The 141,037-nt window shown below is 49.0% G+C and overlaps 3 protein-coding genes across 13 annotated transcripts; 2 read left to right on the top strand and 1 right to left on the bottom strand.

Moving 5' to 3' along the window:
* Positions 1–590: 590 nt before the first annotated feature.
* Positions 591–14,245, top strand: LOC132083787 (CCN family member 2-like). Its single transcript, XM_059488673.1, has 5 exons — positions 591–695; positions 6,219–6,432; positions 10,314–10,565; positions 11,961–12,169; positions 12,373–14,245. The coding sequence occupies exons 1-5, from the start codon at positions 633–635 to the stop codon at positions 12,682–12,684; spliced, it is 1,050 nt and encodes a 349-aa protein (XP_059344656.1). The 5' UTR covers positions 591–632; the 3' UTR covers positions 12,685–14,245.
* A 10,637-nt stretch (positions 14,246–24,882) lies between these two features.
* Positions 24,883–111,278, top strand: EPB41 (erythrocyte membrane protein band 4.1). Of its 11 annotated transcripts, none has more exons than XM_059488612.1 (25): positions 24,883–25,052; positions 60,100–60,559; positions 63,196–63,426; positions 65,707–65,811; positions 68,746–68,788; positions 70,731–70,806; positions 71,265–71,483; positions 73,607–73,694; positions 74,224–74,376; positions 75,140–75,237; positions 75,573–75,745; positions 77,328–77,444; positions 78,760–78,885; positions 80,089–80,190; positions 81,668–81,870; positions 83,621–83,677; positions 83,789–83,833; positions 84,565–84,627; positions 87,624–87,803; positions 100,952–101,422; positions 102,626–102,754; positions 104,782–104,883; positions 105,332–105,412; positions 106,856–106,963; positions 107,852–111,278. In XM_059488612.1, exons 2-24 carry the CDS (start codon positions 60,107–60,109, stop codon positions 106,952–106,954), a joined length of 3,414 nt encoding a protein of 1,137 aa, XP_059344595.1. In that variant the 5' UTR covers positions 24,883–25,052; positions 60,100–60,106; the 3' UTR covers positions 106,955–106,963; positions 107,852–111,278. The 11 variants fall into 11 exon arrangements, with proteins under 11 accessions (XP_059344595.1, XP_059344604.1, XP_059344594.1 ...); XM_059488611.1 differs by lacking the exon at positions 24,883–25,052 and adding an exon at positions 35,039–35,140; XM_059488613.1 differs by lacking the exons at positions 24,883–25,052; positions 80,089–80,190 and adding an exon at positions 35,041–35,140.
* A 5,614-nt stretch (positions 111,279–116,892) lies between these two features.
* TMEM200B (transmembrane protein 200B) lies at positions 116,893–126,045 on the bottom strand. The gene is made up of 2 exons (XM_059488742.1): positions 125,884–126,045; positions 116,893–118,637 (listed from the first exon to the last, which is right to left on the bottom strand). Exon 2 carries the CDS (start codon positions 118,612–118,614, stop codon positions 117,340–117,342), a length of 1,275 nt encoding a protein of 424 aa, XP_059344725.1. The 5' UTR covers positions 118,615–118,637; positions 125,884–126,045; the 3' UTR covers positions 116,893–117,339.
* Between the last annotated feature and the right edge of the window lie 14,992 nt (positions 126,046–141,037).

Raw genomic sequence — 141,037 nt, 5'->3', positions numbered from 1 at the left:
CCAAAGCACTTTGGAGAACCTCTGCCCTTTATGAAAAACTTTCATCCAGGAGCTTTTCATTGCCTTATAAAATAGGCAGCTCCTCATGCAGGAGTTCTAATCACGAAACTTTCATTCCCCGGAGCTGACAGGTGATGCTGACAGGTGATGCACAGCCAGATGTGACCTGACAGCACCAAACTACCCGTCCCTCCCTTCTGCTCAGACTGAGCACCACAAATCTGTTTCATCACTCCTCAGCCCTTGCAGCCAAAAAGGAAAAAGGGGGTCTGTGTCAGGAAAGCTGTGCCAAGCTTCATAATCGGAGGTAGAAAGAGGAAAAATTTAAAGATAATAGTCCTGCTTTTACTGGGGTTTGATTTACCCACTTGGAAAGTAACCGAGCTGCAGGCAGCGGTGGCAGCCCCGAACCGCCGGAGCCGCAGGAACACACTCGCGTTCCCTGAATTTGGGCATTTTTTGTTGCACCCTTTTGGGCTCCGTTCCAGCCTGCCACTCAGCGCGGGGCCCGCCCCTTCCAGAGAATATTTAAAGAGAAGCTGATGCTCACCTTGCTCCAGAGAGACGGGAAACTCCGCAGGAGAGGAGGGGGTAGCCGGCAGTCTGGATCCCTGCCCTGGGCAGTACCCGGGATGCCGGGCAGCTTGGGCACGGTGCCCCGGACCCTGTTCCTGCTCCTCCTCGCCCCTGGCTGGGTACGTACGGCCCTGTAGCAGCTCTGCTGGGCACTGCAGCTTCTTGCTTCCATGCATGCGAGGGCTTTGGGCTGAGAGACTCCTCCCGGGTTTCCGAGGGGGAAGCCGTGCTGGGAGCAGAGCGATGCAAACGTGCTGGGTACCCGAACCACACTGGGCGCTGCCCCGTGGCATCTGCGGGTCTCAGAGCTCCTGGCACATGGGAATGGGTCTTGTTTCCTCCTACTCCTGGAAGCCAGAAATCGGCCCTGGTCTAGAAGTGGGAAAACAGAGCAGAGAGAGGGGAAGGCAGTGAGTTTGTCATTGCAAAGAGTAACAGTCTCATATCCCAATTCCCTCCCATCACCACTCTTCCCCAGCTGTCACTGAATCCACCCATGTGCTCCCAAAAGCAGTGATCCCAAGGGGAAAATTAGACTGCATCATCTCTGGAGCAGATTTCTGCCTGTTTTCCTGTTAATACAAGTTCTTGAGAGAGCAGCTGATTCCTCTGTGGACATTTGAGTGCTGTTCTCACGTCAACAGCATCAGGAACGTCACTGCCATCAATAAATTGCTGTAAGTGCTTTTTGGCTCAGTGAAACTGGGTTCACAGAGCCCCTTGCAGGGCTTGTTGAGGTGAGAGAGGCGCTCAGTTCCTGGTTGGGAAGCTCTGTTGGATTGCTCCTAGCAGTACTTAGTGTGTGCCAGCCCTTTTCCTGCCAAGAACACGAACTGGGCTGCAGTCTAAGGGAAACAGCTGCCATTTAGGGTGGGCATCTTGATTCTTACTCTGGCTCAGCTGTGGCAGCACCACGTAACTCATATAAACCATAATAAGTAATCCCACCACTGTGACTTGGTTACCACTCTGAGACAGGTGATTTTCCCTAAACCTCAATGTCAAATGCTCAGAAATGTGAGTTTTGACTTTCTTTAAGCATTAGGTTGGATTCAGTGACCTTTGATGTCTTTTCCAACCTTAATGATTCCGTGATGCTTTGTGGATTAAGGCAAAAAATGAGAGCTGTTACTCCTGAATCTCTCTTCTGAGTTGTTCAGAGGTGGGAGTAGCTCCAGGATTACTGTGAGTTGTGCTGAGGCTCATCCTGGGCAGGTGTCTGTATCCCTGTGCTGTGTCTGTGAAGGGGGTCCCTGGTTCTTGTCTCTCCAAAGGAGCTGTTATACGTGCTGCAGCATCTTCAGAGCCTGAGATGGAGGGAGAGCAGAGGTTATCCACAATCATTTGGAGTTTGGAGGATGAATAACTGTGTTTTGGCTGCTTAGTCTTGGAGCACTAAAAGAACCAGCTGAGTGTTTATTACATCACCTCTACCTTGCAGCATTAACCCCTGGCTCCCAAAGCTCTTTGCAAACACCCAGCTCAGCTCAAAATTCACCTTTTCCTGCCCTCTGAGTGCAGTGGGATCAAAATGAGCCCAAACATATTTTAAAACATCCTCTTTGGTTTGGCTCCCTTAGCTGGTTCCCTGGGCTCCTGTAGACATTGGTCAGGAATGAGAAATCCAGACGGCGACACGAACCTGCTGCAGTGGTGGGAGCTCACGTTGCAGCACTCGTGCCTTCTAAAAGGTGCAGGGGAAGAGGTTTTATGTAAATATGAAGCAGGAAGAACATTCTCAGTTTTTCTTACCTGCAGGTAACTGGGTTTGATTTTGGCAGTGAGGAGGGAGCTTGTTCTGGCTTGTCAGCTGAGCAGACAGCTCTAGGGAGTCAGAGGTGGAGAACACAGGGGAGAAGAGCAGAGCAGGGGAATCCTCTGCTCTGAGTGTTGGCACCTCTGCTGTGGCTTGGCCATCACTCAGGGGTCCTGGAGGTCCCACAGCTTCACACACAGTGTTTGTGATGGATGCAAGAGCTGTCAGAAAAGCCAGAAGAGCCAACATTCCAGGCTTTAAAACCTTCTTAAATCCATGGCCTTGATCTCTGGTTCTGTTCTGCTGCTCTCAGAGTTCACAGAAATGCTCTGCAAACCTCAACAGAAGCCAGGTCAAGGTTGTCGTGAACTTGAAGTCAAGAGTATGCCCAGTGAAGGCAGAAGTGAGTTCTGGGGCAACCCTTTCTGCAGAGGCATGGATGTGCCAGCCTGATCAGAGAGTAAGAAAACTAGATAAGTTTTCCCAGAATTGGCTTGTGAGACTTTAGGGAGCTGAAGATAAACACTCTCTGTTTTCATGTTTTTCTCAACAATTGTTTATAAGAATGACTAATTAACAAAACACCTATCAGGTGAAATGTATTGATTATTGACCAATCTGATCTATCTGTATTGGAACAGTGTATAAAAAGAGAGAATTCAAAGTGAAGTGAGGTGCTGTGCAAACCAGCCTTCTGGTGAGTCTGTGTCATTTCTTACTTGACAGTGACAGATGGAAGAAAATGAAATATTCTCTGAGTTAAATCCCTCTGGACCCAGATCAGTGGCAGGTTATGTGGAAATATTGGGCTTTGTGTTACCTTTGGGTCTGCAACAAAGCCCTGAATTCCAACCCTGGCAGTTCTTGGGAACGATTTATGGAGTTCTTTGGGGCAGTTCTAGGGTAGTTCTTTGGGCAGAAGAACGAGAAGCAGCCCTTGGAAAGAATGCAGGGTGAAGGGTGCTCCATGCAAAACCAATATAATCCACTATTCACCCTCTCTGAAAGAAAATTCAGTAATGGAGGACTCTAGGAAGTTGGTTGAACATTGACTTTTTCCCACTTGAGAGCCTCCCTGGCCAGGCCGTGTTTCAGTGCTCTGACTGCTGGGTGTGTGTGAGCTAAACCCCATTCCAGTTCATTCCCTCCTCTTCCGGGCCTTGGAGAGCAGCAGGAATTATAAATAGCTTGGGCTGACTTTGCTCAGCAATAAAACCGGCAAACAGGAGCCCCAACACCTCCTGGGCAATGGAGGGAGACACATCCAAGCCAACTGGTGGGAGCACCTGGGAGTATTTAGAAGGGTCCTGAAAATCATGATGAATTGGGCTTTTGAGCTGCTGCTGGGGGAGCTGGGGTACAGCATAGGTGGGTGCAGGGTCACCAGCTGGGCTCTGATGCAACAGAGATCTGGATCCAGATGTTCTCCTGCTGAAAAGCAGCTATGATACAATGAGGAAGTGAGGCTGCTGTGAACAGAAGGTAAAACCAGGTGGGCTGGTTTATATGGATGAGTTATTAAGGAAATAACTAGTGCCAGCAATGATTAATGAGAGTGGGGAAAAAAACCACAGAATTGTAGAATCATGGACTGGTTTGCGTTGGAAGGGATCTTGAAGATCATCCAGTTCTGTCCCCTTGTCATGGGTAGGGACACCTTCCACTAGACCAGGTTGCTCCAAGCCCTGTCCAACCTGATCTTGGACATTTCCAGGGGTGAGACAACTCAGTTGGGTTTAAAGCTGTTGCATTCTCTTATCCTCAAAGAGCTTGGTTTGGTCTGCATTTCAGCAGGAGAACTATTTTGGGAGTGTTTCTTTCTATGGCCTGTGGCTGACACTGCATTGGAAAATGCTTGTTATCATTATTTTTTCTTAAGTGCATGGATTACGTCTTAATATAGATCCCACATTAGGAATGCTTTGTCTCTTGTGTGGTCTCACATACCCACTCCAACTCATCTGGGACTAAATAACATGCTGCTTGGCATCTCCAGCAGCTGGAGCTGGAAAAAAGTAGGGAAGATTTCTGTATTTTTAGTTCCTTTAATGCACTTCAGCAGTTGGGAATTGTTTCCTGGGACATGCCAGGTTCTGGTGAGTGGCTCCAGGACAGTCGGCTGGGAACAGCTGGGCTGCAGGCTGGAGAGGCTTGTTTCCAAAATACTTAGTGCTAGGAGTTATTCAGGAGAATTATGCCGATTCCTGCTGAACAGGGAGACTCTGGAAACACTCACCCCTTGGGACCACCAGAGGGAATGGCTGGAGCTCTTTCAGGAGTGGTTTAGATGGGTATCAGGAAAGGTTCTTCCCCAGAGGGTGCTGGCACTGCCCAGGTTCCCCAGGGAATGAACACAGACCCGAAGCTGCCAGAGCTCCAGGAGCCTTTGGACAACACTCTCAGGCACAGGGTGGGATTGTTGGGGTGTCTGTGCAGGGACAGGGCTGTACTCCATGATCCTTGTGGGTCCCTCCCAACTTGATATATTCCATGACTTTGAGGGAATATTTAGCCCAATCCCAGTCCCACAGTGCTGTGTTGGTGACACAGCTGTACAAAGAAGGTTGCACATTCTGACCCCACATGACCTAAAGTCGGAGCAACAGTAAAAATAGCTGGAAAATTTTTCCTACTCTGATTGGTGACAGACACAATATTCAAGGAAGCTATTTCACAAGTGAGGGCTGGATGGGATCTGAAAAGTGCAAAGAGAGCCATAACAAGATATATTTTTTGACTTGTTCCAGGTGTGTGTGCCCCTCCCTGCTGCCCTCAAGGCTATTACCAGCTCAGCTGCTGCTCTCCTGGGGTGACAGCAGAGCTGTGAGGGGTCTGCCTCATTGTATGCTTCCCTCTCCACCCTGTTCATAGCAGTGGAGGATCCCAGAGTGTTTTGGTGGCATCGTCCATGTGCCAGGGTTGTGGGAGCTGAGCCATGTCCATAACAGTGGAGTGGTACATGGAGCAGGGCAAGGGGGAATTTGGATGGGTAGGATCTGAACAGTAAACCAGGCTGCAGCTGATGCTGGTGTTTCTGAGGAGGTTTCAGAGGATCTCTAGAGACCACAGGTTCTGCACTGTTCACAGTCAGGTTGTTACATCTTGCCCAAATCTGGGCACAGCCAGAGCTGAGCTGCTGTTCCTGCTCTGAGCTGATGCAGGACAGGGATGGCACACACTCAGTGACTGGGATGCTGGACCCATCTGGTTTTTCCAGAGCAGGTAATCCTACTTCAGCTGGTCTCTGTTTGGTGTCTACAGTGCCATGAAGCCAAGGGTGGGTTTCAAGGGCTGCCCAGTGAAGTGCTGCCAAAGGGGAGCATCTGTGCACTCACAAGGTCCCAAGGAAGGTTGGTTATGCTGCGTTCCTTGGAAAATGGAGAGGGCACATGTAATAAGAAAGTGTGAGATGCAGGGGACAAAAGAAAACTTGCAAGCTTCTGGGCTGGTTTTCAGCATCCCCACAGTCCCACTGCCTGGCTTTGGGCAAGTCCTGTTGCTGTGCATGTTGCTTTTTCAGCTTCCATTCGGTCTGATGCTGGTACAGAGGCTTTGATGGTTGTCCTGTGTAAAAGCTGGAATTCCTTGCTGTTAATGATTACTACTTTATTGCTTCCAGAGAGGGTGAGCTGTGCTGGGGACTCTGAGCTACTGCTTGTCCTGTTTGGTTTGGATCTGCTTCCAAGAGACTTTTTTTTTTTTCCCCCTTGAGCTCCAGATGAAATAGGGATGAGGAAAACCTGAGTACTTGGGAGCTGCATACACCCCTCTGGCTGGTCCCCTTCTCTTCTGGGGTATCTGTGCTTTCAGCAGAGACATATTTTTCCTCTCCCTGTCCAGCTGCCTTGCAATAGACTCATTCTCTCCATGGCTTTTTGCCTTCCAGGTAGAACCACAGGCCTGCATGTTCCCATGCCGGTGTCCCTCCCAAGCTCTGCCGTGCCCTGCGGGTACCAGCCACGTGTGGGATGCCTGTGGCTGCTGCAAGGTGTGTGCCCAGCAGCTGGGCGAGCTCTGCTCCTTGCACAGGCCCTGTGACCATCACAAGGGACTCTACTGTGACTTCTCAAAAATCCACAGAGGCAGTGGGATCTGCTTAGGTGAGAGCTGCAGGTTCTGTCCTTGCCTTGTGTGTTTTTTCCATGGTGCCTCCCCAGAACACCCATCAGAATTTCCTTGGCACTTCATCCCATGCCAGCCTGGGAACAGCAGATCCCCTGGCACACACACAGCTGGTGTCTCACAGTGAGGGCTGTGGGACTCTCCTGTGTCTTGTGGCATCCCCAAGGGACATCCTTTACCCTTTGGGCAAATATCAGCAGTCTGAGCTCTTACAGAAAGTACTTTCCTTGGAATATCCTACCCTAAATCCCTCTGCCTTGTGCCAGGGATAGGTGTTCTGTACTTGGCTGCTTCTATGCAAGAGGCAAAGTGTATTTCTGGCCATAGCATGTGGGTGGGAAGAGCTGAATAGCTCCTTCACCACATTGTGTCTCTGTGGAACATAAGAATTCCAGAGCCAGGTAATGCAAATGCAGAAACTGCTTTCTCTCCTGACACCTCTTTTCAGCCAGAAAAGAAAAAACAATTATTTTTTTTTTTTCAGTAGTTCCTTCTGAAGCAAGCAGAAATTATTTTGGCCTAGAGGAAAATAAAGTATTTCTGCAACCTCCTGGTCTTTGTTTAAAAACAAGACTCCTGTCCCATCTCTGACAGAAGCCAACATTTTTTTTCTTAAATTCAAGCTTTTCAAAATAGTCAGGAAGACCTAGGAGTTGGCAGTTTATGGTGAGTACTTAGGGAAATGTTTGGCCACAGCACTGGATGTCTCTGGAAATGATCCAGCACCAACCTGAGACAGAATCATAATATCATGGAACAGTTTAGCTTGGAAAGGATCTTAAAGCTCTTCTTGAGCCACCTCCTGCCATGGGTGGGGACACCTTCCACTGTCCCAGTTTGCTCCAAGCCTTATCCAACCTGGCCTTGGACACTTCCAGGACTGAGGCAGCCACAGCTGCTCTGGGCACCCTGTGCCAGGACCTCAACAGCCTCACAGGGAAGAATTTCTTCTCAATATCCCATTTATCCCCAACCCTTGTCTAACTAAGTCTAACTTGTTGGTGTTTTGTCCTCCAAGAAGTTTTTACAAGTTGCTTCATTTTCATTCCCCAATTTGGGGACTTTTTGGAAGCCATGGATTTTTGGAGCTCCTGGTACTTTCTGCAGACATTGAAACACCTGAGAGCTGAGGATGGAAGCATAGTAAGGCAAACACAGGCGTGATGACATCCAGCAGGTGTGAGCTGCATGCTGCCTCATTCCAAATGGGAATGAGGTGTCTGTTTGTGGAGGAAAGGTAGCAAAATCACAGGAACAATTTCCTCAGAAGTGTGGGAGACACCATTTCAAAATCTCTCCATGAAGCCTTGAAATCATTCTAATAAAGGTGCTTTGTATTCACCAGACATCCAGGTTTGATCCAAACATTTTGGAGTGAGAGTCCCAGATCCTGCTGTGGAGGAAATCAGACTTGCAGACACAACTGTCCTTCCTGGTTTTAAATAAGAAATTAGGCTTTTCACAGCAAAAACTGCAGTGAACACAGGCCAGGATTTATTTCTAAAATGGGCTGAGGATTTGGGCCATAATATCCTTGGGTGATGTTTTTATGATGTCCACATGGATCTGTTGGAAGATTTTGGAGGGATTTTGGAGGCACTGAAGGAAGCTGGAGGAGTGAGTCAGAGGAAAGGAAGGATCAATGTTTTGACTTAAATTTATCCAAATAAGCAGATGTGCTAGAAGGAGAAAGGAGCTGAGGCGTCGAGAGAAAAGTGTCTCAGTTGAGACCAGTCTGTAGGCTGTATTGGGAGAGATGGGAAGGAAAGCATCAGAGGGAAACTTATTTTATATTTGTGTAATATTATCACATTCCACATATTTCAGAGGAATCCTTTCCTTCCTGCAGAGACCTTGGAGTACCAGAAAGGTAGACACGATCCTGTAGTAACTCTAGAGTAGGGGTCCTGCAGGTGATAGGGGGTGCAGGGAGCTGGTAGAGCTTCACAGAGCATCTCTTTCAGCGATGCCACATCCCCTGAGGAAAAGGACAAAAAGTCTCCTTGGCTAGGCTTGGTGTTTGGGTGTGAATGGTGCCAGGCAGAGCCGGGGAATAAAGAGCTGGAACACTTAATGGGTGCTGTCTCTTCGGAGCCTTAATGGGGCCAGGTCAGAGGGAAAGGGAGGTCATGGAGGGCACAACAGAGGGATTGAGTTTGGAAAACAAAATCAACCCCTGGAGCAGGCTGCTGTTCTTTGGGAGGGGAGGGAGGAGAGGGAACGGCATGATCTGCTCACTGAGATGGAAGAGAGTGTTTAAAAATAAGTATGAATGGTTGTATAGAGGAAGGGTGGATGGATGGCTTCCACTTTGATGGAAAAAGTGACGATTTTGAAATGTCAAAGTTGGAGCACAGGAGTATTTTTATCCCAATGACATTGTAAAGAGTTGCAAGATGACATGCAGGTCTTGATAGGAACAGTCCAGAAGGATTTGTGTCCCCTCGAGGGATAGGGATGGGATGGAAAGAGATTCTTATGCCTTGTTTGAATCAAACACTTTGTATCCGAAACAGTAAAACAGATCAGGTTTCCTGGGAAGCCTCCACAAGCAGTCAAAAATCCTTCCTTTTGGTAACTTCCCCAGAGAGGTTTGCATGGATTTTTTTTTTTTTTTTTTTAAGATTCAGGATTGCAGAAAACAGCAGCTGCTGAAAACTGTCCAAAATCAAGATTTCTAACGTGTGAAAACTCTGAGATTTCAACGTTTAATTTCAGGCTGAGAGAAAAAAAGATATTAACTATATATATATATATATAAATAAAAGTATATATATATAAGTATATATATACATATAAGTATATATACACATATATATATATGTATATATATATATATACTTATATATATATAAGTTTAAAAAATATATAAGTATTTTTTTAAAACCTCAAAAATTTTAATGACTTATTTAGAATACTTATTTGGCTGTGCCAAAACTTTCCCTTTCCATTCTATCAAAATATTTCATCTTCATAGTATCAAAATAATTACCAGAGCAAAATGCTTCCCTCTGTGGATACTATCCCATGAGTATTTTGGTTGATCATAAAGGAAATCTTTCATGTCAAATGGTTCAGTTGGTTCTTCTTGAAAACATTCTTGATCTTAATCAGCTAAGAGATTTCTCCTGGAAAGCTTCCAGTGGGAAAGTTCTGGCTAATGCAGTCATAAGAACTTGGGAGTGTTGTTGTGCCTGCAGAGTAAAGGTTCCTGCTCTGTGTCAGATATTGTTTCCTTTTTTTTCCCCATTTAAGTTTTATTGGGAAAGAGGCAGAGACTGGTAGGAGGTCTGGAGATGAGAGATCCAGAGATCAGAAAGGAGAGAACTGGAAAAACTTGGGGCTGGAAGGAGGAAGAGATTTGTGCATCATAGAGGGGCCAAAAAGGTCATCAGCCCAAAGTTCATTTTCATTTGTAGGTACCATTTGCATGGGGGAACCCACCGTTCTTAGAAGAGCGTTGCCTATTGGTATCCCAGGAGTACTGAGGAGCACAGCCATGCTCACATGCCATGTCAGGACTGTCTTGCACAGCACCACTGACCTGTCACTCTGAGCTGGTTGAGAAGAACTCTGACAGAGAAACAGGCTCTTTACAGGCACCAAAGACAAAATCATACTTAGTAGTTCATCCAAGTGGAAAAGAAATTTTTCTAGAGAATTTTGGGACGACCAGCACTTCTGAAAAATCAGTGTCATGAATAGCCTTGGGTCCAGGGAGGCAAATATGACATATCCAGCACTGGGATGGCAAAGCAGGGGAGGATGAGCTCTGTCCCTCCTCAGGAGAGCTCTGTGTCCCCAAGGCAGGGCTTCAGCCTTCTGCTTACTCCTCCTTCTCCTCCTCTTCGTCCCCCAGCTCGTGAGGGTGCAACGTGTGACCTGCTGGGCAAGATCTACCTCAACGGGGAGAGCTTCCAACCCACATGCAAGCTGCAGTGCATCTGCGTGGACGGGGCCATCGGCTGCGTCCCGCTCTGCGCCGATGACCTGCGCCTGCCGTCCCCAGAGTGCCCCGCGCCCCGCAGGGTGAAGCTCCACAACAAGTGCTGCGAGGAGTGGGTGTGTGAGGAGGGCAGCGAGGATAACCACTTAGGAACAGCCACGGCAGGTCAGTGGGGCGCGTGGGGTGGGGCCGGGAGCTGTTGGCTGGGGAAGAGGGGTGGATTGGAGCACTGACTGGTTTGGGGCTGGGGGTGGCTTTGTGCATCATCATGATGGGGGTGAGTACCAAGTGCTGGGCTCCAGAGCTAAACACTAGGTCCAGCCCACCCAGCTGCTCCATCACTCGCCTTCCCAGCTGGACAAGGGGGAGTGTCAGAACCATGTCTGGACGGGCTGTTTGGGTCCAATCCGGCTAGCTATGGACCTTAACCCACAGGAGCTTACATGGATGAAAGCAAAAGATTGAAAGTGCTCTTCTCCACGTGGGGACGAATGTCCTCTGCTTATTGACGTGGAGGACACACCTCAGACTCAGGCAACCCCCAAGATGGGAAAGAGGGTGTTGTCTGATGGCGGGAGACTTTTATGCCCGGGGAATGAGGGTGGAGGAAGAGGACCACGGCCAATGAGGGCCAGTGAGGGGACACTAAACGAGGGAAGGGAAGAGACCACCAGGGCTGACACTGGGGTGGGGGAAGAAGAAGACTGTGTGGTCATAGGATACAAATCATGTGAACAGTGCAAATCACCAAACACCCAGTGCAAACAACTATGTAACTATTTAGCGCAATACAACAGGGGAGAAAATAAATGGAAAGTTACTTGTAGGTTGAGATAAGGCAGTTTATTAAAGGAAAAGTGAAAATTTGCATGTGCACAAGCAAAGAGAAAAAGAATAGATTTATTCTTTACTTCCCATCATCAAGTGGTGTCCGGCCACTTCCTAGGAAGCAGGACTTCAGCACATGGAGCAGTTGCACCAGAAGGCAAACATTGTGAATAGCAATTTCCCCCTCCCCCTCTTCCTCCTCCTTTTCTTAGCTTTTATATCTGACCTGATACAGTCTAGAATATCCCTGTGGTGAATTTGGGTCAGCTGTGTCCACTCCCAGGATCTTGCCCACTCCCAGCCCCTTGATCGGGGGCGAAAGTTGGAGAGACATCACTGATGCTGTGCCAACCCTGCCCAGCAGTAGCCAAAAACGCTGGTGTGTTACCAACACCTTTCCAGCTCCCACTGCAGAGCACAGCGCTGGAATGGCTGCTCTGGGAACATCAACTCCAGCTCAGCCGACCCAATACAAAGTGAAACTCAGTGGTGCTATGGGAAAGCTGCTGTGTCCTGAAGTGTCCCTGCAGACCTGTCTGGAGCCGGGCTATGTAGGAAATGGCCCCTGCCCACCTGCATCCCCTTCCTGCTGAGAGGCCAAGCATCTCATGGGATGGGCCAGACCTTTGCTGATGTTCCTGAAGTGTTAAACTGAGTTGGGAGCAGCCATGGAGCTGCCACTCTTTGTGCAATGCCCTGAGCCTTGCCTTGTGTCTCTTCCTCATGGCTCAGTTTTCAGGAAGGATCCAGCTCACAGGCCAGAGCTGAACAACCTGCAGGAGAACTGCCTGGTGCGGACGACAGAATGGAGCACGTGCTCCCGGAGCTGCGGGATGGGCATCTCCACCCGTGTGACCAACAACAACCCCCAGTGCCGTCTGGAGAAGGAGACTCGGCTCTGCATGGTCCGGCCCTGCGACTTCTCCATGGAGAAAACCAAGGTATGGTGAGGTATGGTGCTGGAGGATAGGGGACACAGCACCCCAAATGCTGGGGACAGCCTTAGGAATGATCCTGGCTCACAGGATCCTGGCTCTATGCCTCCACTTCCTCTGTGTCCCATTGCCCAGTGATGGGGTCAGAGCACAGGCCTCAATGCATCTTTCTTGTTGTGTCCACGGTAATTCATCTGCTCTCTCCCTAGAAGGGGAAGAAGTGTGTGCGGACCCCAAAGCAGCGCCAGAGCCTCCACTTTGAGTTTTCAGGATGCACCAGCACGCGCTCCTACCGGCCGCGGTTCTGCGGCAGCTGCTCGGACGGGCGCTGCTGCACCCCGTTCCTGACCAGCACCGTGGACGTGGAGTTCCGCTGCCCCGAGGGGGACTTCTTCCAGAGGAAAATGATGTTCATCAAGATGTGCTCCTGCCACTACGACTGTCCCCGAGACAACGACATCTTCCTGGCCATGTATCACCGTTGGATGATCGGAGACCACGTCAAGATTGAGCAGCAATAGTCCTGGCTTGCCAGATCTGAGGTGTGCAGGAAGGCTCTGCAGTGCTTTCGTGGCTGTGTCCTGGCCAATGCAGCCTCTTCCCTTTCTGTGAGGGGCTGTGCCTTCCACAGCAGCACCATTCACACCAGCGGTCCCTGTGGTTTTCCCAATGAGCCAAGGGAGGAGCCGCAGCTGCTCCAGCCCCCTGACCCCCATGCACAGTGTGCAAACGTCAGTGAAGGAACCAGAAACAAGCTTGAGCTGCAAACTTGATCTGTGTTCCTGCTGGCCAGAAGAGAGAGTGGTTCAAGATCATGTGGCTCCCGCCTGTCTCCAGCCCAGAGCACAATTCCTGATTCAGACCCCAAGAATTCTTCCAGCATTAATGGGGATAGACCAGGCTGCCAGACCAAGGTGTGTCCCCTGAAGGTGCTGCTCCAAGCAGCTTTTAGTGCCTTGATGAACATTTCATAGAACCATGCAGTGGTTTGGGTTGAAAGGCACTTTAAAGCTCATCTTGTTTCAACCCCCTGTCATGGATAGGGACACATTCCACTAACCCAGGCTGCCCCAAGCCCCGTACAAACTGGCCTTGGACACTTCCAGGGATGGGGCAGCCACAGCTTCTCTGGGCAACCTGTGGCAGGGTCTCACCAGCCTCACAGGGAGGAATTTCTTCCTAATCTTGTCAGAAATGGCTCTGGGGTGGGAGACGGACTGGACCACACAAGCTTACACATGCACAGTGAGGCTGCAACTGTTTCAGCTCTGGAGTCTTTGCTCTGGATGTTTGTAAGTAGGAGGAACACGTTTCGGCTCCAGCCTCCCTGGCCATTTTAAGGTACTGGCAAGAGAAATCCTCCTATTTGTAAATGGAGCAGATCCCAGCTGGAGTTACTAGGGCAGTGCCATGGGGAACTGTTGGCACTGGTATCACCAGCAGTGGGATTTCCTCCTGGCCACAGACTTGGCAGAGTCTCTCTGCCCCGAGAGGACCCCATTGCCAGCCATAGCTCCAGGAAGGGCCTCCAGCAGCCAGTGCCAGTGGTGTGTCCAGCAGCACGTTGGCAGCTTTGTGGGACTGCTAAGGTCTTGTCAGGTGTGGAAAAATCTTCTGATTTTTAGCAGAAATATCCAGGTACAGCACCTGATGCTGGTTCTTAAGTCATCCTTGCCTATGACCATTGGAAATCATGAAGAATTTCTGTTCTGGCCAGGCAAAGACTTCACCTCACCATATCTTCCTACCCCAAATTAGAGCCTGGTGCTAAGGGACATTCCTAGCTGTCCCCAACTGCTGCCCTGAATTTCCAAACTGCTGACACACCAGCTCAGGGCCCATGTTCCATCCCAGCCTCTGTTCTTTCTCTCAGCCTGCAGCAGCTCATGAATCCTCACCTTCCTGTAATCAATTTGAACTGTAAATAATTTATCTGATATTGTTTCTAAGGCCTTTGTACAGTCCCAGGATCCTGTTGGCACAGCCCTGCTCAGGCTGTTACTCCTCTCTGAGCTTCTCTCCTGCCATTCATACAGTTGCTGAGTCTCAAACCATCCTGAGGTTGCACTTTACTCAACGCTAATAAATATCTCTATTTTTATATCTCTAAACTCATCCCTTTGTGTGAGGCTCCTGCCTGGTTCCTCTGCTGACCTTTCCCCAGTGCTGGGATCTTCTGTAGAGTTGATGGCTGGGTACTGAAGAGAAGGGGGTGACAGTGTTTTTTTCCTGTTCCCAAATAGCAGCAGGATTGATGTTAGTGTTTCACAGTCACCTCTGCAGCCCACAAAACACAGCTCTTCCCTCCACAGCTTGGAGGGGGGACAGGCAGAGCCCCCCTCTGCCTGCTGAAGAACCCACAAGTCCTTAATACCAGATTAAAAATAACTCTGAGAGCAGATGTGAACAGAAGTCAGTGATAACAGGGCCAGAACGCGAGGGGCTTTGCAGTGGCTTAACAGCTTATGGATTCATCCCCCTCTCATCACATTAGCAGGGACTCCCCCCTCTCCCACTCCGCAGGGCCAAGAGGCTCTTCCTGCTCCCAAACCTTCAGCCCCACCGGGGAAGGCTTAGGGCTCCCAGGGAGGGGGAACAAACCCCCGTCAGGCTTGAGCTGCGGGGTGTTGAGGTTCTGAGCCGGGGCGGGCTCCGGCCCGCGCACCTCTGAGGGCTGCAAAGGCCCTGGCGGAGGCAGCGAGGGACACACGGTCACGGTCCTCGCCAGTGTCTCCGGGGCGGTGACCATGAGATGGCACTAGGAACCTCCCCATGGGGACACCCCGTCCCCAGGGCAGGGTACAGTGGCGTGACCCTGGGGTGCTGAGCGTAACCCTGGGTAGCCCCCGCCAGGAGCGCCCGCTGGCTACTGCAGCCCAGTCCCGGCACCCAGTGCCATCGCAAGGCCGCCACCGCCACGCCAACGGAGACAGCAGCGAGGCCCTCGGCGCTGGGACCGAGTTCCATCCAGCCGCCGCCTCCGTCCCCGTCCTCGCGGGGGCCCTGTTCCACCTTATCTCCGCAGCCGCCGCCTGCGCGGCACCGATAACCCGGGCGTGGCCCCAGGGATGGGGTCGGGGTTGGGGGCGCTGCAGTGACCCTGACGCCCTCACTGGCTCCGGCCACGCTGCAGCCTCCTGCGGTGGGCTCAGGATGGGAACACCCCCGGCTCCTCCAGCCTCCAGCAAGGACGGGGTTTTCCCTAAGAAAACTTCGGAAAATAGTGAAAATGAGCAAAAATATCTCCAAAAGCCCTGATTCTGCCGGTTTGGGGGGCTTTGGGCCTCTGCCATGACGCGGGGGGAACCCGGGGGGGAGGGACCCCTCCTTATTGGACCTATGACGTCACGGGGCGCAGGAGGAATCTCTTGGCCCCACCCCCCGCCCGTCACCTGCGGGCCCCGCCCACTGCAGCGGCGCGCGCTGGCCTCGCCCCCTCGGCGCTCTGACGGGCGGGGGCGGCAGCCAGTGGGCGCGGCCTAGGGGGCGGGGCTCGTGTGGTGACGTCAATGGGCGGGGGCGGGGCCGGTGGTGCAGGTGGAGGCGGCACGGAGCGGAGTGGCGGCCCCGGTGAGCGGGGGCAGGTGAAGTTTCTCGAGTGTCAGGCCTGTTATGGGGCGAGAGAGGTTTTGAGGGGAGGGTGAGGGCTGTAGGGGTCAGGCAAGTTATGGGGTGCGGGGATGCTGTGGGAGTCCTGGGGTGCTTTGGGGGGTATAGGGATCAGGCAAGTTCTGGAGGATTTGGGGCTCCCTAGAGAGACCCATGGTGGGTCAGTCTGATCGTGGGCTGCGGGGTTTTAGGAACAGTTGTGGTGCTGTGGGGGCACATGGGGGCTCAGGCTGTTTATGGAGGGGAGGGGTTGCCAGGGGACATGGGGTGCCATGAAGCAGGGGGTCTCCGGTGGGGTCAGGCTGATGTGGGGTGATCTGGGGCTGCGGAAACCAGGGGCACCCGTAGAGGTCAAGCTGGATGTGAGGTGGTTTAGGGTGCTCAAGGGTTTGGAGGGGGCTGGGGATGTCAGTCTAGGTGTGGGGGATCCACGGTGACTGAGGTGTGAAGCAGGGGGTTGTGGAAATGGGTGATGTTCGGGGCATGGAGGAGACGAGGCAAGGACCTGCAGCGCTCTCAGGAAGCCTATGGGGCAGAAGGGAAGTGAGGTGCTCTGGAGTGGGGAGATCCCCAGTAGGGTCAGGCTGGGTGTGGGGGGAATGGGGTGCACTAGGGCTGTCCTAGAGACTGAATGGGGCTGCAGGGGAGGATGTGGCGTGGAGGGCCATCCACAGTGGATTCATGCTCAGGAGATGGACGGGGCCCTGCCTCACGGGGAGTGGCCAGCCCCGGGATGTTTCCCCCCATGCTGTTGTTTCCTCTGGTGCAGTGGAGGGGAAAAGGCAGGTGCAGCCTCCGGGAGTGGGGTCCCCCCTGCACCCCACGGTCACGGCAGCAGCACTGGTGTCCCTTCCTGGGAGGTGGCAGCTCCCGCTTTGCCATTTGGGTCCAGCTCTGTTTCTTGGAGCATTCGGTGTTGCTGGGGCTGTGCCAGAGATGCAGCAGCTCAGCCTGTGGCTTCGGGATGGCCGCGATCTCTTCCCGAGTCTGTGCCCGCAGGGCCGGTTCCCAGGGCCGGCGGCAGCGGCCGAGCTGCGGGGCGGCGGGGGCTGCCCCGGCCGTCGATCCCAGCCCCGGCGCCGGTCGGGGCCGCGCTGAAGCCTCGCATCGACTTCCCCACCCCCTTGGGGGAGTCGATGTCTTCACGTCCCCTCCTCGACACTTTGCGCTGATGTTGCAACCACAGGCGTGTGCGGCGTGGCCCGGCGGTTCCTGCAATCTCTTCCTCTCCTGAATTTCGCCCTCCTGCAGTGGTGGTGGGACGAGAGGCTGGTGAACCTGCTCCGGTGAACCTGCTCGTTAGTTGGTGCCGTTGGCTGTGCCGGTGGCGGGTCCGAGCGGCTGGTGGGATGGCAGGGGACAGCGGGGGACAGTGACTATCTTTAGGGCTGTGTTGCAACGGAGGGGTGTGCCTTGGCTCGGCGCTGCCGGCAGCCGCCTCCTCGCCCGAGGATTGACTTACGCCGAGGCTCCCGCATAGGGAAAACCAACACTTGCCGTGGTTTGTGTGATCAGAGGGGGGCTGTGGTGGGGCTGTGAGGCTGAGCCAGGGGTCGGACAGCATGGGGGCTGGTGTCGGTCACACATGCCCTGCATGAGCTCAGGCTGTGCGAGGTGTGCAGGGCTGAGGTTTGGGGTGCACCGTCGGCCCCAGCGCTGTCATGTGTCACACATGCTCTGCCACTGCCTGGCAGTGGGAACAGCTGAGCTGGAGCAAACGGCCAGCATGGGAAAGGTTGGGGAATCTCTGCTGCTTCCTGGGAGAGAAGTTGCCCTGGAGCACGGAAGCAAGTTGGGTTCTTGCAAGGTGCATCCCAGAACGTTCCCATCCCTGTGCTGCCTTCCTGAGGCTTAGTGGAAGCACAAATGCAGGTGTAGGAGAGAGCCAGAGTCAGGTCTCTTTTGAGTCCTGTTTCTGCCAGAGTAACCTGGTTACTCCGTGGGGGAATAACTTGCACCAGAGTTGGGGTGACACGGAGATTCTGTGTTTGGTCTCTGAGCCATTGCCCTGCCCATGGCCACTGTGCCTGTGGTGGTGCAGCTGCAGCATGCCTGTCTCTGAGAGGAGCAGCTGAAACTTGCGGAACAATTCACATCCCCCCATGAGTGCAGTTCCTCTCCCAGTTCCGGGGCCTGTGTAGATGTGGGTCTCCTCCAGCTCATAGTGCTGGCAAACCCTCAGTTTCTCTGACAAAGTGGGGCACATGCTGCTTCTGCTTGTGGTGATGATAACGGCAAATCAGCAGAAGCAAAAAGTTGATCTGTGCATCACACTGCTTCCTATGGTTGTGCTCAACATGTTCTGTGGATGTGGGCCTCTCTGGTCCCTTCACTTTGCTTTTCCTCGTGCTTAGGAACAACTTCAGGCCTTTTTGAGAGGGATTGAAACCCGCTGAGGAGAGAAAGTGCCTTCTCATCTGCAGCGGTGCTGCTGGGATGAGGCTCCCTGTTCCTGACGCGCAGCCTGGCAGCTGCTGGAATTGCCTGCAGCCGCATTGCTCCGCACGGCACTTTCCCCCAGGCTGGCACGGTCCTTTCAGAGCCAATGGCGGGGAAAGGATTTCTCAGAGAAAAGGCAAAACGTCAGCTGCTTTCCAAGGAGGGCACCTTGGAGTTATGTCACTATTTAATATATAGCAAGGTTTTTCTGAGCTCCCTCCCCAGCTATTCCCCAGAGGGGAAGGCATGTTGCAGGTGGTCTCTGTCCCAGAGGGCAGGAATTGTCCTGTCTCTGCTAAGCAGTGTTTCACCTTTGCATTCACAGCTGCAGGAAGAGGCTTGAGGCTGTGGTGACTCAAGGAAGTTTAGAGTCATAATTGGCTCTTGGCCATGCTGGATGCTGTGGCTGGAGATGTGATTTGGGAAGGGGGAGGAATTGCCTATCATTAGCCCAGAGGTGTCTCTCACTGAGCTGCCCGGGAAGGAGGGGGATGTCTTGGTTGTCCTTTTTATGAGTTTTGCTTCATGCAGTGATTTGTGTGAGCTCTGAGCTGAGATTCCCCAGGAAGGGCTGCAGTTGGTTGTCCCTATTTAGCCTGGGACTAGCACCCAGTGGATGAGCAGTCTCACAGAGCAGTTATCCCAATGAGGCCGTGATGGTTCGGGTCCCTCATATTGGGACTTTGTCATGCCATCCCATTCTGAGCTGGTGGGAACAGCCAGGGTGGGCTGGCTGAGGCTCTGGGGTCTGGCCAAAGCAGCCACCACAGCTGCCCATCTCTCCCCACTAGAGGCTGCTGATGACCAGAGCATTTTCCATCCCTTGTCTGAGAAGGCACTGGGGTCTGGAATTTTTAAGGCTGAGCATCCTGAGCTTTTCCTGCTGATTCACCCTGGAGACAGCAGTGTGCTTTCCTTGTCAATGGCTGGGTTCAGGGGGCACATCTGCTCCCCTGCCAGGCTCACAATAGATCTCCCTACTTCATTAAGTCCTAATTAGGTAAATGCACCAGGACCTAGTGCAAGGCCATTGCCAGGGGACATGGATCCTGCGGGGAGCAAGGATGCTGGCTACCATCCTGCCTGCCTCAGGGATTTTTCCAGCTGGGTGCTGAATGTGGAATGAGTTCAGACTCTTGTATTGTTTTCCCAGAGGATGTGTGCACAGAGATAAGAGCTTCAGCCCTCTGGCATGAATCAATTGGCAGAAAAGCCAAGGATTAGTTAAGCCATGGAAAGGATCCTTCACCTCTGGGCACAGCCATGGTAAAGCCACCCTGTAGACACAAAGGAGAGTCTTAGACCAGGCCACCAAACACCTGGGCAGGATGGGTTGGAAAACCGAGGCCCTGGGAAGGTGGGTAATCACAAAACCATGAGGTGTAAAATGAAAGGCAGTGGCTGCTGCAGTGCAAGTGCAGGGAAGGAGTCTGTGGAGTTGCACAAGCCCCGCTGCCCTTGCTGGTGTGGGCAGTGCTGGGTGGGCAATGTGGTGCCAGCTGGCTCTGGCACAGGGCACAGCTTCCCTGACAATGGCAGGGCAGCGCTTTACATAATCTGGGATTTGCCAAACAAGCTTGAAGGTCTGGAAAATCCTTCTGCTATTGTTCATGCTCAAAGTTTACTAAACTTCCTGGTTTGATCTGCAGGGCTGGACTTTGCTTTCGTACCACAGTGGGGGAAATAGCTCTTTGCACAGAGGGAAGAAAAGGGTGTTTGTGGTGTTCAATCTATTCTATTTTTGTGGTTCACAAGAGGTTCTGAGCAGCTGCTCACAGCTTTGTAAGGCTGCAGGACTCTCTGTCTATCCAATTAATATGGTTTGTGTCTGGTCTCCTCCTGATGCCCCCCTGAGAAAAGCCTGGACTGTCAGATGAGGAAGGGGCGCCGTGGGCAGGGCTCACAGCCACCATCTGGGCTCCCGGCTCGCAGCCTGTGTCGGGACACAAACGCCGTGTTGGGACAGCTTTCTGCTGTCTCAACCCCTCAGACCCTGAGGCTCCGGGAAGGCTCCAAAACTGCCACTCGTTGGCAGATTTTAGGAGAAGAGGCGTGATGGGAACTTGGGGTGTCTTGTTATGCTGTGTCAAACCTGGTGGTAACTTTCTGGAGATTTGGGGCAGCTGGGAACCCCTCTGGGAAGATGCTGATGCTCTGGGAGCCACCCCAGGCCCATCCTGGCCTGTATAAGGCTGTGGGCTCGACCTGGATGTGTTTCCTGGCCTATGAGAAATGTTTTGGGGCATGGGGCCTGCCCTTGCTCCTCCATTTGCTCACCCCAAAGCCCTTTGCCAATACAAATAAAGCCCCCATGTGCTATTCAATTAAATGGAGAAATCCTGTTAAAGTGTTCTCTGGTTGTTTGTGGATAAATGATTGAGAAACACGACTTTTCCTTCCATTCCTGGAAAAGGCAGGTTTTGTAACAAGGAATGGGGTGAAGTTCTTGCTGGTCCACTTACTGTGAGGCAAGTTTTTGAGCTCTGGAAAGCAGCAGGAGGAACCTCGGCCTAACAGTATGAATATATCCTCTTATTAGAGGTGGCTTTGAGTGCCTTTTATATAGGTAATTACATCTGGCCACAGTTGACCAGAGCTGTATTTAAGGAGGGGACATAAGGCTTGGCACGTGCTGTGAGCCTTTGGAGCTGACTGCAGTGGCATTACAGCAATCTGGTAGGTGTTGCTAACAAGGCAGTGCAGGGCAGCTATGGGGAAGCTCTGAGCCTTAGGGCCTGGAAAACTTGGTGTTGGCACTGCCTTCAGCTTTGTGAGGGGAAGTGGGGTGGAGTGGTGCCTCAAAAACCAGGGTGTTAAAGCAGCTGTGTATCATGCTGTATGTGACCTCTGTGACCTGATCTCTGATTGCTGTGGTGGTTTAGGTGCTCACTGGGTAGGACCAGCCACCCAAGGGCTTGTATTTTTGTATCCACTCTCCAAAGCCCCTTGGAGATGGATAAGCTGCTTGTAGGCACTTCAGAACCTGAAGGGAGCTCGTTGTCTGTGCTGAGGTTATGTATTGGGCAGGACAGCATGAGTTGCCTCCCTGCCCCCAGGTGAACTCAGACGTTGAGTGTGGGAATGAGGGAGGGCAGATGTTAGCCCGGCACAGAGCCACGTTGAGCTATAACGTGACTTTGTGCGTGTGTGTTGATGTTGTGCTGGAGGTGCCGTGTCTGACGTGGAGGTGAACCCCTCCCATATGGCCCGGATTGGCCTCGGCCAATCCCTGGCTGCTCAGAGGCTCACGGGCTGGCACATGGGGTCAGCACTGCTTGAGAATTTCCTTGGGTGCAGAGTGGAGGCTTTTAATAGCAAACGCAGTCATCTGCCTGAAACTTGGCCCTGAGGATCCACTGGCAGCTGGGCACTGGCTGAGCAATATGTCCACTCCTGTTGGAATATTTTTTAAGTGTTAAAGTAAAAAGGTTTTGAGTAAAAATGAATTAAGACCTAAACCTGTTGCTGGTGGGTTTGCGGTGCGGCTCCTCCCTGAGTGGTAGCCTGGAGAAACCCTGCCTTTCTTGGGAAGGTTATGTGGCCCCATCCCATGTGCTGTGCTGACAGATCCCATGCCTCAGCTGGGTGCCAAGACTTCAGCCTTCTAGGAAAGGCAGCAGGAGCTGGTATGGGTTTTCTTGTGCCATCCTGTGGGCACCTGGTGTTGCGCGAGCCGCGTCCAGAGTTGCAGATGGCTCACGTTGTGGTTGTGGCACTGCTTGGTCCATCCAAGCTGCCTTTGAGTGGGAATACATAAGATTTGCAAGTGCAGAATTGATCTGTGCTTGGGTTTTTTTTGGCGCTTTTTCTTCTGCTGTAGCATGAAGTGAATGTGACTTCGGCAGCTGCCTGGCTCTGGCAGTTTGCATCCTTCCCTCCTTACAAATTGTCTTCTTCCTGCTCAGCCTCCTGACCCCTGTCCTAGTCAATACACGGCTGTTACTGGAGCTCAGCAGGCCATGATGATCACATCCAAGTGCTGGACCTCGAACCACCTGGCAGTGCTGGGCTGGATGAAGAAGCTCATTTGCATAGGGTGGTTAATTCTCTGTATGCTTTAATCTCCGTGACCATCTGTGTTCTTTCCCAGGCTGGGGAGATGGGAGCTCTTTGGATTTTCCCAGGAAGTGAACATAGAGAGGACTGCTTATTCTGGGTATGCTGAAAACTGCCCAAGGTCAGAGCAAGACATCCTCCCACTGCTCTGGGAGCAGTTGTTCTGCATCTGTGGGCAAGAAGGAAGCATCGATGTGTCAACTCTATCCTGAAGGCACATCCCGAGGAGATGCACGGAGGAGATAGGAGCAAAGACTAAAAATGGAAACCTCTGTGAATGCTGTCCAGCATTCAGTCCCAAACATGGAGGGTCTGTGACCAGTTTGGCTGGCACCCTAGAGGGCTGAGGTACCAGGAAGGCTATGTTGGTCTGAGGAAAGACCAACACTAAAGCATCTCCTGGTCATCCAAAAAACCCTGCCAAGTTTTGGCAGTCTCTGGGGTGTACTCCACCAGCAGCTACTGCTGTGTCTGTCCTGGTGAACTGTTTGATTTAAGCTTCAAAAGCTGCACTGGAGACTAGGGTGCTCACACACAGTACTAAAATAAGGGGACTGGTGCCTATAGGTGAGCAACACCTGAATTCTTCCTCATTTTGTTTTCTCACATTTGGAGCCTGAGGCTCTGCAGACCATTTGCAGCCCCAGCTGGGATCCCACTCACCATGGGCAGAGGTCACACTGGCTGTGGGTGCTTTTGAGGAGCGCCTATGCCGTGGGGCAGCATGGCCCTGTGGAGGCTGCTGCTGGCATCCAAACCCAGAGGGAATGATTCCTGCCCAGTAATTAAGCTCTTCTGCTCCTGTTCACCACACTAATGAGCTGTCTCATGGATGTGCTCCTCAGAGCTGCTCTGGATCCTCTGTGTGGCTCTGAAGCTGGAGGTGACTTTCCAAGAGAGCCACCTGCAAAGGGCAAGATTTCCATTCCTGTCACGTTGGGGTGAGGTATGTGGGCTGGGAACCTTTGACTGTGAAGGCTTTTCCCTGAGTACATCCTGTGTGCTGTGAATTCTTCTGGCAAGGTGTACCCTAGCTTCTTTGGTGAGGAGAGCCCTCCCTGCTGGTCATGCTTGCAAGGCTGGGCGAGATGAAAGTGTTTTCCCAGCCTTCAGCTGAGGGACTGAGGCTGCCTCTTGACAGGAGAGCTGCTCTCTACCTGCATCCAGGCTGGATAGTAACACTTAAAAAATAAATGCTCTCCTGGTTCAGTAGTTTGGGTTTTCAGTCTTGATAGAGATGATGGCACCAGGACTGTTGGCATCATGGTGCATCCCATAGGATGGGTATGGGCTTGTGCCCAAATTTCCACCTGTTCTAGTGGAAGGTGTCCCTGCCTGTGGCAGTGGGTTGGAATGAGATGAGCTTTAAGGTCTCTTCCAACACAAACCATTCCATGATTCTGTGATTCTCTGGCATGGCAGGGTGCCATGGCTGAGTCCAACTTCTGCCATGAGTGCTCATGTGAGGCAGGTCCCTGTACCCTCAGTGGTGCTGTGGCATGGTCTGGGGATCTGGCTGAATTTCAGGCCCTGGTGTGTGCCCACCAGAGCACACAGCCAGCCTTGCCGGGGCTGGGAGCACCGTGGCTCTCTTGAATCTCTTCATTTACTTAATGATCCTTTTGTTGAGAGGATTAGGGTTTAGAGGCCTCTGGCCGAGTGTTAATTAAATTAAGGCTCTGGTGTTTTGTGGAATTTTTGAAGCCCACTAGAGGGCTCAGTTGGAGCCCTGTGGAGCCGGGACCGGCGGCGCTGGGCTGTGTCCAGCCCTCCAGAAGTTTACCCGAGAAGTTATGTAAGTCCGGAGGAGCTGGACGGGCGCTCAAGTTGCACGGGGCCAGCTCGCAGCCTCCACGGAGCCCGCCGCTCCTGCAGCCCGCTTGTGCCCGGAGCCCGTGCCCGCGGGAGGCGCTACTCACCGGAGGGTTTACTCACAGGAGGCGGTACTCACCGGAGGGTTTACTCACCGGCGGCGGTACTCACGGGAGGCGGTACTCACGGGAGGGTTTACTCACCGGCGGCGGTACTCACGGGAGGCGGTACTCACGGGAGGGTTTAGTCACGGGAGGCGGTACTCACCGGAGGCGGTACTCATGGGAGGGTTTACTCACGGGAGGCGGTACTCACCGGAGGGTTTACTCACCGGAGGCGGTACTCACGGGAGGCGGTACTCACGGGAGGCGGTACTCACCGGAGGGTTTACTCACCGGAGGCGGTACTCACGGGAGGGTTTACTCACCGGAGGCGGTACTCACGGGAGGCGGTACTCACGGGAGGCGGTACTCACCGGAGGGTTTACTCACCGGAGGCGGTACTCACGGGAGGGTTTACTCACCGGAGGCGGTACTCACGGGAGGCGGTACTCACGGGTTTACTCACCGGAGGCGGTACTCACCGGAGGCTGGCAGGCATGGGGTGCCTACGTCAACTCTCTCTGTATAATCAGCGTTAGGTAATGCCGAGCTGATGTTTTTGGTTGGTTTTTTTTTTTCCTTCCCTGCTTGGTGTTTACATTTCTAAGAAGTGGCTGACCGTGACCATCCGGTTCCACCTTCACTTCTGGAAGAATCAGATACTGAAGTTTGCTCTGCTGCCTTGCTCATGTGGGTGCAAGTGTGAGCTTTTGGCTTTGTGGCTTGGGTTTTTCTGGTGGGTGCATGGGTTTTTCATGTTTAGCCAGAACTACTTTTTAACCAGTGTCTCTTCTCTTTTCTCTTCTATCCATTGCCCCACGATGGATTTTGGTGCTTCGCCTGTGTGGTTGGCCTGGCTCTCTCATCTCTGGGTAAGTACCTGTTTTGTTAGATCAGTGGCAGAAATAGTTGAAACAAGTTGCTTTGACTTAATGATCGGACATATTGAAATAATGAACTGACCTATTAATTGGCTTAAACTCTGAAGCATTGGTTATTGTCAAACACCATGATTTATTGTCCGTGTGTGTGTCAAGATTTTGGATATTGAAAAGCACTTAGTTGGCCTGGAATTTGCTGTATTTTATGATATAAAGAAGCCCCCAGTAGTAGTTTTTCCTACCAGCCTAGGCTGTAGAGCACTGACCTGGGGATAAAAACACACTTAAGTGCCAGCAAGTGAGCAAATGCAAGGGAAAATATTTTTGCGAATGGAAAGCAATGCTTGCTGTTCTTCCCAGGATGTCTCCTGACATCTGTTGGTGGCAAGTCAGCACTGTGGTTGTGAAAGGGGCTCTCTGATGGCACTGGACTACCTCACCCTTTGCAAACCATGGGTGTTTGGGGCTTTGCAGGGCATGGAGAGGAGGCTGAGGCCCTTCTGGCAGGAGAGGACGGGAAATGCGTGTTGAGCTTGGAGAAGAGCATTAGGCACTGATGATTTCAGTTTGTGTTCATGGAGCGCCTGCTTTGCATAGGGGAAAAATTGCCCTGGTGGGGTGGATTCTGATGGTTTCCCTGCAGAGGTTTGGTGCCTGCCATGAACTTGGCTGTGAGGTGGTGTTTGTGTATTAAAGCCTCTGAGGACAAGGTCTGTGTGCTCAGGGTGGAGGGAAGGAAGGGATCTGCTTGGTGATGCTTTTTCTCTGGGTGCAGTGGTGCCTTTGCATCGAGGTTGTGTTCTCTGGAAACTTCAGTAAGTTCAAATTTACTTTTTTTTTTTTTTTAAATTCAAGCTATCCTCCTGCTAAGTTTTCCCCTCTCCATCACTCCTCTTCCCCAGTAACAGCCTCTCTTCTCCTAGTAAGGGAAAGGGCTGAGCACATTTAGAGCAGCTCTGCTCCGTGCCTGAGTATTTCATGTGCTGCCAGTCATTGATGAAAGACTGGAAGGGAAAGCAGAGGAAGGTGCTGGAAACAGATTGCTTTATTCTTAAACTTGACATCATTATAAAATGCCTCATGCCTGTGCAGGAGAGATGAATCAAATCCAAGCATAAACCTGTTGTTCTTACTCAGAAGTGAGCACTATATTTGGAAGATGAGCAGCTGCCTCCTGATCTGAATGAGCTTTGCTACCAAATCTCCAAAAGCAGGATTGTTAATTAACTAGAAAACCTGCCTTGGTCAGAAGTGCTGAGCTCCAACCCCACCAAACACCCAGCAGCCATTTGAGTGCAGAATAAAACTCCTCCGCTTGGAAGGTACAGCTGGAAGCTGCTGTGAGCTTGGATGTGGAGCAAGATACAAGTGCTCACTTGCATGATGGTTGGAATGGGTTAGTGAGAGGCAAAGCTGTTCCAGCAGAGCAGCTGTGCCAGGGTAACCTGGAGCAAGTCCTTGGCCAGAGAGTCTTCCAGCTCAGTGCTTGAGCAGGGCCTCAGGACAGTCACCAATCTGGCTATCTCTGTATAACAAGTCTCTGTTCAAGGGTGAATTTCTCCCTTGTGAAACACTGATAGCCTGGACCTGGTTTGCACTCCCTAGAGCAGTCTCTGTGTTACTTTTGTCTGTTTTCTTGCATGTATTGCACAGAGGGGAGAGAATTGCATTTTGGTGATCCTGCTTGTTACATGATGTAGATGTTTTGATCATGATATGAGATGAAATTTGCTGCTTGCTGAATAATTGGTGTCAATCTTTATCAGCAAACAAGAAAGCCATGTGGTACCTTGTTAGGGATAGCAAAGATAAAGGGGGTGTGGTACAATATCACTGGCTCAGGGACAGCCCTGACCTTCACTCAGCAGAGAAAACAGCAGGCTCAGATTGCCTCTCCTTCTTTAAGCCTAGCTTATCTCATAGGTAAACATAAAATGCATAGCAGCTTTGGTAATATATTTATATTAAATATAAATTTAGTAATCTCCTCTCCTGACCTGGTAAGTGTTGGGCAAAGTAACACACCAGCAGCTTCCATGGAGAGAAGCTGGGAGTAGCTGTGGGGCAGAAACCGTGAAGGAAAATGCTGAAAATGCCAGAAAACCCTCTCTGCTGGGAGTTTTGCTCTTGACCTTCAAGCTGAAATTCACATATGTTGCCATTATTTAAAGCCTGTCAAGAAATCCAAGGTGAGGTCACTGCTGAAAAATTCAGAGCTGTGTCTGTGGTGGTAAGTGCAGGGTGTCCATTCATGGGCTGTGTTTGGGCTCTACCTTTCCATACAGTGGCACTGGTGATGCTGGAAACCACGTGCTATTATCTATCTATACATGTTGTTTCTTTCTATCCTAGAATTGATGGGGGACCTGGAGAAGGGCACTGCTTTGCCCTTGAACAGCTTGTTGTGCTGTGAGTTTCTCTCCTTAGTTCTTGTTTACACATAGCCCAGAGAGGAAGAACAAATGAGGTTTCCAGCACCTTTCAGTGAGATTTTCTTCTTCAACCTCTCCTGTTGGTTGACAGTGCTTGGACATGAGCCCAGGTGTGCAAGAGGGCAAATGGCACGTGGCCTGTATGAGAGCACCAGTGTGGCCAGCAGGTCTAGGGAAGTCCCCCTGTACTGGTCACTGGTGAGGCCAAACCTTCAATCCTGGGGTCAGTTTTGGGCCTCTCACAACAAGAAAGACATTGAGGGGCTGGAGTGTATCCAGGGAAAGGAACAGAGCTGGCGAAGGGGCTGGAGCACCAGGAGCAACTGGGGGAGTTGGGGTGGCTCACCCTGGACAAAAGGAGGCTTGGGGGGACCTTCTGTCTCTCCACAGCTCCTTGACAGAAGGGAGCAGCCTGGAAGAGATTGGTCTGGGAACAAGGGACAGGATGAGAGAAAATAGCCTCAGGCTGTGCCAGGAGAGGTTTAAGTTGGACATTAGGGAAAAGCTTCTTCATGGAAAAGGTCATCAAGCACTGGCACAGGCTGCCCAGGGCAATGATGGAGTCCCCATCCCTGGAGGGGTTTAAAATCTGTGTAGATGTGGCACTCAGGGGCATGGGTTACTGATGGGCTTGGCAGCGGTGGGTTAATGGTTAGCCTCTTTGATTGTGAAGGGCTTTTCTGACCTAAATGATTCCATGTTTCTGTGGAAATGTGGCAGCAAGGTATCTCTTCACTTGTCCCACACTGTCAGAAGAGACCATGGTCTCTAACATGGTGTCAAGTTCTAGAGCCAGCTTAGCTCAGTGTTTTCACTTTGTTGCTTAGTAAAGCAGTGAAAACAGTTCTCATTGTGGCGTTCAGAATAGCAGTGCTGCCCTCTGAATTACCATCTAATTAAATGAAAGCAAAAACTCTAAAACAAGTGAGCTTTCTGTTGCATAAGAAAAGCTGTTTTGGTTGACCTAAAAACCGACATTGAAAACCAGCCTAAACAGAGATGCTTTCCTTCCCAGCTCCGTGGGCCATGCAGAGCAGTTGCTACTGTTCTTGGAGAGGCATTCATGCCATGGCAGCTGTGAGCCCACTTCAAAACAGTTACGCCTTTGAGACTTGCCTCCCTTTTGCTTGATGGTTGGAGAAACCCTGCTGTGGAGACAAATAATTAGAAATAAAAGATGGCAGCTTAATGATTATTAGCTTTACTGATGCAGCCTGCAGTGACTGCAGGGTGAGATTGGCATCTCCAAGCTGCTGCTGCATCTCCTGCTCCAGAGATTTACTGTGTGCACTGTTACTGTGCAGCCTCAGTGGACCTGCACAACACCCTGAATTAACAGAATTATTTATTTTAGTAACAAACTTTTTCAGACTCTTGGCAATTAACTGTGACAATGGCAGTATGCTTCCTGCCCTTGGCTCCCCGTCTCTCCATCCATGCCCAGAGCTTTCCTTTGCTACCTTATTCCCCTCGCCCTCCTCAATTTCTTGGATTCTGTTTATTAATATGAACCACTTTGAGTTCTCTTAATAAAATAAGTATGTAAAGTTACTACCTTAAAATGCCTCAAAATTCCTTATTTTGAGCTCCAGAAAATCTGGCAGCAGTGGGATGCTATCCTCTGGGATTCTGTCTTATTGATATTCATCTTTTTGAAGCTGGTATCCATGACTGCCAGTTTCAGAGGTTAATATACTGCATTTCAAGCAAGCTGAGGTCTTTTTAATTTGTGATACGGAAATGTGCACCAGTTAATCATTGTGCACCTGCAGAAATGCTTCTGGGCAGACTTTGGCTGTGCTCTATCAGGTTCTGGGAACATCCATAGGCAGGACTCAAAGTGACAAGACTGATCCAGTTCAGTAGCTCAGGACAAATCCTGCAAGGTCTAAGGACGTGTCAGGCAGGGGACACTGTGCTGACCAAGGTGTGCAGAGCTTTGGCTCTTATTTGTGGAAAAAATAATGGTTAGAAGCTGTATTTGTTCTCCACAGCTAAATTTTAATTTAAATAAATGTTAGGTTTTGCCAGGTGTCCCTCACTGATGCACAGGTCTAGCCCTCAGCACCATTTGCTGTCTGTTGACTGGAGCTGGGTTCACGGCCTTTGGGATATGTTAGTGCAGACTCGAAAGCTCTCTGCCGAGTGTCTGCCTTAAACTCACTGCTAGGTAAAGTTAAATAGTCCTAAATAAACCCTGATCTTGAAACTGTCCTTCCCCATACTAAAGAGCTCTAAGCATTTTGAAGCCAAGGGGGGCTTTTTGCCCAAAAAGAGCTTAACAGAATGGAGTCAAATCTCCTTCGCTGAATTGGTGCCTTTCTGGGGAGAAGCTGCAGTTGAAAACACACCTACCTGGTGTTATTTAAAGAAGCCAGAGCCTCTCTTGGCTACAGTTTGACTCCTCATCTATGCAAAGAGTAAATTAGCCCCTGACATCTTTTGTTTGTAGTGCAGCTTGGCTGCCTCCCGGCTGGAGCTCTGGTCTCTAGGTGGCAGTCACTGTTATTTTTGGGTGCATTTCAAGAAAGGCTGCATTGCTGAGCTTGTCCCCTGCTGAAGGAACAGCTGCCTCTCTGGCCAGGCTGGCTGGTCCTGCTTGGCTTAGGAGGCTGACACAAGAGCTTGAACTTCTTCCTGCTGCCCAAGTATAGGAGTTTCCAGCAGCATTCCTGAAAGAGGGGTAGCGAGTCAAGTGCTGTCTGTGAGCACACTCCTCTGGTTTTAGTTTTTAATGGTGACTGCTGGGAAATGAAATCCTAGTAAAGGCTTTGAAGGAGGGTGAGCTCTCGAGGTGATGGAGATGAGTGTGCTGTGGGACAGTCTGAGGCTCCTGTGATGGTTCTTTCCGTGGTTCAGTGAGTTTCTTAGGTTGTTTCTGGTGCTCAGGCTCATGCCACACTGACTCTGCCTTTTCCTGAGCCTGCACTGCTTGAATTCACAGCATCACCTGTATTCTATTCTCCAGGATTTGTTAAGCTCTTTATAGATCCTTTCAGTGCAGACCCTCGTGTGTTTAATACCTCCTTCTGATACTTGAGAGGAACAGTATTTCTCTGTCAATGTAGAAACATTCACCATATGAGCACTCGATCCTGCAGGGCTGCAGCCGACCTCCTCTAATCTTTAATGGTGCATCTTGGCAGAAATGTGCTTTACATGCTGACTCGAAGCCCTAAGTCTAAACAAAGCTGACTCTCCAGGAGCTGTTCTTCTGCACTGGCACACAGCCTGGAGAGAACTGAAGCTCCACTTCTGTTTTGTTCCTCTTTCTACTTGGAGTTTGTCTGCTGCGCTGCAAGACACTGACTCAAATGAACATCAGCTTCATACAAATCAGTGAAACTCATGACGGGAGCTTTTTGCATCAATTAATCAGATTGCAGGTGGGAAGGGAATTCCTGGGTGTACAGACTTATTTCCCAGCCACCCCATCTGCCCAAAAAGGATCCATTTGAGCCAGCCCAGTACCAAAAAGATCTAATGGCTAAAAAATGGGATTCTTCTGCCCATAGGAGAACACATGGCTGTTGTTTAGCAACAGTAACTTTTAAAGGCTACAAATTACAGCCAACAAAAGAAAATTCTCCAGAAGGAAACCACAAAGAAAAGGGTGGCAGAAGCAGTTTGGATTTAGCAAAATTGGAGTTGAACTGCCCTGATGCCAAGTGTGATTCCAATACCTAAATCACTCAGTCTCTTTAGCTATGGAGGGTGCTTCTTGGCCCTTTAATAACTATCTCAGCAATGAATCAATTGTTGGTTTTGGAGAGTGTTATGATGGGCTGTACTAGATTTAATCTTTGGTTAAATACTTGATACAGAGCCAGGTGAGTGTAGATGTTTCAGGTTGCCTTCACTGTGCACACCATGAGTTGTAGCAAAGCAGTGCAAGTGTTCTAGACCTTAGTGAAAATTCCTTGAACTTGCAGTTCAGCCTTTCAGAGCCTTTTTCAGCAGTGAATTCTGTGCTGGAGAGAGGGGTGGGCAGGGGAGAAATGCAGCGTTCTTTCCTTCCAGGTGAATCATTTACCTGCAGTATCTTAATTCTAGATCACCATTTTACAGGAAGACAAAGCTTGAGAAGTCAAAAGGAGGTTTCCTCTCCTCCTCATTCTTGTCTACTGCTCATGGCCAAATCAGCACTGCTGATGGTGACAGCAAAGCTGGAAGGTGAGCCAAGGGCACAGGGCCAGGAACTGGCAAAACTGAGCCACCTGCTCTCCTCCCACCTTGTTTGCTGTAAGCTCTTGTGAAATGGTTGCTGCTGCAATGGAGACTGTCACTTGCTTGCAAAGTGTGTGAGTGTGAGTAGGCAAATGGAGTGTGCCCGTTGTGTGTTCACATATGTGTGCGTAATGCAGCTCATTTAGAGCAGGATAGATAAAGGATTCATCTGACCAGCCTAATTTTTTTTTCCCCTAGAACTTGGTGTAATCCCAAGTATTTCTCTTCATTTTAAGTCCTGCTTGCTTTGGGGAAGGGAGCACAGCACCAGTGTGATGCACAATTGCTTTGTTTAGACTGGGAATTCCTCACTGGAGAAGCTCCTCAGGGCAAAGAGGAGAGAGCTCTGTGCCTTTTGTTGTTGTGCCAGTAATGCTCTGGGCAGTGTTCCCCAGCACTGGTGTAAACTGGGAGCCCTGTTTTGCAACAAATCCTACCTGGAGTGTATCTTGTGGGCCTACAGAGTGCTGGATCACCTTACAAAGATCTGGTCTATGAAGAACTTAACTTGAGCTAGATTTAATCTGCTGTCTGGATGCTCCTAGGATGCTGCAGTGTGTCCTGCTGAGCTGCTTGCAAGTGCCTGCACATTACCCAGGCAGAGGGCAGGGTTTGGCATTGTCCTGCATGACCCAGTTGGTTTACACCAATCCATCAGGATCTGAGCATTCCAAGTGGCCTTTCACTTTGTGAGGAACAACCTCTGCCTTAGCGACCCCAAATGCATGCCTAAAATGAATATAATTCCTGTCCTTATTCCTATATCCAACAGGCAAATACCAAGAAATCCTGACTTAATAAAATAATTCTCAGTCTCTAAATAACTCCCATAAAGTGACTTTAACCAGCTGTAACCAGGAGAGTTCTTTAAATAGTTTCAATCCAGGCTTGGCACAGGGCAAACTGTTCTTATAGTGAAGAATTTAAGAAATTTCCATTACTTCCCATGGGATTTCAGAGGTCAGTTTGGGGCTATGTAGGAAGGAGAAAGTTACAAGCTAAGCCAGTGGCTTCCAGCAGAAGTGTGGTGGTGATGGGTTTATTTCCATGAGAGTGGTGGTTTTGGGTTTCTTTTTCCCTTTTTCTTCTCATATTTTCTGCTCCCTATAAATAGTTGCTTTATGTAGGCTTAGATCCCCTTGCCCCAGAAGAATGTTTTTCAGGCTCTCATGGCATAGATGTAGTGCCTCTTTTTGTATTTGATAATTCAACTTTCTAGTGTCTCTTCCTTTAGCTTTTTAGCCAGTCAAGCTCAGCCATTTTTTTGGGATCTGAAGAGGTGACAGCATCTGTTGCCCTCATGCAAAAGCACGTCAGCAGCTTGTGCTAGTGCTCCCTGTGGATAAATGCTTCACCTGGGAATACAAAATGCAGGAGCTGCTGCTCTCTGTTCTCAGCTGCTGACAGATGGAGTTGGGGATCATCTGGTGATCTGAGCGCAGTGGATGATGCACTGTGTGGTGTTAAATCACTGCTTTGATGCAAAGTTTTTGTTGCCCTGGTCTCTCCTCCAGATAATCTTGAAGCAGTGTGGGTTTGCTTGCTTGTTTTTCTTAGTTGCAAGAAGCTGTTACCAACCAAATCTTGTGGTTTCTTTGCTCCATGGTTTTCTCCTCAAAACTCTTTGGACTGGTATTTCTCTTCTGGCAGTGTTTTAAGCCTACCATGGGTGAGCAGTAGCAAGGGCAGCAGTTGTGGTGGATCAGCACTGAACATCTGACGCTCCTCCATGTACTGCCTGGGCTATTAAAATTTGCTAATTTATTGCACTGGGGACTGAAGTCAGAACTTCAGGGCATGTTTCAAAGGAGCTACCTGTCCCTAATGTAGGAGCAGCAACTTGGAGCCGCCAGACCTCTGCCAGCCTGTCTTTTTTTTAATCAGATGTGCTCATCTAAGTCCAAGGAAACCACCAAGTAGTCCAGATTTAAGGCAAAAAATATCTGTCTTCCCTCTAATTAAGGACCTTATTGCAAGTAGTCTCAGCACTGAGACACAGGGGAGCTGCTCTGTTCTTCTTGGCAGAGCTGACTGTCATCGGCGCATAAAGGAGAAGGGGTAAATAGCTGTGAGAAGCATGTTAATTTTTTTCTAAAAATCTGGGTATTTTTAGCTTCATATAGCATAAATGTCCTCAGTGTGTGAGTGGCCCTTGCTCGATCAGTATCAGTGATGGGGCCATCCCAGCCAGTGTGCATCAGCCTTGGGTATTATCTGCGGATGAAGAGGCAGGGCGGTTGCTCTTAATCCAAGCAGAATAATGTGCCTGAGACCTTAATTCTCTGTGGGAGACAAACGGAGATGCCTTAGTGCCAGGAGTATTTTGGAATTGTGCACATATACGAGGGGGGTTCGGTTCCTGAGCTGGGCAGGCTGGCAGCAGCTTTGCTGTAACCTTTGGAAGTGCTCAAGAGGTACTGGGCAGCATGTTTTGCTCTGATGTACAAAGCAGGGAGAGCTGGACAGCTCTGCTTGACAAAAATAACTGATTCTAATTTGGCTGTAAGCGAGGGAAATCCAGGCCATGCTGGAGGTGCGGGATTCCAGAGCAGGGGCACGGTGGGCCCCTCGGTGGGGCTGTGCTGGGCTCGTGGGGGCGTTTCTTGTTGACCAAGCCACCTCAATTGTCGCTTTTTTGGCTTGCCACAAGACTGAGGCAGTACCTGTTCGATTACGAATGGACTTATGCTCAAAAAAATGAAGACTATAATAACAGCATTAAAAAAAACCCCAACGCCCCCCCCTACCTTTCTTCATACATTCCTCCTTGCTTCTTCACCCCGGGTTTCCCTTCAGAGCTGCGCCACGACTTTCTCTGGGAGGCAGCGAACGCTTTTTAAAATTTGGGTCACGGAGGGAGGGGGAGCGGCGCTGCCGCCCGCGGTGCAGGCGGGCAGGACCCTTCCCAGCCCTTCCTACCGGGGCCGTGCGGCGCCAAATTATCGCCCCCCCGCCACCATCACTCTAGCGGGGGAGGGTGTGGCGGTGGCAGGAGCAGGCGCTAATCCCGTTATTTCAGCCTCTGGCTGCCCGGGTTGTTGTTGTGGCGGGCTCAGCAAAGCGCTCCGCACTCTCCCTCCGGGCCGCCCGCGGGAGGAAACGGCAGAGAGCGGCATGGGGGGAGCCAGGAGGGGGCGCACGCTCCCCCGCCCGCGCCGCCGGCAGCGGTTTCCCTGTAGCCAATGGCGAGGCGGCGCTGGCGTCCCGCCCCTCGGCCTCGGCCAATGAGAACTTACTACAGTGTTGTGGGGGGAGGAGGCGGGGCGGGGGGGTAGAGCCGCGGGCGGGCGGGCGCGGAGCGGGAGGAGCGGAGGCAGAGCGACCGGCTGGGCACGGCGCGGCCCCGGGGTGCCGCACCGCGGCGGGGGCTCTGCGGGGGCCGCTGCGAGGCCGGCGGGCGCCGCGCGCGGGGGCGGCCGGGTAAGTGCGCGCGGGAGCGGGTGCGCGGCGCGGGGGAGTGCGCGCGGCCTTTGCGCGGCGGCTCCGTGTCCGTGTGTCCGTGTGTTCGTGTCCGCACACGGCGGGCCGGTGCGAGCCCGCGGTCTCCGTGCGGACGGGCACGTGTATGTGCGCGTGTGCGGTTGTGCACGGTGTGTGAGTGCGTGTGCTCATCTGCGCAAGGTGCATCTTCCCAGCGAGCGTGTGCGGTTGGTGTGCTTGTGCGTGTAAAGGGTGTGCGTGCGTGGGGTGTTGCAGTGTGCACGCGTGGTCTGCACAAGCACCCCGTGTGTGTAGTTTGTATCGGGGGTGTGTGGTGTGACTGCTGTGAGCTCTGCGTGTGAGCACGGCATGGATACGCAGTGCGTGTGCGTGCGCTGTGTGTCTCTGCACACCAGGTGAGTATGCCCCATGTGTGTGTACGTACTGTGCGGGTGTGTGCAGCGTGTCTGTGTTTGCCCTGTGTGTGTTTGCAGTGACCGAATCCGGTGCATCTGTGTGCGCACAGCGTGTGTGTGCGCGGCTCGTAGCGCTGTGTGTGACACGGAGTGCTGGAAGTCAAAAGGCCGAGGCTCAGCCCGAGACAGATTCTGCAGGAGGCAGGGAAAGGGGATGGCAGGATAGGGACACACAGCTCGGGGGAGCTGGCACCCCGTGTCCCCTGTGCTGGGCCGGGTTGCCCGGGCTGGCATCCCCAGCTCTGCCCGGAGTCCATTGTGCGGGAGGGGGAGCGGGGAAGGGCTTGGGGCTCCACAGACCGATGCCTGCTCACCCATCCATGGGACAAATGTGGATGCTGTGGTCTGGTATCAGTCAGGCGAGGGCTCTTTCCTGTCCCTGGATCCTGCTTTGCCCTGAATTCTAGCTCAAGAAAACACCTTGGCCCAGTGGCAAGTGATGCTCTTACTGGATTTTCCACCAAGGCGTATTGTTTTTTCCTATCTCCAGCGAGGCACCGTTTGTGATGAAAATTACTCCAGAATGTCTGGAATGAGTTAAAATCCACCTCAAACACCTCTGAGTGCTGCAGCTGCAAGTGTTCCAAGTGCTCACTTCCTTGTCTTTTGGGGAAAAGGAACTTGTTCACCCTTGGTGCACTGGTTTGAGGAAGCTGGTTTTGGGCAGGGTCTGGCAGCTTTTCCCTCTGTGGCTGTGTAAATGGTAATTCAAGAATTGCATGATTGCATGGTGAAGAGAAAATTGCTTAGAGATTGTCCAGATTCTGGGGTTGGTGCTATGCTGGTTCACTTATAATTCTGTGTGTTAATTTAATTAAGATATTGGACAAGCAAAGCAAGATAGGTCCCTTCCAATGCAAGCTATTCCATGAAGATCTAATATTTGAACAGTACCACAAATCCCTTTTTGCCTTTCCTTGCTCTTTCCATTTAGGATTTGAAGGCTTTTCAAATATGCTGGATTTTGCTTGCCTTCGTTTGCTGGATCTGGAGGGATGGTCTTTGAATTAGTGATTCTTATTCACAGTTAAGATATGTAAAAACAATGCCTGTAAGATCTCATGGGGCAGAGAGTACGCTGGGTGTGGATGAGGGATGCAGAGGGGCTCTGCCCTGGCTGCCGCTGTGATGCAGTGGAGTGCAATTCCTTGCATGCTTAGCTAACTCCCGTGTCACTGTCCCAGGATCTGCTCCCTTTGCTTCAAAGGTTGCTTCGTGGAGATCCAAAGTAGGTTGTTTTTATTTTTTAATGGCTGGTCCAGCAATATTTTTGATGAATGTAAGTTTTTCCTGCAGCATTGTGGTGACTGGTAAGGGTTTTGTGTCGCATGTCAGTGATACCGATACTCTTGATGTTTATATTTTACATCATCTTGCATCTTCAGTTGCACTTCTAGGGCAATTTTGAGCATTGGGTGGGATTTAAAAGACAGTGCATATCTCTGCTGCCATGGCCTTAATAAAGAAGGCGAGGATTTTCTAGGATTCCCATGGACAAACATAATCTGCTGTGGAAGATAAATATCAGGATAAACAACGTGTGTGCTCCTTACCTTGAAAACTCAATTAGAGCCTTATGAAACATAGAGAAGGATGTTTTTTTGCTAATATAAACACATTCATTATTTCCTGTATCAGTTTAGATGACAAGAACAGGAATTACCTGTGTTTTCATCTGATCTCACAATTGCAAGTTAAAACAAATAATCTTATGAAAAGCAAAGCATTTCATGGGAAAGCAGCAATCCTGAGGAGTAAGGACTCCTCTTGGCCTGTTTCCAAACATTGTATATTCCTGAAGCCTATAAATGCTTCAGGCAATGATAGTCCAAACCTACATCTCCTGGCTCCAGTATCTTCCTGCCAAGTGCCTATATGCTCTGCGTGAGCATCTATGCTGATTTTTGGAAAGTGGTAAAACAGTGTCTCTCCTACTGTCCCATTTACTCCTTGTTGAGCAAATATTTGAATGAATGGAACATAGACTGGCAAGGATGTGGTTTATCTAGGGAGCAACCACCTCCACAAATTCATTTATTAGAGATCCAAGTGTTGCTCTGACAGGATAGCTTGCAGGGATGTTGGGATGCTCCATGTGCTTTGATACATTGATAGGTGAATGATGATGATAATGATGTTGTGAATGTGGCATGTAACATGCTGGAATAAAGTTGTGTATACAGAAGGGTTGCTGATGGAGGGCAGTGGCTCTGTACTAGGTTTTCACCAGCAGTTACTTGGCATCTCAAAGGAATCCTGGATTTTTGGGGTCAGCAGGTGAACCTCAGGCTCTTCATCCTTGGATGTTCCTGAGTATCCATAGCATCTGACTGGGAATTTTTCTCAGGTATCTTTCCTTGTATTCCCAAATGAGGGGCATGTGCTGAGAGCCTCTTCATTTGGGGGAACTGTACCTGTGTCACTGCAGGTGGATTTTTCTTCAGCCCCTTACTCCCATATTCCACCTATTTATTGGAAAAAGCCCTGAAATCGGTGGTGCTCAGAGATCTTGTGCCCATGCCAGGTGGGAAAGCTCTGGGCTCTCCCCACCTATCCAGGCCAGAGATCCCTGCTCGGGGAGGGAGCTTCCCACCCCTCTTTTGATGGAGGAATGTGTGGGTGGGGCTGCAGTGGGGAGGTAGAGCTGAGCTGTACTGTGTGTCACACTGGGTCAGTATCTGAACTTGCTGGAGCTGATTTTACATCCCTGGGAAGCTGTGATGAATCTAAGGGCTTCAATAGGACGGTGTGAGGGTCCCTGCAGTGGCCCTATGAATGTAAATAATTTCCCATCATAAACTTTACTTTGTACTTTTAAGCGCTACTGCAAGTCTGTTGGCTTCCCTCTAACTTCTGTGCAGTTTTCCTAGAGCGTTAAGGAATAGCAGATACTCAGGTTGTTCAGGCTTGGAGCTGTGTTTCTTGCTCTTTTGTATTTCTCTGGGAAAGTTCAATGTAAAGCTTTCCATCAGGACTAGAAATTGCAGTCTGGGCTTGGGGATCTTTTGCAATGATTATTCTTTCTTGGTGCTTGGTTTATTGTCGTAATCTTGTGTAGGCTAAGCAGGCAACAATGTGTAAAGATTTCCCTTTGTATGTCTAATCTACTACTGTTTTGATCAGTATTGTGGTTTCTTAAGTTGCAAAGAACTGTAGATGCAGCATAGCAGGGATTTATCTTTGTCCATCGGATGGATTAGGTAGGAATGTTTATGGCTTGTACTTAATCCAGATTAATATTATTAGTTTCTTTACGTTCAGTTGGTTGTTTACGCTTGTTTTCTGTTTATGTGAGTTTTTGCTTGTGTAATGCCGCTCACATTGTGTATTAAAAGCCAGTGCTTTTAATTTGTCCAAGTAGATCATATTGATGGACTAAATCTTTCTCTCTCTCTTTTTTTCTTTTTTTAAATGAAGCAGTTCCACAGAGAGGGAAATTGTGTGGGCTTCGGGGCTATGTTCAAGGAATCGTACTCTTCCAGGCCATGTTCCTCCAGACCCTGCTGCATTTTGGATCTGGGATTTTTAAACAAATTCCCATGCCAGCTTGCTTTAGCTGCTGTGCTCAGAGCAAATGTTGATAGCAGTGCTTTGTAATTTATAATTTATAAAGTCTTACAGCACTTGAACTCTGGTGCTTTTGGAGGAGACTGAGAATTTTGTATCTCCCTGATCTCGGTGCAGAGCCTAAAAGATGTAGGAAGATGGGAAGCTCAGGGGAGCGTTTCATCTTGCAGGTGGTGGGAGAGCTCCATGGCTGCCTGGTTGCATGGCTGTGGCCACAGTGTTGGGTGCTTCCCTCCCCCATGTGTATTTTTGGGGAGCAGCCCAGTCCATCTGCCGGTGAGGGCGAGTCCCATGGGATGTCAGCCTGGCTTTCAGACTGGGTCACACAATGGAATAACCCTCTGTGGCTGCATCAGGAAACCTGGAGCCCAGACCTGTGGAGGATCCTTTGCTCTGTCAAAATTGAGTCCTCCTTACAGGATCAGCTCAGCCTGGGATGTAACCACAGCAAAACACGCCATGGCTGGAGCCTGGGGATGGGAGTACGCTTTGCAACAGTGGAAGAAGAATTGGGCTGGTTAGCTGTTTCTATGAAAACCACAATTCCTTTGAACCCTCTGGTCACTGGTTGTAGGCTGATTATTTCGTTCCTTCCCCACCCCATGGAATGTGTGTGTGAGAGAGAGATAATTAAAAGCTTTTAGTTAAATAAATAACTAAGCTGCTCACGTGGCTTTATAGTAAATTGCAGAGCCAGACCCGTGGAGGTGGAAGATGGTGTGTGCTGCTGCTGGTCCCACAGCATCTCCTCGCCTTCCCATGCTGGTGTGGCCTTGGAGTGTGATTCCATATGGACTTTTCACCCCTAGGGCCTGTGTATCACTGAATATGAGAGCGAGCAGGACGTAAGTAGGGATGTTATTGTGTCCGGGGCTCCAGGCTGTATTTATTCCCTGTTATTCAAACTCTGCTCCAAAGACAGGATTACTAATTCATCTGCGATGCCTGTGTACAAATGAATCAAAAGCATGAGTTGGTCTTTGCAATTTACTCATGAGATGGTCTGGATGCTCCAGGATGGCTTGAAGGGTGGTTTGGTTTTATCCCATTGACATGGAGCTTGATGGAACATTTCATGTTCCTGCCCTGGTTTCTGCCTCTGTGAGCTGCCTGCAGTGCCTTGAGCCAGGCACTTGGAAAATGAGAAACATGCAGCTGGTAACCATTCCTGGGGAGTTTTAGGAGTTGTTTGTCATTGGGCAAGGGTTGGTTCATGGAAGGATAAAAATCTTTCAGGTCCAGCTTCAACTGCCCTAAACAGCAAATATTTCTGCCTTGCATGCTGCCTTCCAGTTCCTGAACCAGTGGATAAGAGGGCCCTATAGCCAAAGTCATAGAATCTTCTGAGTTGAAAGGGACATCAAGGATCATCAAGTCCAACTCCTGGCCCTGCATAGGACTCCCCAACAGTCCTACCCTGTGCATCCTCGAGAGGGTTGTCCATTGTTCAAACACTCCTGGAGCTCTTGGCAGGTTCAGGGCTCTGACCATTCCCTGGGGAGTCTGCTCAGTGCCTGACCAGCTTCTGGGGGAAGAAACTTTTCCTGGTATCCCACCTGAATGTATATTCCTGATTTCCCCTCTTAACATGAGGGCCAGAGGAGAGCAGGATGCCCTGGGGCTTTATGGGAAAATGCAAATTTTAGTCAGTGCAGGGGCAGCTCAGGGTAACATTTTGCAGACTGACAAAAAACTCTCTTAAATCCCCAAACAAAAACTGCTGGTCTGTCCTTCAAATACTGGATTCTGTGTTTGCATAGTGTATTAGTCCTGTTGGCAAAGACACATATCCTGGCAGTGTCACTTTGGCGTGTACATCAGGCACAAGCCAGTGAGATCCTCCAGGGATGGAGCCCCTTGGAGAAGAGCAGTGGTGAGCTGTCATCCTCCTGGTACAAGGGAGTCCTCCTGTCCTGCATGTACCATGAAAACTCAGCTGCTCATTTGATCTAAAAAAATCTTGAAATCCAGCTTTAGGCCAAAGTTTTCTGGCCTTAATACCTTTTGCAACTATTGGTTGCAACTATTGGCAGTGAATTGACAGGCAAGATGGAAATTGTATGTTTAAATTGTGGGGATGGTTGTTGGTCTGAAGTCAAAACAAGTCACCTAAGCAGCATCCCTTTCTCCTGCATGCCTGCATGTAAGTGTATAGAGGCAGTAAAAAGGCCATTTATCATGTAAACGTGCCCTGACACAGACAGAAGGCAGACCCCTATAGCTTGTAGGAGGAAGGGGTCACATTCCATGCAAAAACCCAGCATTTTTAGGACACTTGGTAGCACATTATTACAATTTGAACAGGGGAAACCAGGTGGGATGAGAATCAGGCACTTCCCTGGTGTCCCTCCATCCCTCTCCTGGGAAGTACCAGCGCTGCTCCCATGTCCCTCCATTCCTCCTGGGATTGGTGCTGGTGGCCGATGCTGATATCGCTGCTTTTTTATCTCCAACTGCCAACGTGAAAGCTGAGTGTGTGTGGTGAGAAGCTCATGAGAGTCTTGGTGAATACACACATGAAGTAGCAACAAGACAAACTCAGTGTAGGCTGCCTGGTCCAGCTGTGGGAATAACTTTCATCACTTTTTCTCCTTTTCAGAGGAAAAGCTGGAAGCTTTTGGGGCCTGGAGAAGAGTTCAGTTGCAGTGAAAATGCGAGTTTTCAGCTGTTCATAAATGTTTCTAGTCAAAAGGGTTTAAGGACCCCCACACTTTATTGAAGAGGGGGAACAACTAGCAAGAGAAACTGTTTTGGAAGAGGAAGAATGTAGGGTACATATATATTGCTTTTCCATGGATTTTCATGTGCAGCCAGGCTTCCCCAGGTGTTTAAAAAGGATGGAAAAGGGGTCTTGCATACGTGTGAGTTTGCTGACTCACACACATGAGCTGGCTTCATTCTTGAGGGCTTTCTGAAAAATTCAATATTGTCAGGATGCCCTTGGGAATGGGGTTTATCTGCAGTGGGAGCAACTGCATCAACGTGGGAAGGGCATGCTGGTGATACTGGGGGGAAATGGCCATGTGCTGAATTCCTCTGGCACTGCTTCTAGTGAGTGCTGTAGTTTCTTCAGACTTGTGGAGGGGTTTGTTGTTGTTGTAACTGCTGCTTCTGTTGCTTCCATCGGGTCTGCCTAGGTGCTGCCTTCAAAAAACACTTCCTTTGTTTGTGGGTAGCAGTATTGGTTTGTTTGTTCCCACCCATCTCTGCTCTTTCCTTCGCTCCTCCAGGAAGTGGTGGAATAAAGCTGGGGTTGGTTGATGAGGTCAGAGCAGCTGTTGTGCCCATCCCACACCAGGACCCCTTCCCTGCCCATCTCTTCAGTGAAGTTTGGGATGCTGCATTCCCTTGATAACGAGAACCCAAGGGACTTGTCGTGTCCAAGCAAGTTCATCTCCAAAAATGACCTTTTTTCCTCTGTTTACACACTGAAGCAAGTTTTTTCACTTTGTTTTGTTCTGAAGCAAGATGCTTTGAGTAGCTGATGTCTCTCATCCCCTCAGTTTTGGGGCACCAATGCAGAAAGCATCCCTCTTCTTGGTTCAGGTGCTCTTCCTCCTACCTGCAAACACCCACTGGATGCCTGTGGGGAAACCAGCAGTGGCACGGACAATGTTAGTGGCTTCATGTTTTGCAGCTGCTGCTCTTGGCTTATTTAAAAATGATGATTGACTCTCTTAATCTATCCTGATGATGATGTATGATGATATTCCTTTTGCAGACATGTGGTTTATTAAAAAAGAGTCCCTGTTGCATGATGAATCGAGAGGGAGCGCTCGGGGAAACGGAATCTATTAGTGTTACTTGCCTGTGTCCCTCCTGAGGCAGGAATGGGAGTAGATAATGGACGTGAGGGATGAATTCACAAAGCAAGGAAGCTTGCAATTACAGAGAAATTTGGTATTTCAATATGATACTGTTCTTGCAAGTTTATTTTTTTTATAATTGAGCTGGACTCTCCAGCATGAGCATTGCTTGATTATTACACTGGTGGGTTTGACCCGCACAGTGCTAATCACAGCAAAGGCTGGCAATCAAATACATTATATTATACACAGCATATGCAAATACAGTGGATTTAAACTTTTTTCTCCTTTTTTTGAGGTAGATGCACAGCTGCATCTGTGCCAGTGATGATAAGGTTCTCTGCAGACACAGGTGAAGGAGAGGTGCCAGCACCCTGTGCCTGCAGCTCCATCACACAGGGGTTCAGGAGGTTGGAAGGTGTGCAGGGAGCTCATTAGTGTCTCTGTGGGGTGCTAACCTGGTTACAGGGTTGGCTCTGTTTGCTGGGGGCAGTGGTTGTAGGTTAACCATTTCTCATGATTTCTCAGCACAAACAGTTGTAAATCACTCCTGTGGTAGGAGCAGCTGCAAAAAGCACTCAGCTCTGGTTTTGCTGTGCAGAGGTATCACCTCCTGCCTGGCCTTTGAAAACAAATATAAGGAAACAACTCTGTCCTTTTGAAGTATTAACTACAAAATCAGCTGAAAATTTGTTGATAGATTCTGCTTGTTTTGGAAACAGGTTAACCTTCTGAAACTTCTGACTTTGGCAGAAAACCAGGGAGTGATGAGTTACACTGAAACTGAGATTTGATTAATTGTAACTTTCATAGCACTTCAGCTTCACCACTAGAAAAACAATATAGGATTGGTGAAGAACATTGTTCTTTCACTAAAACACTTGTCCTAATAAATTTTCTAGATGGGGTCGGGGGGAGAGAATGTCGCAGACATCTTTTTGTGAGAATCTTTTTCTAGGGATTTTTTCTTCCTGAGAAGCTGAGAAGCTTCAGGAACAAAATGTAAACAATGATTATCTGCTGCTGTGAATGTAGCAGGTCCATCTGTGGTTGGTCTCATGTGTTTTTTTGTAATTAATGGCCAATCACAGTCAGCTGGCTCAGAAAGTCTGAGGCAGCTGCCTTTGTTATCATTCTTTTCTATTCTATTCTTAGCTTAGCTAGCCTTCTGAGATGAAGCTTTTCCTTCTATTCTTTTTAGTGTAGTTTTAATGTAATGTATATCATAAAATAATAAATCAAGCCTTCTGAACATGGAGTCAACATTCTCGTCTCTTCCCTCACCTGAGAACCGCTGTGACCACCCTCACAAGAGAACATCAACTGGAGCTGCAGCTGTGCCCCTCTGAAACAGGAGGTTTGTGAGTGGGTGGTTCCTGTCTACCTCAAGTGTCTGCTTATGTTTTTCCCCAATTCACTTCAGCAGAAACACTCCCATAGAAAATATTTTGAGACATTTCTTAAAAACAAAAAGCAAGGGGAGAGAGAAAAGAACGAGCCTCTCTGTTGTAAAGGATTGTCAGAGCTTTGCTGTTGGAGCAAGAGTGTTTGGGATTTATGGGAGTAGGACAGACACGCAGCCGGCTGCACCTCATGAGATTGACCATCATCTCAACATGCCTACGTCAGCCAAGCCTAGCAGTTGCTCAATTCCACATCTCCAGAAGAAACAGTGACAGGGGAATGTGCAGTTTTTATCTGTTTTTCTGAGTTAATCTCCTTGCCCTGCTTTCCCACCTATGGGCTGTGGTTTTGCCTGGTCACAAGGTATTTCATGGGTGCAGTCAGTTCAGGTGCTGCTAGTCAGAGACGTCTGGGGATGAGTCACTAAAGCTCAGGATGGGGCAAGTTTCTCGAAAACAAGAAAACAGGCTTTGTGAAAACTTAATTTTAAGAGTTGATTCCCAGACATGAAAAGATCCAGACCTCTTGGTATCACCAGTGATGAGCTCTTTTGATGTGCTTTGAGAAATAGGCTTGAAATTTGTTGCTGTGTTTTAAAAAAAGTGTCTTTGCTGCTCCAAGCAGTGAATTATAATTTTTTTTTTTAAATCTGAAAAAAATGGAAAATGGAAAAAAATTCAGCTTGGAGCTATGTAGATACTTGATTTTTAAGTTGATAATTCGTCACACAAGTAATTAGCCAATGTGGTATCCAGCTGAGTCCCTTCTGACTTTTGCAGTGATCATATATGTGATCTGCTCTTACTGTGGAGAAAAATGGATGTGGCACTTGCATTTTAGTTGGAGGACTGGCTTTTTTGGGTTGAATCACTGTAAATGGGGATATGTATGTTTCATTTGGAATCTGAGATCCGCCCATCTGGTGCTAATGAAGTGTTTGGTATAAGCCACCTGCAGCAGAAGCCTATGCAGCCATTCTTGATTTCCCAATGGCATGAGCATTTGTATGATTATGTGGCACCTTCTTATTTTAAGCTGTGCTGGAAGTTGGTTTTGCTGCTTAAAATGAACTTCTGTAAAGCAGCTCGCTGGGTGACCACTAATTGATTTAATTATTGCTCTTAATATGAAATATGTTGTGAGTTATAGAAGCATGTTCTCCTGCACCACAGTACTAGACTGATGCTGTCCTAGATGTGGGATGTGTTCCCTGTGTCCCCAGGCAGGCATGTCCCTGGTGTGAGCAGTTCAAGCCACCATGGTGTTCCCCATCCCAGTGCTACAAAATGGATTTTTCTCAAAAGCTGTGCTTGGCAAGATCTGGGAGCAAAGTGAAGCACAGAGAAGAATTATTCTCCTTTTTATCTTTCCTCTTGTATTTGGATGTCTAGCACTGATCTTCCCTACTGTTGTCAAGACTGAATTCTGCAGTGCTGTTGGTGGAACACTTTGAAAGTGCACTGCACCATGCAAAGGGAAACACATTTTTGAGAAAAAGAAAATCTAATACTAAAAATAAGTAGATAATCATGGCAAAGTGCTGTTTCCTTCTGGCATATTGCTGTTTCATGCAAGTGGCAGTGAATTGTGCAATAAAGATCTATTTGTAGAAAGCAAAAAAAGAGGCCAGAATTGATGGGATTATTAAATCTGAGCAATGTGAGTTGCACAATAGCTTGTTAGGCTGCTGTCTGCAGAGGCCACTGTGTGAAGGCAAAGGGGCATTCTGTGCTCTTCCTGAAGGCTCACGCTGTACTCCTGTGTCCCTGGGCTCTGCACAGGGAGCTGGTTTGGGTCTTAACCTCACAGGGCTGTTATTAATGCCTGAACAGCACAGTTCTTGCTATAAAGTTACCTGTGCTTGAAGGGCCACGGTACACAGGCATTTCTCCCATAGTGTTTGGGTTCTTCATCCTCCTGGGTTTGAGTGCTTTGCCAAGGTGCTTAAAACTCATGGGCATTTATACAGCACTGGCTGCTGTTGCTGGTGCGTGCCCTTTAATCCCAGAGATTTCTGGGTTAACATCCCCAGGCTTGAGCTGGTGCTGTGTTTTGTTGAGTCCCATAGGGAAAAACAGATATTTATTGCTGTGGATACTTGGGGCATCCAAAGGGCTGCTGAAATCTGGGCATTGAGGCTGTGATGCTCATGGTCCGTTTCACCAAACCTGCCCTTCATGCTCAGGACTGTTAATCTACCACTGGAAGAATCTCTCTTTCTTCTCCCAGAGGAGAGACTGGTCCTGGATGCTTCAGCTCTGTGCAGTTCAGCAGACAGCAGCCTTGTTCACAGGGTACTCTGTAATTACTGTTGGCTCTTAAGAGCCAAGTAATTGGGAGCAGTAATTGGATGGTAGCTTAAGAGTAGGAGCACAGTTTAATAAAACAAGCAGGCTTGCAGTTGTAATGTCAGCAGGTAAAACGCCTGGGAAACAGCAAATGCCCATGGTGGTGACGCCAGTGAGGGCCCGTGCTCAGCGCAGGCGCTTGGCAGCCCGGGCAGGCAGGGCAGGGCAGGTCCTCTTCTCCTTCCCTTGTTGCTCAACAGGGGACACAGCCTGGTGAGGCAGATACTCTTTAAACATCTCCTGTGCTTAGCAATAAGAGAATGAAACGTTAATGTTTTGGAGTTCTAGTTCGCTTCTAAAGAGCTTTTGCAGCTTGTTTAGCTGGGGAGCTGGAGCAAGCTCAGGCTGTGCGCCCGTGTCCTCACCAGAGATCAGCTCATTGCGTTTCCGTCTGGTTTTTGCTGTTTACTCTTAAACTACACTTCTTGCCGCTGCAAGGGCTCTCATTAGTGTGCTTTTATTTTCTGTATTGCCCTGCTCACAGCTTATACTGGCAAGGAGGTGCCTCCCAGCTAGCTCAACCTGCTCAGTCCTCATTTGTATGTTCATTGTTTTCATCTCAGATGGGAACAGATGACTGTTTACCTTCAGATTGTGTGTATAGAAAGAGAACTTGAAGGGAAGTGCAAAGGAGGTTGTTTAGGAATGTATTTATTGGAGGACCAAAGAATGGGTTTGCCTGGGGCACCTGGGTGAGCTCACCGATGCTTTTTGCTCTCTCCACTCTTTCACCCTGGCCTCGTTTGAAGGGTCTTCTCATGGCAGTTTTAACCCGAACAATGGTATCACCAGAGCCTGCAGAAAAGAGGATCTGTGTGGCATTTTATTCCCTTGTGCTGCATGAATGTGGATTTTAGCAATATTGTTGTGTGGCTCCTGCTGTCAGCAGCACGTTGAAAAGAGTGGCTCACTTGTCTGGAATTGTGACTGAGGGATTTGCAGCCCTTTAGCAGCATAATTTTAGCTGAGGCTCTCCATTTATTCCTCAGTACTGGGCAAGACCAATTGATTTTGGATCTCAGTATTTTGGAAAATACTGAGAATAATATGGTTTAGTCTTAATTTGCTGTTGCTTTTGATACTTGATAAATACCTGAGCTACTCTGAGTCCCTGTGAGTTTGTGGAGCTTTCAGCTGGCTTCATCTATGCATGAAGCAATTACTCAACAAGGATTTAAATATAAAAAAGGGAAAAATAAGCAAAGCTTCTCCAAAAAAACCCCATGTGGTTGTTCCTACCACCATTATATTGTCGGGGGTTTGTGTGTATATATGCAAGCACACACTTTGAATAGAATAAGGATTATTTTGAAACCTAACTCATAAGTTTAAGTGGGATGCTAAATTGTGTATATAAGGCCAGTAGCTTATCCAAAAAGCACCACTACTCCCGTGTACAATTCTCCCTAATTTATTTTATTAGGGAGAAATTTAAACCAGCTACTGTTTCCTGCATACACATTATCCCTACCAAAGAATATATTTTGTCTTTATTAGCTCTTCATTTATTTTAAAATATTGCAATGTTAAGCCAGTTGGAAGCTGTTTATTATTGTCTTCTCAGCTGGTTGGTGGCCAGCATTGTCCTGCCTGTGCCATGACAGGTTGTGTTGGCACTGGTGGGAGTGGAGAAAGCTGGTTTACAGCTTCCAGGTGCTGCCCCAGTTTCCCCGGTGCACATGCCCACCTGACTTCATAACCACACTCCCTTTAATGCCCTCATGGGTGTTAAACTTCTCCCAGTGTTGAGTGTATTAACAGTGTAAAATATACTGTATTGACAGGATAAAAGGGAGAGGACTGGGGAGAAAAGTGTGAGTTGGTGGGGAAAGGCATCCTGGACAGCCCCTGGGAAATGTGGGGGAAGGTTGGAGGGAATCAGGGGGTGGTGGAAGAAAGAGCAGGTCTGGTGCAGCCAGACAGGAGGGTAGGAGAGATCCTTTTAGTACATGTTGTCCATGGAGCTTCTGGGTGGAGCAGTGTTTGGATCAGCAGGGTTAAGTGTGGCTAGAGAAGGTACTGTGGTGTTCTGTTCAGAAACACAAGGGCCATCCAGGAGCACCACTGTGGTACTCAGCACTCACCCTGCTGTGGTGTTCTGGGAGGCAAAGGTGAGCGTTGACGAGGTGGAAAATACCTCTTGAGAGCCAGTAGAGCGTGGCCATGCTGGTGTTTGTTCAGTGAAATCACAACCCACAACCAGCCTCCCACACCAACCGTTCCAGCACAGAAAAGAGGGTGGTGTCCAAAAATATGAGCAAACAGCCCTTGAATGTGGGTGCAAAGTGTATTTCTGACCCCTCCCTGCTGTATTGAGGGTGAACACAACTTCCTTTTCCTTTCTGTAGTCTGAAGAAAGCAATGTTTGTGTACATTTCCTCCATGCAAATAATTGCAGCAACTCTGGCTGATGCTGGAACTGAGCAGACTGTGCTGCTAGAACCAGCATGCATCCTTACTTGGGTCTCCAGTGGTGAAAAAACACTCACAATACCATCTTATCATTCATCCTGCTCGTTAAATCGGTGCTCTCCTTTCCCCCCATGGTGGTGTTTAATATCCTGTTCACTGTTTCCTACTGCTCATAGGCCAGGCTGCTGCCTGGAGCTCAGCTGCTGTGCCCTGGTGAGCCATTAATGCATCAGGATGGGATCTGGGGCAGTAATTCAAAACAGGAGTGAGCGCAGGCTCCCTGTGGGATAATGCTGCCATGGCTCTGTGGGCAGACAGAAGGTGTCAGCATAGTTATTTTCATTCTGCGGCAGAAGTGGGGGTGATAAAGTGCTCACTGAGTGTTTGCTGTCCCAGGGGATCAAAGGGATTCCTGACAGCTGAGCTGCTGAAATGGAGCATCCCCATTGTCTGCCTTTAGCTGAGATACTGAATGGTCATGGACCAAAATCATCAGGATAGGCACTGAAATGCTGTCCCTCCATCCTCGTGCGTCAGTCTTGGAGAGGATTGCTTGAAATGGTCACTTTTTTGCTGTAAACTTCTGAGAGCTGCGCTCCCATTCCAAAACATCAGACTGCCAGCAGTTCATCTGCTCTGCCAAAGAAAGAGGTGACTATTTAATGAAAATAGCATTTCCAAGCTGTCTGTCTTGTTAAAGCATCCAGAACGCCATGTTGTGTCTTTTCCCTGTTGGTGACACTGCACAGCCAGTGTGGGAATTCAACAGCAATTCTGATTCAAAGCCACCTTCAGTGAAAATGGTTGTTTGTAAATGTGTTGCATCAGATGTGTCAATGAATGTAATTAAGGAATGAAGACTGCTGCACACCCCTAATTAAGGGGATTAAAAACTAAAGCTGCCTGATTCCACTGCTGGATGGAAAAAACAGACTGGTGGAAACAGCCAGAGGCGGAATCTTGGCAGGGTGAGAGGAGTTCTGCTGCAGTCCCTGTGCTCACAAAAGGAGCAGCTCTGGGAGGTGACAGGACTTAGCTGCTCTGCCACATGCCATAACTGCTGACTGTACATGGCAGGATTTAATTGCTGCTTCACACCCCTTTTCTGTTTGGTTCCTGTTCCTGGTGGGCATGAGAGGATTTCCATCCCTGCCAGCCATGCTGGGGTGCAGCCTTGGGAAGCTGACAGTTGTGTCACCCATGTTAGTTTGGTGTCCTGGTGTCTCCTACCATCTTGGTACCCATCCCCAACTCTTTGGCTTTTCTGGATGGTGCTGTGGGATCTTGTGTCAAAGTAGAAGCGGGATGTGTGTGAGGACACAGGGCAGAACCTCCAGGCACCTGTGAGGTTCTTTTTGCAAGCCAGATTGTGCCAATAGAGGACGAAGAACATTTTGCAATGGAAATATTAGGAAACTGTGCTCACTGAGGGCTTCTCCCCAGCCTTGCTAAGAGGAGAATGACTTTATTATGGGATGGGGACTGCCAGCAAGGATGTCTCATTAATCCCAGCACTGATATCCCACTGTTTTTTTAACTCAGGGTGGGCATTGCCTGCCCTGTGGTGCAGGATCCCTGGAGGGATACTGGAGAACATCCTCTGTGTGGGAGATGTTACAAACCCTGCTGTGATTTTCCAGGAGCCATCTTCTCCTTTGCTGCCTGGCTTGTGGAGCCATTCCAGGGTCAAGGGTGACTTTGTGGTCACTGAGCATCACAAGCATAAAGCTGGGAGGAAAACCATCCCTATGGGGGTGATGTGAAGTGTCCGAGCATGTTCCTAGGACACGCAGTGCTCTTCTGGTACTGCATTCATTGGGGCAACATCCTTCTGGCTCCAGGGTGGCACTGGAGCTAGTCCCAGTTAGAATCAGTACCTTGAGGCTTTGCAAACAGCTTCTGATTCCTGGCTCTGTGTTTGGGGGAACAGCTCAGTGACTGATTGTTTGCCAGTTACCTGTGGACCTGGTCTGTTGGGAACGTGGTTACACCCAGGGTTTGGATCTTTGCCTGCTCTTCTTGGGCATAGAGAGGAGCCTGCAGATGTGCATTAGGATCGTCCCCATGTGTTTTTCCCCTGGGAGTGGTGCAAAGTTTAACTATCACCTGCAATGTTTTTTAAGAAAGGAGAAAAAAAAAAAAAGAGGGCAGCTTTCTGGAGGAGGTGTCTCCGTGTGTCCTCACCTCCCTCCTGTGCATGGTGCCTACAGAAGATATGTTGCTGTTCCCAGTCTTAAGGCAAGGTCAGCAGCATCCCAGTTTGCATTCCTCATTGCTACGTGCCTTGGGGAGCTGCAGTCAGCTTGGAGTGGGCTTTTGCTGCTGCTTTTGATGGGGGACCTCAGTTAGCTCTTAGTGAGCTCTGAAACCAAGCTTCCTGACCTTGTGAGTTTTCAAGTTGCTGAAGGTTGGGTTCTTTCTGTGATACTGGGAGTTTACAGCTCGAGGTTTGTGGTGGGAATGGATTTCTTCTCATTCTCTGTGCTGTTGCATGTGATACTGGGCCCTGAAAGGAGACTTCAGGAAAGGGTGAACCTTCCTGAAACAAAGCCTTCCCCCAGCTCAGGAGCAGCACAGGCTGCTGCGTGCTGGTACCTGTGGTGTTTGTACCCACCCAGAAAAATGCAGCTTCACAAGCCCCCTGCTCACTGACTCACTCCCTTGGGCTCCTTGGAGCTTTTGCTGTCCCAATTGTGTCTCCATAGCTGGCATCCATGTCTGTGCTGGATCTGGCTTGTTCTAGGCTGGTGGATGCTGAGGAGATCTCCAGCTTCTTCATCCCGTGTTGCTCTGCAGGTGTAAGTGGCTGGGGCTTGGCCAGAAAACTAAGAATTGAGGAGTTTAGTAAATAATCTGCAGCTGGCCAGTGCCTTCCTGCACTCCTAGGTAAGGGTCATTAATCTTTAAAAGTGCAATGTTCAGGCTGATAATTACTGTAATGGTAATTTTAGTTACCTTGCAGCCCTTGTTTCACTGCTCAATGAGTAGCAGTGAGCATGTGAGAGCAAACCAGGTAAATCAACTCAGCCTGGCAGCTGGTACAACTTCTTAAAACTCATTAAAACAGCAGAAAACCACATTGCTGCATGCCTGGGCGGACCCAGGCACCGCTGGGTTAGGCACCGTGTCCTGGGAGTTTCTTTCACTGCAGGCTCTTGTGGGGGAGAATGATGTTTCCTCTGCATTCAATATGTTTGGAGTGTTGCTGTAAGAAGAAAAGATCTTGAAATCAGCTTAGAGTAGTGTAGTGACTAACTTAAGTGTCCTTAACAAGCTGAGGGAGTTGTGGGTATTTGGAGTTGAGAAGAGAAAGCTCCAAGGAGACCTTAGAGCACCTTCCAGTGCCTAAAAGGGCTTATAAAACAGAGGGAGATTGACTTTTTTACACAGGCAGATAGTGAGAGAATAAAGAGGAGTGACCTCAGGGCAGGATTAGGTGGGATAGCGGGGAGAAATTCTTTGCTGGGAGGATGGGGATGCCCAGAGAAGCTGTGACTGCCCCTGGATCCCTGGAGATGTCCAAGGCCAGGCTGGATGGGGCTTGGAGCACTCTGGGATAGTGGAAGCTGTCTCTGCCCATGGCAGGGGGAGTAACGAGATGATAGGCTTTCAGGTCCCTTCCCACCCAAACCATTCCAGGATTCTGTGATATTTGATGGCAATTTTGAAGCAGTAAGCTCAGCTGAAAGGTGGGGTTGAGGATGTTTTTATCCAGCTGTTTCAGCCAGCTTTCATGAGGGCTCGGCAGAGAACAAGCCGAGTGCTTGTTCTCGCAGCCCTTCCTGTGAGTGGTTCCCTCAGATAGTTCAAATATTGTGCATTTCATTTGTGCTAATAGCATCTGAATAACTGCGTGATCATGGTTATATTTAATGAATTTGGGGCGTTGTACCAGGGTGCTGCAGATACATTTGAGGCACTTGGGTGAATGCAAGTTGCATTCACCCGTGAAGTAACAAATGAAGCGCTCAAGTGCAATGTCCCTGGCACGCAGGGGAGGAACAGCCCATGTGTGTGAACGGGGACAGTACGTGATGGAGCCTGTTCAGAGGTTTTAGCATCAAACATCCTTCTGGCTGTTGGTGCAGCCATGGTTCATCCTGGCAGGTGTTTGTGTTTGTGTGTGTATCTGTGTGCAGGGGTTGTATTTATCTAGTAAGCAGCTCTTTATCAAAGGAGTGTGCAGGGCCCTCGGGGCTTCTAATTATAGCTTTGGTTTGGAAGCAACCAAAGGGAGAGCAACAAATGCAAAAAAGTGCTTAACTCACGTTCTTAGGAAACTATGGAAAGAATACGAGCCCTGTTATGTTAAACCTTGAGTGTAAATGAGGCACAGTGTAAGTAAACACATCTGTGTTCAGTCGGGAAAAAAACCACCTTATGAATAATTCATGGAAAAAAATCCTCCTGTTCAGCTGATGGAGAGCTATTGCTTATTTCTGTTGAACTGTTGCTTTAACAAGATGGAATGCTGCTGCGGGGAGAGCCATCGTCACTCGCAGCGGTGGCATTGTCATCTCTGCTGTGCTGTCATCGCCACCGTGGGTGTTCCTTCGGTGCAGAGCCGGGAGTGGCTGTGACAGAGTGACCTGCTGGGATGGAGCCTGTCCTTGCCATTGCCTCCCTGTGATGGAGTGGCTTGCTCACGGTGCCTTTGTAAGCACCGTCCTGCTGCTTTTCTTTGCACAGATTTCTGGCGCCTGCTGGGTGCCCGTGCTCCCTGTTTCCACGGGAGGCTGGTGGAGGGAGCAGCCCCAGAAGGTTATCTGCACCACACAGGGGCTGAGCTGCTCCTAGGGTGGAGATGGGCTTGGATGGATCCCTCCCTCTCCCCGCCAGGTCGGGCAGATACCGGCTTTTTCAGCAAAGGATGGTTTTGGAGTGACTGCTGCCTGCCAGGCTGAGCTGCTGTGTCCTCCAGGAGGATCTGGAGACTTGTTTCTGAAGAAGCAGCCCCGTCAGGCACTGTGTGTTTGACACCAAACCATGTTGTTTCTGCTCTGGCCTCTGCTGCAGAGGGCAAGGGAGCCCCAAGAGTTACTGCTTGCTGCTGAATAGGAAACAGCACTTGTATTTTACTGATGCTTTTCTTAGTCTTCTTAGCCAGCTAGTGCGTTGCAGTGGGAGGAGGGAGGGCCTATGAGCAGCTTGATTTTGCTGGCAGTGTGGTGCATGTGCCTTCTCCGTGTCTCTGTTCTGGGTCCAACTGCTCCAAGTGAGTTTTCCAGACAGGTTCCACACGGGCAGCCTTTCCAAACCGATTGCTGTAGACAAGGCCCCAGTGACAAGTACATGTTTTCATTTAAATTTCAGCACTTCACCAATGAGCAAAGCCCATGAATTTCCATGTAAAGAATTATGTACCATCCAGGAGGATTTTTGAGGATACGGAGGAGGAGCTTTCAGCTCCCTTTGGTTGTAATGCACTTACCGCTCCATTTAGTCAGGTCATTGTATAAGACCAGTCTTCAATTTGGCATAAATGATTTGCTTTCAGCAGATGGTGAGCTACTATTTTTGCCCTCATTTAAATAGGAAAGCTGTACGATAGCAGGAGATGGGAGAGGGGCACGGTGCTGCTGACATACAGTAGATTACCAGGGCTGGTCTGGTGAGAATTAAATCCAGGCAGCTGTAATGTGCCATCTGTGTTGTGTTGGGTGGTTTATTTTTCCCCCATTCAATGAGGCTCCTGAAGTCTCCTGTTACTCTCCAGGTCAGGCTGAGCAACAGCATCCTTTATGTTCATGATCCAAAGTACCAGTGCAGAAAGATGAGGCATGGTAATTGTAATGGGGTTTATAAAATGTCAGCACTAATTATTCCTCTAATGAAATGTAGTAAATAAATTCTGAAAGGTTCTGAGTCTTTAGATTATTTTAAAGTTGTTTGAATTTCTGTTGAGAGGCTTATTTTATTGCATTTGAATTTCTTGCCTTGTTTGAAATCCCCAAGCAAACAGCTCTCTGCTATGGTCATAGTATCCCAGACTGGTTTGGGTTGGTAGAGACTTTAAAGTCCATCACATTCCACTCCCCTGCCATGGCCAGGGACACCTTCCACTAGATGAGGTTGCTTCAAGCTCTATCCAATGTTTTCTTTACTGTAGTAAAAATCACATGTAGGATGCATAACACACACACGTGGAGTGAGTCGTGCTGGTGGCAGCTGCAGTTTCCTCCTCTCCCACCCACAGCTTTGTTGCATGTGCACCAGGTCTTGACAAAACGGAATTTTCAGGCTGTGCTCTCTATTTCGAGCAGCATTCTGTGTAGTTTCCCTGGTGAATTATGTGCTTTTCACACACATTATGAAATGGGAAGGAACGCATTTAAAAAAAACTCACCACACTGTTGCTGAAACTATTTGATTTTTGCCTATTTTTAGCAGAAATTTCTGTCTTATCATTATCTCCAGCTCTTGCTGGAGCAGCAGTGTTCAGTGAAGGCACATATTTTTGTGTAGCAAAGTCAAGACAGTTTGTCCCACCCGTTATCTGGTATTAGGCATCTCTGCAAGACAGTTTGTGTTTCCAAGAACTGAACCTTCCCCATGGACAGTCCTTTTTCTTTCTCTGAAAGACTAAGCCACTGGGAATTAAGTAAGTTATGGCATAAGCCATAAATCATTTTTCCAGGCTTGGAAACAAGGCGAAGTTAGATTTTTCACAGAATCACAGGCTGGTTTGAGTTGGAAGGAACCTTAAAGCCCATGTCATCCCACCCCCTGCCATGGGTAGGAACACCTTCCACTACTGTCCCAGTGCTCCAAGCCCCATCCAGCCTGGCCTTGGACACTTCCAGGGATCCAGAGGCAGCCACAGCTTCTCTGAGCAGCCTGTGGCAGGGCCTCACCACCCTCACAGGCAGGAATTTCTTCCTGATTTCTAATTAACCCTTCCTTCCTTCAGCATAGGTTCAGTTTACTATCACTAAACTTACTGGGTGCCTAAACAAAAGAGACTGAAGTAGGCTGATAGGTAGGAGAGGGTGACAGACATATCTAAACTTGCCTGTTTCATTGAGCCTCTGTAACTCATCATGGAACAGCCCAAATGAGCAGCAATGTCATTTCCAAGAAACTCAGGTGTCACCACTTAATGAGAACCTTCCAGAGCACAGACACCATAAGCGAGGGATTTAGCGTTCTCTTGAGGATTGAAGGCTTTCTCAACAGGGAGCTGTTGCAGTGTGTTGAGCTACTCTAAAGTCTTTTAGATAAGTCTCTGTGTGTCTGTGCAGCATGGAAAATGAGGATGGTTTGGCTTAGATTGGGGTTGTCTTGTGATGTCTGCAAGAGCAGAACCCATGGAGCCATGCGGGGATGAAACTGAATTTAATCATCATCTGCTCACTAGATAATTAGGGCAGGGAGAATAGGGCTTGGAGCGACCCTGTCTAGTCGAAGGTGTCCCTGCCAGTGCCAAGGGGTTGGAATGGGATGAGCTTAAGGTCCCTTTAACCTAAAGCATTCCATGATTTTATCATTGAACCATGTATGTTGGGAGCACGGTGAGCAGTGAGCACTTGCGCACCTTTTAAGTCCGTTTTGTTTCAAGGATTTTGATGCAGGAAAGAGGGATGAGTATGTACGAATTACACCATGCCCAGGGAGATATTGTGTGTTCCCTACAGCTGTGCCCTTGGCCAGAGAGAAGGATAAGCACTGAGGTTGAGGGGCTCGAGTATCGGGGGGCTGTAGAGTCTTTGCAGGTAGAGCAGGTTCAGGAGGTGCCCCTGCACTGTTTTGCTTTGACATTTGGTGTTCAGAGTTTCTGATGCCTTTTGAGAGAAGGTCTCTGGAGCTCCCTCTTCATCACCAAAGCACTGACATTCTTGAGGAGGTCCAGGTCCACCCCTGGGGGCTTCTCTAGTCCAGATGAGGTGGGATGTTGCTGTGGAAGTATTTAACACCTTTCTCTTCAGGTTGCTTCCAGTTGCCAAAGCCGCCTTATCTGGAGGATAATCTTCAGATTAAAAATCCTTAGATATAAATACATACTTGTACTCTTTTCTGATGAGATTGTTACTCTGAAATCTCTCTCTGGGATCATACCTGAGTTTTGTTGTAGTTTGCTTATTTCCGTAGTGTTTAACACCTTCTCCACGCCAGACTTGTGAAGAGCCTGCCTTTTACAGGCTGTCTGACATCAAACCTTCAGCCTCTACCAAAGAAAGCCCCTCCAAATGAAGCATTTACAACAATGTGGCAGTTCAGAGCAGAAGGTTAACAGCACTGCTTGTGTGCTCATACAATAGCAGAGCATCTTCCTCCAGCATCCAGGGAGCTCCTGAGGCACCTGCTGGCTCAGCAGAATCGCCTTATGGAATAGCAACGGAAGAAAATTTAATTTAAATAAAAACCTGCTTGTGGTTTGGCTGTGGGCAGTGCTTTCTCCAAGGGATGGGTTGAAGAGCAGTGGAGTGGGAACCTCGCTCTTTGTGTCTGCTTTGCTGTGGGCTGGGTTAGAAACAAAACACTGTTTGGCACCTGACTCCTTGCAGGAAAGGCCCTTTTCTTCTGTGTGTAATCACAGAATCACAGACTGGCTTGGGTTGGAAGGTCTAAAGACCATCTCGTTCCACCCTCTTTCCATGGACAACCTCTCAGTTGTGTTACTTACTTACAAATCTCTTTGCTTTTGATAATGAATGTAGAGGAAATAATTTCTGAGCATAAAGCTTCCAAGGGAGGGAGCCAGCCAGGAGTCCACACATTGGAGCAGTGCACTTGGGTCTTGCAACAAGATGTTTCCTGTACCCAGTGAGTTATTGGTGCTGGCTGCTATGAAGTGTTTACTGAGAAAAATAGGGCTCCTTCTCTGCATCCCCAGCGCTGCCAAGGGGATCTAGCTGAGCTGCAGCGTGGTTCTCGGGGGGAGGGAGGAAAGACAAGGAGATGTTTGCTCATTGCCAGCCAGACCCACCTTCCTGCACCAGGAAAGGTCCCTGACTGCGGCTTTGAAATGTAAACAAGCTAACAAATCTTGTTCCAAGTTCTTGGTGTTTAAAGAGAGAAAAGTACATCCAGAGGAAGTGTTCCTTTGTGGACTGTCCCTGGGGCTTCCTGCAGCCGGTAAGAGCTGCTCCTCAGCCGTGCCCTCCCCACCGACATCATCTCTAAAGCTTTGGTTCTGCCTTTTTGGTTTGAAGAGCAGCTCATCCAATGTTGTGCGTTTTGATAACGGTTCGTACAAATGTATTTATTCAAAACAAACACAGTGGGAAGCAACAACAAAGCAGGCTGCTGCAACAGCTGGTGCCTGAGGGAGCTGGCTGCTGGTGTGTGATTGTGATGGGACGGGCTTGCAGAACATGCCTTTCATTCTGTGTGTACTGGGGCATTGGGAGCTTTGCCTTTGGTGTTGGCATAGTGGGTTTGGGGTGATGGGTGTTTGGCTGAACAGATGGGTCCTTGGGCTCTTCACTGCCTTGTGGCATCTCCAGGAGTTCTTAGAGAGCTGACCAGAGCAGAAATTGGCTGTGTGGTGCCTGGGGTTCTCTGCAGTAGGAGCCATGGGTTGCTAACGGGGCCTGCAGCATCTGTGGCAAGGGATTGCAGGAGGAAAGGGAGCAGAAGTAAGAGCTGTCAAGTCACACATATGCTGCCATTTGCAAAGCGATCGCAAACACATCTGGGCACATCTGTGTTCAGGCACCCTCTCTGCCTTGTAGCAGTTTCTTCAGTGCAGGTTGGAAGCTGCTGTTTCAGTGGCCTCTGCCACTCCATTGGGTTTGGAAATAGCCAGAGCAGCTCACACGGGGAGACTGTGAGTGGAGAGTAGTTCTGTCTAATGCTTCTGCAGGAGACCATGCTAAAATGAGCCCTGCGGCTCGTCCTCAAGGCTGGCTTGGGGCTGAGTCCAAGGGGAAAAACCCAACAAAAACCCCAGACCAAACCCTGAACCTCAGGAACTTTGTGTTGCTGCAGAAACAAATTCAGGGAAGGTCTGTGATGCTGTGCTGATTTTACCGTGGTGTTAGAAATAATATGAAATGTTTGCATTAAATGCAAGGGGAAAGTCCTTTGAAGAGCTGGAAGGGCTTTTCTCCTTCAAGCGCTCTGGTTCTTTTAGCAATCAGGATGAGTTAAATTGAAGTTGATGAATGCAGTAATACATAGGAGGATGACATCTTGAAATGTTTCTTAATTTTAAGTGTGTATTTTGAGCAAATATTTATACACTGAGGCTCGGGCTGAGGGATTGAGGCTTATTGGATTATATGCTGTTTGCTCAGTGTAAGCAGCAACAATTTATTGCTGCAGATACATGTGATATGGTGTGCAAAGATTAGTTCTATCCCCTCTAAAGCATGATTATTTTGGGTCTTCTTTATACCTTAAATAGATACTCTTCTCATGTGATTTCCATCTTTTTGTGTCAACAGCCTAAACAGGCTAAAGTTGAAATAAACATTGCTTCAGCTTAATGGCACAAGCTCTGAGGAAATCTGCTCTCCATTGTAGATGTTGTTTGGAAACCTTTTCATTTGACATTTTTCCAGTGCGCAGTACAAATATCCTATGAATCCCGAAGTCTGCTGGGCTCCACTGGATTTGTCTGGTACAGAACAATGTAATTGCTCAACACTGATAGGTCCTGTTCCCAGCAGTGTGGCTTGGTGTGTTTTAGGTCATAGAATCCTAGAATGGTTTAGGTTGGAAGGGACCTTAAAGACTGTCTTCAAAGCAAACTATAGCAAAAGGAATGACTTTACTTTTGCTGACTTAGTAGGCTGGAGTCAGCCAGGGTTTCATCCCCGTACAGGCCATTCGCTTCAGAGTTGGACTGGATGATCCCTGTGTGTCCCTTCCACTCTGGTTCTGTGACAGGCTGGTGGGGCTGGTGAACATGGCATGTCTGTGCTCGTGGTTGGTTTGAATAGCTCAGTCAAACATGGGGAGTGGAAACCTCTTGATTGAGCCCTTTTGCTCCTCTCACACAGCATCATCATGACAACAGAAAAGAGCCCAGCAGCTGACGCTGACAGCTCAGAGCAGCAGCAAGCCAAGGAGGAGGAAGGAGCTGCTGAAACACAGAAGCAAAAGGCTTCCCTGGAGGAAGGGGCTCAGCCAACACCAGAGAGGCAGCCCCAGAGGCAGAAGGCCTCCAACGGAGAAACCCCCACGCACGAGGAGCAGGGCAAGAAAGAACGTCGCGCCTCCGAGGGCCGAGGTCTCTCCCGCCTCTTTTCCTCCTTCCTCAGGAGGCCCAAGTCTCAGGTATCCGAAGAGGACAAGGACGCTGATACTCCTAAAGAGGCGGGAGGTGACCAGAAAGATGCAGGATTAGGAGCTAGCCCTGATGAAGATATCTTGGTGAAAGCCCCGATTGCAGCTCCTGAGCCCGAGCTCAAAACTGACCCATCGCTGGATCTCCATTCCTTGAGCAGTGCAGAAACACAGGTAAAACAGCCCATTCCATGGGACATGCTCCCTGCTGCTTTAAAATGTGTCTTTGTAGCCAGAACTATAACAACTTCATATCCCAGGCTGGTGAGCTTGACCACAAAAGGTCATGGGATGCCAAAAAGGCTCTTGTTAGCTCCCCGTGTTTCATTGTGTACTTCCCACTCTTGCGTCCCTGCATCAGACCTGCAAAGTACCTGTTCTAGGAATTAGGGTCGTGCTCCACAGCATAATCTAAAGTGCCCTGTGCTGAATCATTGCTCTGCTGAGGCTTAGGATGTCACATCAGAACACAGAGGGTTCACATTCACTGAGTCCAAACCCGGGGTTGATCGTCAGGTTGATATCCTTGGTGTGAGCAGGGTCAGGGCAGGTCAGTGGCCCAAGGTGGACGTTGCAGGAGTATTTGGATTTGGGAACAGGTTTCTTCAACTTCAGGGAGCCCAGGCATGGCATTTTAGGACTTGGTCATCTGCTTGGTCCGGGCTAGTGCTGAGCCTGCCAAATATAAATATTTTCTGCTTATGCATCATGTAGACAGGGATTTCTGCATGGCACATGCACTGAACCCAGCTCCTGGGATGTGTCTGATGTCTGCTCTTTCCAGCCAGGGTCATTTTTCATGCAAAATTTAAAGTTTAAAAATCTAAAGCAGAAATTGAGGCAGAGACACCCCCAGGGAACATTCACTGAGCAGTGGCTGGTTATTGATTTGGGGGTGCTGGATGCCCTCTCTTCTTGGGTAGTTACAGCTCTACTATTACTTGAGGCTGAAGTGGAAAAAGGTGGTATTCCTTATCCTCAGCTGGAAATTTCTTACATCCCAACCAACCTGTATGTATTGCTGGAGCCAGACAGGGTGAAATCTGGATTTCTTACCCACTGCCTTAAGTTCACAGTCACTCCAGACACCCACAGATGCTCAGTTTTGGAGCAATACTTTACGAATTCAAGCATTGCCAGTAGGCAATAATTGTAAATCGACTTCCTTAAAATTACAGTGTTTTAGAGAGGGTAGTAGGTAACAAACAGCTTTTGCTTTCTTTTCCCAAATTTCTGAGTCTGTGAAGACCATGGGAGGATCTCTGCTCATGTTTTATTACTCTGAGGGTTGGGATTAGCAGGATGGGGAAGAGGTGGAGATCTTCAGGCAATTTCAGCCCAGAAACTGTATTTTCAAGAGGAACTTGTTCTTGGAAGTGTTTAAGGCTAGGCTGCATGGATCTTGGAGCAACATGGTTAGTGGAAGGTGAGATGAGCTTTAAGATCCCTTCCAACCCAAACCATTCTGGGTTTTTTTAATGCATTATTTCTTTCTCTATTTATCTCTGATTTGCTGGTCCTGAGCCCATGTGAATTTGCACCTCAGCCTTTCTTCATGGGTCATTCATTTTAGACGACGCGTTTGTGTCTTTTTCAGTTCTTATTTTAGATGACTGTCAGTGCCTTTCTGAACTGTGACACTCGGCAGATATTTCTGCTGTGAAAGCATTTGCGAGGTGCTGCAGTTTGATAAATGCTGACCGACAGGCATTAGGAGCTTTGACTGATTCCCTGCTCCCAATTGTCCCAGTTCTGCTGGAACAGAAGTCAGCAGCTTGTGGACATTATTTAGTTTTTTAAATACCTCTCTGCACTTGTGCCTGGGTGTGATTTCATGAGATGTGATGGGCTGAACAGACAAGGTTTTGCTCTTCCTCTGCTGCAGCTCTTTGCTCCTGCTGCATTCAGCCCCTTCCAGCATCATCACAGCCTGCTGTGAACTTGTTTAACCTGCTGAAGTGGCAGAGGAAAAAAAAAACCAAACAGCTTCCTTCCTCCTCCTGTCCCCAAACTGCATCTCTTTCTGCTATTTGAGTGGATTAAACTGGCTTGCAAAGTGCTTCCCTAGGCAAAAGGGATGGTGGTGTGGAGGCTGCCTTCCCTTTTTGGTGGCAGAGAGCTGCTCCAATGGCCATGAAGCCTCAGCCCTGACCCTCCTTTTAATGCCGCTGCTACCATAAAATCCCACAATGATTTGGGTTGGAAGGGACCTTAAAGGCCATGTCATCCCACCCCCTGCCATTGGCAGGGACACCTTCCACTGTCCCATGGTGCTCCAAGCCCTGTCCAGCCTGGCCTTGGACATTTCCAGGGATCCAGAGGCAGCCACAGCTGCTCTGGGAAGCCTGTGGCAGGGCCTCACCACCCTCATGGGAAGAACTTCTTCCCAATATCCCATCTAGCCTCTGTCAGTTTAAAACAATTCCCCCTTGCCATGCCAAGGGCCAGTGCACTGGAACAGCAGCTTTGCCAGTGGGAGTGCTGGGGGTCCTGCCTGGGAGAGAAAAAACCTTCCCAGTCCAGAAGGTGCTGTCACTAACACCATGAATGCATGAGGTAATCTGCCCTGATTTCTCTAATCAACTCTTACTTCTTTTTTATTACATCATTTACAGAATGAAAACTTGAAAAGTATGTGGAAGAGTCTTAAAAATTAATACCATTCACTTGGTCACCCCAGTTACTGCTCCTGATCCTAGGTTACAGGTTGAAGTGGGATAATGAATTCTGAGATCCCAGCCCTGTAGTGCTTGTTCCATGTGATGCTTTGTTTGTTTCCTTGTTTGACACCTCTAAATTGGGGGTTTCAGCCTGCTCAAGAAGAGAGGAGGGACAACCAGGAGCCTTTGGGAAGAGACCTGGAGGACAGGGAAGAAGGAGAAGCAAAGGAAGAGGGTGCCAAGCCAGAACTGAAGCCAGAGTCTCTGGAGACTAAAGCAGACAAGGATTTGAAAGCTGCCCCAAAAGTAGTGAAAAGACACAGGAACATGTACTGCAAAGTTGTCTTGCTGGATGACACCATTTTTGAGTGTTCTGTGGATGTAAGTACTTTGGGGGTTTGGTTCTGCTTCTCCTCTCTTCCCTCTCCCTTCTGCTTCTCTTGAAAAATCACCACAAACACAATTTAATAGGAGCCTAATGTGCTGCTAGGGAATTACATGACAGGTTTTACTGCAGAACAAGCCTGCTCTAAGCTATAACAACTTATTTAGTGTGTTATAAAAACCTCTGGGTACTAGGAATCTTTATGTTATTGTTCTACAATTCCAGGGTGCCTTACTTTATAAAGGTGGGGGGAAGTTAAAAAAAGGAACAAACCCAAACTTTATATTACTTGCTGTTCATGATCTCTCTTATTTGTATCCCAGGCTAGAGTTTAGGTTTTTCAGGTATGTTGCAATTGTCGAAATAACTTTGGCCTCCTTGGCTTTGAATAAAATGGGCTGTATAAACTTGATTTGTGCTTTTCTAGTCCCCCAAGGTACCTTTACCTCTCAGGCTGCTGGTTCACTTAGCTCCTGGTGTTTGGATGTAAAGAAAAACACTCTGTTTAGCCTGCTGTTGAATTTATTTCCAGTAAACAATTTAAAATTATGTTGACTTAGACCACTGCAACCCTCTTCATTTAAGAGCTTTTTTCCTCCTTTATTTTGTGTATTCTCTCACAGGGCTGTGGTGCTGTCAGTGCAATAAAAAGTGAGCAGAAATCCCTATTTTAGTATCAAAGTGCTTGTCTGGAATATTAAGAATCTGGTACTTACCATTGGAACATACTTCCACCAGCTTGTTTTCCCTCAGTCCTGCTGGTAAATGGGCCAGGAGTGGGCACAGGGCTCCTCGTGGGAACCGTCACCTTGGGTGATCCTGGGCAAGTAGGTCAGTGCCGAGTGTTTGTGTAACGGTGGCGCTGCTGGTGCTGCCTGGGATCAGCTCAGAGCATCACTGCCCCCAGCACCTTCCCCTTGCCCAGGGAGGCCGTGTGCAGCCCCAAGAAATCTCCTCCCCAAGTCCCAGTGACGGCTTGCTGTGGCTTTGTGCTGTTGTTTGCTGCAGCAATGCCTTTGGATACCGTCATGGACGCTGTTGGAGGGAGAGCCTGACGTAAGCAGGACATGAGAAATGTCTCTCTGTGGGTCCAGGGTCAGTGAGACTCTTAACTTGAGAAGCATCCTTGGCTTTAGTGCCAGTGTAATTCTGCTCTGGCGCTTTGAGAGTTTATTAAGATTTAATTGGGAAGGAATTGCGAAGGTGTAGGCAAAAGGGCAGCACAAATGCCTTTATCCGAGGAGAATTAGTGTTTTCAGGCATCCTTTTCGACTGACAGCCCTGGAAGCTTTTTCGTTTCTATATCAGTGCCAATTCCTTGAGAAATACCCAAGCTAACACGTACATTATGTTACCTATAGAGTCACAATGTGTGCACAAAGGACCTGACAGCTGAAAGGCTGAAATAAAGCCAAGGAATAAAACAAGGCAGGGGTCTTGGAGCAGTTGCCATGCAGAGATGGCTGACAGGAGAGCTGCGGGCATTAGTGAAGCTGATTTTGCGTCACTGGAGCTGCACTTTCTTCTAGCAAAGCCGCCAATGGAATGAGCTGCTTCTGGTTGCCATAGTTTTATGCCTCAGGGATGTTTTCCTTCATGCTTTTGGACTAAAAGGGTGTTTGTTCCTTGGCCAGTTCACTTCTGCAGGATTTGGGGAAGAGAAAAAGAGGAAATAGGAATGCTCAAAGTGTATTTCTGGAGGTAGGAAACTGTATGCTGAGCAGCTTTGGGCACATGAGGCAGATGGGAGAAGCTGGTTTTCATCAGCAGAGAAGAGTGATGGAAAGGCCATGGAAATCATGGGCTTTGGTTTTTTCTGAACATGAGAAAAGTCAGGTTGCCCCTGAAATGAATAGGTTGTAGCAGCAGTTTCATCTCTTGATCAACACCTGAGTCTGGGAGATACCAGCACTGTAGATGTACCTTGGGAGGGAAAACCTGTACAGATCCTTGGTGTCTATTAAGCTCTGTTGGAAACTCCAGCTTAGGGTGATTTTCAGACATGGAGCTGGTGGGAAGAGAGAGACACACTGTGGTTCTTGTTGTCTCCATGGGATTTTTATGTCAGGTTGTCTCTGGAATTTTTATGCCCTTTCCTGTAGGGAATCCTTGCTCTGAAACAGTAAGGAGGTAAGATTTGATGCTACTCAGGACCTTTTTCCCCCTTACTGATAGTGCACAGTGTGGTTTGATCCTTTTCCCTTCATCCCCTCTCCTGTAAACAAAGACAGGCAAAACCCAGCTCTGTCCTACGGGATTTCTTTGTCTATTTGCAGAAACACGCCAAGGGACAGGATCTACTTAAAAAAGTCTGTGACCATCTCAATCTGCTGGAAGAAGACTACTTTGGTTTGGCCACATGGGACACACCAACCTCCAGGGTAAGCACCTGCTGGTGTTGAGAGGATCCAGCTCTTTTTGCATCATCTCCCCAGGGCAGGAGGTGGGGCAGAGCTCCTCTGCAAACTTGTTTTGGTGTCCTCCCTAAATATGGATTGTGGGTCATGACACAGGAAGAAATGGTGAATAAATTACTAGAGCAGTGCAGATTTTTGTCAAAAAGCTATGTGAATGAGTCCTAGTGAACTTGGGTCTTTACCTGGAAAAAAGTCATTATATTCGTTTACTGCGAAGTGATGTCATTAAGGTATAAAGCTGAAGGAGTCAGGCACTGGTGTCAGCATTGGGAAGGTTTGGTTGGTGCCATCCAAAGCATTTGGAGTTGAGCCTTTGCTCTGCAGGAGAACAGATGTGACTCTATCAAAGCTCCTTCTCATGGTTTCAGTTTAAGGTCTTTGTTTGATTTGACTCAAGCAGTGTCTTTTGAGACCTTGGTTACCCTTTAACTCAACGATTACTCGAGGTCTGCTATTTCATAAAGTCAAAAGGGAGATAATTGAGATGAAGGGCCCAATGCTGTGTCCTTTAGACCAGTCATGTTGGTCCGTATTCTGACTCTTCCTCTGCTTCACCTTCAACAATCCCCTCTGGCCAGGTTACTGACTGACAGATGTCTGTCATTAAATACTTTATATTGTTTTATACACAGGCAAAATAGCAACCAAAAATAACACTATTTGAGACAGGCAGAACTCCTACTTTGTTTTACAGTCTCTGGTTTCTTCCAGTTTTCTTGGATGTGAAATGTGTTTCCATGTATATAACCTGGATATTTTTTATATCAGAGTATTTTTTTTTAATCAGCGTTTGTTCTTGCAGAGGGAGAGGTAGATGTACTTGTAGATCCAATTAAGAGCAAAAAGAGTGTAACTGGAGCAGCTCACCTTCTGCTGTGGGCAGCTCACTGCTGCATTTGGATATTAGGAAAAATTCCTTCCTAGAGGGGGTTGTCAAGCCCTTGGCACAGGCTGCCCTAGGAAGTGGTGGAATGTCCCTGGAAGTGATCAAAAAGCTGATTGGTGTGGCACTTGCAGATACTGCATCGTGCTAACCTTGGCAGTGCTGGAGTAATGATTGGACTTGATGATCTTAGAGGGCCTTTCCTAAATGATCCTGTGGCTTCCTAGAGCCTCGGACTTGCTCTTCTTGCCCAGGCTTTTGGCATTGATTCTTCTGGAAGCAGAAGCATGTGCCTTCTTCCCCAAACCAACAAGGGCTGAGAGGTTGTGCAGCTTTTTAACTGTAGGGATTGAAAACAGCTTGTTTTGTCACATCTGTGTCCCAGAGCTGGAAGCTGGGGCAGATGAGGCCACTGTCCATGGGTTGTTCAGCTCCAGTGTGGAGCAAGCTGCTTTGGTTTGCTCTGATGGGTGAAAACACCATCATTGTTTTTTAATCTTTCTGGTTATGTTTCATTGAACTTGGAAATCTGAAGCTCTCCTGCTGTGACTTCCAACAAGACCTCCCCAGAGTTACTGATTCACAGGTGAAATGATGTTTATAGGATCCAGGGATGAGCTCCTGCACCTCACCTGCAGCTGTGTAGAGCAGGTGGAGATACACATGTATATTCCTGGATAGGGAAGGGTTGTATGTGACATTTTCCACCTTGATATTTAGGGAATAAACTTTCTGAGGACCAGTAATTACCCATATGGGCATAGCAGAGGGTGACAGTGGGATTAGGAGGTTGTGACAGTGGCTGGAGCAGCAAGGAGCTCGTTGCCCTGAAAAGGAGGCTTGTTTCCAACTGATTAATGACCCAGTGGGATAAAAGTGCTGTTCATGGCTGTTCCCATCATTGTCTGCTGGATCAGGCAGGGTGGGATGCATGACTGCACCCTGGGCTCGCCCCAGTAACGAGCAGTTGTGGCACCAGCTCAGCCATGGAGATGCTGTGCTCCAAGCTGTGACCCTAAAAAGACAGCAAATCTCCCTTTCAAAGGAATTTTGTATCCCCACTTTTGTATGTTAGAGTAGGCATATAAAAAGAGGAGATTAAATGCAAGTATTGATGTCTCCCTGCCGTGAAGTTACGTGTCCTTCTGGTCAGGAGAGATTAGCTTGGGGGAGTCAATAAGTTAATTCCTTCACCTCGGGAGACCTGCACGTCCAAATCCTATTGGGAGCTGGCGAAAATGGAGAGGTGGTTAAATGTAACCTCTCCAGGAGGGTTGCTAGCCCAGGACAGGCCCTGACTCCTGCAAAGGGAAAGGCTCAGACCATGGAAAAAGCAGGAATTGTGTTTTGAGGCTTAGATTGCACCACCATCCCACAAAACCCCAAATTACAGAGGAGGGGAAAAAATATATTTCTAAATTTGTAGCAGAGATAATACTAGGAACTTGAGTCATAGTTAAAAGACATGAAGTTTATGTGACACTCCTGTAAAAAATTCCAGTCTTACTCAGGAATTGGGTGTTTTTACTCATATTTCAGCAATTAGGTCATTGAAAACTATAGCTAATAATAGAAAGTCTTGGTGATCTTTGATCTGAATAGGGTAAGTAAGGAGACAGGGTGCTTAAAATTAATGTATCTGTCCTATTTACCTATTTTTAAGGGTTCTGGAGAAAAGAGGTGTTGTACAAGTGCCCCTGGTAGCTGGATGTGGCTGTGGCCATACCTGTTACTCTGTTCTTGAAGCCCTAAATAATCTGCTTTTTTTTCCCCCTCTTGTTACTCCTGTCTCCCTTATGAGTCCCTGGTAGGTGAATGGTTGGAAATACACCCACGGAGACCACAGCCTGGAGTGAGAGTAGTGAAGAATGCACCATCTCTTCAGTTTCCATGGCTGCCTTTGTGTCAAATATTGTCCTTTTTAAAATTTTTTTTCTGTATTTTTAGCAGTTTTCAGCTTTCTGTGGTGTTTCTAGAATGTCTGGTAAACTGTGAATGTTTTTATCCTCTTACAGACGTGGCTGGATCCTGCCAAAGAAATAAAAAAGCAGGTTCATGGTAAGTAGATTTAATTTATCGTGTATTGGGGGGGCATGGTTTCTCCCAGTGTGGCTTTGGTGAGCCATCCAGGAGGCCCAAGGATGGAGAGAGAGGTCAAGTGAGGGTGTCTGGCAAGGATCAGCACAAGTTCAAGCAGTCTGTGCATTCTTTCTGGCCTTCTTAAGATCTTCTTAATCTAGATTTAGGAAAAAATGTCATTTCCTTGTTAAAACAGCTTGAGGTGTGTTTGCCTGAAGCAAAACCACACCATCAATGCAGTGCTGAAATGGGGATGTGCTCCTTGCTGGAGGATAGCAAAATGGGTGTCAGTGGGAACCACTGAAATCCCAAAGGAGGTTGGGAGACCTCAGGCAGAACTTAATGGTGGAACAAGGTTTTGTGGACTGTGAGGCTGTTTTGGTGTCCAAATAGGGGCACTGGAATGATAAATGGCTTGAAAAATATCAGTTCAAATACCAGATGCTCTCCCAAGTTGTGTTTTAAGGTCTGCTAGCACTGAATTAGTTCAAAATTAGGGCAGTGTCAGAATTAAATATGTTTTAGAGGCTTTTGTTTTCTCTTGGGAACAAGTCTTACTGCTTTAGAAGTTCTGGGAAGGAAAATACTGGTTTCTGGATCCTTTTGGTGGGAGGCTGAGGACAGAGTGTGTCATTAAATGCAGATTAGGGGGGCAGTGCAGGACTGGAGTAGGGAAAGCTCCTGGTCCTGCCATCTTCTCTTGGAATCAGTAGCAGGGTGCATGTGAAGGGCAGGAGCTGCTCCATCCATAAAATTCATCCAGTGAATGTAATGAATATCACCCTGCTTTGAAATCTGGTCCCCTGGGGATTGGTTAAATGGCAAATTACTTGATTTTACTTGAAGTGAAGGTATTTTGCACGTACATATGAATGTGTGGACACCAGTGTGTGGTGGTTTAGGTAACTTCTGTTCCCTTCATTGTCACCTTGGAATCACTTGTTTTGAACTGTGTGTGATGAAAACAATGTGCCTTGTGTTTAGTCCCAGTTATGGCATTGCATAAGAAATAAATCCAGAAATGCTCCATTTCCCCTGTTCCCTGTGTGAGATTGGGATAAATTTCTGAGTGAGTTCAGTTCTCTTTCTGAAATAAATCTGATTTTGAACTAGTGTTAAAGGGCACAGCAGGGAAGATGTAACTATGGAAATCATTCAGGACTAGCTTCTATTGGGAAATGGGATTGTTTTCAAGGAAAAGAGAGTTACCTCTTCAGCTGTGTCATCTGGGCTGTCCATACCACATATCATGTCCATTCTATGTGTGTTTATGTGAATTCTGACTCAGTTAATGCCTGTAATGGTGCTATACAAGCTTTGCAACAAGGTGTATTTAAGCAATTAGGTCTGAACTTGAAAAGCTCTTCCTATCTTGGTGCTTTCTGTCTTCATCCAGAGGCTGATGCTTGTGTTGGGCTAAGTTTAAGCTGTGTCTGAGCACCTGATCCCAGTGCATTAGGCTGAGGAGTGACTTAGCACAGCCTTCCTTGAACTTTGAAGTTTGGGTTAAGTAGTAAACCAATCCATTCAATTGGTCAACCAACCAATTCATTAATCTATAGCGTATGCCTGACCTGGCTTCATGAATCCCTTTTCAGTCAGTGAAGAAACATGTCAGTCATTAAGCTTTTTAGCAATTAATTTAATTTTTGCCACAAATTGTGGTTAATCCAGGTGATTTTCCCTGCCTTGCTTTTTTTCTCCTGTTTTTCTTACCTGCTGTAAATGAAACCACATCTTACACTTAGACAGGTGTTAAGCTGCAGCCAGCTGTGAGAGCAAGCAGTATTGAATCAGTTTTGCATCTGCTAAATTCTGAAGATCAGACTGGCTATTCCCAGCGCTCTTTTTTGTATCAACTGACCATCACAAAGCCATCCCACTGTGTTTATTTTTCTCAAGCTCTCTCTTGTCATTGCAGGAGGCCCCTGGGATTTTACCTTCAATGTCAAGTTTTATCCACCAGATCCTGCCCAGCTGACAGAGGACATCACCAGGTGAGTTATCCATGAATCCTACTGCCATGTTCTCCTCCATGTGGAATAGAAATGTTTCATATTTGGGTGATTTTCCCTCCTTCAGGAAGGACATCAGATACCTTCACCATTTGGAGGGGGTTTGGTTTGTTTTTCGTGGATGTGATGATGCTCCCACACTGCACTGGAGTCCATGTGTAAAGCAGTGTCATTTATAACTCTGCCATGTGTGTGTTCATATAGGAAAGTAAATTTTCACCTAAAGCCAACATTTTCTGGTCATAGCGTCCTTTATTCCATTTGCAGAGTGGAGGTGACCTTGAATCCCCAGTCCTCCATGCTGTTTACCTTGGGAATAAGTAAACCTTGGAAACAAACATTGTCATATGTTCATCAGTGGCATAAAAAAAGAGACTCGTCCTCAAGTTAATAAATTTCTCTCTGTTCTCTGTGAATAGCATTTTCCTTTCTGCCCTCAGGTATTACCTGTGTCTGCAGCTCAGACAGGACATCCTGACAGGGCGGCTGCCCTGCTCCTTTGCCACCTTGGCCCTGCTGGGTTCCTACACTGTCCAGTCAGAGATGGGAGACTATGATCCTGATCTCCATGGCCCAGATTACATCAGTGAATTCAAACTGGCCCCAAACCAGACAAAAGAGCTTGAAGAAAAGGTTGTGGAACTCCATAAAACATATAGGTAAGGCACAGTAGGTGGAGGACTTGTTTGTGCACAGCAACATGAAATAAGGGAAATAATGGGATTTTCTGGTGTTTTCCCCACCTCTGTGAGATACAGAAAACCTGTGGATGTCCCATGCCTGGAAATCTTCAAGGCCTTGTTGGATGAGGCTTGAAGCAACCTGAGATAGTAGAAGGTGTTCCTGCCTATGGCAGGGGGTGGAACGAGATGATCTTTGAGGGCTCTTCCAATCCAGACCATGCTGTGATTTTATGATGACTCTGTGAACATTAACTTTTAACAAAAAAATCTAATACTTTTGACAAAATCTTTCTAGAAGCAGGAACTCCTTTTTCCTGCATGAAGAAGAAATGATGTTTTTAGAAAGCAGATGGGAAGTCCTGCAATTATTTAGTAACAAGTGCTTTTTCTCCCCCCACAGAATAGCCATGAAAGTTTAATTCATGTGCAAAGGCAAAATTTACTTGTTTTAACCTTGCCCTTTGCCTTTTCTTAATATATTTCTTTGGGTTGTATGTAATTTTGGATTGTAGTTTGATCTGTAGCCTACAGCCTGTTTGGGGCATTCTTCTTCCACATTTAGTGAGTAACATTCATTTCCTAATGAAGGAAGTGGAAGGATTCCAGGTGATCAAGGAATTACAAACCTGCACTAAGTGTTCCCTTCTGCAGCCATGACCTGGGCAGGTGTGTCTGGTTCAGGTAGAGTTGGGCAACTCCTGAGACTCTCCGTGGTTTCAGATTCAAGGGGTAAACCTCTTCCTCATCCTATTTTGTACATGTCTTCCTAGAAAGGAAAAAATGGAGCAAAGACAAGACTTTCTGACAGGCAGATGGGAGCAAAAAGCTGGAGCACATTGGGAAGGGTGGATGTGGGCTATGGCTGTAACCACTCAACACCTCACTCAAGCCTGCAAATCAATATTTTAAATTGATTCCCCTCCATTTACACTGTGAGGAGAGGAAATGAGGGAAAATAAGAACTGGGCCTCTGACAAGCTTCATGCCTTAGAGTCAAAGGCCATTTGCTGGGCTAAAAGTGGTAGATCACAATGCTGAATTATTCATGGCCTCATCAGAAGGAGACTTTAATGTATAAGATGTAGTTATATTTAATCTGTCTGCATGTGCAGAAGACGACAACACGTCCCCATTTAATTTCTGGTCTATATTTTGTGAACATTAAACTTCAAAGGATTTTCAGTGGGAATCATAGAATCATGGAATTGTTTAGGTTGTAAAAGATCTTGAAGACCATGGTGTCCAGCCACTACCCAGCACTACCAAGCCCACCACTAAACTGTGTCCCCAAGTGTTCTTTGGACATTTCCAGGGAAATCTCTGCTAAACCGTGCTCTGGCTCTTGCTGCTGTATTTGCAAAGCACGAGGCACATATCGAGATGGTGACTGCTCCTGGGGCTTTCCTGCAGGATTGTCCTTACAGTGGACTTTGCCCTGTCTCCCTCTGCTAAAACCTCTATTTACATCGCACACAAGATGTATGTGAGCTCAGTAAGGAAGACATCAAAGGAGGGTAGAAAATGAAATGGATGCAGCTGAATCCTCTCCCAGCAGAGCTGTTAATGTACCTCATCCACCAGAAATGTATTAACAGGGACGCTTCAAAACGTTGATAATGGCCTCCATTATCAGGATGTCTTTGTTAAATTGTGCCCCTCCTGCAGACAGGGCACCATCTGTTTCCAGAAAACCCCTCATTCATCTGCTCCCCTGGTTGGAATCTCTGCTAAGTGGTTTCAGCTGTCCCTGTGTTTGGTTGGAGAACAATAGCTGGGCCTGGGGAGGTTTGTGGGGAATAGGACCTATCACCTTTTGCTCTGTTGGGTTTCTTCTGCTGAATCAAGTTTTGTCCCCTCACTGCTCTTCTTCACTTCCTTCTCCTAGTGCCCTTACAGCTTCACAGGAATAAAGTCAGCTGTGTTATTGGGTTGCTCAAAGCACAAATTTGGGCAGTAAGAGTGATTTCATAATTCATTATCTGGGCACAGATTTGTTTGTGTTAAAAGCAAAAGGAAATCTAATGGATTTCATGAAGTCTGATCTGTCTCCTCTTAAAAGCAACAGTTTTGAGAATACCAATCCCTTTCTTTTTCTGCAGATCCATGACTCCAGCTCAAGCAGACCTGGAATTTCTTGAGAATGCAAAAAAGCTGTCTATGTATGGAGTCGACCTTCACCAAGCCAAGGTGAGAGCCAGTGTGTGTGGACCTACCCGTGGATTTTGTAATTTGATTATCCTTCCCTTGCAGGAGCAAGTTTACCTGTTTTGGGAAGCTGCTTTGGAAAGAGAGGAAGTACAGAAATACTGACATATAACAGGAAAGCCTTAGGCATTTCTGCAAGAGAAGTGATTGTTTGTGGTTTCTTATTATTTATATGTCACAGGAAACTTTCCAAAGCTCCTTGCATAGACAGGTCTTTTCTTTGAGTAACTTAGAATACAATATATATTCCCTGCCATATGAGGCACTGTGCTCCAGGAAATCCAGGATGGGCTCATCAAGAGCAACCAGCAGAACAGGAGAGATCAGGAGGAGGGAGGAGGTTGTCAGGAAATGCATGAAAGAAAAGGAGGGGTGGCCATGGAAGTGGGAGCTGGGGTCCAGGTGGTAGGGGGATGAATTTATGGGAAGACCAGAGGGATAATTTGGGAGGCAGCTGCTGACATGAAGCTCATAAACCTGACACTGCTTAAATCCTCATCTGTATTCCCAGGACTTGGAAGGAGTGGATATCACTCTGGGAGTCTGTTCCAGTGGCCTTCTTGTTTACAAAGATAAACTGAGAATCAACCGCTTCCCATGGCCCAAAGTCCTGAAGATTTCCTACAAACGCAGCAGCTTCTTCATAAAGATTCGGCCAGGGGAGGTACGAGGGGCTCCTGTGGGCTCCTGTCATTCTCTGTTTCCTTGGGATGGTCCCTGTGTGTATCCCTGGCTCTGCAGGAACGTTTGTCATCGGGGTGTCTGATCCCAGCTGAAGCTCCAAGCCAGCTGGTGACAGTGTAACAAGGACACGTTGTCATCCAGCACCACCTCCTGGCATCGCTGGGTATTCCCAGCGTCAAGGGAAAGGCATGGCAGGTTGACAGATGAAATTGGGGCAGAACTAGCTCATTTTTTTGGAAACAGGGCAAGACAATGGCTCTTTGTCTTGCTTGCATTCAAAGAAAATAATTAAAAATTAGAATTAGTTTTTCATCTAAGTGCAGGAAGCAGGGAATGGATGCATTGGTGCTGCCTCTCATGAGCGGGGAAATCCCTGCAGCAGCCTGGTTACATCAGAGAGAGGCTACAATGGGGATCCACCTCTTTCCTCTTCTTCCTCCTTCTCCTGCTCTGACTGCCGTGAGCCAGCCTTGCAGGGAGGTCGGTATTTGACCTCAGCTGACAGCTGGGCAGTATGACAGGGGGGATAAACCCACGGCATATTGCTCTGCAAATCCCTGTGCATCCTGAGGGATGCCCGGGCTAGTGGCCAAGTCCTCTATTTCCTCTGACCTGAGGTCCTGCTGCACACTGTGGGGCAAATTCAGCAGTTTGTGCCACAGCAGACCAAGGTGGTAGTCTGGGGACTGGGTTCCTAACACAATTATTTCCTGCTATGCTGAAATAACTTATGCTTTCCACAGCAAGAACAGTATGAAAGTACAATTGGGTTCAAGCTACCAAGTTACCGGGCAGCAAAGAAGCTCTGGAAAGTATGTGTTGAACATCACACCTTCTTCAGGTGGGTTTTCTGAACAGTAGCCTCACCCTCAGTCACTTAGTGCTTGAATTTAACTATTGAAAATGAACATTGTTCCTTAGCTTTCTGGAAAAATGGGAGAGTAATGGTTTCAGGGACAGTAGGTGTTTCTTTTGCAGAAATTTTTTAAGCAAGTTTTGCTTTGTAAGACCCATAGGACAGAGATGTTTGGGTCATGTAGATGTGAGACATCATTAGTATGTGCATTTCCTTGGCCAAGTGGACGCAAGAGACTCCTTTAATTTCCATTTTAATTCTTCTTCACATGCCCCTTCCTGGCTTCGGAGGTGTGGTTTTTAAATGTGTGTGTCTTTCAGGCTGACTTCCACGGAGGCCATCCCGAAGAGCAGGTTCCTGGCGCTGGGCTCCAAGTTCCGCTACAGCGGCCGCACGCAGGCGCAGACGCGGCAGGCGAGCGCCCTGATCGACCGCCCCGCGCCCCAGTTCGAGCGCACGGCCAGCAAGAGAGCGTCCAGGAGCCTTGATGGAGGTGAGTCAGCCCCTGCTGCGTCTTCTCTCTGCCTTCTGGAGTCACCAGGATGCTGAAGTACTCCTCAAGGAACACCTGGATTCCCTGCTGTACAAAAACACAGCTTAACTAGTCGCTGTAGAACAAGAGCTTGTTCCTGCCTCTTACATGTTTAGGAATTATGTGCCTGTAGTGAGACTGAATTGGTGCTCAGTTGGTTAGATCAGGGTGCTGATAACACCACAGGAATGGGTTTGTTCCCCATATTGGCCATTCACTTAATGGTGAAAGTTAGACTCTGTGATCCTCATGGATCCCTTCCAACTCAGAGTATTCTGTGATTCTCTGATTCTGAATTGTACTTGGTGATCCTTGTGGGTCCCTTTCAACTCAGAAAATTCTGATTCATCACACAACCTTTATTCACATCAACAAAACTGCCCAACCAAACGAAAAATTCCCCCAACACAAAACAAAAGTGGACAATTTGCACCTAATCCACCCCTTTCACCATCACCACAATTACAACAAGAATTTCCCATCATCGTTCTGCTCCTTAACGTTGCTCAGTACTTTTGCCCATTACCTCTCCCAGTTTTTATCCTTATCTCAATATCACAGCACTGTGAGGTCTGTTATGGGTAAATTAACTTCATCTCAGACAGACCCAATACAAAAATGCAAACCCAGGGTGGTCCCAGCAGAACTGACTGATGAAAAGAATTTAGGTAGGTCCTGAAGGCTTATAACTAAGTTCTACTTATAAAGATATTTCTTCATTTGATCTCAAAACATTTTCCTTTAGAAAAATCAGGAATTAAGCCATTCTGTTTGTTTTGTTTAATATGACTTCTTAAATTCCGTAGTTTACGTGAGGGGGAGATTTTTTTGCTAGGATAGAAACTTTTTCAGTGTCTCTTAAAGCGGTGGTCAGGTTGGAGTTGAGGTGTGTCAGTCAGATGGGCTCATCCCTTATATTTTTTAAAAGAAATTGATAGCAGCAGAAGAGGTGAGGCATGGAAAAGGGAGTGCCTACGTCGGGTCCACATGATCTATATCACAGAGTATTAAGAGCTAGGGAAAGAGGAGCATCCCTGTGCACTGTGAGGATCCAGGGAAAGAGGAGCGTCCCTGTGCACCACAGACACCTGCCTGATGGAGCAGGGACTGTGTTGCTTTGATCCTTCAAGTTTGTTCTGCAGCCTGGGGGAACCAGGGCTGCTCAGCACCCCATGGCCAGCAGCAGCCAGGCTGTCCCTGCTTCTGGGCTCAGGGCCATCCTGAGCCTGGGTTTTATGTTATGGAGCTGGAGGAAAGGGATGGTTCGAGCTCCATAAGGCAGCAAAGCCAAATTGCAGCTTCCCTGCAGTCTGGGCATGCGAAATTCCTCAGGCACGGTGCACAGCAGCAAGGGGACCAGTGCTGCTGCTTGCCCATTGCCCATGCCATTATGACCCCAGATGAATAGGGAAATCACAGCTACAGTGCTACACCTGGATGTAGAGATGGGAGAAGAGCAGCCTGGGAATGTGACACTCCTGCCCCCTTGACATCTGTGCCTTTGCCATGCGGGCAGTCGTTAACATGTGCCCCATTTCTTCAGCTAAACGTGCGACTCAAAAAGTTGAGTTCAGAACCCTAGAGGAAGAGAAGCAGAAGGAGGTGGTGGTGGTTGAGGTTCCTGAACCAAAACCTGCGGATCAGATCCGAGAGAAGCCAGGTATAGCTGTGGTGGTGGCTAAAACTCTCTGCAGTGCCTTTCCTATCCTCTACATGCTTGTTCCTGACAATTCCCAATTTTCACCAAATTGGGTAGCTTTCTCTCTTCATTTCTGTGCAAGAAGAGTTTCTCAGTGAGAGGAGACACAGCCCGGCTCTGGAAGACTCCTTAAATTTCTACTTTGCACAGTTGAATAAACTGCAATTCTTGTGGGGAGGTGGGGAAAAGATTAGGATGTGCTGGCACTTGAGAACTCTCTTGTTACATGTGGGTAGTTTTGTATATATGGATTTGAAAAACTTAAGTTTTCAAGTCTTAATCTTAAAGCTTCTCATGAAGCTTCAGAAATTCTTCATCCCAGAATGTCCTTGCCATTTTGGGTTGTTTTTCTTTTTTTTCTTTTTTTTCTTTCTTTTTTTTTTTTCTTTTTTTTTTTTTTTTTTGGTGTTTGAGAAATGCTGCCCATTTTGCTCTGTGGAGCTTATATTTCTCTTAGAATAGGTAATAGGTACTGTTAATAAATATGAATGTCCTTAAGAGGTGTGTAGGTACAACAGCATGTTTGAATACTCTTAAGTGTATCATAGCAGCAGTGTTACAAATATTTGCAGTCTTCATCACTTGCATAGTGACCGCCTGTGGTGTGTTAGGGCTGGAGATAATTCACGTGCAAATACTTTGGGTATCCTCCTACCAGCCAGAATTTTTTGACTGCTTTACTGCTTTTGACTGCATGACTGCTTTTCTAGTATCTAGATCAAGTTTTCATGAAGTGTGGCAAGCTTCCTCTCCATGGGCATTCCTTGAATCCTGACTAATCAGCATCTCCTGGTGGGGAAAGCCGGATGCTGTAAAAGCAGAAGGTGGAGAATTTCAGACACCAGGGTAGATTTGAAGTTGATCACTCAAGTACCTTTAATTAAAACTGCTAGATTTTGGATAGCTTTTTTGTCTGGATGTGTTTTTCCTGGATTTTGACAGCCAGCACCTGCTTCCCTCCAGACTTTGCTGGCAGAGCCCTTCTTAGTTCCATGCTCAAGAACTGTTCATGTGTCCCATGTTTCCTTTCCTGGGCAAGGAGCCCATAAAGCTTATTTTTGTGTTCTTTCCTCCTCTCATTCAATACACTGTTGGGTCTGACAGCACTAAAAGCACTGACACACAGTTCCATGCTGGAAAATGACTACTGAGCTGCCTGCAAACCTCCTTGCTGTTCCCAGCTGCTGAGAAGGATCTCCTCACTCCTTGCTTTGGTGACCATCGTGTGTTTGTGTGGGTCCCCAACCCCCATTAACACCTGCAAACCTCTTTCTAGCCAAACACACTCTTGAAACTTTTGAAATGAAACCCATTGCAGAGGAGGAAGAGGAGGAGAAGGTAGAGGTCATTAAGGTTCCTGTTGCCAAGCCAAAGTCAGTGGAGCTGATGCAGCCGCGGTCAGGTACAGCTGCAGTGGTGTTTGGTGGCAGTGGCTCCTGTGCTGATGCTGCTGGGTGAAGTGATGCAGCGCTGTAGGACAGAGGTTACACTGGTTGTGGTGGTGTTTGTACTAAAATCACTCCTGGCTTTGCTGTGTGCTGCTTTTCAGGTGTGCTCTGGGTGCAGCGAGCGGGTGCCATGCCCTGGCTCTGTGTGGAAATGTGGGCATCTCTTAAAGCTCCTCCCATACTGTCCCTTCTTGTGAGGTTTGTTTCCCTGAGCTGCAGGAGCGTGCAGTGCCTGGAAATCAGGTTATGAGATCTAGGACTGCTGGAGGTCACCTATATTCCACTTTATTTCTTCACTAGGGAGCTGCTACTTGCCTAGTTGGGGAAGGATGTCAGAGCAACATCACTGCTGCAGACAGATTCATATTAATCATAATTAAAAGTAGAGTTGATTATTTGTTGCAGGAAGAAGAGTTTGAAGCCATAGAGGGAGGTAACTGGGAACATCACATGTTTCCTTGGTTGCTATGAAAACCACTGGAGAACAGTCATGGTCCCAAGGCTGCCAGAGTTCCAGGAACATTTGGACAATGCTTTCAGGCACTGGGTGGGATTGTTGAGATGTTCTGTGCAGGACCAGGAATTGGACTCAGTTATCCCTCTGGATGTTTTCCACCTCAGCAGATTTCATGATTCTGTATTCCATGGGATACGTGGCAGCAGATCGGACATCGGCTGGTGTCAGACCTGAGCACGTCCAAGGCTCTCCTGCTGTAGCTGCCCCTTCTTATCCACCTCCTGTACTTTGCCTCATCTGGGCTTTTCTGCTCCCAGTAGGGACTGTTGGTGAGGTGATGGCCATGCTGATGATGATCAGTCATAGAATTCTGCAATGGTTTGGGTTGCGAGGGACCTTAAAAATCATCTAGTTACAACCTATGTTTTATATCTCAGTGCTTTTTACTGTGTTAAAATCATGTGTTAAAAGAGTCAAAGGCAGTTAATCATGAAAATGTAATAAAAATACAGTTCTGGCAACCTAGAACTCATTGTTGGATGGCACAGGAGAAGCTTGGTGTCTGTTACTATTTTTCCTGCATGTCTTGATACTCTGGGAGAGCAGCAAGAGAGATGGCCCTGTGGATTTACTGGTGGCAATATTTCCTTTACTGCTTCCTCTTTAAGGTGGCATTTTAACACATCCATAACTTTTTTAGCCAAACGTGATCTTGGCAGTATTGAGATAAGCCCAATTGAAGAGGAGGAGGAAGAAAAAATGATGGTGGTGAGAGAACTAGAGCCGTTGCCAAAGGAGTCAGGTACCACCGCAATGACAGCTTTGCACTCCCAGCATCCTCCTCATCCCAGCCATCCCTGCCATCTCACCTCTGTGCAACCTTCCCAGCAGCTGTCACTGCTTCTGTGACATGAATGCACTGGGACACAGCACCGAGTGTCCTTTGAAGAGGATAACACAGTGTCTGGGTCACAGAAATGAAATGCTGTGCCAAGGAGCAGGGAGGGAGTGGAGCTGGCAGTGGTGGGGTGGGTTTTAAGGTTGTTTACAACAGGATGTGGTGTCCAGGAGTTTGTCTTGAAAGTGTCATTTCTATCTCTGGAAATTCAGAAATTAAAAAGTTCTTTTTTAGCCTCCACATTTTTGGCCACATGGACACCTTATTCTCGCTATGTTTTATTAAGACACAGATGAGATGCTGTTACTTTTTCAGTACAACAGGAATTCTTACTAAGGAGTTGCTTGAAATTACAATTTTTATTTTAACAGCAAATTTTCTGTGAGTGACTGGCTGGACATGAGTGACCTCATATTGGCTGGAATATGATACACAGTATAGTCCTGCTGCAAACTGTGATTTTGGGAATGTGAGATCACGTCAAAGATATTCTTTTATGTGACAGGATGTCTTTTTAGTGAAACATCCCTAAAAACCAACATCAGGAGAACCAAATAGTGTATTATATACCTAAGTGCATACAGGAAATTAATTTGGGCTTGCTTTGTCACACAGCTTTGGCTTGACTATTTCCTTGGGGTTGGGCAACTCAGGAACTGAAGTAGGCAGTTGACTTTGTGTGGACCTAGTGCTTGTATTCACAACTATCATCCTCTGAAAAGATGGTTTTTGGCAGTATGCTGTTCATTTCTGCACTGTCACTTGCCTGGAAGTGCTGGGTATCTTCCTACTGTGCTGCCTTGAAGATACCCAGCTCAGACACACTGTCCCAGCCTGCCTTGAAACCCACTGGGAAGTTGCTGAGAAGTTTGCTGGAGCAATGCTTGTTGATTTTTGGTGGGGGGGACATGGACAGGGATGAAAGCCTGTGTTTTTCTTCCAGAAGCCATCTGTTTCTGTGTGAGGAGATGCCTCTGAGTACAGAGCTCCTTGCGCTGTGTCTTTTCTAGTTGCATTGGAATGGAGTCCGTGTCAGTTGTGTGTAAAGGACCCAGAAATTCATGGCACGATGTCAAAAATAGATTTGCCTTTCTGGTGTGGCTTCTGGTGTGGCAGAGTGCAAGCTTGCTTTTTGTAAACCATCTGGTATGGGGTTTTATTTGATTTTATTTTAAACCATAAGGAAAATAATTTCAGCTCTCCTGTACCAAATGCACAAGCTGCTTTGCTCAACATCTTTATTTCTTTTCCCTTTTTTTCATACTCCTCCTCCTTCTCCCTTTCTTTTTAAATGACAGCACTGTAATTTGGAAAGACTTTGTACAATCCATTGAAAAGTTACCTGCTCTGAACCTTGTCCCTGTCTGTCCCCCATCCTCAGCAGTGGCTGTGATAACCCCAGAGCGGAGTCCCCGGCCTACCTCAGCCCCAGCCATCGCTCAGAGCCACCCTGCAGAACCAGCCCCACCTAAGTCCAGTGTGAAGGACGTGACATCTAAAGTAGGGAAGGAAACAGCAAAATCTGATGTGAGACGTGAAGAATTTCCCCTGGAGAAACCCGAGGAGCCAGTGGACGCCTCAAAGGTAGGCCCGAGCGGAGTCTCTTGGGAAGAGCTGGGCTGGAGCATCGCCCAAGAAAGTCACCCCAAAGCAGCAGCTCTGTTCTGGGAGATGAGGGGTTCATCCCTTATCCCTCAGTGCTGGGTGGGAGCAGGCACAGGGGTCTGGGTGCCAGGGAATCCCAGCTGTGACATTCGGTGGAAGAAGGAGCTCCAGGGCAGTCGGGTATTGGTGGTTGTAGTCAAAGCAAGTGCAGCCTGCTGATAGATGGTTACAAACACTGGCAAGAGCTGCATGTGATCATGGAACTAGAGTTCACAGCTCACCCATGGCCAGACTGTGCCCCCTGATTCCTGGTATGACAGCAGGAGTGAATTCCGGTGAAATCAGTGATAATGGATCTGGTCTGCAGCCCAGCGCCAGAGTGTTTTTCATCTTGATAGGCTTTTGCTGGGAGAGCTGGTAATACAGTGCTGCAAATTGGACTAAAGCTTTAGTTGAAAATGGCACTGGTGAGATCTTGGGGAGTTTATTGTTTAAATTCAGTACTTTTAACCATTATTTGATCTTTCTACAAATGTCTAAGTTCTTTGCTGGGGTTGATACATGTGTGCTGTTCTAATAAGTTGAAATAATGTGCAAAATTATTGCTGATATTACAGTGTCCTTAATATTCAGCAGATATTACTGACTTATTGAAACCTTACAGTGGTGCAGTGGAAGTGTTTGTCTTGAGACAGTTTCCACATTACTCCAAAATTTAGCTTTCTCAGCATTGCTGGAGCCACATAATTCTGAACATATCACACAGTGAGTCTTGTGTAAGCATCTCCAGGGATGATTCCTATTAATTAAGGTTTGGAGATGGAGGTGAAGAAAGGGCAGTTGCTTCAAAAACTTCCATGGCCTGCATGAACAGTAATTTTTAAATGAAACTGCTGAAGGGAACTTCAGGTTGGCACTGTGGGGTGGGAGTCAGAGCACAGAGATCCTGCCCTGCTGTTCCTGCCCAGCTGCTTCCCCTCCCTCATATTACACTGGGAACAAGGAAATTTCACTTATCCCATCTTACTTATTACAGGTTTTTTCCTAAATGCTTAAACATTAGATTTTTTTTTCCCCCTTTAAACATAGATGTGGGAGGAAAATGTGGATTTGAACATACTAAATTTACTGTTTCTCCAATGGCGCTGCATCACTCTGATGCTTTTGCTTTCAGAGTATGTGGCAATCTAGTTTCCCTGAAATACTTCCCTTAGAGTGTTAAGACAATCTTGGCTCTCTACTTATGGACAGGAAAGAACCTAATTTGTGATGTTAGGCTTGGTTTTGTGGCTATGCCTCTTCTTACTGCCTCCTCCAACATAATACCTGCGATACAACCAATAATTTTTGGTTTTGAGAAGGTCTGTGTTAATTTGAGCATGTTGCTTTGTTTGGATTTTCACTGGGAGATCCAGCTGCAAATGCCATTTGAAAACATTGCCTGACCAGCCTACTGCAAGTGGGAAGCCCTTCTTCAGAAGCACTGGGGAGCACTGGTTTCAAATACAAATAATTCTCAAGCTGGAGGAATTATTTAACATGCTGTTGACTAACAAAGTGCTGGGGAGCTGCTGTGTCATTAACCCCTGCCCAGGGCTGCATGTTGGTTTTTGCATGTTCCCTCAGCACTTCAAAACCAACTTTATGCAGCTGTGTTTGAAACTAAATGGTTTCTTGAAACAAATCTACTAACAAGAAATGTTTTTACCAATTTATTTCCTAAATGTAGGTGAGGAAAACACATATTGAGGTCACAGTCCCCACCACGAATGGTGCCCAGCCCCAGGTTTGTGCTAATAATTCAGTTTAGGTTGCTCACTTTTTTTTTTTTCCCAAGGTTCAACGTAGTTAAATGAACCAACAACTCTTTTTTTTTTTTTTTATCACTGCCCAACAGCAACAGCCTGCAGAAAAAGAGGAAGAGCTGATAAGAATGAGGAAGGTTAGCCATTTTACCCTTTCACCAAATTTGACATATCATTCATGCATATGTAACTTGTTTAAAAAGACAGTGCTCCAGTTTCTTGATGGGCTTTGGGTTGGGGTGTTGGTTTTCTTTAAACTGTCAAATACTTGATTTGAAAATTAATTTTTGTCCCATAGATAAGCTCATTGCTGAAATTATGCATGTTGAATGTTCAAAAGAAACACACGTGTTTTGATTTATGAAATTTCTTCTCAGTAACAAATTTAGTTAGAAACTAAATGTAGCCTGCTTTGCAGGAAATGCAAAACAAAAATCAAGAGAAAGCCTCTTGGTATTGATTAAGTAATAGGGAAACATCCAAGATGGGAAAGTGTTTAAGGTGCAGTTGCTGTGCACGTTAAAGTCCCCCCAGGCAGTGCAGCCCCGAGCTCAGGGTGAGCCTGCATCCCTCAGGAGCTGGTGAGGTGACTGAGCCAGGCTTCCTCAGAAAACCAGGAATTGTGTCTGTGGCCAGAGCCAAGGCCTCTGGGAGCTGTCTCTTTAAAGGACTCATCACATCTCCCATTCTCCATGAGCCAGACCCCCATTCCCAGCGGGAATTCCCACCCCATGCTGCCACAGCGCTGCACTCCCAACGCTGATTAACTTTTTAATTTGCCAATTTATCAATCCCACAAGACCAACGTTTTAATTTTTTGTGCTTTTTTTGTTTTGTTTTGTTTCCCCCTTTTCTTTCATTTTCACAGAAGAGATCAAAGAGGCTAGATGGTGAAAACATTTATATCAGGCATAGCAATTTAATGTTGGAGGTTTGTATGAACTTGAAGCTTTTTTTGAGTTGCATTTGCTAAACCTTCTGCATCTGCGCTGAACTTCTTCCTCTTCTGCTGCTGCCCTTGTTTTTGCATGCTCTTGCATGAAAGACCTTTTGATTTGGTTGATTTTTTTAATTATGCTTCTGCATGGTGACAGTAAACATGATGATGTGCAGGCCTTCTTCCTTCTTCCTCTTCTGACTTTCATTCTCTCATACCTCCCCAAAATACATGATTGGCAGTGCTCAGATCTGCTCTGGGACCCACTGGCTGCTCAAGGAATCATGAATTGTAGTGCTGGGCTCATTGACCTGTTTTTCACTGCTTGAAACAAATTCTTTTCCTGGGGGAAAAGCCTGTGAAAATATAAAATTCAGGATAAGCTGCTGGTGAAGTTGGGGCAGATTGCCTAGAGCAGCTGTGGTTACCCCTGGATCCCTGCAAGTGTCCCAGGGCCAGGTTGGATGGGGTGTGGAGCAAGCTGGGATAGTGGATGGTGTCCCTGCCCAGGGCAGGGGGAGGATGGTATGGGCTTTAAGTTCCCTTCCATCCCAAACCATTCCAGGATTCTGTGAAATTGTCATCTCTATGATGTCCAGGCCACCACAATGTCCGTGTTGCTTCAGGCAGGAGGGATCTTTTTGGATGCTGCAGTGGTGTTTGCAGCTTTTCCATCCTCTTCCCAGCCATTTTTGGCCTTGCAGCACCTCATCACCCCTGGGCCCCATCCTGGCTCAGTGCCAGGTCCCTCTGGATCTGATAGACAGGCTCAGTGGTCACGGGTAGGTTATTCTTCCACATTACAGCTCTTCCCTTTGGATTTGGGAGCCCTTTCCACTTGTTTTCACCTAAGCTCAGTCTCAGAACAGACCATGCCAATCATATATTTTATTTTCTTTATTACACTCTGTTATGGGAGATGTTTTGTGGCTTCTGATACTCTGGTCCTGTGTTACATGTTTCTACTCAAACCTGCAGCACCAGCAGCTCATAGGGTTTCCCTGGTGATATCTCTTGAAAGTGGAGTATACTAACTGCCTTCTCATCAGAATGTTCAAAGTATTGCAGCTTCCGTGGGGGTTTCTTGGGGTTTTTTGTTTTTTGGGGTTGTTGGAGTTTTGTTTGTTTGTTTGTTTTTGATTTTTTTTTTGGTTTTTTTTTTTTTTTACTGCTACAACATAGAGCTTTGAGTGACAAGTGAAGGGTCTGCACATGATAGGCAGAGTTGAGCTGCCAGCGGGGCGCTCTGAAGACCACGCCTGTTGCTTTTTCACCCAATTCAAACAGCTCCAATTTCCCAACCCCAAACAGAGCTTTGTCATTGCTTCTAACCTCTTTTTTCCCATCAGTGCAATACTTGACTCACAGCCCTTTCCGTCTCCACTCCCCTTCCCACAGTTCTGTTGCAGGTGCTCCAGCCCTCCCCTACAATCAGGCTGACCCAGCAGCTCACCCCCTTTATTCCCTTTATTTTTTTAATCCATGCACTTGGCAGATCAGATATTTTCCTGTCAGACCTCACCCTCCTGAAGCTGCCTGGTGATTTTACTGAAAGCCTTTTAAAGCTCCCCATGCACCAGCTTCCTGCAGAAGGGGTGAGACAGGAGGGAAAGGGTGACACTGAGCTAGCTGGTTCCTCAGGGTGCTTCCCAGACCCGGCTCCACGTAGCTCCTCGTGGCTTTGGCTCCTCTGCCAGCCCTCCCAGGCCCTGCTCCTGCACAGTGCTGGAAAGCCAGGGTGGTCCTTCTCTCTTCTCTGAGCCAGGAGCAGCTGTAGGCTTTTTGGACCAGGCAGGGATTTGCCCCAGAGTCCACAGCAGACTCATTTCTACTTTTTTTCCCTACCTAACAGGCACTTGCCTTATACTTTCATCCAGGGTAGAAGCCAAAATTTGTTATTTTCCCCCCAGAACTGTGCCAAAAAAAGTAAATATTGTTAAAGAGGCATTTGGGGTTTAGCCCTATGGGGAGGGAGGGTGGTGTGTCCTCGGTGAGCTGCAGGAATGGAGATTTTTGGGAGAGCCCTCACTTAGGGATGCATTTGTTGTCCCATCTTCTAAAATCGATGGGCTGAGTAACAGCTAAAAGCACAAAAAGAGTGAAATTTCCTGGTGATGCTTTTACTGACCTTGATTTCCCCTTTTCTTGCTGTTTTTTGGCCCCGTCCTGAAAAGTTGTTTGCTGTCTGCGAAAGCTTTCTTTTCTATAGCCTCTGGTTTGCTTGCAAGGAAGAACTATTTTTAACAAGTTGACTTGCCTTGAAGTACGTGTGTTTATGCTGTAAACTGGCATCACAGAGTAAAAATCTGACTTTCTCCAGATGAAAAATTTTAGCAGGAGTTTCTTCATTGATCTAGCATAAAATAAATTTTCAGTTTGATTTTTTTTCCCAAAAAAATTATCTCATCTTTGTTTCTGAAGTCTAAAACTGCCTATGATGGCTCCTGGAGGGATGAGATGAGAGGGAGTAGAAAAATGGTAATGGGATATTCTAGGAACAAAGATAATTTCTGCTAGGAAAAAAGAGAAACAGATATGAAGCGAGTAAATAAAATTGAGAAAACATTTTCTTTATCATCAATTTTATTAAGAACTGGAAATACTCACGCTAGCAGAGGGTAAAGAAAGCAAACTCACAAAATTTAAAGATGTTAAATTAAATAACCGAAAGAAACATAGTTTGGCAACTTTAAAAAATCCTGTTTGGGGAAAATCCATTATATTCCAGCTCAGCTGTCACCTGGTTTTGGTGTCGCTTGAGATGAACCACTGGCAAGTCCCGCTGCTGGACAAGACCCTGTTCTGGGGTTGCAGTTTATCCTAATTAAAAAAAGAGGAGGAGAGAGGATGCTCCCTTTGTGTGTTTGCAGTGTGAGCACAGTTTGGGAAGTTGTCAGTAGATCTGCTGAGTGCAGCTTTGCTAAGCACAGCTTAGGCAGTCCCAGGTCTCTCTCCATGTCCCTTCACTTATCCTGTCCTTTTGCTGATAGGATCTAGATAAGACCCAGGAGGAAATAAAGAAGCACCATGCCAACATCAGTGAGCTGAAGAAGAACTTCATGGAGTCCGTGCCCGAGCCTCGGCCGAGTGAGTGGGACAAGCGTTTGTCCACCCACTCCCCGTTCCGCAGCCTCAACGTCAACGGGCAGATCCCCACGGGAGCGGACGGAGTGAGTACCTGGCACAGCTGCTCCGGGGCAGCACTGCACTCTGGGGCTCAGCTCCCCTTGGCTTCTGCTTGTTTTCAGTTTTAGTCGTTAGTGTTGGCTTGTAACGTGTAGAATGTTCTCTGAGACAATCGAAGCTTTAGTCGTAGTATTATAAAAATGTGATTTTTTTGGTAGAGAAGGATGTAAGAATTCCTTAGCTGGTATTGATGCTACTTTTCCTAGTGTTGCTGTCAATGTCAGATGCTAGAGAGCACTTGTCCCATGGCTGGTTTGGGGACTGGGTCATTCCTGGATCTCCCCAAAATGTGGAAAAAACCCTGACAAACCCAATATCCAAAGACCTAAATTATTACTTCAGAGATAACATTGCAGATAACCCAGCAGAGAAGCACTGGGATGGGATGATTTTTCCAAAATCACTTTATTCTCCAGTTAATCTGGTATGTCATAGGGTTTAGACTTGCATTAGGAACTCCAGGTGCTGATCTGCTGTGGAGGCTTTGAGAAGACTCCTTGGGTGGCCACAGCAGGGCTGTTCAAACACGATGAGAATCTCCCTTCTTCAAGGAACTGTGTGTTAGTAACCACATATACTCACAGTTTCTCTGCTAATTTCCTTAAAAAGGTAATTTTTCTAGGAAAAACCAGTCACCAGCTGGTTTCTTCTTGGCTAACAGACACCTCTGTCATACTGGTGGCAACTGGCTCGTATTTGGAGTCTGTGAGTAAAAGTGTAGTTAGTGCCTGTGGCAATCAGTCTTTTAAGTGGTAAATGCAATTTTTTATTGCAACAGAAAAATTGCATCCTGACTGCAAATGGTGGTAATTGAAGACTCTCTTGGTTGAAAGCCCAGTTTTTCCCCTTCCTTCCCACAGCCCTGCAGATGAACTAGTATTTCATGTTCAAACAAGGCAGATACTTATTAATCAGGAAATAATCTTTCAGTAGATGGAGGGTAATTGTAACATGTACAAGGAGTTTAACACCAAGTTTACTTCAGGCTCCTCAAAGCTCGGAGTAAAGCCAGGACAGCTAAAGGGCTTTTTGCCTACTAGCAAAATGAGGTCTCCAAAGTGAACTTACTCAGGGTTGGTTGCTACAGAATCTCAGAATGGTTTCGATTGGAAGGGAATTAAAGCCCCTCCAGTCCCACCCCTGCTATGGGCAGGGCCCCTTCCTGCCTGTCCCAGGTTCCTCCAAGCCCCATCCAGCCTGACCTCAGACACTTCAGGGATCCAGGGGCAGCCACTGCTTTTGTGGGCAGCCTGTCATGGGGATTGCCCTGTTCAACACATGGATAGGCTTTACCCTCTGTGGCTGAGCCTCGGCGTAGACTCCTCAGGAGTGCCCAGTGGGTGGGACAGAGCTGAGGCTCTCAAGCTCTACAACTGCAGTTCAAGAATGTTATCCTTGGTTTTTATGAAGAATTTCTTGCAAGGTGACCACACTGAGACCCTGGAGGGCTGCTGGTTACCATAACTGGGTGGTGTGGGCTTGTCCCACCTAAGGTGGCAGTGGGTCTGCAGCACTGCAGAATTGGTGTCAGCCCTAGATTTGCATTTCTGGAAATTCCTTCTTAATCTGGTCCTCTTTGAAATGATCTCACTCTGAGGTTGCTATGTCCTGCTATGAACCTCCAGAAATGCATCTTCTCCAGGCACTGACCGGGGAGAAAGTTTTCCCTCACCTGCATGTGTTGAAGGATCATAAATCAGATGGTAATTAAGGATCGTGAATCATGGTGCAGAGCCATTGCTCCTGTTCATGATGGTGCTTTCACCCTGCCTTAGTGGCTTAAGGGTTTTTTGCCAGGGGCCACTTCTCTTCTATTCCTGTATGTTTTGTTATGAGACAACTGAACCTTAACACGCTTTGTGTGTCCAGGTCAAGAAAGTCACTGTCCCATCTTCTGAGAGACAGGTTGGTGGGCTTGAGGTAAAGCTGCTGCTCTGATCTGTGCTTCTGAACCAGATTTGCTATTGCAATGGCACCGAGCAAAAACTCAACAGCAGCTGCTAGATAACATTTTTTTTTTTTTGCTACATGAAGTAGTTTCATAACTCACACCCAGAGGACTTTGGCACTGCTGCAGCTTTTGCAGCGTTCAATTTTTGCTTATTTTGGTGCATGGCTGGTTCGAAAAAGCTGCATGACCAATATAACCGTGTATTCGGGGACAAAAGCAATTCTGAAAATTTAACTGTTCCCTGTTCTTTTTATGTTGTCTTTCTTTCTGGTTTTTTTTTGTTTGTTTTGTTTTTTTGGTTTTTTTTTTTTTTTTTTTTGTTTTGTTTTGTTGTTGTTGTTTTAATGATCATGTTACTCTTGCATCTTATATTTTATTTTGCTGCCCAGTCTCCCAGCTACTTTCTCCCGAATTCTCACCACTTAGGGGTGTGCAAAGAACCAGTCCCAAAATACCGCACTGACCAGCGGAGGTTGGCTCAGCTGAGGGAGCTTAGAGCCAAGTTTTTCCTGTCCTAAGTACACTTGTGTTTGACCTGGGCTGGCAAACTAAAGGGTGTAGACTTACTGAACAGCAACATTCCCACAATCTTTCCTTTCTTCAGCAGAAGTGCTGAAGCCCTTGCATGGTCCTGTGTGCTGATTTACTCATTCTGGGTTTTTATCATTCTTTAACCTCCAGAAACAAATATGCTAAAACACAGAGCAAAATTCCAGGAGTATGCTCTGCTCCTACTGCCACCCTGCCCGTTCCATGTGTGGGATTTTTAAGATTTACAGTTTTTCACTTGTTGAATAGAATTTTCAAACCAGCTGAAATTTTGATACTCTGGTCAGAACTTTGGAAAAGCATTTTGTATCTGCTCTTCAGTCTGGCTGTTCCATGGGATTTTCCAAACACTGGGTTTCAAGGGCACTGTAGATTAGGAAGCTGTCAGAGACCACATTTTGTACTGCACCATTCCTGTTTCAAATACTTCAAATGTTTTTCTCACCATTCCAGTTCCAAAACACTCTGGAAGATTTTGGGCATCCACTTTTCTGGGTGGGCAGGCATCAAACACTCATGATCCTGGTGCAGATGTTGATGAGCTCTGCAGAGAGAACATGGTTCTATAGCTCCAAGGCTGGTGTGACACAAGCCACCAGCAGCTCTGCTCTCCAGGGCAGTTTATTTTATGTTGAGAAGAGCTGCCCTAATGCTTTGCACATCTCCAAGTGTCATTTTGGGCGCTTTCCATCTGTCATTTTTGTTCATCTCTCTCTGTCTTTCTTGATCTTCTACCATGAAAGCAGACACGGGAACGGCCTCTGTTAGTACAGGATGAAGACAAACTAAAAGAGCAGGAGATACCTACTGAGACAGCCTTTCCCCGGCCAGCAAGTGAAGCAACTCTTCCAAAGGTTTCTATTGCAATCCCTGAAGAGCAGAAATCACTCAAAAAGTGTCAGCTGTACTCTAGCGTTTTTCCTTCTCCACGTATTCCCTTTATGATGTCCTTCCTTCTGGTTATAGCACTGACTGTTTGGTGGCTGCTCTTTCTCTGAGTGGCAACAGGGTCATATTGAAACCTCAAGACCAAAGCTCCTGAATTTCTGGGCTGTAGTCTCTGCTGCATCTTCTTTGTCCTGGTTTCTGATCTCCGTAGTTGGCTGTCCTGGGAGGGACACCCGTGACTGTCGTGTTAATCCTGCTGTGTGTCCTTGTGTGGCTGTGATGGGACCTAGCAGGAGTGCTCCTGGATTGCCAGGTCCATTCTGAAGTTTCCTGTGGTGCAAAAGCAAATTCTTTGAATTGTGTTCCCATCTGCTGTGGGAGAGCAGATGGGTGGAGGAAATCCTGAGAGGAGAGTCTGGTTTCCCAAGCCCCTGAAGACTTCCCATAGGAATTGCTGGAGAATTGCTTTTAAGCTTGTTGTTTTAAATGTAAGATATTCACAAGCTGAAGAACATTTGACACTGATCTAAAATATGCTTTACAGGAATGTGCTGAATCATAGAATCCTGGAATGGTTTGGGGTTGGAAGGGCCCATAAAGATCATCTTGTTCCCCCTCTGCTGTGGTCAGGGAACCTTCCCCTGGACCAGGTTGTTCCAAGTCCCATCCAACCTGGCCTTGAACAATTCCAGGCATGGGAATCCACAGCCTCTGTGGGCAACAAGAGGTTGACTCTCTAGGAAGAACATTGGAATCTAATCCATAAACACTAAATTTCTAGGAAACTCAGATTGGCACTTAAATAAAAAGTACTGGTTCTCACTGCTGCTCTTGGTAGTAAGTTAGGGACAGGGTCTGCCTTTCATTTTCTAGTGGGGGAAGCCTGTGACAAAGTATCCCAGCTTCCCTCTCCCCCACTATTCTCACATCCAAGAAAATACATAGTGTTACAGGAGAAAACTCATTACAAGGAGATATTTATTGTAAACATAGATTAATAATTTTTTTTTTTAATCTGAAAGACTTTTTGCACTTGGAATGTGTTTTACTTAATTTGTGTAGAACTAACTGATGCATGTTTGCTTAGGTCACAGAGATGGAGTTACCTGTTGTTTGAACATTCCCTCTGTTGGCAAGTTGGCTTGGCCACATCAGGACACACTTCTAATGTTAAAGCTCTCGATTGTTTTTGACTTCTTTAACCAAACTGTTGCATGCCGCTCGTTGTTTATTGCTTACAATGTGTCTGGAGGATGCTCCCATTTATCCAAGTTATCCTGCCTGAGCTGTGCAGGCTCCAGCCCAGCTAGACTGAGCAGAACTGGTTTGTGAACTGGAGGGAAGGTGGGACTTCGTGTCTGAGGGGTTTCTTTTCTGTAAATAGTAACAATGGGGCTGAGCTGAGTCCCCCATTTCTCCTTTCAGCACCAATCTGTGTTCTCCTGTGTCCACTGGAGGACTGGCCTGGACACAGTCACTCTGAGAACACCCCCCAGTGTCACCAGTGGTGGCTGCTGCTCCAGCAGTGTGGAAGAGAAAGGAGCAGGCCTTTATTACATGGACTAAAATATGTGAATATATATAAATACCTGTATTTATAACCCTTTCTAGATCTGTATCTGTTTGAACAGTATTATTTAGGAGGCTAGCAGATTAACTGGAAGGAGTAAGGTGAGCATGGCATGTGCTGTCTGCTCTGAGGGTCCGTGGGGTATCATGGGCCACTCGAGCCACTTCTTGCTCTTGAGGTACAGGTTGAGGTTCTAAATGCTGTCTCAGAAACTTAGGTTGCTAGTGAAATCCTTTGCTTTAATCCCACAGGAATCCTTCCAATTCCTCTTGTAACCTGCTCTGATTAGTTCACCAGTTTGTGCCTTTAGGACTTTGTTTTGTGAGGATGCTGATTTTTCATTGGAAAATATTCCTCCCTTTTTAATACACTGCCTTTAATATACAGTCTTCCTCCTTTGGCACTAGGAAGTGTAGAAGTCTGAGGCTTGTTGTCCAGGTGTAGTCTGGTGTGAAGGAGGGTGCTGGCAGGCTGTGTCCCTGAATCCTTGGAGCATCCCTAGGAATGCTCCAAGGAGAGCAGCACTTGCACTCCAGCAGATCTGATGTGGAGTTTAGGAAGATGGAGGTGGGCCCTGGAGAGGAGAGGTGAGGGAGGATGCTGGGATGCCATGTGCTGTGCAGAAAATGCAGGCTGGAAGAAGTCAAGGGATACTTGTGGTTGGCATTCCCTGCCTGCATCTCCTTCCCAGAGTGGTAACTGTTGTGATGAAGAACAGGGATTGTTTGTTCTCCCCAGCCTGGTGTGAAGAGGGAAGAAACAAGAGTTGTTTGGATATCTGTGTCCATTTTCTGTCCATATTTCCTGGAGTTTGAACACAGGTGCTTCCTTCCCAAAGCCATTGCTCGGGATCGCTGCCTGGGATGCTGCAGTGAGCACTGCTGAGTTTCCTGCATTTCTGATCCAGTGACAAGAACTTCGAAGCCACACTGGTGGCTTTGACAAAGCCATGGTTTCTATAGCTCTGTCACCCATTTTCAAAGGACGTGAATTCTAAAACTTTTTGTCCAGATCAACCTTAGGCCAGAGTGCTCAGGGTGTCTCATCTCAGCGGGATAAGAGATAAGAGTCACCTCTACTCAATTCTTTAACTCTTTAATTCAAGTGGTCTCTTTCTCTCTCTTTAAATCTTGAGATAAGGCTGGTTGTCATCACCAAAAAACCTTGGAAACTTTACACTCTGAAAATGCTCAGGAACATTTTTGCAATTTATGTACCAATTATCACTGCAGAGTAAAAGAAATTGAACAAATGCTTTCTGTATTTCTGGCAGTTTAGAGGCCAGTTACCCATATTCATCCAGGTAGATCTGATCCCTCCTGAGAGAGGAGGCCTGGAACTTAGCAGGAACAGAAACCTCATCTGTCCAGTGCCCCAGGGATGTGCCCCCTGGGCTACAGACCCTTTCCCAGACGCTCTTCTGCTTTTTTCCCTGTTTGCTTGTGATGCAAAGGGAGTGACAGTCCATGGCAATCCACGTAAGGTCTCATTCCTGCACATTCTGTATCCCATTTGTGCACATTCCGTATTTTTACACCTTGGTGCTCTGGTTTCCCTTTTTTCCCATGATGTCAGCACAGGATGCAGCACCGAGAGGAGGATTTTGTGAGTCCTGCTGTCATCCCTGTGCACAGGGAGAGCTTGATTGGCTCTAGTGCTGTTTTAAGGCTGAGATCTCAGGGGATCTATAAAAGAACCAATACATGAACTTCATTCCTATTTTCCTCAGGAACAAACTTGCTGGGAGCACCAGCAACTCCTGCCTGCCTGCCCCGACACTGGCACCTGTTGACACAGGGATTCACACACACTGTTCAGCCAGGCTGATGCAATGCCAGGCTATGGGTGATGGAGAGCTGAGTTATCCCTCCTGCAAGGAAGCTGTAAGTGTCTGCAGCATGTAACCTCATCCAGGTTGGCATGAGAAATCTTGGTTTTTCAAGGTGACCTGCTGCAGAAAATGTCCTTCTGGTGACTGGCACACTGGTGACACAGGCAGGATAAGTCTGCCAGAAGTCTTGTCCAGTGTTTTGTGGTGTGGTCACTCAGCTCTTTGATGCTCTTTGATGTGTGTAGGATCCCACTGGGAGCTGTAGAGGGTTCAGTGATTCCCATTGTGATATTGACGGTTGGCTTCGTAGCCACTTCCTGAATCTCCTTACCCGGCTTCCACCTCTTTAGAACACACAGGAGTTTCTTGTGCTTTCTTGCTTTAGGAGAAAGTGGAAACCAGCATTCTGAAGCAGCAGATGTGCCAGAGCCAATTGCTTGGAACTCAGATTCAGCTCTGAGGCTCTGCTGGGTGTGGGGCTCTGTGTGTGATGATACTTGAGGTCTTCATTGCTGTAAAACAACATTCCTTTTCTTTTTTGACTGCTGAAAGGGAGCAGATAAAGAAGGATGTTGCCTGCACCTCCTCCCACCTTCTGCCTCGCTTGGGGAGTGATGGAAGGTGAGCTGAGGACTCTCCATGGGCAGCTCAGTCAGGGCAGTGTTCAGCCAAGGCTGGCTCCCCTCTCTTGTGGTTTTCCCAGTAACTAGTGATGACTCTAAAGAGTAGGTATTCCATATCTCCCTCCTATTCTGAAATAATCAGTAGAGGATGATTTCCTCAGCACAAAGGGAAGTAGTTTGTGTTGGGAGGAATGAGGCTTGGCTATACCACCAGCTCCTGGGAAGGTTATCATAGAATCATGAAATACTCTGAGTTGGAAGGGACCCACGAGGATCATCAAGCCCAGATCCCAATGGTTATGGACAAAGTCTTTCACTTCACATCAGTGTTAGTAATTTATCACTCTGAGAATTGTTTCACTGGTTTATTGCATTTTCTTTTTTCCTTGCCATGATTTGATGGTGCTTGTTCTGACCTATGGGACGAGGGAGGAAGCTTTCTGGATAAATTCAGCCCAAGAAAGCATTATGGATTCATGCAGAAGCTCCTTGGTCTGTAGTTGTTGGTGGGTGATGCTGGGGAGCCTGACCGAGTTGATTCCTCTTGTGTCTCTGTTTGCATCTGTTGTGGTTTGTGGGGCTGGAGACAAAGACAGGCCTTGGTTTGGGCCCCTTTGGGATCTTTTAGCAACGGTAGACAGTCTTGTTAGACTAGTCCTGTGGGGACTAGAAACACTTTCTTTTTTACCTAAAATGCTCTTTTGGAACACTTTTTTGGTTTTGTATTTTTTCTCAGATTTTTCTTTGTAAATATGTACATTTATCCATTAATAAATGTTATTGCAAATCAGATTTTTCTTTCCACTGCTTATTAACCAAAAAAAGCTATATATGACTTCTTGAACTAACCTTCAGTATTCCTTTCTCAAAGCAGGAGCCATCAGACTGAGTCATTGCTGATGGCATTCAGAGTGTAGGGTCTGTTAGACACTCTTGGGTGTGGGCTGGGGAGAGGGAGTACACAAAGCTGCAGCTCTAAGGTCTCCTGATCAGAATAATTCAACTGAGGATTAAATCCAGCTTGGGTTAAGACAGACTTTGTTTGCAGGAGTCCTCTACCAAATGCTTAATGTCACTCTAGCACCTTCTGCCTCTTCGCTTTGGAGACTGTGTGGTAGGAAAAATCAATTGCAGGAAGTTGTTTTGAGAGCAGAAGTGAGGCAGGTTCTGCACAGCTACAAGAACCTCTGTCCCACCGGGTGTGTTAATCTGGGGACAAAAATGCTCCTTTTGGGTTTTGTAAGTGAAGAAACCACATTCCTAATGAACCACTGTTCCTCGGCTCAGTGATACAACATGAGCTTCTGGTGGATTTTTTCTGGTTGAAGCTCAGGTTGTGTTTTGAGGTTGTGTCAAGAGTCAATTTTAAATCCCAAGTTTTTCAAGATTACAGGAAGGCAGATCTGGCTGCTCATAATGCCAATTCTTGAGATGAGTGTGGCATCAAGGCAGAGCTGTAACTTCATGTCTTGGTTTGAACAGACAGGTGTCTGTTAAGGAAGGCAGGAGTATCCCTTGAAATGAAAAATGTAAACCACCCCTCCCCCTGAATTATTCTAATTTTGAAATTAAGAGGCTCTCAGGCAAAGATATGGGGGTAGGAATAACAGTTCTTTAATAGAGAAAAAACTATATATTAAAAAAATAAAGATAAAAATAAAAATGCAGTAATACAAAATAATGCTGCCAGAGTGAGAGCAGGCCCTGGCACGCTGTGGCTCAGGCTGGTGGCACAGCCCCATGCCATGGGGGCTCAGCCCTCCTGCAGTGCCAGCTGTGGCTCTGCTGCAGCAGGGATCCTGCACAAGGGGGGAGTTTTCCTCTGCAGCTCCAGGGCTGCTGCAGATGGGCCTGGGCTCCCTCTGGCCATGCAGGGCAGCAGAAAGCTGCTCCTCTGGCAATGCAGGGGGCAAAGGCTGCTGTGCTGTGCCAGGCTCAGATTGCATCCAGGCAGGAATGCTTGGCTCCTGCCCTGGGCGCAGCATCTGCCCATGGGATGCTGGAATTGGATCAGCCCTGCAGGGACACTCAGTGGCCATGGAGAGCAGAGATCTCCTGGAGGGAGGATTGGCTGTGGGAGAGATGAAGAAAACTGCCCCAAGCACAGCAGAGAACTGCCCCAGCTCTGACAGGTGGGCACAGAACACACAGCCCCAGACACATCTTGCAACCTAAGACACCTCATTTATGGAATGAGGGAAGTGGAATGAGCAGCACAAAATTGATGGCATTTATAAACACTGACTTTATCCACTCTCTTTGCTTGTTGCTGCTGCACTAAGGCAGCTCTTTGCAATGTCATTGCTCTGTTCTTTGCAGACGGATTTTGGAATAAAGGGCCCTTCATGTGACAGTACCTGTCCCACAAAAGAGATGGGAAGGAGACCAGTGGGGGTGGGCAGAGGAATCATATTGCCCAACAATCTCATTTTGATAATTTAAGTGTTCATCTTGAGGTTGTTTCATGTTGCCCGCACTTCGATACAATGATTGGAGGTAATTGCTGTGTGTTGTGTAATATATTGGATTCTTGTTCATGACAGAGTTTAGTCTTTTGAAGGTTTGGGTGCACAGTGTGTTTTCTAGCATTACTTTAACTTTTGGTCAAAACCTCTTTTATCTGTCTGTCATCTGAGTAGGCTGGTCAGGATGTTGTGATCATGTCAATGGCAATGAGAAAATCCACTGAAAACCACAAATCCATAGGTAACGTCCATCCTTTTCAATGCCAGGTTGTTTTGAACAGCTTCTGAATATTTTTAACTTTTACTTTAAGGCAAAGCAGTTTGGTAAGGTAGTGGCAAGTACTGTAAAATAAGGATCTCTTGTTTTCTGCTTCATAATACTTTTTACCCAAGTGCTTTGCCAGCTGTGAGATTGAGCATCAGTTGATCTGGGAGCGCTCTCTGGTGAGTGTGGTTTGCTGCAAAGCAACATCATCTCCTTGTGCATTCCTAGACAGTCACTCCAAGCCTGTGAGCTTCTGTGGATCCTTGTTTGGGGATAACCTAATAACAGCGTCAACAATTCCATTGCCATGCTGGAAAAGAACAGGACTGGGAAGTATTAACCAGCTGGGATTCCTAGCCTTTCATGTGGTCGTTGTAGGTAATTACTGTGCACCAGAAATTCATGGTTTTAGCAATTTTTATTTAATATTAACTGGCAGTCGACATAATTTTAGCACTCCTTAAGTTTTCTGCAGGATAGTAATCTGATTTGGGATGGGAATAATGGAATATTCAACATAAAGAGGCAGCAGCATGAAAAAGAACATCCACTCTGACAACACAGGGCAGCTGAGTCATACAAATAGATACTGATCCAAAACAGCAGAGCCTTGAAGAAATGCAAATAAACAAATTTATACAAAACGACTTTTTGAGAAAAAGAAATCCTTTTGGCCACTGGTGTCAAACATGAAATTGAGCCTGTTATTAATTTATCCCCAGTCTGAATTATTGTGCGTCACTTCATTGCAATCCTTCAGCTGTATCTTCAGAGGCACAAAGATTTGTATTTGAAGGGTGGTGCATAAGATGCATTCATGTCTGGGTCAGTTTGTTTCTTCTGGGGCATTGCATCCTGTCCTGTATTTAATTTACTCTGTGTTTGACTGCTTTGTGCTTGATTTAGGCCTCAGTGGTTTGGGGCTATGTCCCTGGAAATGAGTAGTTGGCAGTCCAGGCACCTCTCAGGTTTCCTGGGTCTCAAGGTGAGCTTGGAACTCTGCAAATCTGAGCCCTAAATAGGTATGCTTTGGCATTTGCAATTTTAAACAAATCTTGATAAGATCAGAATTTGTAACAGATGCTGAAATTCCTATGGAGGAGTTTTACATAGATAACTTTATTTAGAAATTAATACCTTCCCATTAGTTTATCTTCTTAATAATAATAAGTGGAATAGGAAGGCAAGACAATAAGTGTTTCTGATCAGTTGATCTTATCAGGATTTCATTCTGTCTTTCCAGCTTGCATGTTTGCTGCTGCACTTGGCTCTGCTGGCGATGAGAATACGCACAGCACGGGCTCCATTCCAGCTCTCCCTTCCTTTTTGCATCTGTCATACAAGATGCTTCCAAATGCAAATTATTTTATCTGTCTGTGAAAGGGAACTGGGAAGTTGTTTTGACTGTATACAGATTTTTGCCTTTTAAATACATCAGTGTTTGTGTCGCTGCTTAGTCTTCTTTGTTTTATCTGTGATTCTTCTGTTGGCTGGGTAGTGCTCCAGCTCTTACATAAGGAAATCTCACTCCTAAGGCGTGTTCCATTAAACCCCAGAAGATGAGCTGTGTCTTCTCAAGGTCCCATGAATAATTTGCAAGGTTTAGCATCTATAATTAAGGGAAGGTCAGCATATTGGCAGTATATAAATTCAAGTTTTAAACCAACAAGACATGGCTCTACACAGCCGACAGCCCATTCATGTTTTATTTTGTGGAATATTGCAATGTAGAGTCTTGCATTAGAAAATGAGGGTGGGATCTGGGTATGATATCATAGAATATCCTGAATGGGAAGGGACCTGCAGGGATCAACCAGTCCAGCCCATGGCCCTGCCCAGAGCCCCCAGCAAGCCCAGCCTGGGCATCCCTGGAGCTCTGGCAGCCTCGGGGCCGTGCCCATTGCCTGGGCAGCCTGGGCAGTGCCAGCACCCTCTGGGGGAAGAGCCTTGCCCTGAGCTCCAGCCTGAGCTGCCCTGGCCCAGCCCCAGCCGTGCCCTGGCTGCTGTCCCTGCCCCAGAGCAGGGATGGGAGCTGCCCCTCGGGAGGGAGCTGCACACTGCCTTGAGGTCTCCAAGTTTCTCCATGTTTGGACAAACATGTGGAAGGGTTTGGTTCAGAAATAGCCTTTCCCTGTGAGCACAGTCGGACCTGCCCATCTCAGTGTTGGTTGCTCTCCCTCATTTGAATTAAATGCATTTTGCTAAGCAATATCCCATCAACTTAAGACAAGCACAAGAGGCTGGAAATTCTAATAAATAGAAATGTTACAGCTAGCCTGTCTACAACATAAAGAAGCAGCGAACTGAAAAATACCATGAGAAATGGGGGAAGAGTAATTTCTTGAAGTTATATTTTAAAAAAGCATCTATTTGTTCCTTCATAAAGCAGCTCCCGCTCTTATCCTACCATTGAGCTATGCCGTGATAGGAGGTCAGTCAAAGTGAAAGCCTCTGGGGTATAAAAAATGAATCATACCAAATAACTCACAGGCTTCAGGCCTCACATTTTAAGCACAAATTGCAGTATTTTTGGTTGCCCAGGGAATCTTGTTAGAAAATGAGGCAACAGTTTCAAGGAGTTAAAAGCGGAATCAGGATGGTTTTAGTGAGTTTTGTTGCCCATGGAAGTTTTGGATGTGTACAAGTCCCCTCTTGATACACTGATTGATACACTGAAATTATTCCCAACTGAGCAAAAAGTGCATAGTGGTGGCTCTTCCTCTAGGTGCACAGACTTTTCATATTACTTCCTTAGAATTTAGGAGAGTGGATTATTAATGTACTAGGAAGGGTGTGTCAGTGAATGCCCTGGGTAGAGCACAGAGCTTTTCCAGGGTCTGGCCCCACTGTTGCATGTGTTACTGGAGATATGATATATGATAAGAACCCAATGTTTTACCTTGATGCCTTCTGACCTCCTGCTCTCCTTAACTCCCTGCTCTCTTTCTCTCTCTCTCTCTGGCCCTTCTTGTGTATCTATTTCTTTTTAGAAAATGAGTGACTTTCTCTCCCAGGAGGATGTGGCTGCAGTGGCAGAGTGGAGCAGTGTTGACACTGGCTTTGCGTGGGAGGGCTCAAGGCAGTCAGTAGTTGTTAGTGAGACTCCAGTGCCACCCGCCTCACAGCCTTCTGCCAGCTGGCACTGTGGTGCTTCCTCCCTAAGCAGCGAGGAGGAGGAGGAGGAGAAAGAGGAGCAGGAGGAGGCGGTTCCCAGCCGATCCGCCCACGAGGAGGACCTGACATGTGGAAAGGGGGTTTGTGTGGATGTGGAGAAGGACTCGGAGCTCTCTGAGCTGGAGCCCCAGCCCAGCCCGGCCACACTTCCCCGTCAGCCCTGGGGAGGAGAGGAGGAGGAGGTGGCAGAGGATGGCGAAGACAGCTTTGGCTTTAGAAAGCCACATGGCAAATGTCCCAACCCAGATGCTCCTAACAGGCTGCTGGAGCTCATTCGCTGCTTCCAGGTAGTGAGCCCAGCTCCTGCCCCCCACACCCCGGCTGCCTTTGGAGTGGGAACCCAAACACTGCAGCAAGCAGCTGCCACAGACCCACATAGGAGTTGGGTTTGCTTGGCTTGGACTCATGCTTGGAGCTAATGAGCCAGTGAATCTCCCACAGTCAGTGCAATAAGCCCCTCTCAATTTATCTTTGAATTAAATACGAGCCACTGTCAATTTGTCTTTGCATTAAAAAAGACTCCCTCTCAATTTATCTTTACATGAAATACAGTTGCCACAGTGCAATGCCCTTTGTTCTTCTTGGATTGAAGCATCCTGTGGCATTCCCACGAAAAGACAATATTTAGGCTCAAAAATTGTGTAATTTTAGCTCCTTAAGGATTTTGCTGGCCCCAGCTGGACTGGCAGCTGACTCTCAGCACAGCAGAGCAAATTTGAGGTGCTGTCCAGTGTGTCCTTTTGTGCTCCCCACTGTGGGAGGGATTTTTGCCTGCTCCAGTGTTGATATTGCTTTTGATTCAACAGATGCCTGTTCCCCGCTAATGATCACAGTGGCATCTGGCAGGGTTGGGGATGGTGGCAGAAATCGAGCCCTCTGGAAAGGCACTGGCTCTGAACTCACTCTGTCTTCTTCTGGATAATCATCAGGTGTTGGAATAACCGATTTCTCTCCACCCTTATTGTTCTTCCTGTTTTATCTGACATTGATTTAATAAAAGTTAAAGATCTGATGAGGATTTTTCATAATGCAGTGTTACTCTTGAGGTCAGGATAAAGCTGCTCAACTGTGATAAAGTCTTTGTGTGCCCAGGGCTGGTGTAATCCTGACACTGGCATCACCAGATAAGGCTCATCTTATCCTAGTAACTGGCAATGGGCTTCTGGTAATTAGAAAGTTAAGAATCAGTGGAGACAGCATCTGTGGTGTTGTGGCACACCCATTAAACCCTTAATGCCTGGTTTGGGCTGAGCAGAGTCCACGGTGTGGGGAAGGGCTGGAGGATTTTGCTGCCTGTCTAATCCTCACGCCTGATCGCTGCCCTCAGAGCAGTGTGATGTTCCAGAGACTTAAACCCAAAGATTTCCAGGCTGACCTTGGTTCCCGCAGTACTTTTATCAGATCACTGTCAGAACACTTGCCAGCAGCCCATTCAGGATGTGGAGATGGGAACTGGCTGTTTACAAGATGTTTTTAACCCTGTCTCACAGCCCCCGCTAGTGAAGACACAGACTGTCACCATCTCTGACGTGTCCAGCGCCATCAAAAGTGAAATTCCCACAAAGGAAGTCCCTATTGTCCACACAGAGACAAAGACCATCACCTACGAAGCTGCACAGGTAAGGTGTGTTCTGATGAGTTTCCTAGGGCTTAATTAAACCCAAGTAAACGTTTTGTTTCCGAATCCTCAGGATGAGACAGCAGCACCTGCCTGTCTCTGCATGTCTGGGTGCAGCACAGGCATTAACTGATGCTGTGGACACTATTTCCAGGTGCATCTGGTATTTCTAGAGGAGCAGTGGTTTTGCTGTCCCTTAAGAGTAATTATTTTTTCAAGATGTGTTTGCAAACAGAGTTTATCTTCAGCCACTGGTGGCTTCAGGATGTGGCTCTCTCTGTACAAAGTTAACCTGAGTTGGCCTTTTTTCTGCAATAAATGCCTTTTCTCGTTTTCCCAGATCTGAAGAGGGTGTTTATGCCTCTTCAGAACTTGGTTTATAAATGATTTGGTCATCCTTAGGTTTCAAGACTGAAATGGTTGTTAAACATCAGATGTTCTGTATAAAATGCAGCCTCAGTGGGTATGTGGTGACTGGAAAGTAAAAATCTTAGTGGAGCAGTATTACAAAGCAGAGGATATGCAGGTATGGATTCATTGCTGAGGTTAAAATTAATCCTCAGTCTAAAACAGAGGATTTTAATCACAGACTGGCAGGATGGTTTGGGGTGGAAGGAGCCTAAGAGTTCACCCAGTTCCAGCCTTCTGCTGTGGGCAGGGACACCTTCCACTGTCCCAGGCTGCTCCAAGCCCTTCCAGCCTTGGGCACTGCCAGGGATCCAGGGGCAGCCACAGCTGCTCTGGACAACCTATGCCAGGGCCTGCCCACCCTCGCAGGGAACAATTCCATCCCAATATCCCATCCAGCCCTGCCCTCTGGCAGTGGGAGCCATTCCCTGTGTCCTGTCCCTCTATGCCTTGTCCCCAGTCCCTCTGCAGCTCTTCTGGAGCCTCTTTAGGCCCTGAAAGGGCTGTAAGGTCTCCCAAGGCCTTCACTTCTCCAGGCTGAACACCCCCATCCCTCTCAGCCTTTCTTCATGTATTTGAAATTTTGGAGCCTGTGTCAGCTTGGCTTTGCCATTGCTGTGGTTGTCATCAGCCGCCTGTGCTCTCCTGTTGCAGTGAAGTGGCTGTGGGATGTTGTTATGGATGCAGGAATCTAATGATTGTATATTTTGGGATTCCTAAGGAATGCTGTGGCTGCTCAGCATCCTCCCAGCTGCAGCACCACAGAGATCATTCAGACAGTGGTGGTGAGCATTGCCCTGGCTTTCAGCAAGTGTGTATGGAGGAGTTTTGCTCAAAGTGGGAAAGGAAAAGTGATCTCCAGGGCTATGATCAGTTGGCCGTGTGTGCACAGGATGTGATGTGCCATGAGATCTCTGCCACACTGTGGAAAATGGTCCCACCTTGTGGTAATTCCAGATATTGTCCCAATGCTGAGCAGGGACACTGCCCAGTGGGGACATGGACGGCGCGGCCAGGATGAGCTGGCCAGGATGACTTTGTGTGGGATTTTTGGCAGACCTTGAGTGGTTGAGTCAGGCAGGATGAAATCCAAGAACCAGCTCCAAAATTTGTTCCTGTTTCAGCAAACGTCTGGATGTTCTTTGCTTCTGCAGAGCATGAAGTGAGGATGTGCAAGGTGTTGTCAGGAAGGAGGAAGGGTGGCAGTTACCTTCTGAATAAGATTGTGCTCTTGGCTTTGTTGATCTCCATGTGTGCAGGCAGGTGGAATTTGGGATCAGTGTCTGTGTTGGTCTCCTGTCATGGTTCAGACATGGATGGTATGACCAGCACTGCAGGGCCAGCAGCATGCTCAGACTTGGGTATGTCCCAGTGCCCCTGGTCTCAGGGGTGTCACAGGTCCTCCTGGAAGGATCTGTGCTTTTCCAGCCTTAAAGCATAGGGACTTTGAGCTTTCAGAGACTTGCCCAGCTCCTGTGCACCTAGGCACAGGTTGACTTGTGTCTTGTGCACGATGGAGCTGCTGTCCTCAGATTATCTTCTCTCTGGCTCTGGTGATGTGGAGTCTTTGCTTCTGTCCCCACTGCTCAGGGGCTGATGGCCTGTTCTTGTGTCCCACAGACAGATGGTGGCAATGGGGATTTAGACCCTGGCATCCTGCTGACTGCCCAGACCATCACTTCAGAAACCACCAGCAGTACCACCACCACCCAGATCACCAAGGTAACACCAGGGAGCACCACAAAACACCAATTCAACCAACAACCTGATGGAGAGATGAGCAGGGATGAGTGAGAGGAAAAAAAGTTTTTGGAAGGTCCTTTCAAATACATGATTAGTACATGGAGCAAAGCATGAAGGGTTCAGTCTTGCCTGTGTTAAATCTGTGGATTGTGCATTAATTGCAGCACAGTCTGCACATGGACTCTGACTGTCCTGTGGGGGACAGCAGGAAGAGCTGTCCTGTGAGGAGAAGCTCTTCCCTGGCTCAGCTATAAAAAAATAACTCTTTGACAGTTTTTCCTTGAGCAGCAGCAGTTTCCCCTGTGACTCTAATGCCAGGTACAATTTGGTGACACTATTTTTGGATACCATCTTTAGACAGGCAGCCCCAGTGAGCTCAAACGCCTCTGCACTTTTACACTAACAGCAGCTTTTCCTTCTGCTCTAGACTGTGAAAGGTGGCATTTCAGAGACACGGATTGAGAAGAGGATTGTCATCACGGGAGATGCAGATGTAGACCATGACCAGGTAGGAGTATGGATATGATCCAAAAGTATTTCCCAGAGCTGGCAAAAATCAGTCAGGCTGCCTGTTCAAAGACAGTGTCACCAAAAAATGAACCAGGGAAATTTTACTGGGGTAGAGATGAAAGTTCATGTTTTTATAAATTGTGGCTGCTCTATCCCTGTAAATGTTCAAGGCCAGGTTGGACAGGGCTTAAAGCAGCCTAGTCTAGTGGAAGATGTCCCTGCCCATGGCAGGGGGTGGAATGTGATGAGGGTTTAGATCCATTTCCAACCAAGCCATTCCATGATTCTGTATCAGTAATAAATTCCTTTTGACATCAAGCATCTGAGCCAGGAAAGCTGAATTCTATTCTGAAACTGATGAGCAGCAAAGTTTTGATTCCAGGATTGTTTCGGACAGTTTTGTAGGCTTTTTTAAAAGATCCATAAAAATGTGAAATAAAAGTTTTCCTTGACATCTGGCTGATCTGCATTCCTTTTCCCATAACTTTGAAGCACTATTGCTATTTCGTAGTGCCAGAAGTAATTTCAGAGCACTCAGCACCTGTGTAGCATCTCTTTGGCTTTATATGAAACCTTTCTGATGACTCAGCCTCGTTGGCCTCTTGCATGTGTTGGAAGTGATGATTTTGTCATCAGAGAATTATACTTTGAATTTAAATTTAGACGCAAGTATCATGTGGGTGGAAAATATTCTTATGACAAGATCTAGTTTATTAACTCCACCACAAAATGTCTGAGATGTGCCTATCACACTTGCTGGAAGAATAAGCAGGTTATGCTTAAATGCTCTCATCCATTTTCTGCCATGGGGCAGTGGAGAGATGGAGGTATTCTTCAAGTAGTGCTTTTCCTTTCAGAGATAATGTAGTAGCACTAAAAGTCACCAAAGTGTGTGGCTGAAGTCCTGGGGGCAGTGTTGGGCACCACAATTTAAGACCTAAAACAATTAAGAGAGATTCCAAAGGAAGCTCTGGAGATGGTGAAGGATCAGGAAGGGCCATGCAGGGGGTGGCTGAGGGCACTCGCTGTGTTCAGCTGGAGCAGAGGACACTGAGGGCAATGCTCAGCAAGGGCTGCAGCTCCGACCTCTGCTCCCTGTGATGGAGGAGGTTAGGGCTGGAGATCAGGGCAAGGCTCTTCCCCCAGAGGGTGCTGGCACTGCCCAGGCTGCCCAGGCAATGGGCACGGCCCCGAGGCTGCCAGAGCTCCAGGGATGCCCAAGATGGGGTTGTTGGGGGGTCTGGGCAGGGCCTGGAGTGGACTGGATGATTCCTGTGGGTCCCTCCCAACTCACAATTGTAATTTTCCTATAATTCTATCAAGTGCATCTACTTTTCTTTTTTACACTCTGGAGTTAGAAGAAGGCTCTTGTGTCCTTGGTGGGTGCCATGCTCTGACTCTCTGACGTGCTCTAACCTTTGCTCTCTGTGCTGTCCCTCAGGTCCTGGCACAGGCGATCAAGGCTGCTAAGGAGCAGCACCCAGACATGTCGGTGACCAAAGTGGTTGTGCACCAGGAGACAGAGATTGCAGAGGAGTAATTGGGCTGTGTGAGTAGAGACATCACATCGAGTGGGGGCAGGGGGTGGCTGATTTCAGTGCACAGGAGATTTGGGTAAATAGGGTCAGAGTTGAAGTAAAGTGATCATTGTTCTCTGCTGAGTCCTGCTCATGCCTCTTCCTGTTAGATCCATGGAGGCTGATGAGGCAGTCACAGACAGACTAGTCCTGTGGAAATGAGCCCAAATGGGTTAAAAGCTACACAGTTCCTGCCATGAGGCTACTTTGCCTTCCCAAATATCCATGATGTGCTGGGAGCACATGGAGCAGCTGTAGGTGCCACATAGACCCCTGCCCACATCAGTGCCCAGTAACCCTCAAGCTGGACCCCAAGCTTGCCTGGAAATCCCATTTTCTGCAAATTTTATACATTTGGGAAGGAGCTGCTGAAGGAGTCCAGGAGCTCTGGGTGTACCTCAGTGCTTTAAAGGCCATCCTGCCCCATGCCACTGATCACAGAATCCAGGAATGGTTTGGGTTGGATGGGACTGTAAAGTTCATCCAGTCCCACCCCTGCCATGGGTAGGGACACCCTCTACTGTCCCAGGATGCTCCATACACTGTCCAGCCTGGTCTTGGACACGTCCAGGGATCCAGGGGCAGCCACAGCTTCTCTGAGCATCCTGTGCCAGGCTCTCACCACCCTCCCCGAGAAAAATTCCTTTCCAATATCCCATCTAACCCTGCCCTCTGGTATTCTTGTCCTGTTGCTCCAGACCCTTGTGCAGAGTCACTCTCCTGGAGCCCCATTAGGCACCTCTCACCTGCCTCTGGTGGTAACTCACCTGACTTCAATTCCCATCCACTTCAGGGAGGCATATTCCTGTCTTTTCCAGCATGCTGCTGTTGGTGCAACTTACTGTCTTCTCTCCTGCTAGGAAACATTCCTGCCCATGAGAACACCAGGAAAAAGAAACCCAGCAAAACTACCAAGAAACTACCTGGAGCACAAAGACCTCGGATTTCAGACTTGACACTCAGAGACATTCATATCATTTATTAAGAGTTGCGCTTTGACATTTTACTTGAGATTTTTCCAGAGTCCACTAGATCCTACTGGATATAGGGTTTTGTTTTGTTGGGTTTTTTTATATCTATCGCGACAGAAATATGCCATATTTCTAACTTCTAAAATATTTCTAGTATTTTTTACAGGTTTTCAGTTTTGCATTCCCTCTCACGCAAAGCCTCTTCAGACACAGAATCTCACCTCACAGGGCTCCCTGTTTTAACTTGTATTTCCTCTCCCTCGTCAGGGATAACGGAGCTGTTCCGTGCGCGTTCCCGGCGCGGGCTCTGTGTGCGCCTTCACAAAGCCATGGGTCCTTCTTCCAGGAGAGTCAGTTTAAAGAGTCAGACTTTGTGCAGCATTTCCAATTGCCTCTAGATTATTTTTGTAGCTCTGGGGAGCTCCAGCCCCGCTGCAACCCCTGGGCTGCTCTGAGCTCCCTGCCCACTGGGTTCCAGCCCTGATGTGTGATCACAGTAGGGTTTTGTGGTGTAGCCTGTGCACACATCTGAATAATTGACTAGATTTAAGGAATACTGGAAGTTGCTTCAAGTATCTTATACTGTGAATTTTAGAGCTTTAAGAGGATAGCATCTCGCCTTCTTCCCGTGTGTCTCTGCTGAGTGCTCCCCACCTGTTTGTGTTTTCTAGATGCCATTAAATTAAAAAGCCCTTAGAAGTGTGTGTTTAAGGTGTTTGGACTCAGGATGCTATTAAGGTAGGCTTGTGCAGCATTCACAGGAACTGAGCTTTTCAATGTCATAGTTTTTCACTTGTTTGTGTTCATGATTTTTAAATTACAGAGGGGTTTTTTGGTTTTTTTTTGTAAGTCATGGGTTGGGTTTTTTTCCTCCCCTCACAGTGCTGTTTAAAGCTGAACACGTTACCCATTTCTCAGAGCGTGTATCCTACTAGCATTTAATTTAAACTCCTTTAGACAATCCTTCCTAGGCCTGCAAGCTGTATTTGGAGAGGCTGAACAAGGAATTTTAGGAGGTGTCAGGTGTTGCTGATTGTGAAAGAGCCAAACCACATGGGAAGTGTTGACATTCCCTCTTCCACACTGGCCTGCGGGTCTGGATTTGCCTTCATGACCCCCTTGCTGGAAGGAAGTATCAGGGTGATTGTCTGAATCTTGAGGCTGAGCTTACAGACCCCCAGGGCCATCTCCAGCACAGAGGGGGTGATGCAAAAACATGATTTCAGGGGCTGGATGTGCTCCCATTTCTGCTCTCTAAGCTTCATGGGAATGTTCTTGCCTGGTTTGTCCTTCCACCATTTAAATTCAAGAAGCAAAAAACCAACCAAGCTCTGTAAAGAGTCTGCCCAGACACTTGTGAACACTTTAGTCCACTTGAGGTTGTGATTTATTTTTTTTTATGTATAAATATACATATACATACATATATGTATATATAGTGTGGCACAGTGGTAGCTGAGGGCAAGGAGTGCTCTGCTCCTCAGGAGAGGATGGGAAAAAAATGGCAATAAAGAGAAAAGCTCTCCAGTTTTAAATTTGAATCATGTATTTCAGAAGTCACTGGATTTAGCTCCGGCTGCAATGACTGCACTGTTTAGCTGCAGCCAGCCGTGGAACTACACTGAGGCTGGTGCAGCTTCTCAGCTTCAGGTGCAATTTTAATTAAGCTGTCAGTATTGATTGGAGACTCTGCTGGAGCTGCTGGATTTTGGCTGTCTTTGAGCCTTGCTGGCCCTGGTCCTGCTCAGCCTCCAGCCCTCCCGTGCCACAGCTGCCTCTGGGCTGCTCTGGTGCAGGTTTCCCTCCTGGGACGCTCTGCCTCCCTCGGGGCATCCTGCTCTGGGCATTGAGGGAGTCCTGGGCTCTGGTGCAGAGATTAAGTCTTCCTATCCATGTCTCAAAAACCCTTCCTTATTCTGCCACGCAGGCCCTGGCAGAGGCTCTGCTGTCCTCAGCTGAGTTGGGTAATGGTTGCCTTAAACACCCATCATGCTGAGCACCCTCTGCCACTGCCCTTTTTCTGGAAATTGAGTTCTTTGCCACTCAGTCCTTCCATCTCATTTGCAACAGACACCTGAAGAGTGAAGGGGCGCATGGAGCAGTGGCTGAGAGGATTTCTGGGCTTCACCAGGCACAGCCAACATGATAAATTAAGTTTGTCCGTAGCACTTAGAGGCACTTGGCTGTCAGGAGAGTTTAGGGGAATGTGGTCCATGGTGTTCCCTTGGGGTGTCCCGTGCCCTGAGCACGGTGAGTGGCACAAAACAGCCCAAGCAGGGATTTCTGGGTGAGAAGCCTGCTGGCAGGAGAGCTGGTTCCTTTCCAAAAGGATGTGCTCACTGTTGCTGCACATGTCCCTTGTTAAAGGGCCTGTAGACTAGAACAACCCCATTTTTTTTTCTTGGATTTTGGGTGGCTGTTTTCCATTTTCACACTTCCCCCTGCTGAGTTCTTGCTTCTCCTGGAGTAATTCAGACAAGTCCTGGCCTCATGTGCCCTTTGCCATCTCCTGCTGTGTAACCTCAGGGGTCTCCAGCCCCATTCCTGCCAACACAGTGCCCGAGCCCAGGAGCCTGGGAAGAAGATGCAAGTTAAAAGCAGAAGAAGCTTCTCTCACCCTCAGCCAAGGCTGCCCACTTCCCTTCTACCTCTGGTGGGATTTAAAATCTTTGGCTCTGAGCACGCTGTGTCAGCTCTAGGGACAAACCAGCTAAGTAAGGTCTATTTATATGAATGTTCCCAGCTCTTCCCACTCCACAAATTCACCCAGAGACTATCTTGATTGTATAATATGCATTATATGGAAGCTATTTATATATGAATGAATGTTTTTATAGAAAGGAAGGCAAGGAGCTCTTGTTCTTCTCCATTAAATTGGAATGGCAGCTCCGGTTGCCCAATAGGAGTCCCTGACCAACAGAGATGTGTTAGCAAAGGACTGACTGATTTGATTTTAATAAACTGTGGTTTGCTGATTTTCCTAATTGTACAATTACCTTAAGAGGTGGTAGTGTCCCAGCCTTAGAGATGAAACTTGTAAAAAACAAAACAAAAAAAATTATTTAGTTGAGAAGATGAAGGAGCTTTGTAAAAATTTTTTAAGGCAATTGTGAATTGTCTAGGTTAGGCATTTACAACTCTTTATAAAAATAGGAACTTTTAAAGTTGGCAAAACTTTCTAGATCAACTAGTGATGGGAGTTGTTATTTTGGATTTTCATAGTGAATCAAAGGGAAAGTTGCCATAGTGTTTAGGCAGACCTAAGTGTTCAGTATTGCTTCTTGTACTGCATTTTTCAATAAATCTTCAAACAAAATTCTCTCCCTAGTGTTGAATTCTCTTCCTCCTTCTCATCTTCCTCCAGGTGTCTCTCCTTAGCCTGGCTTTGTGGTGACTTGGTTTTACCAGCCCAAACCAAAGCCCCCAAATGTGGCTACAATGGTGCCAAAGCCCTCCCAGCCCTGGGCCAGCATTTCCCTGGGCTCTTGGTGCCTTCAGACCCCTCCAACAGTTCCCATTGTAGTCACATATGGGACCAAAGCCCCCAGAAAGGCCAGAAGCAATTCCCAGAGTTCAAATTTGCCCCAAAGAAGCATCACTTGATGTAAAACCTTTGTTTGAGCTGTGAAATTTGTGGTGAGACCAGGTGAGGTCTGTGCTCAGCAGCTACTGCCCAACCCTAAGTAAGTGTGACTCAGCTAGAGTGGGGGGAAATGTCAAATCCATCGATATTTTGGTTCTATCTGATTTTTTTTTTTCTGGCTGCAGCAGCTTTAGGAGGGACAGAAATAAGGCACAAAAAGCTGACAGGGCATCTTGGCTGCAGGCCTGACAGAGACCAAGAGCCAGATGGCCCAGTTAGGGCAGTTGGAGACTGGAGATTGGCTGGGAAAAGCTTCCCTGGGTGCAGGGGCAGCCCAGGCCTGGCTGTGGTGCCTCGGTTTCCCTAACAGGCAGAAAGAGAAGGGTGGCACGTGGCATGTCCTGCTAAAAGCTGTGAATTCCCATTGCCTCAGACACAGCCAGCATAGTTTCCACCCTGATCCCAGACAGTTTGCTTCCAAGTACTAAATCTCAGTGTCCTGTAAAGCCAGAATTACCAAGGAGCTGACCCTGGAGAGCTGGAACCTGCCACCCCTGGAGCTGCTTTCCTGTAAGAGTCAGCATGGCTCCCTCACAGCTCTGTGGCAGAGCCAGGCCCCGCTATCCCCCAGCTCCTGCCCTGCCCAGCCCAGCAGGGTCAGGCTGCACACAGCCCTGTTCCAGGGAGTTGGGGACATCCCAGGACCTCCAGACAATGCACTGGTCTGAGGGGCCATGGCTGGGGATGAACCACAGCCCCAAAAACATCACATCTGCAGACAACCCACCAAGAAATGGCTTTGCTTAGCTGCACTTTGGGATGTCAGCCCCTGCTCAATGGCCAAGACATCATCACCTGCTCCCGCTTCTGGCCCTGTTAAGCATCACCTGGGGACCAGCTCCAAGCTCTGTCAAGCTCCTGTGGGGCCCAGTCTGTCTCACAGCCACCAGCTCCAACAACAATATGGGATTGTGCTGGACTACACCAGTGTGTCCTGGCAGAAACACCATCATCAGCCTTGGGACTCCTACAGGGAGGGGACCTGGGCCTGATGGTTCCCACGGGGCTTCTGGCACATCCCTGTCCTGGACACTGCAGGGACGTCAGTGGCACCAGGGATATGGTCCCATATTGCCCATCTACCCAAACCATTGTGCTTTGCTGGGCAGGAGCGTTGCCATCACTAGTGAAGGGACACTCCAGCACAGGTGACACTGGAACCCCATCCAAAATGCCCAGGGGAAAAGTGTCCTCAGCTTATTTCCCCAGGGTACAAGTGCAGGGACAGCAAACACCCACCTCGATGCTCAGCAGTCTGGGGCCATCCCAGGAGACTGGAAAGGCTTTTCCTTACAGCTCCCCAAAGCTGCTCTGGGTGAGTGTCCCAAACCCAGGGTGCCTTTACCCACCTCAGCCAGAGCAGGAGGGGGTGTGCTCATGTTGCCTGTGGCATTTTGCCTGGCTACAAGCTAGGGAAAAAAAAATACCATGGCAATCCAGATGCAAATAAATGAAACCCCCACCCCTCGTCCCAGCTGTGCAGGAGGCAGCAGCTCCTGGCAGACCCACCCCAGCCCCAGATCCCACACCAAAGGCAATCACTGCCTTGGAGATCCTATCCTTTGGGAAGGAGCCACAAAAGCAGCTTTCCTTCATCACCCATCCCTGGTCCTTCCTCATGTCTCCATCCCAGAACTCAACCTGGAGAAGCAGTGTCACATCAGGAGGAGAGAGTTCCCATTAAGTCACCAGCTTATTCCAGCCCAGGCACTTTTCAGGCTGCTCCTCCTGGTTTTGGGGCTCAGCAGCCAGTCGTGTTCCTGGAGGATCAGGGCTGCTCTCAGGGCTCCAGGGGGAATTGCTGTGGGAGCCAGGCAGCCGCGGGTGACTCCATCCCTTCCACCAGGGTCTGAGATAAACAGGATTGAAAGGGAGGGATTATGTTGGCAATGGGCCAGGTTGGACGTGCTGAGCTCAGCTCTGCGCTCCATCGCTGGGGAAACTGAGGCATAAAAGAATAGCCAAAACCAGGTGGGGAATCACCTCAGGTCCTGCAGCAGGTGGGTCAATGGCCTTGGATTCATCCCTGCTCCGTCCCAACCACCCAAAGAAGCACCAGCACAGACTCCTCCAGATTCATGGGCATCTTTTGCTTTTTGTCACCAGCACGGGCAGTGATCCCTGATGGGCTCCAAGCCAAAGCCTCAGAGGTTTGGGCTCCAGCCCCATGCCAGCGCTCAGCTGTTCGGACACATCACACAGATGTTGACAACACTGAGGGAACTTTGGCTTTTGACCCAGGACCAGCCCCAGGGCAATCCATCCCACATTGCTCAGCCCATTTCTACAGTAGGATTAATGTACAGAGCCTTGGGTGCCAGAGAATCTATACAGGACACTCCCAAACCCACAGGAAAAAAAAATTAAAAATAATTCAGCAACTACTCCCAACCTCAGCCCAGCTCCAGCCCCATTCCAGCTCCCCTGGGTACTGGGAAGCAATAGGATGGGTGCCTTTGGCTCAGTGCTGGCTCACTAATGCAGAGAGGCATTTTGTATCACACTCTTGCCCTTTTTTAAAATAGAAATCAGTCCCCTGCCAAAAGGGGAGCACAGCTGCACCCATCACAGCGCTGCTCTGCAGCCACAGAGGGCAGAAGCCACACTCACCCAGCACAGGTCACAGCGTCCCCTGCGCGTCACCTCCCCACACCTCGGCAGGAGATTGATGGCAGCATCACTCACTGCTGGCTGCACTGCAAGTGTGTGCTGGGAGCCCAGCCCTCGCCTTCCCACAGACCTTAAATCTTAACAAGGGCACTCGGGCCAAGCAGATTCATGGCTGTGACCGGCCCCACGCGGGAAGAGGAGGAGGAGGAGGAAGAGAAAGAGCTGAAACCAGCCAATGGCTGAGCCGTATCAGGGAGTGACTGTCCCCAGCTGTGGCTGTTGTGCTCCCCGGGGACACAAGGATCCCCAGCAGCAAATCTGGAGACTCACTGGCACTGTGGTAGTGGTTCCCTCAATCCGTTTTCCCCATTTTATCAAATTTTGGCCCAAACTAAGCTATCCTGTAGCCACGCACCAGCAGAGAGGTCTCTTGGTGCTGGGGGATAACTGCAATTTCCCTTGGTCTCTCCAGCCTCCATCCTCTGGTCCAAGAGACCCCCAGGGTCAGTCCTCGTCAGCCTGGACATGCTGGTGTTGGGAACAATCCCCCAGTTTTCTTTGCTGGTGTTTACAATGAAATTCCCCTCCTGTTGGTAGGAATCTCCTCCTGCAGTGGCACCTCCTGGGGTGGGATGCCCTGGGGGGTGACAACAGCTGGATATTTAGTCCAGAGCGTATCCAGCCTGTTCCTGAGCAGGACAGAAGGTGCCTCCAAGCACTGCCCTTCACAGGCTGTGCAGTGTGGCATCTCTGGGGCTTCCAGGGTTGTTCCACTTCACAACCCTGCAGCCAAACAGTCAATGGAGGGATCCATCCAGGGTGTACATTTTTACTTTTACTTTCTGTTTCTAACCTCACCCTGCCCAGGTCACTCCCAGAACACTGTGAGGACAGCACACATGGCATCCATCCACTGAAACCAGCACTGCTAATATCCCACAAATACTCTGGGAACTGTGTCCATGGACGGAGCTGAAGGTGAGGGATGCACAGATGTTGCTCTTCCCTGGAGAAGGCACAAGGATTCTCACCCTGCCAGATTGATTGACCAAACTGCTTTGCATTTTGAAACGATCCCTGTGTGACTCAGAAATGCCTCCCCTGGAGGATGCTGCTGAGCTGGGAAGGAGGATGGGGCAGGAAGAGGATGGGGCAGGAGGAGGATGGGGCAGGAGGATGATGCTGGTGCAGGGACATGGTCCATGCAGGCTGCCCTGTGGTCCAGCCATTTCCAACAGTTAGACTGAGCCTCAGCCAGAAAATGAAGGGAAAAAATTAAAACAAACACCCCCAGTAGCTTCTCACGTGGCTCCTTGTGGCATTTTGGGCTCCAATTTCTTGCTGCCAGTTCCCAAAGCATGGCCCAGGGCCCAGCATTAGCTCTGGCTGCAGATGGCGAAGCCCAAGTAAAAAGTTATTTTCGGACAAAAACAACCCTCTGGCACTTCCTCTGTGATGCTGCTCCAAGGCAGACCCCAATGGTGACTTTTTCTCATTGCTGTTTATTGCATTGAATCAGAGCCTAAATAATGTTGAGCTTAAGCAGCCAAATAAATAGCTGAGCTTGGGCTGGTATCACTCCCAGAGAATCCTCTGGGATGCAGCTGGACCCAGACTGCAGCTGTGGGTCCCATCTCTGGTCCCTGCACAGGGGAAGTTGTACCCAAGCTCTCTGGGAGGGCTGGCAGTGCAAACAGAGACAGCTTTTCCCTGTAAAGCAGAACCACCCCCATCAAAGCATTGTGGGGGGCTGCTTTTTGGGAGATGAGGGAGCTGGGGTAGAAAAAGCAATTTCCAAATGATTTTACTGGGATGTTTTGATCTGGAGAAGGATGTTGCTCCCAAAGTTTGCAAGGTCTGACACTCTGTGTTCACTTCAGACCCGAGAGGGAGAAGCAGGGACAGGAATAATCCCCCCCCACCCCTACCTCCAAACATTTCATACAGATAAAAGAGATTTCAGTCATCCCAAGAGGCCCTGGTTTTGGGAAGGCAAAAGGCAAAGATCCCATCTAGGCTGCCACAGCCATTTTGAAGCCTCCCGAGTTGCTGGAGAGTAGAGCTGTCCCAGTCCTTCCACATCACTCCAATCCATCCTTCCACATGCCCTGGCATCCCGGGGCTCCTCCTGCCCAAGAGAGCTGGAGGGAGTAAGAAGGGATGGGATGAAGCCCCAGCTCCCTTTTCTCCAGGAATCCACCCCCGTGCTGAGGCTGCCTCTCTGGCCTCATCCCATAGAGCTCCTGCTCCGCATCCAACAGGCACCAAACAACAGAACACACTCTGGCAAAACCAGCACTGACACTCCCCCAACTCTCTGCCCCTTCTATCCTTCCTCCCACCACCTGCATCCTCCATCCCACCAAAACCCAGCACAAACAAACCTAGATCCACTGAGAGGCTCTCAGAATTGCTGCACCCCAGGTGGGCAGCAGCACCTTGCTCACTGCCTGCAATTCCTTGGGCACCTTTTACATCCCTTCTCTCCATAAAAATCCCAAACCCTGCACTTATTGCCTCATCCTCTGAATGTTGAGCAGCTGGTTATGGAGCATCCCTTCTCCGGTGGAGTCTGGGTGGGGGCACAAGGTCTCACGGACCCTCTGGACAGACGGCCACAGGCGCTGCCCCTCCCAAGCTTCCCACAGGCAAGAGGAGGAGGCAAGGCAGGACCACATGGCATCCAGGTAATATTTAATAGCCCTGTTGGGCCTACGTGCTCCGGCCAAGCAAATTTTCTGATGGGTTGAGGCTGGACAAGGGGACATCACCCCCCAAAGCATCTCCCCACCCCAAACCTACTGAGATAAAGTGCTGTGGGGGCTGGTGGGGCTTCACCTGCCCCCATGTCCCTATCCCACAATTTGTGTGGGGTCTCAAAGTGAGGACTCCTCTGGAAAAGCCACCAGAAGGTCTCGTAAGGCCAAGGGCATCCACCCAGAAGGACATCCCACCTAGGCGAGTCCTCACCCAGGAGCAGAGAGTCAGGACCTTCCTCTTGGCATTGGCTTAAAAATGCCACCCCCAAAACCCCTCTTGCATGTGGGGTTTTGGGGTCACTGGTGGGTGCTGCAGGCCAGGATGAGGGACTGGGATGTTACAGTCCCCAAAGGTGCTGGGGACATCAGACCCGTGTGCCCTGCTCCATGCCCACCACCCAGGAGCTGGGCAGGGGCTGGCCCTGGCCTGGGCACTCGCTGGGCTCCAGCAGCTGGTCCGAGGACTCGCCACTGCTCTCCAGTTTGGCGTAGCCCACGAGGCTGACGTGGTCCAGCCGGGGCCAGCTCCGGTTCTTACGGTCCTTGATGGGGGCCACCAGCAGCACCCCCGGCCGGCCAAGGTCCAGGGATTTGGAGTGTCCCGGGGTGTGGAGGTGCACGTCGGGGCTCAGCTCCACCAGCGGCTCCATGCCAGGACAGCTGTCACCCATGCTGATGACGACGTGGCCACCACCACCATCAGCGTCGCGGCCGCAGGGTGCGGTGCTGTCACCGATGGAGAGCTGCGATGTTTTGGGAGGATGCTCAGCAGGGCCCCTCTGTGCCCTCCCGCCAGCCCCCCGTGCTGCCCCGTCCAGGAGGCAGTTGTTGAGTTTGATGATGGGCAGTGTCAGGGCCCCCACGGCCGAAGACAGGAGGGACTCGGCTCCGGCGCCGCGCGGGAGGCTCAGGTTGGCCTCGGTGGAGCGGAGGCTGCGGAGAGAGGCCGCGGGTGAAGCTGCCGGGTGCTGCAGGAACTCGGCCATGGCCTGGAGCCGGTTGGGGCCGTAGCAGTCAGACCACTTGCTGCCAGGGCTGGGGCAGGGCTGACGGGACAGGTCCACCTGGTAACAGCCCTCCACGCACTCAGCGTTGGCCTTGGGGAAGGGCTGGCTGTCCCTGTGCTGGCAGCGCCCATCCTCGGGGCTGGTCCCCCCGGGCAGCCCCACTGCCAGGCTGTAGAGCCCCTTCTGCATCAGCTGCCGGGTCTCCATGTCCCTGTTCTCGTACAGCATCGTGTTGGCGCAGATGAAGATGAAGAGCCCGATGCCCATGATGACAGGGCCGATCAGCTTCAGCTTCTCACTGTGGGGCACGTGGCGCCCAGCCACCACCTCCCTCCTCATGTCCCCCACCACGCTGGTGTTCCCCACGCTGGCCTCGGTGCCCCCGTGTCCCCGGTGAGGCCAGTAGCCCACCACGGCAATGGTCATGCCCACCAGGACCACCGAGATGCCCACCATGACGAAGGCGCCCGCGGGTGAGCGCATGCGGAGCCGCCCCTTCAGCGGGGGCTCCGTCGGGGGCTGGCGCCGCAGGCGGCCCCGGCGCCGCGGGGGCACGGGGGGCACCGGCACCTTGGGCCCTCTGTGCTCCGCTTCCCGCATGGGCCCGTTGGATTCGGCGCTCCCTGCAGTCATCGTCTCCGGCGCAGCCACAATTCCTGCACGATGGGAGGAGAAAAAGGTGAGCAGGCATCATTGGGGGTCCCTGTGCCCGGGATGCTGGAGCACGGGCACCACAGGGACACTGGGAGCATTGGGATGCCAGGAGCACAAGGACATCAAGCCCACAGGTCACACTAGGCAGGGATAAGCAGCTTCACTCTGCCCAGCTCCCCTCTTTCCTCAAGTCACTTCTCTCTCCCCAGTGAGGAGTGAAGGGCTGAGGCACCCCTTCCAACCACGCTCCCAAAGCCCCCAAACTCATCCCTCTGAACCCCTGAGCTGCGCAGGACAGCTGGGACCCTGCTGTGCCACACCCAGCACGGAGCCATCGCTGCCATCGCAGTCGAAGGGACCTGTCCTAGGTCACCCCAGCCCTGCGACACCTGCAGAAGGTGCCACTCCCAGTCTGCCACAACAGCAGTGAGGGAAGGGGCTATTTATTCATCTGCTGGGGAAACTGAGGCACCTGGAAACTCAAATGAAAGGTCTGACACAGCCACACCACCCAGAGCACTGTGAGTGAGGATCCAAGCAGGACCTAAAAACTGAAACCAACATCAAGTGACTCATCAGACAGCAGGACCCAAAAATTCATGGAGAATTTAAGCTAAAAGAGCTGTTTTTCCCAATTTTCTGCTGTCTCCTACTTCCTCTGACCTGCTCAGTGCATCCCCAGGGTCCTACCCTCACACACACTAACATAAAACTCCACATCTAGGGATTTACAGCGCATGGTACGTCATTTTATCCAGAACTTTATTTCCTAGATGAGCAAAAAGGTGTGGAAGCTGCAGCCCAACACAGCAGGTGACCAGCCTGGCAGGAAGCACCAGCTGGGCTGGCACGATTGTGCTTGGGATAAGTGGAACCCTGGGAAGCTAAACCAGGCCTTGAACAAGTCCCAGACCAAAAACATCTTTAAAAAACTATAAATAAGCTGATGCTGACAGGAATCCGTGTCCTCACAGCGTGGTGCTGTGTGCCCAGCCATGGCTGGCAGTGGGGCTGGGGCAGGACGGGGTGTCCGCGCACTCGCCTGCGTGTCCTGGCACTGCCAGCATGGAAATGCTGCCCAGGCCATTCCCAAAGGAATATCCCAAAGGGGATGTGAGCAGGGAGAGCTACAGGGTGGCCCCCAGCCAAGGGATGCTGTGGGAGGGGGCTTGTCACCCCACTGCATCTTAAACTGTCAAGAAAAGCATTTGGACAATACAATCATGGATATCGAGCAAATCAAATCCAGAAACCAAACCCAAGGAGAGCCCTGCAGGAGAAGAGAGGAGGGATGACCACTCTAATTTCACTCCTCAAGATGAATGAAGTACTGAGAGCCAGTGACCAGCACCCAAACATCAGAAAAATACTACTTTTTTCCCAGTTAATCATCTTAAGGTGTTATTAGCATCAGAGAGAAGGAATTAAAAATATGAGATCCAGGATGACAGCTTGTTCCTGGCACAAGGCTGTCAAACTGACAACTCGAGTAAGGTAGATTTAAAGGGAAAAAAAAATAAAGTCCCAAACAAACCAGACCAAACCCCAGGCCACTGCTGAGTGGGGTGTTAAGGCTTTCTGAAAAATAAGTTGATAATCCCACATGGCAAAAGGAGAAACATAATAAAACCAAGGTAATGTTCATCCTAAAAAATGAGGCTTTAAATATTTTGGTATTAAAGGGAATCTACTGGACACTTGAACACATCCCAAAGACTGTGGGCTTTTTGCCTCCAAATGCCCTGACTAAGGTTATGTCTCAATTTTCTCTAATTGCCATCTTAGCTTCAAACTCTCTTAGTTTTTACAGCAAACTCTTTAAATGCCTTGCTGGCTACTTAGAGATTAAGAAGAGAATAACCCTCTACATTGCAAGAGAAAGCTCTTGGACTCTGACTGGGGGGAACATGACCCCCACAGCTCATGACCCCAGACTCACACTGAACACACTCCTGTTTTATAAAACACTCCTGTTTTATTCTGGAGCCTCAGCCATGCCTCTTTAACTCCAATTCCTCTAACCTCTCTAGCACCGCCCCCTCTCCATGTGGAATCAAGACCAGTTCCACAGGGACCAGGAGCATCCCTGATGTCCCACCTGTGGGTACAGAGAGCCTCCCATGGGGACAACAAGCTTTGCTGGGGTCCTGCCTGTGAGGACCATGAGCACCTCCCAAATCCTGCCTTGTGAGGACTACACATCCCCTGGATCCTATTCAGGACAATGCTTTGGATCTAGGTGATGTTCACCGGGGCTGCACCAGGCTGCTCTTGCCACACTTTAGCTCCGGGTACAGTCTGGAATTCATCTCAGGCTGCTTGGGAAGGGGTACAGGAAGATGAGGGGCGCCCACCCACCCCACATTCACAGGGTCCAGACCACACCGAGGCTGAAACAATCCCCCTCCCACCTCCTCTCCTCTTCCCTGAGGCTGAAACAATCCCCTTCCCACCTCCTCTCCTCTTCCCTGGGCACAGGGACAGAGGTGCTGGCAGGGGGGACAGGCAGATGCCACCAATCTGGTTGCAGGTGGGGAATCCCTGCCCAGAGAGCCTGTCCCTTATGTGCCCACTGCCGTGTTCTGAACTTGGGAGCATTTCCCTGCTCATTGCTGGGGCTGGCTGCTCCCAGAGTTCAAAACCATTATTTTTATTAATAGAATCCCCAAGGTTATATAACCCTTTTAGAAAAAATAAATTAAAAAAATACAAAAGCCAGCGCTGCCATTCCCTCCTGCGCCCTGCAGCCGCCGGCAGTGCCGCGGATGGATGGATGGATGGATCCCACGCGGGAGCAGCGGCGCCAGACACGGCCGGGGCGCAGAACGGGGCTGGGACAGCCCGACCAGGCTGGGGACAGGCAGGGGCTCACTGCTCCTCGGCATGCCTGGCCGGCCCCGAGGCGTTTGTGGCTCACCAGGATGAGCTCTGAGGTTTCCATTCCCGGTGGGAAGGAATGACAGTGTGGAACTGTAAATGTCGTTCTGGAGCGGGATGAGCACTGCTCTGCTGCCAGGTTAAGCTCCCAATCCCCACAATAAGCTTGACATTAAAATAAACCCAAATATTTCTCTAATCCCTCCCATCACGAAGGCACATTGCTGGCTCCACCCTCCCACCTCAATCCTCTCTGGCCGCCTTTGCAGATTGATTCTCCTAAAATGTGACACTAAATCCCAACGCATCTGACAGCAGCAGAGCTGGGTGGTGGTAAAGCCGAATTTGGGAGACGTCCCTCCTGCAGGCAGATCCTCAATTCCCCTGGGTGTCCCTGGGATGCTCTGCCCCTACCATGACCACACTGCCAGCTTGAATTTGCAGCATCAAAGGCTATCAAAAAGCATAAATGGCCACCAAATCTCCCTCTGGATGAGGGAAGAGAGGCTGTAACAGCATCTGGAAGTGCCACTCCAGTCCTGTGCCACAGGAGGTGCCACCCAGTTCAGTGATGTGCTGGAGATGCAAAAATGCCATATGGAAAAGGGCCAAGTGCAGGCAGCTCTGAGGTCCTTCTCCTCGCAGGTTTATCCCTCTTGCCAGTTATCCTTCCAGGAGCTTTTTCTTTTCCTTGGCCCACACCTGGAAAGGGCTTCACTGCAAGACAGCATCCACCACACAGAAGGGAATCCAGCATCTCCCTGGGGAGAGTGTTCCCATGGCTGCCATGCCCCATGCCAGGCTGCAGGGCACAATCCCATTCAGCACCCAGGATCCCACCCTGGATGCAGGATCCTGTGGGTCCTGTGCAGGGCATCACCCTGGCAGCTGGCACAGGAGCAGCCCTTGCTGTAATGAACACCCAAGAAATGCCCAACAAACAGAAAATACCTCCGCTTTCTTTTTCTTTTCCTAAAGTACTGTGACTTTAAAGATGCTCTCCTGATTTTGGGAATAAACTGGTTTTGCAATTCACTGCTATATCAGCCAGCAAAACCTGCAGTGTGTCTAAAGGCTACAGCAACGGGTGAGACCCCAAACCAGCAAGCACAGCCCAGACCCCTCTGCCTCATCCAAGTCCTGGGGAGCCTATGACCTCCAAGCCCATGGTGGCTGAGCTCCCCAAATCCCTCCCCACAAGGAAAGGGGACCCAGGCAGACAAGACCTTCTGGGAATGAGGCTGAATCGCGCTGCTGGAGCCCCCCCGGCTCTCCCACCCACAGGGAAGTTATGGAGAATGGGAATGACAGTCTGCACTGAGATGTGTTGCTTAAAAATAACTCCTTTTCAGCCCAACCTCCACCACCGCCCCCGGCACGGGGCAGGAGGCGACCACAGGAGCAGAAGCCAGGCACCAGCTCCTTCCCCAGCCCACCTCCCATCCTGCAGGAGACCGAGGCCAAGGCCAGCAGGGGAGCAGCAGCGATCCCAGAGCACGGGGTATCCCTCAGGCTGGATACTCTGAGCCCCCATATCCCCACCTGTGAAGTGCCTCCTCCTTCCCTAGTTCTCTGAGTTCACTTCAAGTGCCCCTCCTTGGCTACACATAAAGGTCTCCAGAGAGAGGGAACAGGAGAAAAATCTGCCAGACATTTCTGGGGGTTTCCCAGCTGGAGCAAACCCTGTCACCATCCCAGCATCCACTGGCAGCTCCCAGTCCAGAGCCTCCCCTGGGCTCATTCCCAAGGAATAAAACCTCCCTGTGTGAACCTGACACAAGTGTTTCCCAATGCGGTGACAAAATCCGTGGCTCCAGCTCCAGCTTTAGCTGGGGACATCCACTAATCAACCATAATTAATTAAGTTCCCTCACATAAACTTTCACATAAACTCAGTAACACTAATTACCACAGCATGGGAAGGATTATCCCCTTCCCAGCAGGAATCACCTTCTGGTCCTACACTGGGAGTCTTGCTGGGGTTGTGACAGATTTTCACCTTTGCTGCAGCGCAGAAGATGCCGGGATTGACAACCCAAAAGTCAGAAGTGCCCCGTATTCCCCTCTCTGCAGCACAAAGACCTCGGTTTTCCCAGGTGAAGGATGGGATGGAGGAGAGATGAACACAAAACCACCTCCACCAAGCACCTATCAACAGGGGCATCACCCCCACACCTGGCCCAGGGTGTGGAGAAGCATCGTGCCAGCTCCCCATCATCAGGTCACACGTCCCAGACAGTGGTCGGGAGCCACCAAGGCCACCACTGTTCCTTGGAATATGATTCAGGGAAAGATGGTACAGGGGTGATACGGGGACACACGGGTCTCTCCTTTTGCTTTCCACCTGTGCTTGACCCCAGGCGAGAGGGTCCTGATGGGCAAATGGGATGTGAGGACTCAGAGCCATCAGTACCACCACCAGCTCCAGCTCCATTCACCTTGAGTTCCCCAAACTCCTCCGTGCTCCTAAAAAATGGGGCCATGCTCTGAACGCCTCTCTAACCCTCAGGCAAAAGAAAGTGTGTGGAAACATCCCACTGATTACTAATTATCAGAGCTTGCCTTACCCAGATTTGCTCTGCTAATTAGACTAATCTCCATGGCTGGGAAATGAGCCACAGTCACCCATGGTGAGGAGCTCACGCAACTTGGACATTGCTTAACTCTGACATGTCAGACCCCTGCAATGGGATTGTGACTCCTGGCTGCGTCTGACAGGCCATTGTTTAAAGAGACAATGAAAATCCACACATTTGGTGTTTCTCCCTCAAGCCAGTGCTGAAATCAGGACATCTGCATTGCCCAACTTTTTTGATAGGAACCAGATGCAAATAATTAATAAATCCAAATTCAAGATAATGCAGACATCTAAATTTAAATGGAGAGAGCTCTTTGCTCACTTGGAGGAGAGGGAGGAGTGAGGGGCTCAGAGGGACTTCCTGGGAGAATTCCTGCTTCTGGAAGTGGTGTGGGGTGGCAGGGTATCCGAGGATGCAGGCTGTGAGCAAGCACCTTGCAAATCCTCGCAGACAAGAGAAAAGGCAGGAGAGTAAAGGAAAAATCCATAGGCTGAGATTTCCAGGGAATTAGGACCAAACTCTGAATCTGGCACCTTCCCTGCTGCTTCTTTGAAAAATCCCTGCCAGCAAGGAGGGAGGGGACGGGATGGAAGGATGCAGTCCAGAGGCTGCCCCCCTGCTCCCAGGCATGTCCCAAGTTATCCAGGGGGGTACAGACACACAGATCCCATCTCCCGCTCCACAGGCCCACATCACACCCGGCCTGCAAGCAATGAAGTTCCCAACTGTATTCCCAGCTGGTATCACTCTTAACTCCCAGCTTTTTAACTCCCATCTCTCCTACTCTTTACCCTGCAAAAAACATACCTTGCTGATTTCCTGAGCAAGGATCCAAACCCACCAAGAGGTGAGACAGAGACGTGGGTCTGGCACGGTCGCTGACCCCTCTGTGCCATGAAGCTCAGACCCTTGCGCACACAGGCCCTCCTGACCCCAAACTCCAGGATCTACTGGGATAATTTCCACCCACTTCTCTCTGGAGTGTCCACATCAAACCCTATGTGGGGATGATCTGCGGGGCTACTCCTCACCCCAATCCTCTGCCAGGAGCCTCGGGAATTGCAAAAACTGCTGGCATTGGGCAGTTCTGTTCAGCTCCCGGGTTTTGGCTGTGTGAAGATGCGTGTGCCTCTGTGTGGGCTTGCACAGGACTGTGCGTGCACATCTGTGCACAGCTGGTTGTGCATGCCAGTGTGTATGTGTGGTGTGTGTCTGTGTGCGTGTCTGCGTGAGCTCGGAGTCTGTGGGAGCAGATTTGTATCTGTGGGTACACTGTGCCTGTGGGTGCCTGGTGCCCCTCAGTGTGCAGAGCCTGTGGGTGCTCGGTGCTGTCCATCCATGGGTGCCTGGGGGGTTCCTGGTGCCTGCCTGTGGGTGCCCGGTGCTGTCCATGGGTGCGCAGGGGTGCTCAGTACGCAGTGCCTGTGGGTGCTCGGTGCTGTCCATCCATGGGTGCCCGGGGGTCCCTAGTGCCTGACTCTGGGTGCCTGCTGTCTGTCCATGGGTGCGCAGGGGTGCTCAGTACGCAGTGCCTGTGGGTGCCCGGTGCTGTCCATCCATGGGTGCCCGGGGGTCCCTAGTGCCTGACTCTGGGTGCCTGCTGTCTGTCCATGGGTGCCCGGGGGTGCTCAGTGCCTGCCTGTGGGTGCCCGCTGTCTGTCCATGGGTGCCTGTGGAAGCTCAGTGCCCGGCGCGCATCCCGCCGTGGTCTGTGTGCCCGTGGTCTGTGGATGTGGCTGTGCACGGCCGGTGCCCCGTGTCCCCCCCGCGGTCCCCCCGTCCCCGCACTCACCGGCGGCCGCCGAGCCGTGCGCCTCCCGCCGGGGCCGGGGCCGGTGCCGGTGCCCCGGGGGCGGCGGGCGCTGGGCTCCGCCGCCGCGGCCGGGGCCATGGAGCGGCGGGAGGCAGCGCGGTGCCGCGATCCCAGCCCCGGCTCCCCGCTCGCCGCCGCCGGGACGTCTGGGCGCGGGCAGGGGGGGCGGCGGGTTCCGCCCGGCCCCGGGTCCCGCCCCGGCCCCGCGGGGGGCGGAGCGCGGCGGGCGCGGGCGGGGGGGACGGGACGGGACGGGACGGGACGGGACCCCCCGTGCCCCTCCCGGGCCGGGCTCCGCGGGGCCGGCCGCCGCTTCCCGGCCGTGCCAAAGTTGCGATCGCGGTGCGGCATCGATGGGGTTTGGGATTTTCCCGGCTCCGAGCGGGGCCGGCGGCGGCGGCGGGGGATGGAAGGGGCCGGGCTGCGATCCTTCCTCCGCCCCGCGCCTGGGTCCCCTCGCCCCGCGGCGGACCCCAGGCCCTCCCGCAGGATGGGCCCTGCTCGCCGGGGATGCTCCAGGGGAGGGTGTCCCTGCCCTCGCCAGGGGGAGGGCTGAAACCGGATGGTCTTTAAGGACCCTTCCCATCCTGACTATTCCGTGATTCTTTGGTCCTATGAAATAATCAGGGTTCAGAGACCCTTCACCCCACCAGCAAAGCCCCCCAGCCCGCCAGCCTGCAGTGCACCAGAAGATCCCAGTTCTTCAAGCCAGGCCAGCCTGCACTGGAACTGGGGCTGCTGCAGTGGTTCCCCCCTTTCCTCACAGGGATTTCAGCAGCTGGGATGAAGCATTATCCCGCGTCCATCCTGGCAGCTGGAGGTGTTTGCTGCAGTCCCCCCAGACGGTGCTAACGCGGGTTCCAGAGGCACTTTCTCCTCCAGACAGGCATAGTGCAAGGACCCTCGGCAAGGAGCTGCTCAGAGTGCAGGGCTTTGTTTCCCCTCCTCTGAACATGCCAAGGACACAGCAGATCTCTCTGTCAGCCCCAGGGATTATGGCACAGCACCCTCATTCCTGCCTCTGCATCCCCCATCCCCATCCTTCACCCTCATTTCCTCCTCCCTGTGCCCACATCCCCACAGGTCACAGAACAGAATCGCACAGCTGTAACCACAGGCACATCCTGACACACCAAAACTGCCAATCCAAGCCTTCACCAGCACATTTCCACCCCAGCACCCCAGAAGTGCTGTGGGGACCCCATATCACCCAGAGCCTCAGATGTTCTGCAAGGCAGAGGCTCTTTCTCAGCCTTTAATTAAAAGTGTGCCAAGGTCACATTCCTCAGATCCCTGCTCTCCCTAGGAAGCCACAAAACAATTCAACTCCCTGTGTAACTTTGCCACTGACACCTCACAGTCCAGAATCCAGGATCCAGCTGAATGTCTCTATGGCAGGGAGCACTTCCTGGGAAAGATTTTTAGGGATAAAGCTTAAAAATGAGGTGCAGGACACCAGGTTCCTCACCTGTCTCTGGCAGGGAGTATCATCCAGAAGGTTGATGATGAGGGAATTTAATCCCCAGTTCTGGGGGAATGCTGCACAGGGTCGGTTCTTTGCCTCCTTGCTGGGCTCAATTAAAGCAACTTCTGTGAATGTTTGGAGTTTCTTGAGGGAAGGGATTATGGCTGTGAGTCCAAGGTGCCAGCTGCATTGCTGGAGTGGAGCAATGCCTCACTCATCCAAGCCTTCCAGGCAAGGAACACCACTGCCCAGGGAAGAATGGGATTTGACTTTGGCTTGTGATACTGCTCAAGTAAACACATTCAAGGTCTCCCTTTGCCACCACTGGAACCCATCTGGGTACCCCATGATCCAGAAGAAATTAGTGCTTTTAAGCAACATTTGATTTGTATTCAGAGGCTGTACCTGTGCCAGGCAGTGCTGGCCAAAGAGCCAGAGGGAAGTGGTGGGAGCTCTGTGCTGGCAGCTTTTGGAGCAGGGCTTGGCAGCAGGGGCGGGGCAGGGGGCTGGTAGCATGGGGCTGGCAGGAGCCACCACGCTCCAGTAGCATCCCTCCCTGCACAGATTCTGTCTCCACAGCAGTTTTCCAGTCACAGGTCACCAGTGATGCCCTGAGTGAGCTGGTCTCCCCCAGGGGTCAGCTGTTAATGTGGGAAGAGATGCTGGAGGCAGGGCTGGGGGAGAGGGAAGCTGCCTGTGGTTCCCTGGGGTTAAAGTTGGACTATGCAGGGCAGGAAGAGCTCAGCTTGGATTTTCCACCCTTCCCAAGATGGAAGCTGCTGGGATGGGGATGTGGGTTCCTCCCGTGGGACTGTCTCTCTCCAGAGGAACAGAGGGGTAAAGAGAAGAGAAGAAGCCACTGGGGACAAAAGTGACAGCAGGGAGAGAAGAGGGGGCTCAGGGTTTTGGAGAAGAGCCCATGGCAGGGCAGGACATGTGCAGGACCAACAGCTCAGAGCTTTTTCCCTATGCCCTGGGAGAGGGTGGCAGTGGTGGCTCCTATGGACACATCTGGGATGGGAAGAACAACAAAAAACAATATAAAAAAGAACCAACCTCATTGTCTCTCTTTAAAGAGAGAAAAATTAATCTCATGATAACTGCGCACCTCCTCTTGATTTTAGGGGTGGAGGGAAACAGAATCCTTGCTTGAATCTCTGGTAATCCTGGCAAAGCCTTCTCTGCTCTCTGCTGCTTCAGGTGGGGACTGAATCTGGGCAGGAGGGACCATGTGGATGGAGGAAGGAGGACCAGGCAGGGAGTGATCACAGCCAGGATCTGAGAGCAGAGAGAAGGAATGTTGTTATGGAGAGGCTGAAAGCTCGGGTGGGGATGACTCATGCTGGAGAACATACAGCTGTTGGAGCGGGATTTGGCACAGGCTCACGGGGCTGAGGAGCCTCCCCCATTACCAAAGAGGGGAAAGAGGAGCCTCCCTGATGGCTCTGACCTGGCAGAGGCAGCTGTCGACCTGTGCTGGAGGTGGTGGGCAGAGAATGCTGCCTGCTAAAGCAGGGTCATGGCCTGGACAGCATTTTGGGCAGGAGAGAGTGCGCAGTAGTGAGATCTCCTCTGGCTGAGGGATGTGTATCCTGAGTGCTGGGGCTCCTCTGCTCTCCATGATGCTGCCTTGGGGAAGGAGATTCAGAGCAGTGGGGTTGGGATGGGGCTGGACAGGTCAGCTGTGAAGGACAAAGCATGAAGCAGACATACCAGCTTGCCTAGTGACAGGGGAACCAAGGCATGGAGCAGAGACATGCTCCCTGTGGGCTCCTTGGCCCATGGTCACAGTGTCCTCATGCTGGGACAGGTGGATGTGGGGCCTGGAAGTGATTTCTGTCCAGGGAGTCAGACTGCCATCCCTCCTGGGCTGCTGGCAGCTGGTGATTGTAGGGCACCAGAGCTTCCATCCAACTCCCATCCAGCAGAAGATGCTGCAGCAGCTTCCCCAGAATTCACAAGGCTGCCACAGAGCTAAGGGGGAAAAACAGTCCCCCACATCCACTGGAGCCAGGGCAGGCAGACAAGGAGATTTGGGCAAGGCATTAGGAGCAGAAGGGTGACCCAACACCTTCCCAAAGTCACTTTCAGAGAGATGGTTTTTGTATGATGCCTGGAAATAACCAGAGCACGAGATTCCTGGTGCCGTGGGCTAATAGCTCCATAAGCTGCTTCAGAGGTGGCCCCATTACTGGGGTAAGTGAAACAACTGTAAATACAAACAGACTTGTAATTAATCATGCTCTGTAAATGTGAAGTCATTATCTGTATGTCCCTGGAAAAGTAATTATCTCCAGCTTTTCAATAAGAACTTGGAAAAACCTGAAGAGTTGAGTTCTGGAAATGTCATCCATCTCCATGTAGAAGAAAAGCTGCATATTTTCACATATTAATGCAAGTTAATCGAATGTACAAAATAAGTGATATTTAATACATCTCCAAAGCTGTAAGTTAGATGCCTCTTCTCTTCCCAGGGACTTATGAAAGTGTTTCGCAAACTTTTCCAGTATTGGACGCATTCTGTGCTGCTGTGTTTAATTTTCTAGCCAGTGGACATAAGATGGGATCTGATTTACAGATCTGTCCTCCTCTGCCATGTAAAGCAATCCTTCCTTGCCTGACCAGGCTCACGGGTGCAGAGCTCTGTGTAACGAATTCCTCTTTCCAAACAACAAAACCCAAATGTTTTCCAGTTGAAGGGAACATCAAGTCGACGACTTCAAGCCAAAGCACAGCTCTGTGGAGTTTTATGCAACGGAAAGTCCACAGAAACACACCCATGCTTGACCAAAAATATCTGGGAAGATGACATTGCCTGCTGCATTTGCATTCCCGATGCTCCAGCAGCCACTTGGGGAGAGGAAGAGCAAGAGGAGGAGGAGGAAAAGGAGGAGCAGGAAATGAGAGGCTGCAGAGCTGGGGCAGCCCTTGCCAGGAACTGCCGGGCCATTGCATTTCCAGCTTGGGCAGCGCAGTGTCAGCACGGGCTGGGTGGGACATCTGCACTGAAGGGGGTTTAACGTCACCCTGTGTCTCTAACACGCACTGAGAGCAGAGAGCTGCAGGGAAGGTGCTCGATCTTGTGCACACACACCCAGCGCTCCGTGGGTGGCTCAGGCTGGGGTCAGCGCAGCCAGAATGAATTTTAAGCGGCCAGAAACATTCAGGAGAGGAGCTTTTGCTCTGGAGTAGCTGCATTTGGTCATCACTTGCTTTTCTTGGTCACACAAAGGATCAAGATCCACATCCTGATGGGAAGGGTAGACTTTCTCTAAGGATTATTCAAAAATGCGCCAAAAGGCTCATCCTTCTATCTCTTCACCAGCTTTCAGAGAGTTTCTTGCATCAAAGTGTTTTGGTGTGTCATTTCAGTTATATCCTAAATTACTAAGCATTAGTGCTTGCTAATGTTGAAGTAACAGAAATAAAAGCTGAAGTATTTCAGCTAAAGCTGGGATGAGATATTTTACAGAAATGCAATATTCTGAGATTGCCTTTTCATTTCAAAATGAGCCATAATATTTCCAGCTCCACATGCTTCTTGGTGGGAAGGAAATCTGGATTTTTCAACCCTTTCTTGCTTTGCTGGAGCAGGCAGGAAAAGATTTGAGACAGGCTGTGTGAAACCTTGGTTGCTTGGGGCAGGGGCTGAGGGATCCTCCTGATGTCTGATCCTACAGGAGAAATGCCATGAGAATCCAATGAACCCATCAGGGCCAAATTTGAACAGTCACTGAGGGAAATGCATTTTAGACCCTGTTTAATCAAACTGCTGAACTTGTCACTGCAGGAGCTCAAGAACATGTTCAGAAGGGGCACACTGCAATTGAGGGGGAAGAGCTTCATCATCAGCTACCAGACGTGGTCCATGGGATGACAGGATGACATCTGTGCTGCAGAAGCCCTCGAGGCATTGTTTCTCTGAAGGGATGGAGCACACCAGGGGAGCATTTTCTTCCATCCATCCCTGACCCATGCCGAGATCCACATCTGGAAACTCTCCCATTCCTTTTTCCCTCCTCCATTAAATCACACCCTCATTAGCACCCAGCCTTCATTAGCAGCTTGCAGGGGGAAAGTGCTGTGCCCTGAAGGAGATGTGAAACCACAGGGTCTGGCAGTGTCTCTACTCCTTGTTCCCACAGTGGGACATGGAGCCATCCTGTACCAAAAGCCCCTTCCCAAAACACTTTAATATCTGCTTGGGTGATGCAGGAGCTGAGCATCCCCAGTCCATCACACAAGGAAAACTGCATGACTCGGATGTCTGGGTACCCATGAGACAGAAATGTCCCTTTGTCTGTCTCAATTCACAGGCTTAGGACACATCTTGGCTCAGAACATTAAATGGCCATTATTGGCAATTCAGATGCCTGAGCCCAGTGTTTCCAAAATACAGCAAATATCCTCACTGAAATGATGTCTCTTGCTGTGCCTGAGCACCAGGTCTTCCAGCAGCCCTAGAGAAGGCCCTGGTTCTGCTACCAAGCTGCTAAAGGATTAGTAAAGTAAAAAAACAAAAACCCAAACCAGAATTAAAAAATCACCCAGTGCAATATCCACAGCCTTTTCTTGTGCTTTAAAGTTGGCAACTGAGGGGAGGCAGGAGCAGGAGGAGCCTGTGCAGTGCCTCAGCACTAACACATTTATCTGCTCCTTGGCCCATCAGCTGCATCTCAGCATCTCTGGAAGATTATTGCATTTATCCATGTCCCTGTTTCAAATAACATCCAGGGAGCTGAGACCTCAGGAGGGGAGAGAGCTTGGTGAGATCCCCTGGAAAGGGAGATGAGCCCAATTCAGCCACAAAGCTTTCTTGTTTGGAATATTCTGTTTCGTCCCAGGATACAAACTCATCCTCTGCAGCCCTTTCCTTGGCAGATTTGGATCCCCCCACCCACATCACCTCACAGACACGGAGCCACTGCACAAAAGAGCTTCTCCCACTTTCTGGAGCATGGGAGGATTCAAAATGCTCCCCCACCCCTCACAGCAGGGCAGCCCCCAAGGCTTTAGGGGATCTCAGCCCTAGAACACCAGAACCCCAGCACAACCCTCACAGATCCTTCCTCCCCTGCTCCCCGGGGACACCAGCCTAGAAGCAGGGCTGGAGCTGCACCCTGATTGCCTTTAAGGTGTTGGCAAAATTAACCTGATAGGTTTGGAGCTGTGGGACCCAAAAGGCAGGAACACCCAGGCATTGAACAGCAACTGTCGAGGAACTCATTTCTCTCTGGTCTGCTCAGACATGGGGTTTGTCTTGGAGAAATTATTTTCTCTCCCCTGGGAAGGTCCTGGAAACCCCTTGGCTGCTCAATGGTTGAGATATGGCGACTTCATCAAAAGCCATGGGGCTTATATAGGGCTGGGATTCATCCAAAAGACACATTTCCACCCAAAGGGCACTTTGCTACCCAAAGCAAGCTGGAGCAGAGCCTGTTTGCCATATGGTGCAGCCAGGAGTAGCTGGAGCAAGGCTGTGGGGAGCTTCCACAATTGCATCTTTGCAATTTCTTCTCTAAAGTGAGAAGATCAAGAGGAAGAAGAAAGAGAGAGGGGACATTTGCAGGCATCCTTCTCCTTTCCTGCTGGAAAGCTCAGATGTTGAGGATGGGAACGCACCACACCTGTGATTTCCAGGAAATTATTTGGGCTACAGCATCTCACTGTGCTTGACCTTCCCAGGTCACTGAGAGGCTCCATAGACAGAGTAAGAAGAGCTATTAACGCTAATGGGTGGGAAGTGGCCATGAATAAATCAGCAGCATCTTTCCAGCCATCAAAGCCTGAAACTCTCCCATATGGAGCAAAGAGCAGATGGGAGGGAGGGTGATGCATGTCTGGTTTATGACAGGGGTTATCAGATGCTGTTACCTACCAGCCTCAGAGACTTGGCCCCACAGATCCCCACCCAGCTGCCATGGGGGGATTTTGGACCTCAGCCCCCAGCCCTGAACAGAAATCCCCTCCCAAAGCCACAGCTGAGCATCACAGAACGAAACCTTTCCCTTTGGAACAGCTCTGGGCTGGATCTGTGCAGGGGTTTCACACTTCCCTGCCCTTTCAATGTCACAGATGAGAGACAAGATGAGGAGAAGCATCGCTAGCCCAATTCCTCCCTGTAACCAGACACATCCCTCTTCCTCCATCCATCCAGCCTGGCCCCAGTAATCCCAAATCCCAGGCATTAGACATTTAATCTTGCATTTTATCATGTCTCCTCTTACCAGAGGGTCTGAAATTAAAAGGGAAGGAGGGAAGAGCTGAGCTCCTGTGAGTTTAATTGGTTCTGGCTGATAGATAAGAAGGAAGGAGGGAAACACAGCAGTTTCTTCTGCTGGCTTTCCCTGGTGTTTCCTGAGCAGCTGTAACTATTCCAGAAGAGGGAAAGAGATGCAGGATCGGGGAGGGAGAGGCCAAATGCCCCCTCCTAGGACAGAACAGGAGCTCGTGTTTGTGTCTCAGCTGGCCCCGGGCATGTGGAGCTGAGCCAGCAGCCTTGGCTGCACCCTGTGGACATCATTTTCCATGATGCAAACGGGGACAGAGGGAGAGAGGCCAAGGCAGGGCGTGGATGAGGCAGCGGGTTGGTGCCTTTGATGTTCTCTCCTGCCACCCAGAAAAGTTGGAGGCATCTCCCCTGCCCCCAGCTGCTGCTGGGGAGGGTCCCACGGGGGCTGTGAGTGGGGCGGGATGCTGAACACTGCAGCCAGTGGAATAGACTGAGACAGAGCCAGAGGGGATGGAGAACAATGAGCTGGGGGCCAGAGATCCCCATTTCCAAGCACAGCAGACTGGATTTGGCTGTGGCTCCCAGGGGGTACATGGTGCAAGTCACATCTCCTTTTGCTAATGCCCTATGGGTTCTGGCATATAAAAATGCCAGTTTCTATTCCCTCCCCCCAGCCTGTAATACATCCTTGGGACATCTCAGATTTTTATCCCAGAAGTCTCAGAGCAGGATACTGAACCATTCATGCAGAATACTGCAACATCTTGCTTGTCATCCCTGGGTCCTGCTGATGCTAATCAAAAAGGGTGTTGCCCTGGTTAATAAAAGCACTTATTTTATTATTATTGGCAGAATAGGTAATTTTTAATTGCACTCTCCATCCCCCAGATGAAATGAGGGACTGTACTTTGATCTCAGTTGAAAAAATTACAGGTATGTGTTATATGTATATGGATATATTTTATATATATCAATACATTATTTTCTAGATGAAAATAGATCCACAGATGATTGGAAATTTTTTAAAAGCCCACATGGTTAAGCTGTAGCCCCATTTTTCCTTATTTATCAGAAAAAAGCAGCATGTAGGAGTTCCAGCACCCCACACCTGTGGCTCTTGGATGGGGAAGGTAACTGGGAACCACAGGCTGGGATGCTGCAGGATTTCCCCAATGCCAGCCTGCAGGAGCAACTGGGAGAAGATGAGGTTTGGAAAAGCCTCACGTACTTAAAGAATAATGCAACCTGCCAGGCACTTAATGCAGCCAGATAAATGGAACTGCCAGCTGGAGCTCAGCCAGGAGAAACTGCCTGAGGCAGAGGCTCTGGGGACAGGGATGAGCTTGGGGATAAGGCAGGACAGTTCTGGAGCTGCCAGAACTGTCCTGTGAGGTCTTTCCTTGTGTGAGTGTGCAGAGGCTTTGGAAATAGGGCAAGATGGGGAGGTGGGATCTCCCTGTGGTGCTGGGCAGGATCCCCAGCCAGGCTGGGATAGCTGAGGGTGGGCAGGAAGGGTCCAGGGAGACTTGAGAGTCCCTTCCAGGGACTAAAGCTTTCCAGGAGAGCTGAAGAGAGACTTTGGACAAGGGCGTGGAGGCATAAGAGGGGAGAATGACTTTCCACTGCCAGGGGGCAGGGATGGATGGAACATTTCCTCTGAGGGTAGTGAGACCCTGGCACAGGGTGCCCAGAACAGTTGTGACTGCCTCATCCCTGGAAGGGTTCAAGGCCTGGTTGAATGAGGCTTGGTCTAGTGGAACTCTCTGCCCATAGCACAGGGGTGGAATGAGATGGGTTTTATGGTCTCTTCCAAGACAAATCATTCTGGCATCCTGTAATCTGGGGAGATGGCTTAAATCAAGGGAATCACAGAATTGTTCAGAGATCATCAAGTCCAACCATTCCCCAGCACTGCCAAGGCTACCATTGACCATGTCCCCAAGTGATACATCTGCACATCTCTTAAATCCTTCCCTGCCCTGGGCAGCCTGTGCTAGAGTTGGATCACCCTTTCAGTGAAGAAATATTTTGTAATATCCCCCCTGAGCCTGCCCTGGCCTAGCCTGAGGCCGTTCCCTTTCCTCTTGTCCCTGTTCCCTGGGGCACAGCCCGACCCCTCCGGCTGTCAGGGAGTTGTGCAGAGCCAGAATATCCCCCCTGAGTCTCCAGGCTGAGCCCCTTTCCCAGGTCCTCAGCCATTCTTCATCAGATCTGTGCTGCAAATACCCCACAAGATGAACAAGAGACGTCCTGGTGTCCCCAGCAGCCCCCTGGGCACTGGGCATGGGGCACAAAACCAGCAGCGTCGGGAGGTTTAACTTCCCGAACTGGCAACACCCCCAGTGTGTGAGCATCCCCCAGACGGCTGCTCTGCAGGGAAATGGGCTCACAGAGAACATCCTGCAGCTCAAACTGAGCCTGAGAACCAGGCTGTGCCCGTGCCGGCCCAGCATCCTCCGCAACGGGCTCCATATGGCAGCTATTGCTGCTGGCAAGGGGAGAGGTGTGCACTGTGAACGCAGACACACGGACACACGGACACATGGACACACAGACACACACACACACAAGGACACAGAGACACACAGACACACGGACACACACGGACAGACACACACAGACACACAGACACAGACATGGACACACAGACAGACACACACAGACACACAGACACACGGACATACAGACACATGGACACACGGACACACACACACACACACAGACACCCACACACACACACCCACACAGACACACACACACACACACAGACACAGACACACAGACACACACACAGACACACACACACACACAGACACACACACACACACAGACACACACACAGACACAGACACACACACAGACACAGACACACACACAGACACAGACACACACAGACACAGACACACACACAGACACAGACACACACACAGACACAGACACACACAGACACACACACACACACAGACACAGACACACACACACACACAGACACAGACACACACACAGACACAGACACACACACCCACACAGACACAGACACACACACAGACACACACACAGACACAGACACACACAGACACACACATATACACACACAGTGCGTTGTTGTCATCTCCCTGCCCCGTCCCAAGCCCCCAGCTCCTCCCGGTGCTTTAATCATCTCCACATTCTCAGGAGGGAGCGCAGCCAGCGCCCCAGGCTGCCTGTGTGGGCTTTGGGCCCAGCTCGCTCAAAGGAGCCCGGCACGGCCTCAGGAGGGCTCAGCCTTTCCCTGCCCCATCCTGGGCTTTGCCTCTTGGGGAGGAACATCCAGAAGCTGCCACTCCAGACCCTGGATGTGAGCGCTGTGAGCTCCTGCTGGCTCGGGACACGTTTGGAGAGGGTGGCTGAGCACACAGGCATTAATGAGAGAAGCCAGTAATGCTGTTTGCAATTAAACAGCTCAGCCCTTTCCAGAGCAAGACTGCTTCTCACCCCTGAACTACAGCAACCTTCAAAGCCTTTGGCCAGAGTTCCTTGGCACAGGGTGAGTTTTCACCCCTCCTGTCCAAGAGGTCTCTGGAAAGGACTCTCTGACGGTATGAGCAGAGCTGAGGAGGCTGGATGCTGGAGGGAATTCAGGAGGGGAAATTACCCCAGTTACCACTCAGAAGTTTTACCTCAGAAACACCAAGCCTCCTCCAGCCCATCCCAATCCGTGCTCTGCATCCACAATGGCAGCGAGTGGCTGCGGCCGGGGCCCGGTGCCAGCCCCAGGACAGCACAGCCGAGCGGGCCCTGCTGCAGAGACAGCAACAACCATGGAAAGTGCTCCTCATAATCCCTCTGGAGAGGATCAAGCCATGCTGAATGCAGAAATGAAGACATTTTATGGCCACCTAAGGACTGAGCAAGAGAGCAGACACCAGCAAAGGGATCCATGAGGGAATGAGTGGAAGTAACAAGAAACTGGGGCTTTTTTGGGAGCAAAAGGGATAACTTTCATTTAGGGAACCTGACACTGTTTCTCCAAGTAAGTTTTCAACTACAGACTGGGAAAATCCTGTAATAATTATGTTCATGGTGTAGTATTACGGAAAATGCTGTAATGAGATTGGGGCTGTGCTAGGCTCCTCCAGAGAGCAGAGGGGGAACATGCACAACCTGCTCCATGTGCCCACTCCCCTCCATCCTCTCCTGCTCCCGGCAGAGATTCCAGGATTTGGGAACCCTCCTGATGCGCAAAACACCATCATGAGGTGAGGAAAGGCTGCAGGTTTCTCCCAAGCTGGAGTGAGCTAATGAAGGTCTCAGGACACCGTGGCTTGGCCGAGGCTTTCCAGCCCTCTGATCCTCTTCAGCTTCATCATCTCCACCAGTGAGATTTTCCTGGAGGTATTTCTGGCTCTTTCTGTGTTGCTCTCCATATCCCACTGAATATTGCATGTGCTATCCTTCCCCAAGGACTGTTAGTCTGAAGAGAACTGATTCTTTTCTAGAGCTGCTAAATGGCACCTCTCCTGTTCCCTGGCGTGATTAGATCTGTGCATTTACCACTGGTTATGTTTGCAGGCACTTTTGGGTGTGATTAGCAGCTGAGGGCTGCCAAGGAGTCAAGCTCAGGCGTTAGAGCCTCTCTGGGGGCTGCAGAGGAAACAAAAGCAGCATTTTTTCCTTTCCACAGAGGCTCGTGGTTGAACTCAGCACAGATGGGTGGTGGCGGAGCAACCCTGAGGGGTCTGAGCTGCCCACAAGGGCCCAGGCCGCCCACCCCATCCATTCCAAGCCCTTCTGCCCTGGGGTGTTTGGCTGGAGATCCTGACCCAGACAGAGCAAGAAAAAAGGAGTTGGAGCTAAAAACGGGGAAGAGACAGGGAGGGGAGGAGACACCTTCTAAAGGGTTGGGGGGGGGAAGGGGCGAATCTGTACTGTGGGGCCTTCCAAAGCTCTGTTCCTTACAGAAGTGCTTATAGAGATTATTGTTCTTAATTTATGTAGATCTACTCTGGCACTAGAAGAACTTAGAAACTAATTAAACAGCAACTGAAGAACAGCCCTGGCCTTGGATCTCACCCAGAGGGAAACAATTCCTGGGAATCCTGAACCAAGAGGGAGCTCAGCTGTCAAAATGCTGCTTAATCTTCTTAGAGATGATATGAAATTTGGGGTGATTTTCTGGAGAAAAGGGAAACAAATCCTGCAAACTCTTTTGGCATCAGTGGCCCAGGGGAAAGGAATCATCTGATGAGCAATGATTTTTGACGCTATGTTAAGTAAAGGACTAGGACCCAGTCTCCAAGTGACTGTGTCTGGATGAAATCCAGGGAAAAAAGGAGGTGGCTTTTGGGAGAACACTTTGCTAACGCTATTAATGGGGAGAAGAGCAATTATACACATGGCTGTAATAGGCAAGAAAATAGTTAACACTCTGCCACAGCTCAAGTAGTGATTTTATGAGTCCTGATGAATTTGAGCTCCCATAGGAATATCAAGGTGGGGTTTTTCACTCTTTTGGGACTATTTCAGGCTCTCACATACAACTACTGAATTTTTCTAAATGGATTTAAATCTATGGATTTAACTGAGCTCCCTGATCAGCAGTGAATTAAGGGACCCTGTTGTCCTGTGAGGACAGAGCCCCACCACACCTCAACTCTGCACCCCTTCAGCTGGGGATCCTTTCAGTTGATGCCTTCCTAAAGTTATCCAGCATTTGCTGAACATTGCAAGGAGCTTTTCCAGGTTAATCATGCTCAGAGCCTGGGCAGGCAGGCATGAGGAAAGTGAGAGGAGAAAAATCTTGCTGTGTTATTATAATAAAACACACAATAAATACTAAGGAAAGCATTCCATACATCCTGTCTGAGGAAATTCACCATGCCTGACCTCAGCCAGCTGAAAATCAGCCGTCCCCTGGGCTCTTCTGAGGGTTAAGGGAGAAAGTCAGCATTTCCACACATCTAATCCCAAAAGAGCTGTGTAAGGAGAAGGGGATTCCTTCATTTCATCAGATGATGATTCCTCCTGAATCCAGTGCCAGAGCTGAGGTACCTCAGACAAGATGTTCAGCTTTGTGAAGGCCGATGCCACTTGAAACAAATCAGACTTTGACAGTGCCCAGCATGTCTCTGGACCACACCAGACCCCATCAGAGCTGTCCTATCTCATTCCCAGCTCTCCTTGGCGTGCCAGGGGAAGGGATGAGAGCCGGCAGCGGGAGCAGGCTCAGGCTGCAGCTCCTGTCCTCGTTTGCCCTGTGCTGAGCAGCTGACTCTCCTCGTGGCAGCTCCTGCAGTCCCTGCACCCATCTGGGGGATGCTCCTCTCTCTCAAACAGCCACGGGATGGACCCGGAGGGCCCAAAGCACAGAGCAGCAGAGCAGGGCAAGGGGAGGTGAGAGCACCCGGTGCTCGCAGGGCGTCGCTGGCAGGGTGAGCCTACCCCATGGGATCAACAGCAGCCTTTGTTTTCTTTATCCCTTCCAATTAATCAATTTTACCGCTAAACAAAGATGACTCTTTGAAGGGGAGGTCTCCTATTTCAAATCTTGTTTCAGGAGATGTTGTGGATGATCTTGACCAGACATGTCTTCTTAAAGGGATGCAGATGCTACTGCTCTGGCTGAGCACCCTGGAAGGTCATGGAATCCCAGAATGTCCTGAGCTGGAAGGGACCCACAGGGATCATCCAGTCCAACCCTGGCCCTGCCCAGAACCCCAATAACCCCACCCTGGGCACTGCTGGAGCCCTGTCCAAACTGCCCTGGAGCTCTGGCAGCCTCGGGGCCGTGCCCATTGCCTGGGCAGCCTGGGCAGTGCCAGCACCCTCTGGGGGAAGAGCCTTGCCCTGATCTCCAGCCTGAGCTGCCCTGGCCCAGCTCCCTGGCTCCTGTCACAGGAAGCAGAGATCAGAGCTGCCCCTCGGGAGGAGCTGCAGACCCCAGGGAGGTCTGGGCTCAATCTCCTCTGTTCCAGCTGAACACGTCAAGTGACCTCAGCCACCACTCTGGTGGTCCCTCCTGATCCTTCAGCACCCTTGTAGCCTCTTTTGGATACTTTCTAGGATATAAGATCAAAAAGTCCTTGGAGAATTCACTTTAATACCTCATATTCCTCTTCAAAGATGAGTTACCTGCTTTCTACCAATCTGAAGGACTTAAACATGTATTACCAGCTCTTCCCACTGGGAAAGTTCATGCAGGAAGATCATATTCATCTCATGTGGTTGACAGAATGCTCCTGAGGAGGACCTGGGCTGCAGCACTGACCTTCATCACCTCACCACCAAGACTGAACCCCTGATGTCTTTGATGCTATTAAGCACCTCTTGAGTGTGGGTGAGAGCCAAAGCTCATGGCTGAGCCATAGCAAGTCTCCAGTTGGGCTGAGTATTGATTTTTGGAGGACTTTAACATATTATTCTCCTCCTGGTTATCACCACAAGCTCTTAGTGCTTCC

The sequence above is a fragment of the Ammospiza nelsoni genome, chromosome 25, assembly GCF_027579445.1.
Source record: "Ammospiza nelsoni isolate bAmmNel1 chromosome 25, bAmmNel1.pri, whole genome shotgun sequence".
In the NCBI taxonomy this organism is placed as follows: Eukaryota; Metazoa; Chordata; class Aves; order Passeriformes; family Passerellidae; genus Ammospiza; species Ammospiza nelsoni.
Note: the sequence above shows the minus strand (reverse complement) of the source record. Positions and strands in the feature narration are given on the sequence as shown.

Excerpts from the sequence above, each read along its gene's own strand:
- LOC132083787 (XM_059488673.1), top strand. The coding sequence starts at position 633 with ATGCCGGGCAGCTTGGGCACGGTGCCCCGGACCCTGTTCCTGCTCCTC. Across the intron at positions 696-6,218 it reads TCCTCCTCGCCCCTGGCTGG|GTAGAACCACAGGCCTGCAT; the intron begins GTACGTACGGCC and ends TTTGCCTTCCAG. Across the intron at positions 12,170-12,372 it reads TCTCCATGGAGAAAACCAAG|AAGGGGAAGAAGTGTGTGCG; the intron begins GTATGGTGAGGT and ends CTCTCTCCCTAG.
- EPB41 (XM_059488612.1), top strand. The coding sequence starts at position 60,107 with ATGACAACAGAAAAGAGCCCAGCAGCTGACGCTGACAGCTCAGAGCAG. Across the intron at positions 83,834-84,564 it reads AGCTGATAAGAATGAGGAAG|AAGAGATCAAAGAGGCTAGA; the intron begins GTTAGCCATTTT and ends TCATTTTCACAG. Across the intron at positions 102,755-104,781 it reads TCACCTACGAAGCTGCACAG|ACAGATGGTGGCAATGGGGA; the intron begins GTAAGGTGTGTT and ends TGTGTCCCACAG.
- TMEM200B (XM_059488742.1), bottom strand. The coding sequence starts at position 118,614 with ATGACTGCAGGGAGCGCCGAATCCAACGGGCCCATGCGGGAAGCGGAG.